This window comes from Halichoerus grypus, chromosome 6 (genome assembly GCF_964656455.1).
Source record: "Halichoerus grypus chromosome 6, mHalGry1.hap1.1, whole genome shotgun sequence".
NCBI lineage: Eukaryota > Metazoa > Chordata > Mammalia > Carnivora > Phocidae > Halichoerus > Halichoerus grypus.
Window position 1 is genome coordinate 154013451 of NC_135717.1, and position 144179 is coordinate 154157629.

Sequence of the window (144179 nt, forward strand, 5' to 3'; positions counted from 1 at the left end):
TTCAGGTGTAGAATTTAGTAATTCAACACTTATATACAACACCCAATGCTCATCACAAGTGCCCTCCTTAATCCCCATCACCTATTTAACCCCCCCACCCACCCAGTCACACCTACCTCCCCTCTGATAACCATCAGTTCTTGGCACCCTCATTTTAGCCCCAAATTCTTTGAAACCAATCTTGTGAATCATAACAGGAAAGTCTGGTCCGACTGGTCCTATTAGTGGAAGAGTGACTGGAAACCAAAGTTGCCCATTGCTACCCAGTATGGCCCTACAGCATGCAGCAGGAGGATTGTGTCTCCCTGCCAATATCTACGGACAGATGAGGGCAAAGGAGGGCTGAGGCATAATTAAGGATATGTGAACAAGTTCACAAAACCTAGCTGTACCAACCTCTTGAGGTCTTTTTCATTTTGGATTTGTAGGAAGCCTCTTTTCCCTCTAAGGTAGATTCTCTTGAAGCTAAATCCCCATGTGGTTCTCTCTACTAATCAGGAAAATGAAGGAGAACTCATTTTCTCAGAACCATGTGAGCCCTTAGGTGCTTAACAGAAATATCAGCTATAACCAGAGATTCCCTTAAATAGAAGTAAGGCTTGCAAACTGGAGAATTTGCCCCAACCTCTTTCTTGATTGACTTTTCTTGTCCCCAGCATGAGGGAATGTGGACCCTGGGAGAAAAAGATGGAATAAACACAAGGCACCAGACTTCCTTTTCCAATGTGATTTTCTGCTGAAACAGAAATGTCCTACCTATCAGTCCCTTCCATCATGCCTGGCTTCCTCCATCCTCCTTTCCCCTTGGGATTTCAAAAGGATATTAGGTCAGAGAAGAACCATCTACCAGTGCATAATGGAACTTCTTCATCTCTGGGTCAATCTCTGTGACCATTGGCATCTCAGTTTTCCTCTTCAGCAGCTCCAGCCAGAAACATTGAGAAACTTGGGGACTGCTGCTCACCTTCACCACGCATTTAGGATCATTATAGTGGAGCAACATAAGTTGTTTGTTGAATCCCTCTTTTTTAAGCTTCGCTTCTTCTGCTTTTCTGTTCAAAAGAAAAAAATTAAATGGGTGCCTGGGTGGCTCAGTTGGCTGAGTGCCCAACTCTTGATTTCAGCTCAAGTCAGGATCTCAGGGTCCTGAGATCGAGCCCTGTGGCCGGCGCCATGCTCAGCAGGGTGTCTGCTTCTCTTTCTCTCTCCCCTCCACCTCTCCCCCAGCTCACGCTCTCTCTCTCTAAAATAAATAAATAAATCTTAAAAAAACAAGCAAAAGAAAAAATGCAAGAACTCGCTATTTCTTGATCTTATCAAGGGCTAGAGGGTGGGTAATGGCTGTTCCAGCTTCTGTGATTTTATCGCTAATCTAGTAGGCTTCCTTAGATCTGGACAGCTGGATTTGGAAATCCTTAGCCAAATGTTTATTGAGTGCCTACCATTTTTAAACAGTTATTGAGCACCTGCTGTGTGTGAAGCATTGTACTAGAGGCTGCAGCAAATGCAGGACTAGTAAGTAGCACCTGTCCCCACAGGAGTGGCATGATGCAGCACAGGACTGGGTAAGAATTGAGGGGAACACTGGTGCTACCTCTTGGGACTGTAAAAAGTACACAACATACTAAACTCCTCTGAGTCTTGTTTGTTTTTTTTTTTTTTCCATCTGTAAAATGGGGATAACAATACCTCACAGAAATGTAGGGAATCTCTGGTTAATTAATGCACACAGACCTCTAGGCACAGACCCCAGTATTTAGCATGCCTTCTAAATATACTAGGTGTTTTTGTTACAATTTGTGAGGAACATACACATACATGTTCATTAATAATAAGGTGGTAGAGGGAAAGGGAAGGTGAATATGAAACTACCTATGCTCCACATTTCAGACAGAGACCAGACCCTGAAATTAAGGTAGCCCCCTTGGAACATTCATTGAACCATTCATAAATATTCACTAGGTATCTTCCACAGGCAAAATTCATACATTCCGAAGAGATAGGTGCTATTTATCACCATTCTAAAGAGTGTCTGAGTTTTTTATGTACATGGTAAAGCCAGGCTGCAATGCCATGCATATCAACTCCAAACTCTCTACTCTCTTCACTTCATGAGACTTCTCCCCATATTCCTAGTGTCAGGCGTTACAGGAGCTGTGGGCATAGGATAAAATGCAGACTCACCAGGGATCTGTATCTGAGGGTCAGCCAATGAAGCCAACCTTCCTACTTCTTGCCCAGCTTCCTGCCCCCAACACACACGCACACACAGGTATGCAAACACATATATACTCACATGCTCATACAAACACACACATGGAGACACACACGTGCACATACACTCATGTACCCAAGCATGCCAAGTAGGAGCTGTTGGCAACATGGCATTAGAACAGGGCTCCAGAATCAGGCTGGGAAAGCAGAGGTCATATACTAAAGACATTCTTGGCTGTCTTGGAGTCCAACACCACCTGTTTAACATCCACATGAACTGGCTGGCTTTGCCTCTCCTCCATGGTCCCAGCTACTAAAGGTGGGCTGCAGGGCTTCTGGGTTCTTAAGACAGAATGTGGGGATGGAATTGGGCAGATCCATGACCAACACTTGAGAATAATCAGAAATGTCAGGACTCTAACTAGGGGAAGTGGGAGCTACCTTCTCAGAGAAGAGTTAGCAGTTTGGGCATTTCCAACATGGGTATAGAGTAAAACACAAAACACATAAACAAACAAACCTCAGAAACAGCATAAAAGAATATCTAAGGCTGCCCTCAGCAAGTCTCTTCAGATTCAGAGCACATTCAAACAGGAATCCTCAATGGTTTTCATTCTAAGGTGCACTTGAAAATTCCTAAAATTGAGCTGGCATATCTCAATAAGGGTCTTGGAGTGTTTGGAAGAATTGGTCCTTGTGTGTGTGTGTGTGTGTACACACACATGTGCATTTATTGGTTGAGTGTGGGATTTGGGATATGAGAAAAGCTATGCTCAAAGGAAACTTTTTAAAGGATTAAAAATAAGTAATTGGATGGGGCACCTGGCTGGCTCAATCAGTGGAGCATGTGACTCTTGATCTCAGGGTCATGAGTTCAAGTCCCATCATGGGCATAGAGTTTACTTAAAAAAAATAAGTAATTGGACAAAACTGGAGGTATCACAATTCCAGATTACAAGGTATATTACAAAATACCTTGACCCTTTTCACAGAGCTGGAACAAATAATCCTAAAATCTGTATGGAACCAAAAAAGACCCCGAATAGACAGAGAAATGTTGAAAAAGAAAACCAAAGCTGGTGGCATCACAATGCCGGACCTCAAGCTCTATTACAAAGCTGTAATCATCAAAACAGTATGGTACTAGCACAAAAACAGACATATAGATCAATGGAACAGAATAGAGAGCCCAGAAATGGACCCTCAACTCTATGATCAACTGATCTTTAACAAAGCAGGAAAGAATATCCAATGGAAAAAGGCAGGCTCTTTAACAAATGTTGCTGGGAAAATGGGACAGCCACATGCAGAAGAATGAAACTGGACCATTTTCTTACACCACACACAAAAATAGACTCAAAATGGTTGAAATACCTAACTGTGAGACAGGAATCCATCAAAATCCTAGAGGAGAACATAGGCAGCAATCTCTTCAACCTTGGCTGTAGCAACTTCTTGCTAGACACGTCTCCAAAGGCAAGGGAAACAAAAGCAAAAATGAACTATTGGGACTTCATCAAGCTAAAAAGCTCTGCACAGCAAAGGAAATTGTCAACAAAACTAAAAGGCAACCTACGGAATGGGAGAAGATGTTTGCAAATGACATATCAGATAAAGGGCTGGTATCCAAGATCTATAAAGAACTTATCAGACTCAACACCCAAAAAACAAATAATCCAGTCAAGAAATGGGCAGGAGACAGGAACAGATATTTCTCCAAAGAAGACATCCAGATGGCCAACAGACAAGATGAAAAGATGCTCAACATCACTTGGCATCAGGGAAATACAAATCAAAACCACAATGAGACACCACCTCACACCTGTCAGAATGACTAAAATTAACAAGTCAGGAAACAACAAATGTTAGATGTGAAGAAAGGGAAACCCTCTTACACTGCTGGTGGGAATGCAAGCTGGTACAGCCACTCTGGAAAACAGTATGGAGGTTCCTCAAGAAGTTAAAAATAGAGCTACCCTACAACCCAGCAATTGCACTACTGGGTATTTACCCCAAAGATACAAATATAATGATCCAAAGGGGCACCTGCACCCAAATGTTTATAGCAGCAATGTCCACAATAGCCAAACTATGGAAAGAGCTGAGATGTCCATCAAAAGATAAATGGATAAAGAAGATGTGATATATATATCACAAACTGGTGCATTTACTGTGGAAAACAGTATGGAGGTTCCTCGAAAAATTAAAACTAGAGGGCACCTGGGTGGCTCAGTTGGTTGAGTGACTGCCTTTAGCTCAGGTCATGATCCTGGAGTCCCAGGATCGAGTCCTGCATCGGGCTCCCTGCTCGGCAGGGAGTCTGCTTCTCCCTCTGACCTTCCCTCCTCTCCTGCTCTCTCTCTCATTCTCTCTTTCTCAAATAAATAAAATAAAATCTTAAAAAAAAATTAAAACTAGAATCACCCTATAATCCAGGAACCGAACTACTGGGTATTTACCCAAAAAATAAAAAAACACTAATTCAAAGAAATACATGCACCCCTATGTTTATTGCAGCATTATCTACAATAGCCAAATTATGGAAGCAGCCCAAGTGTCCAATGACAGATGAATGGATAAAGAATATGTGGTATATACACAATGGAATATTATTCAGCCATAAAAAAAGAATGAAATCTGTTCTGTAACAACATGGATAGAGCTAGAGAGAATAATGCTAAGCAAAATAAATCAGTCAGAGAGACAGATGCCATATGATTTCATTCATATGTGGAATTTAAGAAACAAAACAAATGATCAAAGGGAAAAAAGAGAGAGAGAGAGAAACCAAAAAACAGACTCTTAACTATAAAGAACAAACTGACAGTTACCAGATGGGAGATGGGTGGGGGGGATGAGTGAAATAGGGGATGGGAGGATTAAAGAGTACACTTTTGATGATGAAAAAAAAGTAACTGAAAAATAATATAGCTGATTAATGAAAGGAGGGAGAGGTATAAGAGCCACACCGCTGTTGGCATGGGAATGCTGGGGATGGGAGTCCCTAACAATCAGCAAGGGTCACTGGCCCCTCTCAGAGAAGCAGGAGGGGGGCACTTCTCAGCAAGTCCTGTGGGGAAGGAACCAGAGTCAGGAGGGTGGGCAAGGCCCAGCTCTGCCACGCAAAAATGGAAATGCTTGATCAAAACAACTGGTTTCTTTTGCCGTTTGTTTCTTCTTTTGTTTTCCTCCTCCTTCCTTTCTTTGTCACATTCTCGTGAAAATGTATCCCACTGTCAAAAGTGGGCTGAATTTTTGAACAATGTGACAAAAAAAAAAGGAGCACTTATAAATTGCCACTCTTCCCCACACCAGAACACATACATGCCACTCCATTTATTAGCATCAAAGCCTAACAACACACATTTATAGACCAGTTGGAAACCTGAGTCTGACGACCATTCACCAGGCCCATATCTTGGCCCTTTCATTCAATGCCTAGACATGATGCTATTTTTCTGTGACTCTCTACAAATGGACCTTTTGGATTATTCTTAAGAAAGGTAAGTATACCTCTAAAGTATAATCATTGGGAGGGGGGGAAAAAAAGGCATGCTCCCCCTCCTTACCTGCAGGGCCCAAAATCAAGATAGAAAAGCTGTAGTGCAAAAAACCCCAATGCAAAATCTCCTACCTTATATGAATGCCACATTACTCAAATACTCAGAGTGGGCAACTATAATTCAGGGAAGTTCCTCATAACTCCTTTAAAAGTAGTGAGTGCTTCCCTTTCTAACCCCTTTAACAAGTCCCGAGACAGAGCCTTGGTCATCGTGTAGACTAACCAGCCTCTCTGCCGACAAAAGGCTGCCCTTCTCTGCCTTCTCTCAAGAAACCGGCAGTGGCCGTGGTTTTGCTGTCTTCTTGCCCAAGGACCAGAAGTTGACCTCTGGATTCTCCAGCAGGTGATAATTATCACCAAATTGGTTCGTTCAACAAAAGAGCCCTAATACTTGCATAAAAGGTTTCTTGAAGTTTTGGGTGACTGGTCATTCCCAGGAAAAGTCATTGTTGGGGCTTACAAAAGAATCCTTCTCTAAGTCAGAAGTTATCCAATTATCCCAGCCCTCTGGCATCTGGACCACTTTAAGAGAGAGGCTGGAATAGAAAGGGAACTACATCTCAAATCATCTCAAATCAAAACTGCCCAAGAATCTAAGCTAAATTCAATATAGTGGGGGCATTCACTAAATGTAAGAACTGAAGGATGCTTGGACAATATCTAATTCCATTTTACAGATGAGGAAGCCAAAGTACAGAAAATGGAATTGATAAATGCTAAATAATAGTTACTGTTTATCAAGCATTCACTATATTCTACAGATTGTGCTAAGTTATTTAACTGCATGATTTCATTTAATGCTTTCACTAACCCTATGAGGTACATTCTAGTAGGATCCCCATTTTATATGAGGAAAGTAAGGCTTTGAGAAGCAGAATAAGTACCCCAAACTACACGGCTGGCAAATGGGAGCACGAGACTTGTGTGAACTCCAAAGCTTGAGCTCTGCACCTTTATAGACATTGCCTCTTATACCTCAGGTCACACAACTGAGAAATGGCAGGGACAGGGTTGGGATCAAGCCTGGGATTCCCAGGTTAATGCTTTTGTACCACCATGTCCTAATAGTAAATATGAATAAAATCAGAAGACTAGACCCTCACCAGTTACAGCCCAGAGACCTGATTCAGGCACAGTCAAAAGGTCTAGGTAAACCCAGTGTAGAGGATGTGCCCTGCTGTAAGGAGTGCCTTGGGATCGATCTGGTCTGGGATGGGAGGGTTCACTATGTTTGTCAGACTAGACTTCCTGTGATAAGAAAAGAGAGTCTATTCAGTGTGCACCTGCCAATGGAGTTAGAGAAACTCTAGATACTAAATTTACCAATATATTAACTTCTCTAATTTCCCTGGGTCTGACTTGATATTAAACTTCTATAATCTGTGTTGAGCAAATGTGATAGAAATTTGGTAGGGTACAAAAGCCAATAGTTCTGATTTGCCTAAAATTGCATTTCATCCAGCAAGCATTTTTTTCAATCTACATGCTATCTCTCCCCTGGGAACCAAGGGATGTTAAGGTTTGGCTGATTTTCTTGCAGAGATGCTTTGTAATGCACACATTGTAAAATTACATCTGTTCTTTTTATTTATTTTTAAAGATTTTATTTATTTATTTGGCAGAGAGAGAGTACAAGTAGGCAGAGGGGTAGACAGAGGGAGAGGGAGAAGCAGGCTCCCTGCTGAGCAGGGAGCCTGACGTGGAGCTTGATGCCAGGACCCTGGATCATGACCTGAGCCGAAGGCAGACGCTTAATGGCTGAGCCACCCAGGCGCCTTTTTCTTTTTAAAGCTTGGATTCTGTATATGATAAATCCCTTGTGAATGAATTCTACCAACTTTAGCAATTCTCTGTTCTTTTTAAAGCTTGGATTCTGTATATGATAAATCCCTTGTGAATGAATTCTACCAACTTTAGCAATTCTCACTGTTAAAAAACCACCCCCTTGACATAGTTTATTACTATGGGTCATGTATAACAGCATCGTACTCATCCTTGGTGCTATGTGCCAGCTAAATTCACCTCCTCCATCTACTCTGCCAAGCCATCTCTTCTTGGTTCTAACCCTACTTGTTTCAAGAAACCACTTCTGAAGGTACTGGGTTATTATTAAAAAATGCTTTTTGCTTGCTTAGTGCTTTAGTGTCTACAAAGCACGTTTATATATACTGAGTCACAAGAACCTGCTGTGGTAAGCAGAAGACATGTTATTACCCCTAAATGACTAAAGGAGCAGAGGTTCGGGGAGTTCAAGTGACTTACACAAGATCCTACGCCATTGACTAATGAACCTAGATGTTCTCACTCTAAGTTTTTTTCTTTCAATTTTTGCTTTCTTGATTTTTTAGAGCAGTTTTAGGTTCACAACAAAATTGAGTGGCAAGTACAGAGAGTTCTCATAGACTCCCTTCAAGGTTTTTGGTTTTTTTTTTTCCATTAAAATACACTGCCTGCTCCATATCACTTGAGGTCTTTTTAAACTTGAAAAACTAATTCTAAGTTTACCCAGAAGAATAAATTGGTGAAATTGTTTAAGCTGTTTTTGATGTAGAAAGAGTAACCAGAGGAGGTTTGCTGTACCAGATATTATTAAGATGTGACAGCTAACATTTATTGAATGCCTAATTGTGCTGGGAAGCTTTACAACTACCCTAAAAGGTGGTTACTATGATTACCCTCATTTTACAGATGAGGAAAATAAGGCAAAGGGAAATTAAGTGACTTTCCCAAGATCACATGCGTGGATGGAGCTGGTGATTGTAGACCAGTCAATTTGGTTGGCTTCAAGCCCTCTTTCCTAACACTCTACTTGTGTCTCTCATATTATATAATCTGAATTATTGAAATAGATGAAAACTCAACTAGGCAGACCAATGAAATAGAATAGATAGCTCAGAAGCAGACTTTAATGTATATAAGACTGAATATATGATTAAATTGAGAACTCAAATCAGTGGATAACATAGAATATGTTCAATGCATGGCTCCAGAGTGATTATAGAGCATAGGCTTTGGTATCCGACAAACCTGCGAGTATATAGCTCTAGCTTTCTGACCTTGGCATAGAAGCAGTGACTTACTCATGGAGGCATGTAAATTGCTTCGTGTAGTACCTTGAACAAAACAAGCACTCAATAAACGTTAGTTATTATAATTAGCACTCAATAAATACTAGCTATCATTATTATTGGCATGGGAGAAATAAAGCAAGAATCTTCATACCACACACAACAAAATTTCCAACTAAATGGAGAAAAATGAAATTAAAAATAGAGTAGGTTTATCTAATTTTAGCATGAGGAAAGATTTTTCCAGGCATAAAAACAAGGGAGAGAGATCTTAAAACAAAACATTGATAATTGTACAATAATAAAAGTTAATTTAAACACTATGTGTAGGGTTTTTTGGGGGTTTTTTTGTTTCTGGTTTTTTGGGTTTTTTTGTTTTTGTTTTTTGTTTTTTTGAGGGAGAGAGAGCGCGAGAGAGCACGCAGGAGTGGGGAGAGGCAGAGGGAGAGAGAATTTTAAGCAGGCTCTATGCCCAGTACAGAGCTCGATGTGGGGCTTGATCTCATGACCCTGAGTTCATGACCTGAGCCAAAATCAAGAGTGGGATGCTCAGCCGACGGAGCCACTCAGGTGCCCCTAAGCATTATAATATGATGTGAGTTTAGATACTAAATTTACCAATATACTAAATTTACTAAATTAAATTTAAAAATTCCTGGTGATTCATCCAGTAAAGAGTGATTTCTAGTGAAAATAAGTATAAAATTTTAAATACTAATTTCAATTTTTAAAAAATTTCACTAGAAATTATTCTTTGTTGATTAGATCACCAGGACTTCTCAGCACAAGATCTAACATCTTAACGAAGGCCTGGGCTCTGGGCTTGTTCTGCCTTTCCCAGTCTTTAAAGGCCTTAAAGAGAGAGACATGATTAAAGAGACCAAGTCAGATGATTGCAGGCCCTTCTTTCCCAGTTCTTGCACAAGCTGCTCAATTCTCATCCAGAGCAGGAAAGGCCAGGATTTTAGAAAAAGCTAATAAAGAATTTCACATTACATTGTAAGATCTCTCTTAACAATTTAGATTTATCAACAGTATTAAAATGTATTTGCTTCTGAGCATTTCTCATTTTACAATTTACTTGTTTTGTGTGTATGTAATTTTGTTTTATTTTATGTATTTTTTAAAGTTTATTATTATTATTTTTTAAAATAATCTCTACACCCAACATGGGGCTCGAACCCATGACCCCGAGTTCAAGAGTCACACACTCTTCTGAATGAGCCAGCCAGGTGCCCCTGTGTGTATGCAATTTTAAATACTTTTTTTTTTTAAGATTTTATTTATTTATGAGAGAGAGAGCAAGAGCACCAGAAGGGGAAGGGACAGAGGGAGAGGGAGAAAGAGGCTCCCCACTGAGCAGGGAGCCTGACATAGGGCTCCATCCCAGGACCCTGGGATCATGACCTGAGCTGAAAGCAGACACAACCACTTAACCGACTGAGCCACGCAGGTGCCCCTTAAATAAGTATTTTAGATATTAAGTATCTATCACATTTGAAAGGCACTCCACAAAGCAATAAGTGGTTATTTTCACACCAAAGTCCAGGTGGAAAAGTGGAGTGAAAACAAAGCATGGTTGAAAGTGGGTGCTTCTGGGTTTCACCCCGCTCTGCCTTTTTCTAGCTATATGACTCGCAACAAATTGCCACACTTGGTGGCACATTTATTTCCTTATCTGTAAAATGGCGATGATAATCGCCTTTCTCTCGGGGTTTTGTTCTAAGTAGTATAGATAACAAATGTAAAGCATCAGCTGCACTGTCTGGCCACAGAGTAGATATTTCGTCAATGCTTGCTCTGGTTCTTATCACTTCCTAATTGTTTGATTTGTCCTCCTTGATTTCTGGTTAACTTGCCGAGATGGTTAGTTTCCCATTTTAGGTGACAAGTGTCTTGAACACAGGGACTAGTCTCATATTTCCTTCGAACAGTGCTTTCCCTACTGCTGGTGCTTCTTGCCCTGACTTCCTTTCTTTCTCTCCCTCTTCTTCACTGTTTCCACACCGGGTCTTGTACTGGTCACCTGACAAGGCTGACTGACTGATAAAGTTGCGTACTGCAGGGTGACTTATTTCCATGAGTTACTAGGAAAAGAAGGGTTTGTGTGTGCCTGTGTATATGTATTTTTTTCATATTACAGATATAAGGCAAAGTGATAGAGTGACTTGCCCAGGGTCCCACAGGCTCTGCATCTCTTCTTGCCTATCTAATCATAGGCCTATCATCATAGGCCTCATAAAATGCCTATCGTCATAGGACTCATAAAAATACATGATTCTAAAGATTGCAGGGGCGCCTGGGTGTCTCAGTTGGTTAAGCATCCAACTCTTGGTTTCGGCTCAGGTTGTGAGATCTGGCCCTGAGTGGGCTCCAGGCTCAGCAGGCAGTCTGCTTGGGATTCTCTCCCTCTCCCTCTCCCCTTCCCCCTGGGTGCATGTGTGTGCTTTCTCTCTCTTATTCTATCTCTAAAATAAACAAATAAATCTTTAAAAAATAAAGATTGCAGAGGGCTCCCTACATTTGAATGGTGGCTTCTTGTAGTCTCTTCACAGCAGTACTGAGGATTGTCTTCCATTTCAGAATTTCCAATTTTGAGTGAGGATGTTGAAAGATCCAACCTTGAAACAAAAACACACATACTAACTCAAAAGGGATATTTAAAAATTTACCCCAAGTCAGTACTCACTATATAAATCCTGCTCAGCCATCAGTCTACCCAGGACTACTTGAAAAAGGAACCAAAATCCAGGGGTGCCTGGGTGGCTCAGTCGGTTTCGGCTCAGGTCATGATCTCAGGGTCGTGGGGTCAAGCCCTAGGTCCAGCTCCACACTCAGTGGGGAATCTGCTTGAGATTCTCTCTCTCCCTCTCCTCTCCCTCTGCCCCTCATCCCCTGCCTCATGCTCTAGAATGCAGTCACTCTCTTTCTCAAATAAATAAAATAAAACCCTAAAAAAAAAAAAAAGAAAAAAGAACCAAAATCCATTCATATTAAAGTATAAGTAATTACTTTAAGAATTACCTCTCCTCAGGAGATTTGCACTAAAATGGCATCAAAGCTTTAACCCCAAGGAATTAAATCCCTGTGATGACTTCTGAAGTATTAGAATCCCTACACACCCTATGAACCTACAAATCAGATTCTTCAGCAACCCCCAGTCTCAAGATCCCATCTCTCAAGAGAGAACATTTTACCGGTAATCAGTTGACTTGGGATCTGTTCCTGAGTCTCCTTCATGGACACTGGAGGAAAAGAAGCACTTTCTTTTTAGGCATGGGGCATGTGAATCTAGGGCTGGCAGGGACTATATCCTTCACTGTGTAAAGCAAGCCTAACTGTAGAATTCAGCCAAGCAGAGATGGACAGAGAAGAGTCTCTGCAAGTGTTGAGTCCCACATCCTGCCTTGGACCTTTGCTTCTGCAGTTCTTCCTTTAATCTTGTGAGATCTCCCCAGTACACTAGCAAAGAATTCTCTTGTTGCTTAAGCTAGTGTGAATTGTGCTCTTGTCACCTACAACTTAGATTCCTGATTAACATAGTCACATTCAGGTTCATCATCACGGGATCATGAGAACCATCCTAACTCTAGATTAGAAGGATTGAACAAACTCCATCCCAGTTTCCTTAGGGTTGGATAATATAATCCCAGCTTCTCACTTTGGAATTTCAATCCTGCCCCTTAATGACTAAGGCCTTGCTCCTTGCTCACAGACTATTTGCTTGCCATTTCAATTGCCTGCCGAGAGATTTCCTGTCACTGACTTTACCCACCTATTTGCATTCCTTGACATTTTCATGATGAACCCTCTGGATACCTTATGATTTACTTCATTCCTATTTGCTGTTTTGCCATACTTACTGGGCTTGTTCTTAGCATATGCATATTTCCTCAATATCTATCCCACTCCAGTAAGACAGTTCCAGTCATAAATTTTGATTCCTTAATACATCAGATTCAGAAACATATGTAGGGCATGGGGAGGTGTGGGAGGGACACCTGACTCCTAAAAGCACATTCTCTAAAAGCAGAAACTTTCAAAGTTCTTAGGTTATGGTGAAAGTTCTTTAAGTTCTTAGGTTATGATGAAAAGGTTATGAAAAGCAAATCTATGAGACCCAGGGCAACCAGCCCCAACTCCTACTCACTCCCTGAGCCACACAGAAGTTGGCTATATTGTCTGTATTTCAAGGGATGACAAGGTTCCCTTTTCCCAAGAACCCATATCCTATCCTTTTTACAACCTCATTCAGGGATAGACTGTATTCTTTCTAGATTTGTGTAACCATAATCTTCCTTGAGAAGTCTCCTTTATAATATTTAAACAATTTAAGAACAAATCTTCGTCTTTTAACACAGAAGCTTTGGTTTCTAGTCCAGGTTGGTATGTTTTTGTGATGGAAGGCCCTGGGTGCTCTTCTGGGGGGGGGGACAGGTAAGTCATTGTTACCAAAGTTGGTTTCTCAGAACCATGAAGAAAAATCTCCCAGGGCACAAGAGTGGAGAAATCAAGGAAGACTGGTTTAGAGGGGATGCATTTGAAAATTTTGACCTGGAATCCAGGAACTTAAAAGCCTGGCTTTGATTGAGGTTATACTAAGAGGATGACTAGGAGAAAGTTTCCAAATTCAGGGAATGCAAGTGATTCTCACTCTGGTTGCTCATCAGAGTTGACCCTAATTTGGGTGGGTAAAGGGATCTTACCATTTTCTAAACAGATCTGGGATAACAGTGAGAAGTGGATGACAACAGGTAAATTGCTATCCTGGGTTATGTGGGAATATTGGTTTTGGTTGACATGAGCTAGGAAAAAAGGAAGGAGAAGGAAGATGAGGGGGGAGGGGGAAAGAGAAGAGAAAGTGAGTATTTTGCTAGATCATCATCAACACAAAAATCAGTTGTCAACATTTTAATATTCTTACCAGGGCATTAGCAAAATTTTCCATAAAACCCCATAATGACCCATGAAATATGTTAATTTGCTCTGGAAATAAAACAGCTGTTTAAATTGAAAATTCATTCCTCTGTATATCAAGATTGTATTAATGCTTTTGTTCTAAGAACAATAACCACGACTAATATTTATTGAGCACTTACTATATGCCAGCCACTATGCTAAGCACGTTACATGCATTATATAATTTATTTCTCTCAACAAAGTTATACCATTAATCATTCTCATTTTACAGGTGAGGAATTCAAATAGGTCTAGAATAAGACCTAGAAAATTTGCTAGGACTTGTTCTAACAAGTTCCTGGTGATGTTGATGCACTGGTTCAGGGACGACACTTTGAGAACCGCTGCTACAGAGCCTTTCAGTCTCTTGATTAACAGCAATCACTTGTTCTTAAAATTAAAAATTGTATTGCTAGAATTATCTTGTTAAAGCAAATGTATTGGGCTTCATGAACCATCAGGAGCCTATAATAATACCTCTATACTGAAGGGTTACTCTGAGGATCATATGAGAGAATGGAGATAATAATAATAATAATAATAATAATAATATAACAAGCACATAACTAGTGTCTACCACTGGGTGATGAATGGAAGTGCTGAATCACTATATTGTACACCTGAAACTAATATGACACTGTACCTTACTTGGAATTTAAATAAAAACTTAAAAAAATAAGTAGTTTCTACTATACTTAGATACTTTACCAAGTGCTTTAGTGTTAACTTATTTAATATTCAGAACCACCGTGGAAGGAGGTACAATTTGCAGTACCATGTCACAGATAATGAAACTGAGGCAAAGAGGGGTTATAAAATTCAAAGTTATACAAATAGTAAGTGCAATAGCCAGGATTTGGATCCAGGAATCCTAAGAGCAAAGGCTTAATCACTACAGTAGATTACTTCTCTATCTCAGAGGGGTCTTGTAGAGATAGCTGCCACTACTATTTTTTCTCATTGTCAAAATCATTATCACTATTATGATAGCAGAATGGATAAAGTAGCAGAAAGGATACTATACTGGGAGTTAAAAGACCAGGGCTGGGGTCATGGCTCTATCAGAAACTGTATGACTTTGGGCAAGTTACTTGACCCTTTGGCATCTCAGTTTTCTCCTTAGCAAAACAGAAATCCTATTAACTACCCCACAGGGATATCTGGACAATTAAATTAGATAATGGCTAGAAAGATCCCTATGATCTGTAAAATATTATAAACTAATATGATTTTAATATTTAAAATATCAGTTCTTTTGCTACATTGAATCTTGCTTGTATATATTCAACACAATAGGAGCCAAAGTGAGAAATTTTAAAGTTCTGAAAATAAAGCTACAATCTGGGGATAAAAGTGGGATCTACCAGTACTCTCCAAAATGTAGCGCTAAGCTCTGCTGAGGTTCCTCATCCTTTTTTAATTACATGTCTGTGCCAGTCACCCATATTTCCCTATCAAGTTTTCTGAAATTATTATCAGCAAAAAAGTCAGACCCCTGAGGCTTTATTATTATTCTTAACATTCTTGCGTTTGGTACTTGCAAATGTCCCCCCCCCCCCCACCTTTTTTTTGTTGTTGTTGCATTGTGGTAAAATATACATAACACAAAATTTACCACTTAACCATTAAAATATATTTTTTAAAGATTTTATTTATTTATTTGAGAGAGAGAGAGACAGATAGTGACAGAGATAGTGAGAGAGAGCACAGGCAGGGAGGAGAGGGAGAAGCAGGCTTCCCTACTGAGCAGGGAGCCTGATGCGAGTTTCGATCCCAGGACCCTGGGATCATGACCTGAACTGAAGGCAGAACACTTAACGACTGAGCCACCCAGGCACCCCTAAAATATTTTTATTGTGGTTAAATTTGCATAACATTTTATGTTATGCCAATATGTTTTATTGTGGTTAAATTTGCAAACATAAAAATTTACCATTTTAACCATTTTTAAGTGTATAGTTTTGTAGCATTAAGTTCATTTGCATTGTTGTGCAACCATCACTACCATCCATCTTCAGAAATTTTTCTTCTTCCTGAACTGAAACTCTGTACCCATTTAGCAGTAACTCCCTATCCTTCCCTCCCCCCAGCCCCTTGCAACCACCATTCTACCTTCTGTCTCTATGAATTTGGTTACCTTAAGTACCTCATATAAGTTTCACTTAGCATGTCTTCCAGTTTCATCCACCTTATAACCTGTATCAGAATGTCATTCCTTTTTAAGGCTGAATAATATTCCATTGTATGTACATACCATAATTTGTTTATCCATACACTTGTCCATTGACATTTGGGTTGTTTCCACCTTTTGGCTATTGTGAATAATGATGCTATGAATATTGGTATACAAACATCTGTTTGAGTCCCTGCTTCCAATCACCTCCAGTTGAAGAAATTTCATCTAGCTCTCAAATTATTTTTAAAAACAGTTTTTCAAATACAGTGTCTGACACAAAATTAAAATAATCATATTCACAGGGAGTCAAGAGAACATGAATGAGAACCAGCAGAAACAAAAGGAGAACCTAGAAATAAAGTCACATAAATATGCCCATCTGATTTTTGAGAAAGATGCAAAAGCAATTCAGTGGCAGAAAGAGCATTTTTTGACAAGTGCTGCTGAAGCAACTGGATATCCATAGGCCAAAAAAATGAACCTCAACCTAGGTCTCACATCTTAACACAAAACGTACCCCAAATGGGTCATGGACTTAAATATAATATGTAAAACTATAAATCTTCTAGAAAAAAAAATAGGAGAAAACCTTCAGGATTTAGGTGTAGGCAGTGAATTCTTAGACTTGATACCAAAAGCACTATCTATAAAAAACTTTTGATAAATTGGACTGCATCAAAATGTAAAACTTTTTCTCTGCAAAAGACCCTATTAAAAGATGAAAAGAGAAGATGGCGTCGAAAGCTAAGAAGGAAGCCCCTGCCCCTCCCAAAGCCGAAGCCAAAGCAAAGGCTTTGAAGGCGAAGAAAGCGGTGCTGAAAGTCGTCCACAGTCACAAAAAAAGCAGATCCGCACGTCACCTACATTCTGACGACCCAAGACACTGTGTCTGTGGAGGCAGCCCAAATATCCTCGAAAGAGCGCCCCCAGGAGAAACAAGCTTGATCACTATGCCATCATCAAGTTCCCCCTGACTACTGAGTCAGCCGTGAAGAAAATAGAAGACAGCAACACACTTGTGTTCATTGTGGATGTCAAGGCCAATAAGCACCAGATCAGACAGGCTGTGAAGAAGCTCTACGACATTGACGTGGCCAAGGTCAACACCTTGATCAGGCCTGATGGAGAGAAGAAGGCATATGTTCCACTGGCTCCTGACTATGATGCTTTGGATGTTGCCAACAAAATTGGAATCATCTAAACTGAGTCCAGCTGGCTAAATCTAAATATAAATTTTTTCACCAAAAAAAAAAAAAAAAAAGATGAAAAGACACTGGGAGAAAATATTTACAAAGTACATATACAACAAAGGATGATTATCTAGAATATATAAAGAACTCTCAAAAGTCAGCAATGCAAAAAGCAAATAATCCAATTAGAAAATGAGCAAAGACGTGGAACACATTTCACTGAAGAGGATATACAGATGGCAAATATTCAATATCATTAGCCATTAGAGAAATGCAAATTAGGGGTGTCTAGCTGGCTCAGTCAGTGGAGCATGAGACTCTGGATGTCAGAGTTGTGAGTTCAAGCCCCATGTTGGGTGTAGAGATTGCTTGAAAATAAAATCTTAAAAGAAAAAAAAAGGAATGCAAATGAAAACTACAAGGAGATACCACTACATGTCTACAAGAATGACTAAAATAAAAAATGGTAATAATATCCAAATACTGGTGAGAATATGGAGAAATGATATCACTCACACATTGCTGATGGGAATGTAAAACAAGATAGCCTCTTTGGAAAACAGTTTGAAAGTTTCATATAAAAGTAAACATGCCATTGCCACATAGCCCAGTAATTGTACTTTTGGGCATTTATCAAAGACAAATCAAAACTTATATTTAGGGCGCCTGGGTGGCTCAGTTGGTTAAGCGACTGCCTTCGGCTCAGGTCATGATCCTGGAGTCCCGGGATCGAGTCCCACATCAGGCTCCCTGCTCAGCAGGGAGTCTGCTTCTCCCTCTGACCCTCCCCCCTCTCATGCTCTCTGTCTCTCATTCTCTCTCTCGCAAATAAATAGAATCTTAAAAAAAAAAAATTAAAAAAAACCTTATATTTACACAATTCCTATACATGAGTGCTTTAGCAGCTTTCATAATAGCCAAAAGCTGGAAAAAAACCCCAAATACCCAGATGTCCTTCAAGGAGTGAATGATTAAACAAACTGGTACATTCATATCATGGAATACTACTGGGCAATAGAAAGGAACAAGCTACTAATATACACAACTTGGATGTATCTCCAGAGCATTAAGATGACTGAAAAAGACAATCACCAAAAGTTACACACCATATGATTCCATTTATATAATATTCTTAAAATGACAAAAATATAGAAATGCAAAACACATTGGTGGTTGCCAGGGTTAAAGAGGGGGTGGAGAAAGAGGAAGTGGGTATGGCTGCAGAAAGACAACATAAATGATCCTTACCTTGATAGAAATGTTTTGAATCTTGACTGTTATCAGTGTCAATATTCTGGTTGTGATATTGAACTATGGTTTTGCAAGATGTTGTCGTATGGAGAAAATGGGTAAAGGGTATATGCGATCTGTATGTGGGTCTATAATGATCTTAAAATAAGAAGTTAATTTAATGAGGTGCCTGGGTGGCACAGTCAGTTAGGCATCCGACTCGGTTTTGGCTCAGGTCATGATCTCAGGGTCGTGATTTCAGTGTTGTGAGACTGAGTCCTGCATTAGGCTCTGTGCTGAGCTCAGAGTCGCTTGGGTTTCTCTCTCCCTCTCCCTTTGCCCCTCCCCCACCTCTCTCTCTCAAAACAAAATCTTAAAAAAAGTTAATTAGTTAATTAAAAAAGTATGTATGTGGCTGGCATCATGTTTCTGTTGGACCCTGCCACAGTAAAAGAATTTGTAAGATCCTTTGAGGTAGAGAGTTCATATCACATGAAGTATAATCGATGCTTTCAATGAAAGCAATATAAATTTTTGTATCTTTCTCCTGACATTCACTAATACTTATTAAAATTATTAACACAAACCAAATATCACTAATATAATGTTTTGCCAATATCTCACTCACGTTCTGTTTTTATTCTTTTTTTCTTAAACCTGGAGGATTATTTATAAAACTAACTAATAACTTCTACTTACCAGATGAAACATGGTTGTCTTTTTTCACTTTCACAAGATGATCTTCCTTATGATATTCCTTTCTTGAAAAGCTACTGATTTGGGTCATGGCATTGGGATCTTTTTGCAAGGTAGTATTTTTCTTCAACATTGAACTTTTGGTTGCACACTTACAAGCACCTTCAATAAGATCATGCCAATTGTAATTCATAAGATTTACAATTCCCGCAGGGTAAATAATGTTATACTCAGCATATTTCTGCAATATCTCGCCAAGCTCATGCAGTATTTCAGAAGCAATGAGTTTATATTCTTCAAATAGATCCTTTTGCAGGTATATTTTGGAGAATGGAAGGTTAGGAGAAAACTTGACAACAGTAGGAGTTCGTGAGATGTCAAATGAAGAGAACTCATTTTGCTCCTCAGCTTCAGCTATTGTAGGTAGTCTTGCTTCCTTTAGTTCTTTAGATATTATACTCTTTGTATGGCTGTAAAAAACATAGGTGAGCCATAAAGATATTTTATCTTCTTTAACCTGGTAATTCAACTTCTAGAAGCCCATCTTAAAATGTAATAAAAAAGGTGTATAACATCTGTGAATAAAACTGCTAACGCTTTTTGATATTAGAAAAAAATTGAAAGAAATCTAATGACTCATAAGGATATAGCTAAATAAATAATGCCATACTCATACAATGGGTAGCATGAAAAATTGTTTGGAAAATTCCTCCTAATAATTTGGAAAAATGCTTATGTTATAATATATAAAGACTATACATAATTGCATATGTGGGGGGTCCTCAAATGTATAATGTATATATCGTATATCTGGTAGTAGAGAGACTAAGCAAATATTCTCCAAAAAAGTAAATTGATTATCAGATTGTGGAAGTCATTTTTTATTGTCTTTTTAAAGACTTTTCTAACTTTTTCTTTCTTTCTTTCCTTTCCTTCCTTCCTTCCTTCCTCCCTCCCTCCCTCCCTCCCTCCATCCCTCCCTCTCTCTCTCTCTCTCTCTTTCTTTCTTTCTTTCTTTCTTTCTTTCTTTCTTTCTTTCTTTCTCTTTTCTTTCTTTCAAGTAGGCTCCACGCCTACTTGAACTCACAACCCCGAGAGACTTGCATGCAAGAGTCAGCATGCACTACTGATTGAGCCAGCCAGGCACCCCTCTAACTTTTCTATAATGAATATTTATTGTTTATACACAGAAGATAAAAACATGCATGTATGTTGCTTATTCATTACTTTAATTATAAGACAAGACAGAGGCCATTTCTTCCAGAAAGCCTTCCCTGAATTTCTCAGGTTAGTCAACAAACATGTGCTATGTTCCCTTAGCCTATCCTACACACCCCATCAGATGTTACTATATTATACTGAAACTCCAAAGCAGCAACAGAAACAGATCCACAGAAGGACTAGGTGTCTCAGATAATGGAATTTTCAGCCACAGTTTATGAAACAACTATGCATAACATATTTAAAATTTACAAGTGGTCTTCCCCTTTTGGTAATAGCATCTAGGTAATTCAAAGTAACCCTCTCTTGGAGACAACTACAAAAGCTGGATAAAAAAAAAAAAATCTCACAGGCTACAGAGAGCTAATAAGAGAGTGATGACTTACTATCAGTATCTGGAAGAAGATGGAATCCAAATAGATAAACCCCATATTTTCCCCCCTTGTGGGAGGTCAGGGGTGGGGAAGGAGAATTTACTAATTCTATAAGAGGCATCTGAGAGACTTAAAGACTGGTCAGGGCTTTTGATAGCTTTGTAGAGGCTAAGGGTTCAAAATGTGGAGTCTAGGGCCTTTCACGGCAAGGTTATTGGTTGAGATGCAAAAGGCTGTGTACTAGGAATAAGGGTTATCCAGAAGTACACCTGGACCAGCTCATTATAACACAACTTCAAATTATCTCATTTCCTGACCTTGAATTAAGGCAACCCCAAAGTGTTGCTAACCCCAAGCCTCTGACAGAAACAAATGGAAATCTCCTCCAGTGGAAGCTAACTTCATCCTAGCCCTCAAATTATTTTTAAAAATAATTTTCAAATACAATATATGACACAAAGTGTTTTAAAAAACAAGATTCACAAGGAGTGAAGAGAACATGAATGAGAGCCAACAGAAACAGCAAGTAATAAAATAGAACCATAAGGAGATACAGAGTTTAAAATAACTCTGCTTACTATGACCAAGGAAATTGAGAATTTCTGCAAAGAACTAAAAACTACATGCACACACACAGAGACACACACACATGCATAAATAGAGCATATCTGAAAAAGAACCATACAGAAATTATAAAGCTGAAAAATATAATAACCCAAATTAAGAACTCATTAGATGGGTGTAAGCCTATTAGACACAAAGCTGGAGAGAAAATTAGTTACATGAAAGATAAGTCAGAAGAAAATCTTCACAATGAAGTACGGAAAGATAAAACTGGGCAGGAGATTATAAAATACCATCTATTTAGAGTCATCAAAATTTACTATTAATTTAAAAAATAAAAGGCGATAGGGATGCCTGGGTGGCTCAGTCAGGTGAGCGGCTGACTCTTGATTTCAGCTCAGGTCATGATCTCGGTGTCGTGGAATCGAGCCCCACGTCAGGCTCTGTGCTCAGCAGGGAGTCTACTTGGGGTTCCCTCTCTCCCTCTCTCTCTGCTCCTCCCCCTGCTTGTGCTCTCTCTCTCTCTCAAATGAATAAATACATCTTAAAAAAAAAAACTCAAAAGGATAAAATGGAGGAGGATCTTTTTGGTGAATTAAAACATGTGCATTATTTTACCTACCCCATGAATGTATACACACACACACACACACACACACACGCACATACATATACACATATAGATGCTGTGTATATATATGTATGTATATATATAATTTTATATACTGATTGGTTTTTAAAAAAGAAATCTTATTTTATTTTTTTTAAAGATTTTTATTTATTTTTTTTGACAGAGAGAGACACAGCGAGAGAGGGAACACAAGCAGGGGGAGTGGGAGAGGGAGAACAGGCTTCCCGCGGAGCGGGGAGCCCAATGTGGGGCTCGATCCTAGGACCCTGGGATCATGACCTGAGCTGAAGGCAGACGCTTAATGACTGAGCCGCCCAGGCACCCCCAGAAATCTTATTTTAATGATCTTTGTTAACTATTATAATAATGACACTGTAAATGTATTAATCACTCTATAGTTATAGTTTCACATATACAACTTTATTCAACCCTTCAAAATAACTCTATTAGATAGGTATTACATTATCTCTATTTCATAGTATTCTATGTAGATAAATGTAAAACTATCAGCTATTTATTAAATAATAACTGTTATTGATTTAAAATTAATTACAGGTGGTTGATATTGGACTAGGCATTTCAACAACCCTAGGGAGGTAAATCTTTTATCTTTCTAATATTACTGAAGAGGAAACATTATATTTATTTCTAGGATAAGGACTTTTCAATGAAACTAAGTTTAAAAAAATATTTAATATCTTAGTGAGGAGCACTCATCTGGGCCTCTTCAATTTCTTTTGTATTTTCTGGAGTATTAAATATAAAAAATGGACTGGGGTGTCAAATGAGTCCAGAAAAATGCCAGCCTAAGCAATCTTTTTTGTGACAGTGAACAAGTTTCTGGGAAAATCCTAGGTAGCTAGGTAGCTCTAGGCCAGAATTCAGCAGCCAATAGCCATGGGGCAGGATTCAGAGATATATTTTATTTGGTTTGTCTAGTGAAGTGCACACAGCATTTTAAAATTGGATTAGTTGTCAGTATCTGAGGACCAGAAGTATTCTGTGAAAATCCACATTGCAAATTTCTCTTAAAAATGGAAAGAACAGTCCACTCTGGGGCTATATTCCTGATGTAGAGATGAACTGCAGCTGAGCTGCAGCTGCCCACTAGCATTTAAGTTGGTTCCTCTGCTCATTGTTATGCTAAGGCTGTGAATAGGCCAATCATATTAAGATTTCTAAAGACATAGAGCTATGCTGTATGTATACTAGCATTTCACACTAATATCTACATGAATGTGGAATTTCTATAACAGGAACAGACACACGACTCCATGGCCATTGCTGTTCTGAGTGAGAATGTTCGGGCACTCTCTTGTGTTCACCTTTGATAAGACCCTCTGAATCTTTAATGTTTTAACTCTACCATAAAAGAGATTACAGTTAAGATTTGGCCTGCCATGTGCCTAAACTACCCCAAGAGAGAATGTGCTCCTGATCAAGTGGATTTAAGTCTATCCTTTCTTAAGGGAATTTTTCAAAACAACTAGAAATTAATGAATGACTTAGCACCCCCAGACCCTTCCCAGTCCCACAGACTTTTTTTTTTTTAAGATTTTATTTGTTTATTTGAGAGAGAGAGAGTGAGAACACTTGAGCAAGTGGAGGGAGGAGCAGAGGGGTAGGGAGAGGGACAAGCACACTCAATGCTAAGCTCAGAGCCCCACATGGGGCTTGATCCCAGGACCCCAGATCATGACCTGAGCCAAAACCAAGAGTCAGATGCCCAACCGACTGAGCCACCCAGGTGCCCTGTCCCACAGACATTTTTGGTTGATGAGTTCATGTCCCAGGTGCTGATTACCCTTGTCTTTGACCATAGCCATCTCTGGGGCTTTAAAATGCACAGGGCTTGAATCTGGGATATAGAGACTAAAGGAAAGAAGGCTTCAGCTGACTCTCCCTTAAAAGGCATTATTAGCAGCCTCCTTTTACAAATTTCTTCAGTGTTTTTCTCCATAAACTTTTAAGAACTGATATATAGGTGAACATGCCCTGCCAACTACTACACCATTTATCTTCCCCTTTTATAGCAAAACTCTTTTTTTATGGTGATAAAATACACATAACATAAAAATTACTATTTTAACCAATTTTAAGTGTATAGTTCTATAGCATTAAGTATACCCACATTGTTGTGCACCCATTACTACCATTTATCTCCAGAACTTTTTCATCTTCCCCCACCGAAACTCTGTACTCATTAAACACTAACTCTCCATTCCCCCTGTGGAGGTTCAGAGCATGCCACCCCAAAATATGCCACTTTGGCATCGTGATTATTTTGAGTTAAAGGCACTTGAAAAACAGCAAATGCAGGAAGTGCATTCTGACCTTCCTTTTTCTTCCTGAAAGCAGGAGCTAAAACTCTCATGTGAAGCATGCCCTCCTTATACCAGGAGGAAGAAACATTCCTATCACCAGAGAGGAAGTTGAGGCCAGCAAAAATCTGTACAAACAGATTCTGTTAAACTAACTCTTACCTTCCAAGTCAGAATTTCTCTAGGATTAACTGCTCTATCCCAACCCCTTTGTCTTGTCACATTTTCACAGTTTATTACTTTGTCCAACCTAGTATATAAGCATTTGGGTCTAATTGTCTGGGTCTTCATTCTTGGGAGGGCTCCTATATATGTTTAAAAATTGATAGATAAAATTTGTATGTTTATTTCTTACTGATCTGTCTTCTATCCATCTCAGCAGGACACCCTGAGAGGGTAGAGGAGAAATGATATACCCCATACCGTTATACCCTATTCCCTTACCCCCAGGCCCTGGTAACCGCCATTCTACTTCCTGTCCCTGTGATTTTGACTACTCTATGAACTTCATGTAGGAGGAAGCATACAGTATTTGTTCATTTGTGACTGTCTTATTTCACTTAGCATAATGTCCTCAAGTTTCAACCACGTTGTAGCATGTGTCAGAATTTCCTTCCTTCTTAAGGCTGAGTAACATTTCATTGTGTGTGTACCATACTTTGTTTATCCACTTATTTGTCAATGGACTTGGGTTGCTTCCACCTTTTGCCATTATGATAATGCTGCTGTGAACATGGGTGTACATTGTGTTGAAGTCCCTGCTTTCACTTCTAGAATTGGAATTGCTGGATCATGGTAATTCTATATTTAATTTTTTGAGGAAATGCCATATCATTTTCCACAGCAACTGCACCATTTCACAGTCCCATCAGTGGTGCACAGGGGTTCCAATTTCTCCACATCCTTGCCAACACTTGTTACCTTCTGTTTTGTTTTTTGTTTTTTTTTAAGATTTATTTATTTTAAAAGAGAGAGAGAACAGGGGGGAAGCAGAGGGAGAGAGAGAATTTCAAGCAGAGTCCCCACAGAGCCCAAAGCCCCACGAGGGGCTTGATCTCATGACCCTGACTGAGATCATGACCGGAGCCAGAATCAAGAGTCAGATGCTTAACCGCATAAGCCACCCAGGTGCCCCTGTTTTTGTTTTTTAATAGCCATCCCAGTGGGTGTGAGGTGGTATATAGTAAAAGTTGTTTTGCTTTGAAAAAGTAAAGCTTTGAAAGTTGTTTATATTTGTTCCCATTCTCTCTTCAAACCACTCTACATGTCCCCACTTCTCCACAGATAAGCCTCTCTTAAGGTCACCAAAATCCTTGATCATGCTGAATCCAATGGTCACTATTCAGTCTTCAACTCACACAACCTCCATGCAGCATTTGACATAACTGAACACTCTTGAAACATTTTCTTCATTTGGTTTTCTTTTTTTTTTTTAAAGATTTTATTTATTTATTTATTTGAGAGAGAGAGAGAGCACAAGCGGGGGTGGGGGCAGAGGCAGAGGAAGCAGGCTCCCTGCTGAGCAGGGAGCCCAACATGGGACTCGATCCCAGGACTCTGGGATCATGACCTGAGCTGAAGGGAGATGCTTAACCGACTGAGCCACCCAGGTGCCCTTCATTTGGTTTTCTGAACACCACTGTCTCTTGCTTCTCCTCCCTCACTGGATATTCCTTCTCCAACTCTTTTGCTGGATTCTCATCAACTTCCCCTTCTCACACCTCTCTTCTCTCTACCTATATTCCCCATGTAATCTTACCTAACTGAAAGGCTTTAAAAATCATTTAGACCTTGACAACTCACAAAGGTATATATCCATTCTGACCTCCCACCTGACCTCCAGACTTGGGCACCCAACTTCCTACATAACATATCTAATAGGCATTTCAAGCTCAACTTAGCCAACATGTTTAAAAATGAACTCCTGGTTTTTCCCACCAAACCTGTTCTTCCCTTAGTTTTTACTTACTTCGATAAATAGCAATTCCATTCTTCCAACTGCTCAGGCCAAAGGTTCTGGAGTTATCTTTGGATATCTTTATCCTCTCCTTCTCTCATTCCATAATAAACCCAGTCATCTCTACGTTGAACTATATCCAGATTGCAACCTCATTTCCCCTCTTTCACAGCTATCTGGATAGTCTCTAGATAGTTGACATAATAAAATCTAGGAGGATAATCAAGCACACATTGTCTGGACACTGTGTTACATAGAATACACAGAGAAGAAGACACAGTCCTGGGACTCCTGGGTGGCTCAGTTGTTGAGCATCCGCCTTTAGCTCAGGTCATGATCCCGGGGTCCTGGGATTGAGCCCCACCTCCGGCTCCCTGCTCAGCAGGAAGCCTGCTTCTCCCTCTCCCACTCCCCCTGCTTGTGTTCCCTCTCTTGCTGTGTCTCTCTCTGTCAAATAAATAAATAAAATCTTTAAAAAAAAAAAAGAAGACACAGTCCTTCCCTTTTCAGGACCTTAAAATCTGTAATCTGGCTACCATCTTTACTCATTCATTCAACAAATATCTATTGCATAAGGAAACAAAACTGGTTTCACTACACTATCAGACGCATGAACAAAAGTTAACTTTAAATGAGCTGTCCTTTGAAATGTTCTCTAAACCAGCTGCTCAAAGATTTCTAAGACAGCTACCTGAGTTATTACAATTTCAAAGTGTTTTCTTCCATCAAGTCAATGTGGTAAAACATGTCAACACTCAATGGAATTTCACCTGAATAAAGTTTTTTTTTTTTAATGGTAAACAGCACTACAGAGCCACTTGCGTTTTTCTTCTAAATAATAATTCCATTCACATCATTTGAAAAATAACACTAGTTTCCCAACTAAGTATTTAATGTAAAGTAAAAGGGAATGTTTTTTAAGATAAAAAGGTATTTTAATTGGCATAAGAATTCTAAATGTAGGGACGCCTGGGTGGCTCAGTAGGTTGAGTGTCTGTCTTTGGCTCAGGTCATGATCTCAGGGTCCTGGGATCGAGTCCCACATGGGGCTCCCTGCTCAGCGGGGAGCCTGCTTCTCCCTCTCCCTCTGCTCTTCCTCCCTGCTCATGCTCACACTCTCTCTCTCCAATAAATAAATAAAATCTTAAAAAAAAAAGAATTCTAAATGTAGATCTTAAATCTTTGATCTCCAGGCATTGTTTTTATTTTCATTGATATTTAAAAGATGGAAGACCCATTTTTGAAAACTTTAAATATTATTATAATAATAACTCATTAAATTTCTATATCTCTTTATGGCTTTCAAAGTTGCTTTCATAAACATCATTTTACCAAACTCTAAAACTAACCCTATAAGCCAGCTATTGTGTTATCTTCATTTTAAGGTATTTTCTTTGCAACATCCTGTAAATATGCACTCATGATTGTCAGATTTGTCTACTGTTCAAATAAAATGATAAAAACTCTACTTATTACAATAATAATATTAACACCTACCATATATTAATTACCTCAGTTTTATCATATGTAAAATAAGGTCAATAATTCTACCTCTTTCAGAGGGTTGATAAAAAATATAATGTGTACTTAAAAAATAATATTTATATGTCTGGTTTATTTTTCAGACAGAGGCTCAAATAATGGACTGTCCATTTCAAAACCAGACTTAACAATCTTAACAAAAGATAATCAACAATCAAGGCGTCTGGGTAGCTCAGTCAGGTAAATGTCTGCCTTCGGCTCAGGTCATGATCCCAGTGTCCTGGGATCAAGCCCCCGCATCGGGCTCCCTGCTCAGTGTGGGGCCTGCTTCTCCCTCTGCCTGCCACTCCCCCTGCTTGTGCTCTCAATATCTCTCTTTCTGTCAAATAAATAAATAAAATATTAAAAAAAAAAAAGATAATCAACAATGAAGGTCTTAGCACCTGGCCCAGTCTTAAAGTAGTCCCACCTCTCTAGGCATGTGAAGAAATGATTCATTCATTCAAGAAATAGTCATCAGGCACAGTTCTAGGAGCTGGAGAGACATGGTGACGAGGACATAACTCTGCCCCCATGGATCTTATACTATAGCTGGGGAAAGACAGGAAGGAAAACATGAAGGGAGAAGAGGGAGGAGAGAGAGAAGGGAAGGAAATAAAAAGTATGGATAGTGGTAACTGTGACAATAAAAATAAAACAAGACACTGTAATAGAATGATGGGGGGGGTGTATGTTTGGCTTCTTTGGATTGGGAGATCAGGGATGACCTTTCTGAGGAGGTGACATTTGCATTGAAACTAGAATCATAATGAGGAAGAACCAAGCATAAAATAATATGGCAGAAAAATATTCAAAGCAGAGTGTACAGTAAATGCAGAGAACCAAAAGCAGGAATGGGCTTTGTTTTTAAAGGAATAGATAGGCCATAATGGCTGGGGAGCAAGTGACATGGCGTGTTACGTGAGGAGGTTGGAGGGCCTGCAGGAGAGGAAATGACAGAAGGACTTGCAGTTCATGGTAAGAAGTATGGATTTTGGGGCGCCTGGGTGGCTCAGTCGTTAAGCGTCTGCCTTTGGCTCTGGTCATGATCCCAGGGTCCTGGGATCCAGCCCTGAGTCAGGCTCCCTGCTCAGTGGGAAGCCTGCTTCTCCCTCCCCCACTCCCCCTGCTTGTGTTCTCGCTCTTGATGTGTCTCTCTCTGTCAAATAAATAAATAAAATCTTAAAAAAAGAAAGTGTGGATTTTATTCCTGGTGCAGTGGCAGCAGTAGGATAGTCAATGGGCTGTTTCTAAGTAGAGTGAACAGAAGCAATGCTTAAGACATGCATCAAATGAGAAAGCTGGGCAGCCAATAAGGCCCTAGAGCTCTATGAGAAACAGACCTACTTATTGCCCATATGACAATCTGAACTCATTTACTGAGTGCCAATTATAAGCCAAGCACTGTGAATACAAAATAACCAAGTTATGTTGAATTGCAGAAAGAGTTGGAAATGAAGAAATGATAGACTTCTGAAGAGAGCACCAACTTGCAGTGGTCTTGAGAAAAGTTATAGAAGGCTCAAAACAAACAAACAAACAAACTCTACCAAATTAGTGTATACCAGGGTTTCTCAACTCTGGTCTTACTGACATTTTGGACTAGATAATTCTCTGTTGTGGGGGGCTGTCCTGTGCGTTGTAGGATGTTTAGCGGCATCCCTGGTCTCTGCCCACTAGATAACAACAGCACCACACCCCTAGACATGACAACGCAAAATGCCCTCAGATATGGCCAATATCCCTCATGGGGCAAAATCACTGCTGCTCGAGAATTCATTGGTATAACTGACAGCTTTAAACCCTATACAACCTTGAGATATATGTTCTAAGACAGGTTGGGGTATTTTAATTTCCAAGTGAAGAAACTGTAGTAAGTAGTGGGTAAAAACATTGTGAAATTGCTAGTTTCATTTACCTTTGAGGGCTGACACAATTCCATGGTTTTAAGTTACAAATCTCTCTTAAGCCCATTCTATGTGCCAAGCATTGCTTTGGGACTGGATATATAAGTGGTCAAGTAGATGAAAAAATCTTCCGTTGGGGTGCCTGGGTGGCTCAGTTGGTTAAGTGACTGACTCTTGGTTTCAGCTCAGGTCATGATCTCAGGGTGGTGACATCAAGCTCCACAACAGCTCTGTGCTCAGCATGGAGTCTGCTTGGGATTCTCTCCCTTTCCCTCTCCCTCCCACTCTGCACCACCTCCCCACCCCATCCACTTCCCCCCCCCCCCCCGCCCCGGGCCTTGGGGGAAGCTCTCTCCCTCTTTCTCTCTCTCTCTCCAATAAAAATAAATAAATAAAATCTTAAAGAAAAATTTTTTTTTTCCCTTATAGACCTGATACTCTCATGAGGAGAGGGAGGGCAAACAAAGAGATAGGAATGACATTTAGAATGTTGGAAAGTGCTAAGTGCAAGAGGACAGTTAGGAAGAGGGATAGAGAATGCGAAGGTGGGGACAGGGTAGAAATTTGAAATAGGAAAATCAAGAAAATCTCATCAAATTGGTGATATTTAAGTAAAGACTTAAAAGGAACAGGAAGTAAACAACACAGAAAGCAGAGGGAACATCTAGGACAAACTCCCTAAAGCAAGAGTGGGGCTGGGTTTGTTGTGGAATAACCAAAAAAAAAAAACAAAACAAAACAAACCAGGGTGACTGGTCAGATAGGACCATTTATGCTTCCATTAACCACTCATCTGGCTAAAATAAAGTTCTCTGATTGGTTTCATGGTCGGCTTTGAAATGGAAAATTCCTTGATATAGTTTGTTGAGGATTGGGGAACAGGGTAGGGAAGCACTGGTCCTTAGCACCTTATAACTCTTTGAAAATGTAAAGTAACCCCAGCAATTGAAGAGTAATCCCAAATATTTTACCTATAATTAGCTCCCGAGGTGTGTCTCAAATAGAGGAAATGGCCTTCACACTCTCTCTTTTCCCATTTTTTTCTTTTTGGTTTCATCTAAAATGAAAGAAAATTTTCTGATTAAAAAACAGAGAAAAATACTGGTCCAAAGTGAATTATTTTTAGAAAAGTAAACTATAGGGGCACCTGGGTAGCTCAGTCGGTTAAGCGGCTGCCTTCAGCTCAGGTCATGATCTCTGGGTCCTGGGATCAAGCCCCACTTAGGGCTTCCTGCTCAGCAGGGAGCCTGCTTCTCTCTCTCTCCCTCTGTCTCTCTCCTTCTGCCCCTCCCCACTGCTCATTCTCTTTCTCAAATAAATAAATAAAATCTTTAAAAAAAGAGAGAGAGAAGTAAACTATCATTTGATGAGACTGAGCTATATTATTACCTGATCAAAGAAATAGGTGGGCCCAATTTCCAAAGATTTAGCTTCAGTCAAGTCTCCCATTCTGCCAAGAGACCTAAGAAAGAGAAATTAGAACTCTGAAGACAAGTTATCATGTTTGTAGGTGATATTTCAAAGCACTTCATAGTTTTAAAGTTTAAATATTTTATTTTCAATGAAATATAAAAAATTTTGGGGTGGGGGAATGCAACTGTTCCTTTATCTGTAGCTTCACTTCATGGGCTATCAACTCGGCATAGATGGAATCAGAAGGATCACATGCTGTGGGCAAACAAAGCAATAGCATGTCACTGCCGAGTTTCTCAACCTTGGCATCACTGACATTTTGAACCAGATAATTCTTTGTGGTAAGAAGCTACCTTGTGCCTTGTAGGATGTTTAGCAGCATCTCTGGCCTCTACTTACCAGATACCAGTAGCATACCCTCTTACCCAGTGCTGACAACAAAACGTGTCTCCTGACATTGCCAAATATCTCTTGGGGATCAAAACTGCCCCCAGTTGAGAATGACTATGCCAGTGCAATGGCCAAGAAAAAAGGTTTGATGTGGAAGGAACTAGTGAAGATAAGTAACACTGCTGATGACAGGGCCATTTACAGCAATGCCACTCAAAATGTGGTCCCTGGACAAGTGGCCTCAGCATCTCCTGGGACCTTGTTAGAAATGCAAATCCACACTCAGACTTAATGTATACTGTGGCAGAATTTCCAGGGGTGGCATCCAAGAATCTGTGGTTGAACAAGCCCTCCAGGTGATTCTGAAAAATGCCCAAGTTTGGGAAGCACTGACCAAGAGGACACATTTTACCAAGCAGGTTGTGAAAACCACGCTCATGACTGGAGGAGAAAGTCTGGGGCTGGCTAACCCAAAGCTAACCGGCCTACTGGATTTGCAGTGGGAAGATGGATGAGCACACAGTGGAGGACTGGGTAGCAGTAACAGCATCAACGGACTGGGGATCATTAGCTATTACTCTTATTAATAAAGAAAGTGTTCAGAGGCCCAGGTTGGACTAGCCCTTCTTTAAAGAGAAGTCAGAGAATCCCTTTAAAATGAATATTGGAGGGACAGCAAAACTCCTGTTTACCTAAACACCTCCATCTCACTGTCCTGCCACGGTAGCTGAGCTGAAGATTCTGCTTTGAGTAAATTCAATTATCTCAAAAATCCTTGGTTAAAATGTAAAAATATAGGCATTTACATTGTAACATGTTACATACATTCATGAAAAACCTCATGTCCTGCAATATTGTGCACTAAAAATAATAGGGCTTATGGGAAAAATAGGGTAGGGCACACCACTTAAAATCTACGCTACTTTGGAACCAGAGCACAAAAAAAACCCACATGCCAATAATTGGCACCTCAGGAGAAACTTAAACAGCTCAGGCAGGCACTCACAGCCAGAAGCTGCTTCAGGGGATATTTTTAAAAAAAAACCACACACACAAGAGTAGGGGCGCCTGGGTGGCTCAGATGGTTAAGTGTCTGCCTTTGGCTCAGGTCATGATCCCAGGATCCTGGGATCAAGCCCCACATCAGGCTCCCAGCTCAGCAGGGAGTCTGCTTCTCCCTCTCCCTCTGCCTCTCCCCCTGCTTGAGCTCTCTCTCTCTTAAATGAATAAATAAAATCTTTAAACAAAACCAAACCAAAAAACAAACAAACAAAACCCGTAAGAGTAGAAGTGCAAACTTACAGGTACTGAGATAATGTGGATGAAGTAGAGCTCCTTGCCAGTGGGGTTGCATTAAGGTGGGCACAGAAATAAGTGAACCTTAATATTGTTAAGATGGCAATACTCCCCAGATGATCTATAGATTCAGTGCAATCTCTATCAAAGTTCCAATGGTCCTTTTCACAGGATTGACATGCTAACATTTCTAAAATTCATATGGAAATTCAAGAATCTAGAATAGCCAAAATCATCTTGAAAAAAGAACAAAGCTGGAGGACTCACACCTCCCAGTTTCAAAACTTAAAAAAGCTACAGTAATCAAAAGTGGTACTGGCATGAGTATAGATATATAGATCAATGAATTAGAATTGAGTCTAGAAATGAACCCTCATATTTATGGTTAATTAATATTTGACAAGGGTGCCACACAATTTGATGAAAGAAAAAATAGTCTTTCCAATACATGGTAATGAGACAACTGGATATCTACATGCAAAAGAATAAAATCAGACCCCTACTTCACAGTGTAGAATCAATTCAAAATGGATCACAGAATGGGAAAAAATATTTGCAAATCATCTATGTAATAAGAGTCTAGTATCCAGAATATATAAAGAACTCTTAAATTCAACAATAAAAAGATAAAAGGTTACTGACTCAATTTAAAAATAGACAAAAGATTTGGACAGACATTTCTCCAAAGAATATATGCAAATGGCCAATAACACATGAAAAGATGCTCAACATCATTAGTAACTAGCTAACTGCCAATCAAAAATAAATGAGATACCACTTTATACCTATTAGGATGGCTATAATTTAAAAAAGACAATAATAAGTGATGGCAAGGATATGGAAAAATTAGAAACCTCATACACTGCGGGTAGGACTGTACAATGGGGCAGTTGCCTTTGAAAACAGTCTGGTAGTTCACTGAAATGTTAAACATAGAATTATCCCATAAGTCTCAGCAATTGTACTCCTAGATATATATCCAAGAGAAATGAAAACATTTATGTCCACATCAAAACTTGTACAGTAATGTTCATAGTAGCATTATTCACAATAGCCAAAAAATAGAAAAAACCTAAATGTCTATCAATTGATACATGAAAAATATTCTATAATTAGATAGTGGTAGTGATTATACAGGTGAAATATACAAAAACCTCAGAATTGTACCCTTAAAATGGTGAATTTTATGACATGTAAATTACCATTTCTTTAAAAAGGAGTACCCAAGAGCCCCAGCCAGTTCCAGCTTCCACCCATAACAACCTAGAGATGTCAAATTCCAAAGATCAGGTCCTCAAAAATATCCGAGTGCCTTAAAAAGTATCAAACTTTTGTCCAACCAGCTTCTGCAATTTTCAGACCCAAAGAATATTAGAGATCTGTTGGTTCTGACTCCAAAATAACCTTATATGAGAGTTCCATTCAGAACTTCAAGACCAGCTGATTCCATTCATGTCTTTTATCTCAGTCATCCTCAGTCACTGGAAATGTAAGCTTGAAATTTCTGGATTAAGAGAGCCAACTGAGCACCAAGTCCTCTACATTCTGGAATTTGTACAAGTTAGGATTTCTTTATTTTTAATTACCAGAAATTTAACAACACAGAAATATAATATCTTACATATTTGGAGGTAGAGTAACTAGTCTAGGGTTTTCCAATACAGTAGCTGAATAACATCACTAAGGGCTCAGGATCATCCCATCTTTCTGTTCTATGTTTTTCAGATTTCATCCTCAAGGATCATTTTCAGACTTGAAAACACCTAAAAGAAGAAAAGGGATTATATTTTCTTTTGTCTTTTTTTTGTTTAAAACTTAGGAAACTTTTTCCAGAAGTTTTCAATTGCTTATCTTTTTTTTAATTTTTATTTATTTATTTACTATATAATTATATTTAAAAAAATTTGAGTATAGCTGGCACATGTTACATTAATTCTAGGTGTACAACATAGTGATTCAACATCTCTATATGTTATGCTATGCTTACCACAAGTGTAGCTACCATCTGCCACCATACAATGCTATTACAATATCATTGACTATATTCCCTATGCCGTACCTTTTATTTAAAAAAAATGTTTTTTAAGATTTAATCATTAAATAATCTTTACACCCAATGTGGGGCTTGAACATACAACCCCAAAATCAAGATTTGCACGCTCCAGCAATTGAGCCAGCCAGGTGCCCCTGTACCTTTTATACCCATGACTTACTCATTCCATAACTGGAAGCCTGTATCTCCTACTCCTCTTCACCCACTTTGGCCATTCCTTCCAGCCTCCTTCCCTCTGGCAACCTTCAGTTTGTTCTCTTTGTTTATTCATTTGTTTTGTTTTTTAGAGTCTACGTATGAGTGAAATCATATGGTATTTCTTTTTCTCAGTCTGACTTATTTCACTTAGTATTATATCTTCTAGGTCCATCCATGTTATTGCATATGGTAAGATCTCACATTTTTTATGGTTGCATACCATTCTACTGTGTGCATGTGTGTGTGTGTGTACATATACATATATGTCAATGGACATTTAGATTGCTTCTGTATCTTGGCTATTTTAAATAATACTGTAATAAACATAAGGGTGAATATATCTTTTTGAATTAGTATTTTCATTTTCTCTGGGCAAATACCCAGTAGTGGAATTATTGGATCATATGGCATTTCTATTTGTAATTTTTTGACGAACCTCCATACCGTTTTCCACAGTGGCTGTATCAATTTACATTCCCATTGGTAGTGCAGGAGAGTTCCTTTTTCTCCACATCCTCATCAACACTTGTTATTTCTTGTGTTTTTTTTTTTTTTAGATTTTTATTTATTTATTTATTTGAGAGAGAGAATGAGAGAGAGAGAAATAGAGAGCACAGGAGGGGGGAGTGTCAGAGGGAGAAGCAGACTCCCTTCTAAGCAGGGAACCCGATGTGGGACTCGATCCCGGGACTCCAGGATCATGACCTGAGCTGAAGGCAGTCGCTTAACCAACTGAGCCACCCAGGCACCCTATTTCTTGTGTTTTTTATTTTAGCCATTCTGATAGGGATAAGGTGACATTTCACTGTGGTCTTGATTTGCATTTGCCTGATGATTAGTCATGTTAAGCATCTTTCTATGTGTCTGTTGGTCATCTGTATGTCTCCTTTGGAAAAATGTCTATGCAGGTCCTCTGCACATTTCTTAATTGGATTGACTGTTCTTTAGGTGTTGAATTCTATAAGTTCTTTATATATTTTGGATATTAACCCCTTATTGAATATATCATTTGCAAATATCTTCTACCACTCAATGATTTTTCTTCATGTCTCATTGACCAAAATTGCCAACAAATGTCTTTCCTAAACAAATCACTGGGAATGATTGGAATTGTTGTGTATTAGCCTAGCCCAATCAGGATGTACCCTTGAGGATACATTCATCCGGTGAGGCACATGGTTAGGCAGAGAAGAGTGGACAACTGAACTAAGGCAGGATTATGTTAGCAAGGGGAAAACTAAAATGAATTCTAAGCAGGCTGCCAACAGTGTCCATTACAGGCATCTAATGTCTACTGATTTTTCATCCATTCACATTAAAGCAAAACTTCCCAGTGGACAAAGCCCTCCCCACCAACACAGACATCACAGTTCTTCCACTGCATCATTGTAAAATATTAACAGGCAAGCAACACCCATCAGACATTTAAGGAAAAAGTGCAACATGGAAGTGAAAGATCATAAGAATTCTACTTTCAATCATGATAGAGTAACTGATACTGGACACAAGATTTTCCACCATAAACAACTATCAAATTGGGCAAAATAAATAACTGTTTTTAGATATTCATCAGTAGGAAACATAGAACTGTTATCCCGAACCCAAGAGGAATAAATGAAGAAGCTTCATGATTACAATGGCTTTATGCCCCCCAATGGCTTTTTGCCTGGGGGCACTTTCCACTGGGAAAGGCCAAATAAAGCATAGTGGTGTATCTGAACCATGGAGATGGAGATCAGGTATCAGTGAGAAGGAAGCTACATAGAGAAATCTGCACAGGAAAAGACTCCACAAGACAAAGAACAACTGTTAGGAAGAGAACAACTACAGAGAAGCTGTGGGCTGAACAATGATCAGAGATTGAACAGGGATGGGAGATGTTGGTGTTCCACCTAACCACAGTGGAAAGATTTAATTAACTACCCCAGAAATTTAGCAGATATCCCAGAAAGTCCAGGTTTTATGAACAGGGTTAATCTAGCAATACAATAGCCCTATTCAAGAGAAAATAATGACGCAAATTTATTTAAAATTTTCTAGTAACCTCTTGGGAAAAAAAGTAAAACTAAACAGACAACATTAATATTAATAAAATATTTTATTTTACCCCAAATATCTAAAAAGTTATCATTTCAACATGTAACCAACATAGGAGATTATTTTTTTCCAACAAAGAAGATTTTTTTAAAAGATTTTATTTTTTAAGTAATCTCTACACCCAACGTGGGGCTCGAACTCAGAACCCAAGATCAAGAGTCACACTCTCTACCAATTGAGCCAGCCAGGCATCCCATCAACTTGGAAGATTATTAATGAGATAGTTTACAGTCTCTTTTTCACACTAAGTCTTTGAAATTCAGTGTTCATTTTATACTTACAGCACACTTCAATTTGGACTAGTCACATTTCAATTATTTAATAGCCATACATGGTTAGCAGATTTCATATTAAAGAGTGGTACTCTAGGGGCACCTGGGTTGCTCAGTTGGTTAAGCGGCTGCCTTCAGCTTGGGCCATGATCCGAGCATCTTGGGATCGAGTCCCACATCAGGCTCCTTGCTTCCCCCTCTCCCTCTGCCTGCCACTCCCCCTGTTTGTACTCTCTCTCTCTGTCAAATAAATAAATAAAATCTTAAAAAAAAAAAAAGAGTGTACCCTAGAGTAAGGTACTGTAGTTCTGTCTAAAAAAAGTTTAAAAACAAACCTTGAAAGTATCACACCGAGATGCCAGTAAATTTTTTTAAAGATTTTATTTATTTGAGAGAGAGACATCTAGAGAGAGAGAAAGAGAATGGGGGGATTGGGGGCAGAGGGAGAAGCCTCCCTCCCTGAGCAGGGAGCCCGATGTGGGTCTTGATCCCAGGACCCTGGGATCATGACCTGAGCCCAAGGCAGATATTTAATCGACTGAGCCACCCAGGTGCCCCGAGATGCAACTAAATTAACCATTTTAATAATATTCAATACTCTATTATGAAAGAGAATAAAAGTCACTCAGAGTAGTGTCTGTAGTGGCTAGCATAAGATAACAAATTACTAGACATGAGAAGAATTGGAAAATGTGACTCTTAACGAGGAGAAAAAGTTGTAAACTCAGAAATGAGAGAGATGATGAAAATAGGTGATGAGAACCTTAAAGCAGCTATTACATGTTTAAATATTTAAAGGAATACATAAATGTAATAAGATAACAAATACAAAATCTTTTATTTTTTTAAAGATTTTATTTATTTATTTGACAAAGAGAGACACAGCGAGAGAGGGAACACAAGCAGGGGGAGTGGGAGAGGGAGAAGCAGGCTTCCCGCTGAGCAGGGAGCCTGATCCCAGGACCCTGGGATCATGACCCGAGCCTAAGGCAGACACTTAACGACTAAGCCACCCAGGCGCCCCAACAAATAGAAAATCTTAATAGAGAAATCGACACTATAAAAAAGGGCAAAATGGAAATTCTAGAACTGAAAAATATGGTATCCGAAATGAAAAATTAACTGGATAGTTTTGACAGGAATTAGACACTGTAAAAGAAATGATAATTGGCCTTGAACCATCCAAACTGAAGCAAAAGAGAAAAAATAAAAACAAAAAAACAAAGCCAAAGTCAACCAAACCTCAGTAACTGTAAGACAATATCAAGTTGTCTGATGCATTGTCTGGTGAGGTCCAGCTTCCTGGTTCATAGATGCCTGAATCGTCATATGTGGAAGGGGCAAGGGATCTCTTTGGAGCCTCTTTTATAAGAATACTAATCCTAATCATAAGGGCTCTCTTCTCATGACCTAATCACCTCCCAGAAGCTCCACCTTCAAATACCATCACATTGGGGTTAGTTTTCAACATACGAATTTCATCATATAAACAAAAAATCTGTCGGGCCCTCCATAATTTTTCAAGTGTGAAAGTTTCCTGGGGAGACCAAAAGTTTCAGAACCTGTCTAATCCTTCTCCATATTACAACCTCATTCACAATATATTACGAGTTCAACTCAGCACCTCATTCCCAATTTATTCCCAGTTCAACTCAGCCTACTCAACCTTTAACACCAAAAATAACCCTCATCTTTTTTTTTTTTTTAAGTAGGCTCCATGCAGGGCTTGAACTCATGACCCCGAAATCAAGACCTGAGCTAAGATCAAGAGGCAGATGCTCAACCAACTAAGCCACCTAGGCACCCCAACCCTCATTCTTTAATAAGCAGTGGGGAACCACTATCAGGAGAGATGGGAAGAGGGAGCCTATGAATGGTACTGTCATTTGTCTCAAGTATTTCATGTTGTTCTTATCTTTCTTTTATGAACTCTTAAATATTGATTCCTATGTATCCCTGACTAATAAACACTTGAAACTTCCATGTGGGTAATGATACTCCTGACATGTCGGCCATAGGAATATTGCTTGCAACCATATATGTCTTTCCCAAAGTCCAGCCTTAATACATGGATGCTACAAAGAGAGTATGGGGAAAGTAAAGAAGTTCTATTATTAAGTATCTAACTATTCTCTAGTTACAAAAAGAAGTAATAACATATTGAAAAATAAAAGGTAACTTAGGATGTTGTTGGACAGAACTAAAGTAGGGAAAGGATTATAGAAAAGCATGTGGCAAAAGGGCCACATTTAGGGGTGCCTGGGTGGCTCAGTCTGTTAAGCATCTGACTCTTGATTTTGGCTCAGGTCATTCAGGGTCGTGAGACTGAGCCCCACATTGGGCTCTGCACTGGGCATGGAGCTTGCTTAAGATTCTCTCTCTCCCTCTCCTTCTGCCCCTCCCCCTGCCGCTCTCTCTCCCCCTTTCTTTAAAAAAAAAAAAAGAGGGCGCCTGGGTGGCTCAGTTGGTTAAGCGACTGCTTTCGGCTCAGGTCATGATCCTGGAGTCCCGGGATCGAGTCCCACATCGGGCTCCCTGCTCAGCAGGGGGTCTGCTTCTCCCTCTGCCCTCTTCCCTCTCGTGCTGTCTCTCATTCTCTCTCTCTCAAATAAATAAATAAAATCTTTAAAAAAAAAAAAAAGAACCACATTTAATTTCAAAGAAAGGCTCTCTCCAGGTGAACAAAAGAGGGCAGCACTGCAAGAGTCATTGATAAAATAGGTTTGAGATAGTGCATCCCAACCTCTTGTGAGGATCCCTTTTTGGTGCTTTTTTTTATTTTAAAGAACTTATTTATTTATTTGACAGAGAAAGGCGGAACACAAGCAGGGGGAGTGGGAGAGGGAGAAGCAGGCTTCCCACCGAGCAGGGAGCCTGATGTGGGACTCAATCCCAGGACCCCGGGAATCATGACCTGAGCCGAAGGCAGACGCTTAACAACTGAGCCACCCAGGCACCCCTTGGTGCTTTCTAACAAAATTGCTCTCAGGAAAGTTACTATTAGCCTCCTGATGGCTAAAATCAATGGCTTAGTTTGAGGCTTCATTCTACCTGATCTTTCTTCAGCAGATGATAGAACTGACCAAACTTTTGTTCTGTAAAACTTTCTTCTCTCCTTACTTCCATGTGATTATTCTCTAAAGCATTTTCTCCTTCTTGTCCTATTATTCCTCTGTAGTTTTCTTAACAGAATTTCCCACTTTCATTGTAAGCAAACAAAATCCCCAAACGTTAATGTCCTTCTGGGTTGTGTTGTTTGGGGCCCTTTTCTCTTCTCCCTGAACTACCATATTCACAAGCCTTCTACCATACCCAAGCCCTAATAACTCACATGTCTATATCTTTGGATCCATATTTCTAACTGACTACTAGATATCTTGCCTGGATGCCCTGCAGGCATCTCAAACTTAAAATGCCCAAACCTTATCTTCCCCTCAAACTCCTACAAAACCTACTCCTCCTCCTTTATTCCCTATCTCAGGGAGTGGTACCACTATGCACCCAGGAACCGAAGCCAGAAACCTGGGTGTCATCCTCAACTCCTACCTCTCCACATTTAATAGACCATTAAGTTCTCTTAATATGTTAAAAATGTTTCTGCACTCCAACCTCTCCTCTCTAGCCCCCCAACAGCCTTCATATAAGTTCTGATCATTACTGTTATCAACAACATCTTAGCAAGTCTCCCCTACTATGAGGCTCTGTCATTTCCAATTCTTTCTTTAGAATAGAGGCCATCAGACAGGGATTTCACTGTTCAGAAAAGTTTATAAAATGGTTTTGATAATTGACATAGTATGACTTTTTAAAAAAAATTTTGTCAGGCCCCATAACCCAACATCATCTACTTTCACTATCATTTCATAATAATAATTTTAAAAGACTTTTCTACTTCAAAAAATAGAAAGTACCATACTCTCATAGAAAACAGTTCTTTAAATATATTTGACGTTTTAAATGAAACCTTGTACTGGGGTGGGGGGATGGGTTAGCCTGGTGATGGGTATTAAAGAGGGCACGTTCTGCACGGAGCACTGGGTGTTATACGCAAACAATGAATCATGGAACACTACATCAAAAACTAATGATGTATGGTGATTAACATAACATAATAAAAAAAATTTTTACTTAAAAAAAAAAGAGAAACAGTGTACTGGATGGGAACCACTGCTCTAGAATTTAGACTGCCATCACAGTAATCTTTAGCTAGCTTGAAAATCTCTGTATTATATAAACATTTAAATTTATCCATATAATCTACATGCATATCCTTTTACTGGCTTTTAATGGCTACATAGTATTCATTGTGTTGACATGTTATTGGCATGTCTATTATAGTCTTCTATTTTAGGCATTTTTAAAAATAATAACCTTTAAACATTCCTGTCACATATCACCTCCAGGCCTTATAATAAAAACCATCCTCTTTAGGGTAACATAAAAAGCCCTTTATAATCTGGTCTCAATTTACTCCTCAGAAAGTACTTACTCTAAACACGTCATATCTTTTCTCGCCTTTATGCCAGCTGTTCTCAACTGGGACTAATTCCCTGCCCCCTTCTACAGGGGACATTTGGCAATGTCTGTATTACTATCTGAATTTTGTTACTCCCAAAATTCACATGTTGAAGGCCTAACCCCTATGTGACTGTGTATGGAGATTTTATATATATATATATATACACACACACACACACACACACATAATATGGCATATACATGTATATGCCATACCATCTATACATTTTAAAGAGTTGTACAGCATTTTAAAAAAAGATTTTATTTATTTATTTGAGAGACAGAGAGCACACAGTGGGGAGAAGCAGAGGGAAAGGGACAAGAAGACTCCCTACTGAGCAGGGAGCCAACCCGGTGCTCAATCCCAGGACCCCAGCATCATGACCTGAACCGAAGGCAGACACTTAACTGATTGGGCCACTCCGGCACCCCATATAGCATTTTTTAAACCATAAAGATATGAAAAAAATATCCTTATCCTTAACATTAAGCAATCAAGCTTTCCCAATTTTTTTTCTTAATACATTTCTTGCCAACTCATTGCCAAAGGTCAGTAATACATAAGTGTGCCTTAGGATATCTGGGCCATCAAATGGTCCACACGAATGTAAAATTTTCAAGAGCATGACTTACTAACAGTAATGTTAGCTAAAACTTATCACTATTTTGTAAGATACTGTGCTATCGTAAGTGCTTTCTCTCCATACTGAAATTTAATTTCCATATCCTATGTGGTATTATTATTATACTCATTTTAGAAATAAGGAAACTTACTAACAGTAATGTTAGTTAACACATATAAAGAAACAGAAATTGGGACAAATTACGTGACTTGTCCAAAGTCATACCACTAGCAAGTACTTCAAAACAAAAAATAAGGCTGGGACTAAAAATGTTGAGAATCAAGATTTTCTCAGCAAAAAATAAAATTTCTGGACATTATAATAAATGTCTTATTATATCAAGGCACCTGATGGCTTAGTCAGTAGAGCATGTGACTCTTGATCTTGGGGTTGTGAGTTCAAGCCCCACATTGGGTGTAGAGATTACTTAAAAATAAAATCTTAAAAAATGTTTTATTATAATTCATTAACTTTATAATTGGAAAAGTACTTCCCTAAGGAAAACAATGTTTTTGTCTGCTTATCTAGTTAACCATCTGAGACAAAATTACTTCATGTAGTTTGCTAGAAAAAATATTCTGGCCTATCCTTGTATTTATATTTTTTACTTAGATTCTTAGTTCTTTTAGATTCTTAGGTTTTCAACATTTTTCATTCCTTTGTCCTATTCAATTTCCTCTTGTAGAGAAAACCAAATGAAGAAAAATGATGAAAATAAGGAGTGTCATGGGCTATTATTTTAAGTACTTACTTAGTTACCTATCCAGTAAATATCCATTACCATAGTTAAGATATGTATTGTTTTTATACTACCTTGAAGTTTTTTTTTTAAGATTTTATTTATTTAGTTGACAGAGAAAGAGAGAGAGACAGTGAGAGAGGGAACACAAGCAGGGGGAGTGGGAGAAGGAGAAGCAGGCTTCCTGCAGAACAGGGAGCCGGATGCGGGGCTCAGGACCCCGGCAGCCACTTAATGACTGAGCTACCCAGGCGCCCCTAAAGTTTTATTTTCTTGCCTCTTTTCAAGAAAGAAAGGGGAAGTAGAGTACAATCTCTTTGCAACAAAGAAACTGTTTTATCATTGCATTTTAGTATTTTTTTTTACTGAACAAATTTTATTTTGACATTTAATTCTGTAGATCAACCTATATCTCCAGCACCCCTTTGTGAAAACTCATTTATCAACCCTACCGTTCTGTTTCCGTCCTCCAGGACTCTGTGTCTCCTGGAAAGGGTCTGAGATAGTAGCCATAGTCCAAGTGTTCCCAGAATTTAGAGAGGAACTGGGAAGATTTACAACAAACTTTGAAGGCATTTTTGATGTGGCAGATCGTAACTTTTAAAGATGTTCAAAAACTTCTGGCAGCAACTTTGCAACTCGAAAGGGTGAGAGCTTTGATTTCTCCTGAGTTTGACAAGCCACATTTTTGCCCCTAGTCTGAAGATCTTTTAGACTATTAAAATTTCTCAGCTTTGTGATAGACTAGCTTGGAATAGAAAATAATATGACTTAAGGAAAGTATTAGCACCTTTTTTTATTCATATTTATTTACATGTCTATTTCATGAAATGCTAAAGTTTCTTGAGGGTACAGATTTGTGCTATTCATTTTTTTTTTTATCTTCCATCAAGAAAAATTACTTCGAGTCTACAATCAATAAATATTTACTGATTTGAAATTTCAATTGGGAAGGCAGAATACAGAACTATTAAACTTTTGGTGCCTGATGACCTGGGTTTAGATTCTGCTATTCACTTGCTGTATGACCTGATGCAAGTTCACAAAACTCTCTAATTTCCTCAGCTCAAAAGTGGGTAAAATGAGATAATAAAGGACTTGGAGCTTTTAAAGTGCTATATATAATGAGTATTTCCTGAGCTCAGACTATGCTCTACGGTGCTGGTAACAGAGCACAAAATATGCAGGGTTCCTGTCCTTACAGAGCTCAAGGTAGTTGGGGATATAGACATAAAATAATTTTTCAAACAAATAGATTAGATTATTATAAATTTCTATGAAAAAAGGTTAAGAATTCAACAAGAAGTTGTAAAAGCAGAGACTGATTTAGATTGAGTAAGGAGTCTCGGCGGGAGTGGCATTTAAGAGGAAATTTGAAGGATGAGGAGATTCTCTATTTCCTCACCTCCTCATTCCTCAACTTTCTTGAGTCCGGCTTCCATCTCTCTACCTAAGTAGCTCTTGATAAAGTCACCAATTGCTTCCATGTTACTATATACAACTGCCATTTTTCAGTCCTCTTACTTGACCTCCTAGCAGTACTCCGCAGTTAATCACTCCCTCGGTCTTGAGACGCGGTCTTCCCTTGCCTTCTCTACTAAAAAGCTCGTGCTGACTGCCTCTTAAGTCTCTTTTGCAGGTTCATCTCCTTAAGTGCCTGGACAGCCTCGCCCTGAACTGTAATTGTGAAAAACAACGCAGTCCTTTCGAGTCATAAAAAAGGAGTGGGTACAAGCGAACACATTTTTGGGACCCTCTCCTCGCTTCCGGTACGCCTCATATTATCGCGAATATAAAACTTTTCGGTTCCACCAGAGACGCCCCTCTCTCTTGCCGGCTGGGCCTGGCCACAGGGCAATAACTGGCATTCAACTTGACCCAACGCCGGCATATTTGCCCGGGAAACGCCCAAGGCGCAGGACAAAAAACCAGTCACTCATGCCCCGGCCGCGCTTCAGACTCTACAGCCTTGCGCTCATCCCGACCGCAGCCCCGCGCCCTTTCGCGCGCGACCCGCGCAGACGAGTCCTCCGACATCCCAGCATTCCCTGCGCCCGTACCATCGAGAGCAGCTTCCGGCGTCGCTGGTGTAGGTGGGTGAAGAAGGAGCGGGCCCTCGCCGCTCTGTCTCACTCTCTCGCGCGCTCTCTCGGGCAACATGGCGGGCGTGGAGGAGGCAGCGTCCTCCGGGAGCCACCTGAATGGCGACCTGGATCCAGACGACAGAGAAGAGGGAGCTGTCTCTACAGCTGAGGAAGCAGCCAAGAAAAAAAGACGGAAGAAGAAGAAGAGTAAAGGGGCTGCCACAGGTAAAGGAGTTTTATGTGTTCCCAGTCCCCGCCGGGGAGGGTCGAACGGCTGGGCCCAGGCCGGGCGGGGGTGACAGAAACTGGGGAGTCGAACACTGCACTGGACTGATTCCCAGGACAGTGTGTGTCAAAACCAGGCTACAGATTTCCAGTCTCGAGAAGAGGCGGCTTTTCTTTCTGTGGCACTAGGGAGGTGTTGGGGGTGGGGTGGGGTGAAAAGGGTGCCTCAGCTTGTGAGGTAGTTCTGGGGTTGCTGGGCCTGAGCCCTTAGACGTGCCGGAACTGAGCTCCCACACAGATCGTGCAGCGGACTCGAAGCTGTGCACAGGGCTCAACCCTGCCACCCTCCTCGCAGTTTGCCCTCCTCAAAAATCTGGTTCTGACCCACACTGTCACCGCTTTGCTGGAGGTACCTGGAACATATTTTCAAGGATGGGCGTGGAGTGGGCAAGTCTCAGTGCCTTGACCGCACCTCCCCCCACCTTCCCGGTTTACAGAGGGATTTTTGTTGCCGGCTGCACTTTTGAGGTGTGTGTATATGTGTGTATGCCCACGCGGTCATGTCACTGAGTAGTAATTGCAGAATACGTGGTAGTGCTGCGAATTTTCACCTGCCTAAAGCCATAGCGTTGTCAAGCTTCAGGGCTTTTACGCCTGAATTATGATGCCTTTTGCAGGCAGTTCGGATAGAATATTCTATGGGTTGGAACGGAACTTCTCTAAATCCACTGGTAAGGCTGAAAGTTTACACTTGGATTACATTATGAGTTAGGAACTTAAATTTTTGAGAAGTAGTGTTTTTTGTTGTACGTGGTCCTTCCTTTTAGGAAAACAATGTTTGTACCTGTTTTTAAAATCAGCCACACAAAGATTGAGAGACAAATGGAGAGGCTATAAGTGATGAAGGTGAAGTTGAGAGAGGTTGGAAAGGGTTAATATCTTTCTGAAGTACTGATTAAATGGGAGTTGAAAAGGGAAAGTTGTGGGTGCTGGGACACTTCCAGAGAAAATTTAATCCTAGGACTTAGGCTGGTGGCTGTTCCTGGCTTCCAAACTCTTCAGTTTGTCCTTTCAGATGCCCCTAATACATTTTTAACGGTTGTATCTCTCAATATGAATCCTCTACAGTAGCCAGAATATCACTTCAATATGTGCTAACTGGTAATACTATTTCTTTCTACATACACCTATTGCTACTACAGCTAGATTGCATTCACTTGGGTGGAGGGGGAAGCTGGTATTGTGCTTAGCTGTTCAAGAATTTTGTTTTTTAGTAATGGAATTATCTTTTCCTATTTATTTTGATTTTACCCAGCCTAGCTTGATGACTTATTTCTCATGAAGACTTGAAGTTCCCAATGTCCCGTTGAAATCCTCCTCTTACTAAGACCTTCAGCATTTATTATCTATCTTAAGTACCTGTTTGTTTAATAAAGTGTTTGTTGTAGTAGTCTAATTGTTAAATACTTTAAAAAGTGAGACAACTTATGGATACGGACCAACTCACATTTTTGTTTATCCTTTAGTTGCTAGCACAGAGAAGGTATAATGGATATTTTGTTGAATGAACAGTGCTACTTAGATGTGGGGGATTTTTGTCATTAAATAAATTCTGTTATGTTTATAATAATGTTTCTGTTTTTGTTTCACAAATAGTTATCAGGCAGGAAAGGACTTGTGTGTTCTCCAGGATCCTTAGAACATATTCTAGTTGGAAAGTATCTTTATTAGATTTGATTTATGTTATATTTGATCAGCAGGGCAACAGGAACCTGATAAAGAAACAGGAGCCTCAGTTGATGAGGTAGCAAGACAATTGGAAAGACAAGCATTGGAAGAGAAAGAAAGAGATGATGACGATGAAGGTAAATAGTAAATTTGATTTTTGTGGTTGGAAAAGGAAAAAGATATGACATTCTTTAAACAAAATCTACTTATTTGTCCATATAGTTTATGGTTCTGGTGTTTTAATTAACATTAAAGCCTCAATGTCACAGATAAAAACGAAAAGGTATTTATTAGCAATTCTTAAAAAGTTGGATAGGTTGAATGACTGCTCAAATTACACAGATCTCAACTTTTTAAAAATGTACTTGGTAAAATGCCAAGTAGGGGGTATTAAGATGAAATTGAAGGACTGCTGGGGCACCTGGGTGGCTCAGTTGGTTAAGCGTCTGCCTTTGGCTAGGGTCATGATCCCAGAGTCCTGTGATCTAGCCCCACATTGCATCTGCTTCCTGCTCAGTGGAGAGCCTGCTTCTCCTGCTCCCTCTGCCGCTCCCCCTGCTTGTGCTCTCTCACTCTCACTCTCACTCTCTCTCAAATAAATAAAATCTTAAAAAAAAACAAAAAGAAATTGAAGGACTGTTTATTTAACATTTATTGAACAACTAATATATACAAGGCACTGTCCTAGGATACTTTCACATGTGTTCTCATTTTACCTTCACAAAACCTAGCAAAGTAGGTGCTCTTCTCAGGAAATGATAGTTATTATGTCATTTGCCCAATGTGACACAACTAGTATGTGTAGAGTGGAGCCAAAGTTTCGAACCGAGAACCTGATTTGAAGTCTTTCTTTTACTCTGTACAAAAGCTCCTTCTATTCTCAAGGAGTATATTGGAGTCCTTCTATATAACAGAGTCCTACTCTGTTCCCTGACCCTAGCTGCTTGTAGTATGTTGGTCCTATAAGATTTCTTAAAGATAGTAAATCTTGAAATTCTAGAAATTGATGCTATCAGTAAGACAGTGGAGGGAATATTTGCTATTCTACAGCCTCTTTTGGTAGAAGGGGTGATGGGGCTTTCCCATTCTCAATTATCTACTATTGCAGCCTACTGCTCTTCCTTAACCACTGCCAACTTGGGCTTGTGTCTTCTAGTCCTTAGCAAAAAATACCTGCTGTACTTTGTCATGTTAGGATAATGCAGAGTAGTTGTTTCTCCTTTAGAAACATAAGCTCTCGGTGGTGCCTGGGTGGCTCATTCGTTAAGCGTCTGCCTTCGGCTCAGGTCATGATCCCAGGGTCCTGGGATCGAGCCCCGCATCGGGCTTCCTGCTCTGCAGGAGGCCTGCTTCTCCCTCTCCCACTCCCCCTGCTTGTGTTCTCTCTCTTGCTGTGTATCTCGCTCTGTCAAATAAATAAAATCTTTAAAAAAAAAAAAATAAGCTCTCTGCCTTCAAGGAGCTTAGAGTCAAAATTTGGTGGAAAAAGTGCTAGGGTTCAAGAGAATAGTTAGCTTTTCCTTAAGCAAGCCTCTTGTCCATTTTACCTTGGTTTGTGCTTCAAATTATGAACATATTTTGAGCTCTTGGCAAGAAAGGGGCTTGTAAACTCAAGCTTATATAATAGATTGCTGTGGACCTACTGTGTAGAGCATCACAATGCTAATCTTGAAGAGTGTTCTTTGTTCCATTGCTCTTCTATGAAGTTGTATGAATCTCTTGACATTGAAGGAGAAAATTTGTCAGACTGGAAATCATCAATGTTTTAAAGATGATTGTAGGACTGTTGGTTTTCTCCAGTTGAGTTGTTTTCCTGATTTGCATCAAAAATCAGTATCAATCAGTACTACTAATCTGTTATGAGAGTTCTTAGAGAAGATGGAAGGTTAGTATTTCAGAATCTTTGTTCTAAAGGAAAACTGGTGGTGGGGTAGAGGGACAAAACAAAGGGAGGAAAAGATACACCATAACCGGGACGCCTGGGTGGCGCAGTCGTTAAGCGTCTGCCTTCGGCTCAGGTCATGATCCCAGGGTCCTGGGATCGAGTCCCACATCAGGCTCCTTGCTCAGTGACGAGCCTGCTTCTACCTCTCCCTCTGCTGCTCCCCCTGCTTGTGCTCTCTCTCTCTGACAAATAAAAATCTTAAAAAAAAAAAGATATATCAGTACCTGCAATAAAGTTTATTGAAATTTGGAGGTGGAATTGCGGGCTGAGTGCTGAAGGAAGGCTCTTTGGAAGGAATGGGACTGGAATAAAACCAAACAGAAGAGACCACTTTGGGGCAGGACAATGCCAAGAATGTATTCCAAGTGTAGTGAATAGTGCAGACTGGCCATATGAGATGATTTGTTGAAGGAACCTTGGAGCATTTTTAAAAGAAAGTTGTAGGGGTGCCTGGCTAGCTCAGTTGGTAGAGCATATGACTCTTGATCTCGGGGTCAGGAATTCAAACCCCACATTAGGCATAGAGTTTACTTAAAAAAGAAAATGTTAAAAAGAGAGAAGACTGTTCTAAAATATAATTTAGTCCTCATATATATGCAGGGTTGTTAGAAAAGAGGAAACATTCAGGAAAAGCTTGGAGATCATTTTGGAGGGCACTTAACAGCCCAAGTATGTGGTAATGATTATTTAAATTGGTGGGGGGCACCTGGGTGGCTCAGTTGAGCTTCCAACTCTTGATTTCAGCTCAGGTCATGATTTCAGAGTCCTGAGATTGAGCCCCATGTCAGGCTTTGCTTCCCCTCCCCCCCCTCCCCCCCCCCCCCCCCCCCCGGTGCATGCCTGCAAGCTCTCTCTCTCTCTCTCAAATAAATATATTTAAATAGGTGGGCATAAATGAGAATGGAAGGGAAGGATCTAATGGAATAGTGGTTGTGGAAGCAGAATTCAAAGGACTTAAAAGACTTTAAATCAGGGGAGAAGGAAGGAGAGGCATAGGTAGACTCTAGAGATTTGAATTTGGTGACAGAATATTGGTGCTGTTCACTGAAATTGTGAAGTAGAGAGGGAGAGTGGGTTAAGAGATTGGGGGAGAGGGGTGTAGCAAAGAAGAAGGTATTGAGTTAATTTTAGATGTGTTTAATTTGAAACTGGAGTATGAAAAGTTAATCCTGTGGGCATTTAGCATTGTGCTAGAAGTAATTCGATAAAGTTTTAAGTCAAATTTATTAATGTATAGATTGCCCAGGACTATATTCACTATTTTCAAAAACAGACTTTATGTTTTAGAACAGTTTTACTTAGGTTCACAGCAAAATTAAGCAGAAGGTATAGAGATTTCCCATATACTCCCTACCACCACACATGCATAGCCTCTCCCATAATCAACATCCCCCACTGGAGTGGTGCATTTGTGACAATTGATGAACCTACATTGACACATCATTATTATGCCAAGTCCATCGTTTATATTAGGTTTACTCATGATATTGTACGTTCTATATATTCATCCTTTATAAGTATATAGTTTGGTGAGTTTTGACGAACGTATGCATTTGTGTAACCACAACCAGGATAAAAACCATTTTCATTTAACATTTCCATCTCCACAAAAAAGTTCCCTTTTACCCTTTTGTAGTCCATTCTCTTGCTCCACACCCTGATCCCACACAACCATTGATACATTTTCTGTTACGTAGCTTTTTCTACAATATCATATAAATGGAATTATTATAGTGTGCAGCTTTTTTTGGCTTATTTGCCTTAGCGTGATACTTTTGAGAGTCATCCAGCTGCATAAGTATCAGTAATTCATTACATTTTATTGCTGAGTAGTATTCCAAATTTGTTTACCTACTTACTAGTTGATGGATATTCGGGTTGTTTCTAGTTTTTGTGTTATGAATGAAGACAACATTTGCATACAAGTCTTTGTGTGGGCATAAGTTTTCATTTCTCCTGGGTGAGTACCTAGGAGTAGCGTTGCTGGTCATATGGGAAGTGTATGTTTAATCTTACAAGAAACTATCAAACTGTTTTTCAGAGTAGCTGTATCATTTTGCTTTCCCGTCAGCACTGGTTGAGAGTTCCAGGTCCTTTGTATCTCTTAAGCACTTGGTATTGTTAATTTTTAAATTAGCTTTTCTAACAGGTGTGCAGTGGGATGTCATTGTGGTTTTAAATTGCATTTCCCTAATGACTGCTGATGTTGAACATCTTTTCATGTTTTTGCCTTTCATATTTCTTTGGTGAAATGTTTGTTCATATCTTTTGTCCATTTTTCAGTTGGGCTATGTGTTGTCATACTGAGTTGTAGTGGTTCTTTATTCTTGATATAAGTTCTTTATCTGATATATGTTTTACCAATATTTTCTTTCATGCTGGTATCGTTTGCAGCAGAAAAGATTTTAATTTTGATGAAGTTCCATTTATTTTATTTCTTCATGGGTCATGTTTTTTTTCCAAAAAGTTAAATAATTGCTGTCTGTAGGGTCATGAAGATTTTTTTCTTATATTCTCTTCAAGAAGTTTTATATATCCATTTAGAGTTAATTTTTGTATATAGTGCAAGGCAAGAACTGAGATTCCTTTTTTTTTCTTGCATATAGATGTCCAATTTTCATTCAGCAAATATTACTTGATTTGGGTATAGGGCTAATACAGAAATAGATACGAACAGCCTCTGCCTGTTAAGAATATCCTGGGATGCTGTGAAAGAAAGACTTATAAAAACATAAATTGTGGCACGGTATAATGCATGGGAGTATAAGCATATATAGTTTGTATTTGGATCCAGGCTTTACTACTATCTTGCGCAAGAGTTCAAAAACAGCAGCTATTATCCTATACTGAATACACACCTTGAACACTGGAAAAAGTAACTAGCCTCAGAAGGATGATTGAGTATCAAAGGAAGAGCTTCATCTTCTCTCATTTAAAAGATGAAGAGACCGTGGGAGAGAGAGGCTAAATAATTTGCCCAAGGTCACACAGCTGGCAGGATTTTTAGTATGTATTTGAAACTGGTTAGGGGCGCCTGAGTGGCTCAGTTGGTTAAGCAACTGCCTTTGGCTCAGGTCATGACTAGGGTCCTGGAGTAGAGTCCGCATCGGGCTCCCTGCTCAATGGGGAGTCTGCTTCTGCCTCTGCCTGCTGCTCTCCCTGCTTGTGTTCTCTCTCTCTCTGACAAATAAATAAAATCTTAAGAAAATAAGTAAATAAAACTGGTTATACATTTCTTTCAAGATTTTATTTACTTATTTTAGAGAGAGCGCTTGTGCTCCTGTGCACAAGGGCAGGGCAGGGGCGCAGAGGGAGAGGGAGAAGCAGACTCCCTGCCGAGCAGGGAGCCCTATGTGGGGCTCAGTCCCAGGACCCTGGGATCATGACCTGAGCCGAAGGCAGACGCTTAACCGACTGAGCCACCCAGGCGCCCCTAAAACCGGTTATACATCCTGAAGCATTTGTTTTAGGTTGGATCTAGTGTATGTAGCAGTATGCTAGGCATTGAATGTTCTTCCAGAGTAAAGACTATCTTGTTTGCTATTCTGCCCCTATTACCTGTCACTTAAGAACTCAGCAACATTTATTGAATGAATGAAGGTTACTATTAAAATTGTAGTGCAGAATATGTGAATTAGATTATATGACACATGAGGAAATTGAAAGTTGTGTTTTGGGCTTTTGAATCTAGAAACCAATAATGAGTAAGTCAGTCATATTTGTGTGTTTTCACTGTGTTCCTGTGTTTCCTGTACCCAATTCATAAGACTGAACATAAATTGCAATTTTGTGGGCATCTGGCTGGCTCAGTTGATAGAGCGTGCAACTCTTGATATCAGGGTTGTGAGTTCAAGCCCCACATTGGGTGTAGAGGTTACTTAAAAATAAAAATGAAAATCTTAAAAAAAAAAAAAATGAGGGGTGCCTGGGTAGCACAGTGGGTTGAGTGTCTGACTCTTGATTTTTGGCTCAGGAAATGATCTCAGGGTCGTGAGATCAAGCCCCGCGTTGGGCTCTGTGCTGCATGTGGAGCTTGTTTGGGATTCTCTCTCTCCCTCTCTCTTTCTCCCTCCCTCCCTCTCTTTCTCCCTTCCTTTTGCTCTCAAAAAAATAATAATAAAAATTGCAATTTCGTAAGTAAAAAATTATCAAGTATTGGCAGTTTCCTATCATTCAGTCCATTAAAGCCCTATATCATGTTACCTCCCTCTTTTTTTTTTTTTTTTTTAAGATTTTATTTATTTATTTGACAGAGAGAGACACAGCTAGAGAGGGAACACAAGCAGGGGGAGTGGAAGAGGGAGAAGCAGGCTTCCCGCCGAGCAGCGAGCCTGATGCGGGGCTCAATCCCAGGACCCTGGGATCATGACCTGAGCCGAAGGCAGATGCTTAATAACTGAGCCACCCAGGCGCCCCATGTTACCTCCCTCTTTGCTAAACTGCTGTTTCCTGTTTCTCATTTAGGTGAAAAAAAGCAGGATAAAATAAACTAAAAGAACATTCATTTGTTGAATAGAGTGAATATTTATCACATGCTTAGTCCTGTGTCTTAATTTAGGAAATGGTATGTAATCTTTAAGGAGCTCACAGACAAGTAGGGGTCATTGTAAGCCCCTAATCATTTTGTAAAAATTAAAAAAGGTTGCAATTTGGTGTGATAATTAGAATATAGTGGTGAGAAGATTTCTTTTATGGCTCCTGCTTATCAATCTGGGAGTAAAAAGGGAGGAGCTCTTTGATTAGAAAATGTAAGCAGTCATTTGACATTGTTTTATGGGTGTGGATTTCATGATCTAAAATTACTGATGCTAGCCATGAGTTACTGCCACTATGTGAAACATTTAAAAGACTGTATGGTGAACATACTATTAAACTGTCAACTTCTAATTGTCTGCCACAGCTTCCTATTCATCCCTATTTCATAGCAGTGTGATTTGTGGGTAGGTTGGTGTACTTCATGATTGTTGAAATTTATTGAGCAGTGTTTTTAGAAATTCAGACCCTTCAGTCTATTTTTGATCCTTTACTTAAAATATTTTAAGTCACTATTTATTTAGTCTTGGCCATAATAGCATTCTTTATCTTTTCTCCAAGTTCAAGAGTATGGTATGGACTTCATAAAAGATTGTTATAAAAACTGACAGGCAGGGGTGCCTGGGTGGCTCAGTCAGCTAAGCATCTGACATCGGCTCAGGTCATGGTCTCAGGGTCCTGGGATCGATCCCCACGTCTGGCTCCACGCTCAGCGGGGAGTTTGCTTGTCCTTCACCCTCTACCCCTCACCCCACTCATGCTCTCTCTGTCTCTTGCTCAAATAAATAAATAGAATCTTTAAAAAAAAAAAAGTGACAGGCAGATACTGGCTATTTGGGGTACTCTTTTGTCCACTTTGGCTTGAACTCATGACCCTGAGATCAAGACCTGAGCTGAGATCAAGAGTTGGACACTTAACTGACTGAGTCACCCAGGTGCCCCTTGCAAACTATTTTTTGAAACAGTTCTTAATCCCCATTTTTGGGCATCAGGTTCTTTTGAGAATCTGAGAACTGTGAACCTAGGAAGAGCATGTATGCCCTCTGATTTTTGCATATAATTTGATCCAGAAGGAGAACTCTTCTTCTCTAATAATAACTATGCAGGAAAAGATATTTTAAAATATGACACCCCAAATACTCCTCCCTGATTAGTAATCAGGCGACATATTCTTGGTCTGGTTCTGCCATTTACTAGTTGGGATTTTCTTGGGCATGTCCCTTAAACATTCCTTGTTTTACCTCATAAAATTGCTTTGAGGATCACATGAGATCATGAAATGCAAGTGTTGAACCACAAAGCATATGTAAGCAAACTAGTATTATTTTAGGTAAAGTCACACAGTCATTATTATTGGTATTAAACTAACACTAGTTCTTTTTCCTAGCTTTTGAAAAAGAGTGGTAACACATTTTTTATTCTTAAGAATATCTTATTCAACAATTCTTGTATTAGAGTAAGTCAAAATAAAGTTTCCGTAGTGCTTTTGATTACACAAGTCAAATTCTGATACATTAGCAAAATTCAGAATTCTTTTCTAAGAATATTGGGTCAGTTTTATTATATCCTATTTAAGATGCTTTGTGTGTGTGTGTACTTGTCTGCTTGTGCTTGCTTTGTTCCTCTGCTTATGAGGTTTAAATAAATATGTACTTGAAATGCCCTTTTCCTAGATGGAGATGGGGATGGAGATGGAGCAACTGGAAAGAAGAAGAAAAAGAAGAAGAAGAAGAGAGGACGTTAGTGTCTTAAGTTGATCTTACTTGACAAAAAGTGTTTATTAACCAGCAGGTTTGAAGAGTAGGTTTGAAGTTGCGTGAGATCCCATTGTATGTCAAGGAGATAAATTTAGGCTTACTAGAGGTGGAATTTAGTGAAACCTACAACTGTTTTTTCATTTAACAATCTGTTGGTATTTTCTTTACCTATTATTGAGCTAAGGGATGTTAATAATAAGTTGGTTGCATTTTACTGCAATTTAGGAATGAATTTATAATTTAAAACTTGAATAATACAAGTAACAGTTCTGTCAGGGATGAGTAAAGTGGTACCACTGTGCGTAACAGGATAAACATAGTTTGCAGTTCACCTGCCAGCTTTGAAATTACGAGATTCTTGATAAATATTTAATGAGGAGTACCATTATTTAAAATCTGTGCATATGGTTAAATTTTATTAATAACATTGTACTATTTCATATTTACTTAAAATATGATCCTGCTTGTGTTTTGTTTCTATAAATGGCAAACCAAACCTCTTCAGGGACCTGAAATTCTATTAGGGAGACCAGGGGGAGATTGTATAGTATTGGGGAATAAAGGTTGGGTTGAGAATCAGAGCAAGTTCCAATCTTGGATGCCCTTTGGGCTGTAGGGACCACTGAGTATCTGGTTATACCTTCCTTTAAATCAGGCTAAAATTTTATGAATCGGAATAGTTGGAGGCTTGGTTCATTTTTATCTCTGTTAAGAGAAATATTCTTAAATATTTTTTAAGAAAGCTTTTGGCTCTACCAGCAATTTTCCTGATGTGTCTCCAGATGAGGATGGGATAGCCTTTTTTTCTATTCAGGCATCTATTTTTAGATCCTTCTAGTCATAGGATGTCAGTTCTATCCCTAGCATAGTCTGTATTTAATGAGCACAGGTTACCTGTGTTCTAGGAATCTTCCAGGGATTGTGATGTCATATTCCTTCCATTCAAAAATTGTTAGAAATGTCCTCGAGACATGGTGTTACCTGAGAACGGCTTGAGAGAGAACTGTTTCTCCCAATACTGTTAAATTACTCCCTAATGAAGGTAGATAAGCAGGGAGGAATGTTAAGGGACTATTTTGTATTTGCCCTTGGTAAAATTCTTCCACTGACAGATGTTTTAGTGTGATGCCATCATCTTTTATTGTGCTTCCTCTGAGGATGTTGTTGAACTTACTGTTCATTATATTTCTTTATGAGTACTCTCAAGAGACAGTCTTTTGTCTGGTCTTGGTATCAAGAATAATTGTGCTTTTCCTGAGTACCTTATGTGCTTATCTCATAAACGTGACCAATGCAAATAATCTAGCCTTTTTTTTTTTTTTTTTTTTTTAAATATTGGCTACTAGAGGGCTTAGAGCCCAAACTGTGGTTTTGTATTGGCAGTATTTCAGGTTCTATTTTATGTTCTTTCCATGTTTCGATTTTTGTTCTCTAATTTACTGTCTCTTATTTGTGTATTTTAGATATCCTTGTAGACTGTCGTAAATCACTTCTGGAATAAGCCAAATAATGTAATTATGGACCGTTCACTGCCCTCATTTTCCTCATCTATAAAGTGAGAGAATTATAAGTGATAGTTAATGGTAACTGCAGTACAGATTGTTATAATTATGCATAGTTTTAGATAATAACTTGGACATAGTACATTATAATTTTCAAAGGTTATCCAAGATTTCATCTGGTTCTTCATTTTGTAGATGAGGAAACTGAGGCTTGGCACATCTAGCCATTTGTCCAAGTCACAGTTAATAAGTGGTTAAGGCTAGACTTCAGCTCTCATATTTTAATTACAAAATTTTTCTCTAATGATCTCTTTGAGTCTTTTATTTTGTCTTAATAATTTATGGACAATATAAAAGGCATCTTTATCAGAATTGTAGATGAGATAAAGCTGAGGGTGACACGGTAATACTTTGGTTGATAAAACTCAAGATTTCAAAAGATCAGGAAAACTGAGAAATAGGCTAGTATTAACAAGCTGAAATTTAGTAGACATATATAATGTTAATACAGGGTGATAGGATCTAAGGATTTTAAGTGCTAGTATAATGTAAGCCAAAAAGCAGGGAGTTGTAACTATTTAATAGCTTAGGATTTTTAGAATCAGTAGTATAGTCTTAAACTAATTATACCTTATTTGGACTATTATTACAAGTCAATTCTAATACCACCTTAAAAGGAACACTGACAAATTCAGGGTTGGCAAATAGGGGTGAAAGTGTTAAGAACCATATCCTTTAAAGTGGTTTCTCATCATAGTGAGGAAGGAATCAGTAGAAATGAAAAGTAAAATTTGTGTAAAGCAAAATTAGATAATCTCTAAGATCTTTTTTGATTTTAAATTCTAATGTTCCCTCTTAGGAGGAACCTAAAACAGTGTTTCCCAAGTTGATTTGCCCATAGAACACTTTTAAACATTATGTAAAGACAGAAAAATGTTTGATGCTCATAAGATACTGAGTGTTTGAATTAAAAGAAGGAACCAAAACGTGGTTCCATAGATAAATGATTTGGCTCAGTAAACGGTTATACTTTTATTTATATAGTTCTTTTTTTTCCCCCATTGCAGAACAAAGAGAGCAAAATAGGTGTTAAAATTTAAGACACACAAATTCCATAAGACCAGTTATAATCAAAAGGAAACCACATATTTCACCTCAGTAGTTGAAATGCTGCAGATATGTATCGAATGTCCTATATTGCTGCATGAATTAATAAACTCCACTTTCTGGCATTTTTTGGAAACAGCGTTCATTACTAAAAGGCAGTTCTTCATATAATAAGAATTCTATAACTAGTTCTTATATACTTAAAAAAAATTTTAGAAGACAAATCTCCAGATATTTTTAAAAATCATCTTGGAACACTGGTGTCTTTTAGAATATAGTTTGGGAAATAATGTCCTTAAAATGTATGCTAAGGACTATAACTTTTTAAAAGTATCTGGAAATTTGTAAATGGCTACCTAAATTCTTTTAGCACTGGGTGTGTATACTCTTAACTTTTATACCTAATATACCCTTGAAATAAGTTTTTCACTTATTTTATTAATACATAATAGCTTTATATTTTTACCTCATTGCTATAGGGTTTCTTTCATACTTTCTTGTTGCCTCTTTGATTTTTATTTGTGAAAACCAGCCTCTATATGCTGTTCCATTTCCGGTATAGTAAATAAAGACAAAAATATTAGAAATGTGCTTTCTGCCAAGGCATATACTGTTTAAATACATAATAGAATTCTGAGGAGTTGAATATTTCTGTTCCCAAGCAACAGTAAATTGGAGAGGAGGTGGCCAGCATGGTGAAGTATCTTCTGTTTTTAACTACAAGGCTGTGATAGCAAGGAGGTTCCTTAAAATTAGGACATATAACAACCATTAGGAACTGAGAAAAACTGTAATGATAACTGCTTAATTTTATTTTTAACTACAGAAGTTAATGCTTTATTTGTATCTCACAGCAAAAGTTCAAACAGACCCTCCCTCAGTTCCAATATGTGACCTGTATCCTAACGGTGTATTTCCCAAAGGACAAGAATGCGAGTACCCACCCACACAAGATGGGTAAGAATCATAAAATAACTTCCAGTTTGACTTTGAAAGTTGTAGCTTAGCAATAAAGCGGATTTGATTTTTCTCAGAACTTTGCTCCACTACCTTAATAAAAGCTTGTGAATTTGTTACAGAAAATACAGTAGAAGCCCTCTTATCCAAAATGATTGGGACCAGTAATAGTTCAGTTAATCGAAAAAGCATGTTAAAGTGGGGATCACAAAACTTAAAAATCTTTATTGATAAAAATTAAACATTTGTTTTTCATCAATCTCAGTATTTGAACGTGGATTTGTATTGTACTCCACTTTTTTCTTCCCATAATCTATATCCATAATGCATTGTCTATAAATGTAATCCATTTTGAGCTTCCGTGAAGAATAAAAGCTAATTAATCTGAGGGCTGATACCTGGATGTTTACATTTTTTTCCTGAAACCATTTGCAGTTCTTACCTACACTTAATTTGACAGAAGTATTTTTTGATGACTTGCCGTTATTGAGACTTTTCTGAGTAGTACGTTTCATTGGAAAAATTCTTTTTATGTACTATATAACTAAATTACATAATTATACTAACAAGTACAGATGACTTACACTGGTTTGCAGACAAATCACCTGATTGTTGGAAGACAAATCACCTGATTCTGAAAGGATACATTTAAGCTGGTCAGCAGACACTCATAGTGGCATTATGCTGACTGGTTAAGAACACGGAAGCTGGGATTCACTTGAATCCCAGCTCTTAACACTTATTAGCTTTGTGACTTGGGCAAGTAATTTATCATGTCTATGCTTTCATTTCTTCATCTATAAAATGAGCACTTCATAGGGTTGTGAGGAATAATATATGTAAAGCACTTAGGAGAGTAACAGACACATGGTAAGCATTAAGTGTTAGCTGCTGCTGTTATTATTCAGAACAGGAACCTGTCAGCCCGTCATATTCAGCATACAGTGGGCATTGGTTAGTATATTTTACAGAGAGAATCAAGAGCATCAGTTAATCCAGTGGTTGCAATAGTTGGTTAAGAAAGCTTCTACTGTAGCCTTGTTTCATTGATCTGTAAAGACATCATTGTTTTTCTTTAAACTTTAGGAAAGAACATGATGTTATATTTTAATCCCCCTCCTTCATTCCCAGTACTTTCAGAGAATAAGTATAAAGTTCTTAAATTTTATGTCATGAGCATCTTTTCTTTGAATTTGAATTCATCAGTCACTATCCCTCTCTTTTTTTTTTTTTTAATTTTTTTATTGTTATGTTAATCCCCATACATTACATCATTAGTTTTAGATATAGTGTTCCATGATTCATTGTTTGTGCATAACACCCAGTGCTCCATGCAGAACGTGCCCTCCTCAATACCCATCACCAGGCTAACCCATCCTCCCAACCCCCTCCCCTCTAGAACCCTCAGTTTGTTTTTCAGAGTCCATTGTCTCTCATGGTTCTTCTTGTCACTATCCCTCTCTTAAAGCATCTATTTTTGAAATGTCACAGACAAGTAATTTCACATTAATTAACTTAAATTTTCACAGTACATATAATCACATTTATTTTTAAATACAATATTTTTATTTATTTATTTATTTTGCTTGTTCCCTCTTCCTTCCCTTCCTTCCAGACCCATGTAACCACCTAGCAGGTAGCCTTCCATATTTTTATACACTCATATTTGTGTACATCTATGTCTGTTTATGTAATGGGACTCTTGGTCTTGTTTTCCAAAATGGAATCCTAGGCACACTTTCCTCACCTTTTCTCCTTCAGGACTATCTCTTGGAAGGCCCTCCAAGTCAGTCAGAATAGCAGTTATTCTTTTGAATGGCTTCATAATATTCCATAGTGTGAATATGCCATACTTTATTCCACCATTTTCTAATTGATGAGCCTTCATTTTGTCTCTCTTTTGCCATATTACAAACCATTCTGTAATGAACATTTCTACGAATATACATATACATATATATTATATATATATATACACACACACACACACACACGTGTGTGTGTATTATCTCCTTATGTTATGGCAGTTTTATTATGGGATAGTTTTCCAGGAGTGGAGTTGCTGAATCAAAGAATATATTAATACTTTAGCTTATGATTCCCAAACTGCTAATGATTTTGAGCACTTTCTGATTGTTGGCTTTGTTCTTTTGTTCTTCCAAAAGTTTTAAAATTTTGTATACAGTGTATGTTTATGTTTTATATTTCTGGGTTCCTAGCAGGTCTCTTAGATTTTTTTTCAAACTCTTACTCTGTGTTTTATTACATCTTTAGTTAGTCTGGAATTATTTTTGTATAGGATTGGGAGTGCTAATTTTATTTTCTTTCAAATGGATAGCCAGTTGTGCTAGAATTGTTTATTAAATAATTCATTCTACTGAATTGAATGCCCACCTTTGCCATATACTATATTCTCATATAATGGAACTATATTTTCATAATCAACCAATTTCTATTATTCTACTGATCTACTTGTGTATTCCTATGCTAGTACTATTTGGATCTGATTATCAGCAACTTTATAATATATATTGATAGTTTGATGAGGCAAGTCTTTCTCTGCCACACGCACCAAGCACAGTTCTTTTTTATATTTAGCTATTCTCAGTCACATAGTCTTAACACACATACCCACAGAAAAATGCTTTCTTTAGAATTCTGATCAGAATTGCATTTATGTATTGGTTTCAGAAAATTGACAGGTGTGTCACATTGTCTTACCCATTGTCATAGTATGTTTTCCCACTTACTCTGATTTATTTTCAGGTAGATCCTGTTCCTTTTTTGTTAAATTTATTTTTAAGTATTTTATGGTTTTGTTACTGATGTAAACAAGATGTTTTTATACCTGTTTCCATTTCTATATGTTTATTGCTAAAGTGGAAGAAAGCCATTGATTTCCTATACTTATTAATAGATTGTTAATATTTTTAACCATGTGAATGTGGTGGAACACTTGAAGTAATGTTTAATACAAGAAAAATTGAGATTTTATAAACGTTAAAGACTACCTTTCCCTCCTTACTATCATTTTCTATTGCAAATTAAACATTATGGAGGTAGAATAACTTCTGCTTTTGAAACAATAGAGGAAGATATTAATTATATGTTATAATATTTTTTGGAGTAATACTTAACTATTGAAAAGCAATGTTGGGGGTGCCTGGGTGGCTCAGTCGTTAAGTGTCTGCCTTTGGCTCAGGTCATGATCCTAGGTCCTGGGATCGAGCCCCGCATCAGGCTCCCTGCTCCAAGGGAAGCCTGCTTCTCCCTTTCCCACTCCCCCTGCTTGTGTTCCCTCTCTCGCTGTGTCTCTCTCTGTCAAATAAATAAAATCTTTTAAAAAAAAAAAGAAAAGAAAAGCAATGTTGTATGCCATGGAGAAATAAAAAAAAATGATTGTGATTATGTTTGCTCTTTAGTAAGTTTTGATATTTTTGACATTCATATAACCAGTTTTGATTATTTGCAAATAGATCAGAATCAGTATTCTTAATACTTGGTAAAGTATTAAATATAGTTTTGTATCTGCCTTCATTTTTTTTTTTTGGTTTTCATTTAAATTCCAGTTAGTTAACATGCAGTTTCAGGTGTACAACATAGTGCAAGTGCACTCCTTGATCCGCATCACCTGTTTCACCCATCCCCCATACCTCCTCCCCTCTGGTAACCATCAATTTGTTCTCTATAGTTAAGAGTCTGTTTCTTGGTTTGCCTCTCTCTCTCTTTTTTTTCCCCTTCATTGTTTTTTTTAATAAACTTACTAAAAATTCTATGAATTATCACAACTTACCTGTGTAACGACCACTCAGGTTGAGTACAATATTTTATTTAACTTTATTTTTGAAATAATTCCATATTAAGAGAATAGTACAAAGAACTCCTACATACCTTTCATTCAGGTTCTCTTTAACATTTGCCTCATCTATCGTTCTCTCTCCCAATGGAATATGACAATTATACATATACTGTATAATATACCAGTAAGATTACATTTTCTCCTTGCAAGATAGAAAGAAGGTAAATGTGGAAAATAATATATTGGTGAATCTGTATACATACTACTTTTTCTGAATTACTTGAGAGAAGTTTGTGTATTTTTTAAAAGATTTTTTTCTTAGAGCACGAGCAGGGGCAGGGGCAAAGAGAGAGGGAAAGGGAGAAGCAGACTCCCCACTGAGCACAGGGCCAGCCTGCCTAGATCACAACCTGAGCCAAAGTCAGAAGCTTTTAACCAACTGAGCCACCCAGGCACCCCAGTAGTTTGTGTTTTTTGGATGGAATACTAGACAAGTAGGTAATTCAAGGTTGTCACATCTGGAGGCACATGATGTCAGATTTTATCACTAAGATAAGTATTATCCAGTTTCTCTAGTTTGTCATTACTGTTTTTCCCTCTTGTAATTAGTAATTTTCCCTTTTAAAAATATTGACATTCTGTGTGCATTTCCTGTGTCATTAAAAATTTTTTAAACCAATTTTGAATGATTATAATGCTATTCTATTTTATACTTAGCATAATTTTATTAGTGATTTCCCTATTTTTGAATATTTCCCTAGTTTTTTCAGATTTTTACTATTAGAAAAACTTCTGTGATGAACATCTTAGTATTAATCAGGTCTGATTTTTCTCTTATTCTGGATCTCTAGAATGAAGAATTATTTTGAAATTCTTGATATCTATTTCTAAATTTAGGAGGCGGTTGTTTGGGACAGTTGTTCTATAAGCAATACATATCCATTATAGAAGAGGTAGGAAATACAGATAAGCAAAAAGAAAAAAAGAAAAATCTTCTAAATTCTGCCAATGAATTTTAAAACCACTATTGACATGCTATTTCTTCCTCTATTGCCTCTGTATACAGATGTGTATTATAAATACCTGGGAATGTTTTTCAAGATAGAACTATACTACAAACAGCTTTGTAACCCATTTCTAAATTTGTTTTCATGTTAGTAAAGAAATCAACAGTATTTTTATATGTCTTTATATATGTATGTGTTTTCTATTGTTTTTTTTTTTTGCTAGACCATTTAAAAATAAGTCTTTTTTTTTTTTTTTTTAAGTTAATTCTCCAATCCCAACATGGGGCTTGAACTCATGACCCCAAGATCAAGAGTTGCATGTTCTACCAACAGAGCCAGCCAGGTGCCCCAAGTCTCTTTTGAGTCCTCACTTCTAAAAACTTCAAGCATCTGGGTCGCCTGGGTAGCTCAGTTGTTAGGTGTCCGACTCTTGATCTCAGCTCATGTCTTTTTTTTTTTTTAATTAAGATTTATTTAATTATTTCAGAAGGAGGGGTAGGGACATAGGGAGAGGGAGAAGGAAAGAAGCAGACTCCCCTCTGGGAGCTGAGCCTCTCGAGGATGGATCTCACAACCCTGAGATCATGACCTGAGCCGAAATCAAGAGTTGGCAGCTTAACTGACTGAGTTGCCCACGTGCCCCTCAGCTCAAGTCTTGATCTCAGGGTCATGAGTTTGAGCCCCGAGTTTGGCTTCATGCTGGGCGTGGAGCCTACTTAAGAAAACAAACTTTAAGCATCTACCAAGAATTAGATATTCTCCAAATTATCACATATACATAAATTAACAGTAATTTTCCAGTATCATGTAAATACCTAGTTCATATTTAGAATTTTATTGTTTTCCTTGTGGTGTCATTAAACTTTTCTCTATTCCTTTATTTTCTGTGAACTGGAATTAGTTGTAAAGGGTTACATTAGATTTAGATTAAGCACTTTGGCAGGAACATATAAGTGATACTATGTTCATATTGTGTCATAGTCTGTTGCGTCAGATGTAAAGTCAGGTTTTTCTATTACTAGTTTTACTGTATTTGATCACTTGGTTAATGTGGTCACAGCCCACTGTTTCTTTTTTAAAGGTACGTTTTTCTTTTTTGCAGTTTCCAAGTAATCTGTGGGGGTAGCTTGGTACCATTGGAATATCCTTTTCTTCAACAACTTTTTACTTAATTATTTTAATATCTATCCATGCATTATCAGTTACTTCATTGGGGACTGCAAAATGGTGAATTTCTAATTCTGTTGTTCCTTCTACATTTATTAGCTGACCTATAAGAAGAATTTTCCTTTATCAGCTGGGTATCAATTAACTTTATCAGTTAACTGTGGTTTCTTATAGGCAGAGTTAAAACATGCTTTTTTTTAGACTTTTTTTTTTTTTTTTTATCTGAGAGAGAGAATGGGAGACAGCGCATGAGAGGGGGAGGATCAGAGGGAGAAGCAGACTCCCCGCTGAGCAGGGAGTCCAATGCGGGACTCGATCCCGGGACTCCAGGATCATGACCTGAGCCGAAGGCAGTTGCTTAACCAACTGAGCCACCCAGGCGCCCAAAACATGCTTTTTTTCCCCCTTTTAAGTACCAGTTTTCGGAGGAAGGAATTGGTGTCATGTCTGTGTGTGTTCTTAATTATTTCTGGGGTAAAGACATGCCTTTTTATTTTTTTATTTTTATTTTTTAAAGACATGCATTTTTAAATGGTTTTTTATAAATGTGGCCTATAGTGCTTTAAAAATACAAATATAACTAGCTTTTAAGTTATCTATGCGATGAGTTCAGAAATGTTTATGACTGTTTGAAATTAATAGTTGGATTCCTTTGTATCTTTTGGTTTTACTTATATTTTATGCTTTTAATCTAGTAAAAATGATGAAAAACTGAGAAGACTCAAATATGAAAGAGGTGTGAATTTATATACTCTGTAAACACTTCTATAAATATTCTCTTTCAAGCAGTTATTCTGATAGTTTTGTTGCAGACATAATAAAATTTAAAAGCATTTCTAACCCACCTCTGTCAGTTGGATGAATTAATTGCCCTTTCAGATAATTATTATGAGCTCAGAATGTTTTTTTTCATCTTACTAATTTCTCTGTTTTTGCTAAACAGACTGAACATCAAAATATTAAATTTAGGAAAGGGGAGAGGCTCCTTCATAATATTTTTTGTAAATAGTACAAGCTTGGAATTATGATTTTAGATGCTTGAATATTACTCTAATGACTTTCAATTTGAACTTAAGACTTAGAAAAATAATTTCTTTAATCCATTTTCTGATTGGTAACTCTTACCAATAATGAAGAACATTCCATAACCTTTCAAAGAATTCACTGCTTCTAAGAATCAGCTATGCAGCTTCAGAAGTGTAAGATCATGTGAGGCTTGTTGATTTCAGTATTGGGGCTCTTTATTGTACTATATTCTGATTCTAAAATGTAGTCAAATAGCATTTGGAACTTAATTATACTTAACATTTTAACCTATAGGAAGTGGATTTGAAGAATTGAGAAGAAATGGGAATTGATAATGACCAATTTCATTTTAATGGCTGATATCCATCAGTTATAGTCCGTCATCTTACCATTCTAGAGAAAACGTTTGAGGATATTTTTGCTTTTCACGAAAATGTCTGGCTTTTGAGGCAGGGCTGTGCATATAGGTATGGCTGTAGTATATGTGCCAGAGTTATGGCCCACGTAAGAGACGGAGAATTGTGATATGTTTAGTTTAAAAATTGATCTGAGACCTTACCCAGTACTCTTATGTCTGAAAATGATTTGTTCTTAGAATATTCGGATTCTTGGTTCCCAGGGAAGATTTTTGGATTCATGGGAGAGAAAGGACTGGAGTTACATCTGGAGGTCAGGAGATTGTGGCTTGTCTATCCCATCATGGAGTAAGCAACTATAAGTGTATTGCAGCTGAAAAAGGTTGAGCCACATGTTGAGAATATACTTTTAAAGGATCTTAACCTGTTACCTTCTAGTCTGAGGATGTTCATTTGAATACTTTTATTAGAAATTGCCTCTTGAGTCTTCACTGTTCTGATAAAAGTAGTTCATACACATTTAAATGTTTGTGGAGTTTAAAACTGACCTTAACAGATGGTGCTGCAATACTTCAGTTTTCTGATAACATCAGTATACAGATCCAAAATACATTTCCAAAGAAAATAAGTCAAAGAAGCCTCTGTGATGCTTAACTATCCCTAAATTGACATAGGACAGCCCGTTTGGATCTTTGTAGTAAATTAGAAGTGTTAGTTGTTGGCACACAGGTAACTGCTGCAGTAGGAAGTAAACATAATGAACCTGACAGTGACACAGAAAAACTCACAGCATTTGGGGGCATTAACTTAAGGGCACAGTGTAGAGCAGTTGTATAAACTTTTTCTTTAAAGAGCCATATAGTAAATATTTCAGGCCTTGGGTGTTACTCAGTTCTGCCTTTGTAGCATGCAGGTAGCTGTAGACAGTATGTAAACAAATGGACATAACTATATTGCAGTAGAATTTTATTTACAAAACAGTTGCTAGGCTGGATTTGCCTGCAGGCCATATTTTGAGACAAATAGTAATTCCTTGAAGGCATCACTTTTATAATTGAATATAATTTATATGTCGGTGATCACTGAGTTTGTGAGCTGTATATTCAATATTACTTAGTGTGTGAAAGTTACAACAATTTTTTGAAAGATTTTCATTTGAAAACAGTTATTGCTTTTGAAATATGCTGCTTAAAGGGGGTCAGTGGATCTCCTCATTTCCAGATACTGAATAAAAATGTTCGTTACTCCTGGAAGTTTTGAAATATGAGCCATATCCTTCAAGGAAGATCACTTCATAGATAGATAGATTAGATTAGATAGATAGATAGATAGATATACATACACATACATACAGTTAGAAAAATCCTACAAAAACAAATTTATGTTTTGAGGGAGGTGTATGTAGATTTCCAGGTCAAGTTTTTGCATTAGTACTTACCCTGTGTATGAAGTTAAATGCCAATTTTTGGTATGGTCTTTTGAAGTCTCTTAGACTGTAACCTTGAGTGGAAGGATGACTTTTTTCTCCCACTCCTTGGTTTCTAGGACTCTCTTATGTCTTCTTATTTTTTCTTTTTGTGTTTTTGTGTGTGTGTGTGGCAGAGTTTTAGTCTCTCTGACTATGAATGAAATCTCACTTGATTATTTTTTGAGTCTTAAAGAAGGTTTAACTTGATTTGGCTTGATTGTGTGACTACTTGTACTTCAGAAATTTTGCTGACATTTAATAAAAGAAACTGAACGTGTAACATTTTTATTTAAAATGTCATATTAGTATATTTGTATCTCTCAGCTTTTATGCTTATCAGCTGTTTCTTAAATGACTAATACTATGCTGTACATACTATAAAGGCGAACAGCTGCTTGGAGAACTACGAGTGAAGAAAAGAAAGCGTTAGATCAAGCTAGTGAAGAGATTTGGAATGATTTTCGAGAAGCTGCAGAAGCACATCGACAAGTTAGAAAATATGTTATGAGCTGGATCAAGCCTGGGATGACAATGATAGAAATCTGGTAAAAGGAATATGTTTTTTGTAAGAGCATGATAAAAAAGTTGGGTTTTTTTTGTTTTTTTTTTTTTTAGTGCTAACTCCAATTGTATTGTTTGGCTTTCACTACTACTTTGCTAAGACCTGAAGTGAAGCTTCTAGAAATATCTCTGGGTTCTTGTACTGTAGATGTACTGAGGAAATTGTAAGAGGACATTTGTACCTCAACCACCCTATTTTGTACTCATGTACACTTATATGTGCAAATGCACACAATACTGTGATTCTTATATTCTGTTTGAAAATCTGTTATTTTGCTATCTAACAATTCATATTAAATTAGAATTATTGGTCACAAAACATAGTTACAATGCAATGAAGAAACCAATAAAAGTAATTATTTCTCTAGTTTTCCCTTTGAGAAGTAATTAGCTGTAAAAGGCAACAGTTCTCTAATTCAGACAATTTTTAAAATGTGCAACATTGAGCAAATAAAACATAATCAACATTTAAATTGAAGTCAAGAATCTCATTTCCTAGGAAACTAAGCTAAAAGTGGATCATGTGGTTCTGTTTCTTCAGATTTCTAGCAGAATTAAATTCTTTCATCTTTTAGAGAGGAGCTACTATTTTCATAGCATCAGAGAACTGTTTACTTACTCACATCCAGGAAGTGCTCAGATCACTCCCAGAAAGTAATTTAAGAGTTTTTAGTAAACTCTCTGGACCTGATGACCAGTAAGGTATATAAGGATAAAAATGTATTTTTTTTAATAGTGAAAAGTTGGAAGACTGTTCACGAAAGCTAATTAAAGAGAATGGATTAAATGCAGGCCTGGCATTTCCTACCGGATGTTCTCTGAATAACTGTGCTGCCCATTATACTCCAAATGCTGGTGACACAACAGTATTACAGTATGATGACATCTGTAAGATAGACTTTGGAACACATATAAGTGGTGAGTTCTTGGAAATAAGCCCCCCCCCCAACAAAAAAAAAAGTCTTCTCTCTGTTGGATGGGGCTGCAGGTACTTGAATTCCCCAGTTTTCTTCTTTATGCCTCACTTCAGTAGGGCTGTGTTGAGGCAGATTTTGAGATTTACTTTTAAGGATCCTGCTAAATGGAGTATAATGCAAACTGTGGTAGTTGAGGTTTATTATTCTTTTCATCAAAGTGTGAAGAATTTAATCATACATTTCTTCATGTTGTTCTTTCAGACATTTATCCGTATAACAACAACAAACATTTACTTAGATCCTTTAAGTTTATCAACCTTTATATACTTGCTGGCTTTTTTAAATTCTCTCCCAAACTTTCTTAGGTTAGTACCTTTTTTATCTCACTTCAGGTGAGAAAATAAAGCTCAGATTAAGTACTTACCTGAGGATTTGCTAAATTGGAGAAGCTGGACTGACAATTAGTGTCTGTGGACCTATACATTTTCTCTGCCCACATTGTGATTCTTTAGTACCCCGGGTTTTTCTCTTTGATTTGTTTCTGTTTATAATTTTGCTTATCCATCTGAGTTAGTACTGAATTGGTACTATCTTGAAGTAATATATACTAACACTGGAAATAGTCTTTTTATTCTGAAACCTTTATGTAACTTATATTTTTTTCCACTTTTGATTGTGAATGCTATCTGGGTACTTGGACTGTTGCCTTCATTTGACCCATCATTTTATTTTCCTTTTAACTAGCAAGGTTAATAGAGTAGATGCTGTGAAGTAGACAAATTGACTAGCTGATAAGTCAACTTAAGAATTTTCTCTTTCAGGTAGGATTATTGACTGTGCTTTTACTGTTACTTTTAATCCCAAATATGATACATTATTAAAAGCTGTAAAAGATGCCACTAACACTGGAATAAAGGTATGTGAACTAGAAGCACAATTTCATTCAACATATTTTGAACATTTTATAGCCTGTTTAAGGTCTTTGGATTATGTAAGACCAGTCTACTGCCCTTAGGGTTTTAAGTGGGTAATTCTAGTACGATGTACCAAAGACTTTTATAGAGGAAGTTATAATGTGCAAAGCAGTTTACTTAATTGTCCTTTATTTTAAAATACTAATAAATTGCTATAAAATTCTGCATTCTGAGTAACAAAGTATACATCATTTTGTTTTTAGTGTGCTGGAATTGATGTCCGTCTGTGTGATGTTGGTGAGGCCATACAAGAAGTTATGGAATCCTATGAGGTTGAAATAGATGGGAAGACATATCAAGGTATGTTTTTAAAAAAAAAAATGTATCTTATTTTGAAATGCATGTGACCTCTTGCAGAATTAATTTTGCAAAATAGTGTTGAGTGCTTTCTTTGGGTCAGCTGCTTTATCTTTATCTCCTGGGAACATAAAGAGGGAAAATGGGGGTGGGGGAGGGGACAATGAATGACCTCCTCATATTAGGAAAACTGTGGTCACTAGGTGGGAACTATTACGAAGCTACTGTGGTAGCTGATGGGACACCCAGGGATTTATCCCAGATTGACCAAAATGCAGACTTGGTTTTCTGTGACGATTCAGACTGAGGCTCAGAGACAAACCAGAGGCTCTTTCCATTGATGACCAACCCCCCCCCCCCCGCCCCCTGCTTTTTTTGAATTGAATTCAGAATTTAGAGTCCAGTTAATTTCTTGTGCGTCTTTCCTTTAATCTTTATTCCCTTTGCCTCTTAGTCTTTCCTAGCTACTGCCTTAGGTACATAGTCCCAGAGTCACCTATGCTTTCTGCTGCTTTCCTATCATTCCAGCCTTCCCCAGCTCTCAGGGTCTGACCACTATCCCCCTTCCTAATCTGCTCACTGTTTTCTGTAACTGCTATTCTAATAACTTTCTCACGGAATATTTCTTATATTACCTTTAATCAAATCCTGTCTCTTCTTTATATTCCTCTTTGCAGAAACACTCTTGCTTCCTTGCCCTCAGTAAATTCACATCATTTAGCATTCTTTGCATAACTTTGCTGATAGTGATAGAGTATTATGTTTCTACCAACTACAAAAGGGGTTCTTCCTCTGTGACCTGATGGTGTCTGTCCTTGTTGCTCTCTCTCAGATCCTGTGAACACCAGCACAAATCAAAATACTCTTAAGGCTGCTCACACTTGGATGGGAGGTGTTATGGGATAATGAAGAAAACATACTATAGGGTCAGATGGGTCTATCTTTGAACTTAGATAAACCCTGTAAACAGAACCCAAGTTTCTTTGACTATAGTAGAATTAATGATACCATGTTTCTTTGTTTTTTTTGTTTTTTAAGAGAAGTAAATTTTATGACAGTGCCTGGAATTTATTAGTATTCAACAAAGTTGTCATTTCCTGCCCCCAGATTTGGGATTGGTGCCACAACAAACAAAGCTTATTCAAGTCCCTCTCAAATCAGCTTTCCCTATCTTTTCCTAATTCTGCAGCTTTGGTTGGCTTCCGCTCTGCCTTTCAAGGTATATTAAGTGACAGTTTGACTTAACGTTTAGTCACCACATAACAATGCCAACCTGAAATACTGGAATCAGTATCTGCCTTCTTACTCTTTCCATTAAGCCAGTGCAACGTTTTAGGTCCTGTTGTTTCAGCACCCCTTTTTTGATACCAGTTATTTTGTTGATCAAGGTTCTTAGTGGAGGGTGGCATAATTAATTAATTTTTACTACTTTGAGCAGAAAGTGTATAGACAAATCATGATGTTGGGAAGATGAAAAAATGGACGAAAAGCTGTACTCCCAGCAGCACTTTCCAAAACCACGTAACAGAACTGAGCCATCAAGGGAGTGATTTTATTTACCTTGATCAGGAAGCTGCAGAATGGAAAGTTACCTTTATAGTTATTGGTCCCAAAATTAGCCTGCTGCTGTCACAACCTGTATAATATACAGATGGATACTCCTGTGCCCGGCTTCTTCTGTGTAACTTGTTGTATGTTAGGTTAGTATAGCTAAGCAATCTTTTTATGTAAATGTGTTTTTGATTGGCCTGTGGGGTAAGTTTGCCAGGTCTTGGAGAAATAATGATGCTTGCTGAATTTTAAAGTACATTTAGCTTATCATTTGTATAAGAAGGAGAATTTCTTTGAAGAGCTAATTGGGAGTTTCACTTTCCTGTGACACCCCCTAAATGTCATTGTTTCATTGTTGTAGAGTTGAAAAAAACCTTGCTACCTAATTCTGCCCTGAAAGAAAGGTAGCTTGTACTGAGAATTCTAGCCCTGTAAAGCTAGGTTTTTTTAAAAATCTTTTTTTATTGTGGAATTATGTTGTGTGTGAAGAGACACAACATAAAAATTCAGTTAAGCGGAATAGAATATTGCCAGCACTCCAAAAGCCCTTCAGTTCTGTATACCCTTTTGAATTACAGCAGCCTTCCTCTAGCAAACCACTGTCTGGAGTGCTAAAGTATTTTCATTTGCTTTTCTTAATGTCTTTATTACCTAATTATGCATCCCTAAATAATAGTATAATTGTGCTTAATTTTGATATGTATAATAAAACAGTATGTATATAATTGTGCCTTCTTCTGTTCTTTTTTCTTTAGGTTTTATTTCAGTTGTTCACTGTATTCCCCACTTTTTGTTTTTATTGTTGTGTAGTGTTCCATTGTGTGAATATACCACAGTTCGTTCTGTCATTGGTCTCAGGACCTTGGAATTGTTTAGATTTTCCTTATTACCACTTGAGCTGTGCTATAATTATAAAATTTAGTTTTATAATCCTGTCATTTGGACACAGAATCCTCATTTTCACATTACCTTTTGGACCATAACTGTATTTTTTGTTTGTAATCACAATGTACATGGCATTTTATAACTTTTATTAACAATACCTCCTTAGATGCATCCCCATTGTATCCTCATAACATAGTTTGTTCTTTCCCCATCATCTCACCTTCCTCCCTTCTAGTTTTTAATCAGTAACACTGTAGTAAACATCTTTTCATATTCCACTGGTTTTCCAGTTTTTATGTAACTATGTCAGTGTGAGGTTATTTAGTAGAGCCATGTCTTATTTTTAAGTCAATGCTTAAACTCTGTGCCAGAAAGCCAAGAGATGTTTGTGCTCCTGAAGACCTTGAATAAACTATTTTTTCCTATTATGCCAGTGAAACCAATCCGTAACCTAAATGGACATTCAATCGGGCCATATAGAATACATGCTGGGAAAACAGTGCCCATTGTGAAAGGAGGAGAGGCAACAAGAATGGAGGTATGTGTGCCATTAACAGTGTTTTTTTATGAAGCATTTTTATTTTTTTTCCAAACTAAAGTTGGTGATAGTTGAGTATGTAGTATGTTGAGCAAAATTAACTTGCCATCTATACTCCGATAGGAATTGGTCTGTGTGAATGTGCAGATGATGTCTGGTTAGACCATGGCTCAGTTAGCTGTGGAAGTTGGGTATGCCAAAGGATTGTTTTTTCACCACTTACTAAGCATCTCTTAGGTGCCAGTCTCTTCAGTAGTCCCTGAGGATGCATTAGTGAACAAAATAAAATTCCCTGCCCATGTAAAGGCTACATTTTTTTTTTCTTAAGTAGGCTCCATGCCCAGTGTGGAGCCCAATGCGGGGCTTGAACTCAATCAAGACCTGAGCTGAGATCAAGAGTCGGACACTTAACCGACTGAGCCACCTAGGCACCCCATAAAGGCTAGATTCTAATAGGACACAGAAAGACCAAAAAGTGCTAAGGAGATAAAGCAGGGAAGGGTGAATAATGACTGCCAGGGGTTATTTCATGTTGTTTCTTACATGAAGTAAATAATACCTCAGGCTGAAGTTAACAAATGGCAATTTTAATTAGTTCTGGATTTTTCTTCTCTCCCCCTCGCCCTTACATATTCTTTAGGAAGGAGAAGTATATGCCATTGAAACCTTTGGAAGCACAGGAAAAGGCGTTGTTCATGATGATATGGAATGTTCACACTATATGAAAAATTTTGATGTTGGACATGTGCCAATCAGGTGAGAGACCATTGTTTTTATAGAAGTTTCTTTTCCCAGTTAGCAGCATTTTAAAAAATTTGACAAACATCCACAGTGGTACATTCATAAATGTACAGTTCTGTAGCCTACCGGTAAGTTTTGTGGATTTTTATAATACAGCAAAGAAATTGCCCTGTTAAAAATCTTAACTGAGATAAAAATGATACAGGCAAGTATTCTCTTAAGATCCAGTTTCCAGTAACAATTTGAGAGGTGATTATTTTGCTGGCATTTCTAGCTGGTGGTTCTTAATATTTTCCTATTGGTAAACTTCCTATTTTTACCCTTTTTTCCCCCTTAAACTTTTTGGAAAAGATGGTTGAAAGATGGGTTTATACCTCCTTTGTGTGCAGGTCTTTCAGCTTGATGCACAAAAAAGGAAATTCCCACCATAGTACTCTTGATGAGTCTCTACTGGGAATTTAACACACACGTGTGTGTAAACACATAAATATGATAAGATAGCCTTCAGCTGGTCTCCCATTCAGCTGCCATGTATAATTAGGTATGGGCTGTTATACATTCTGACTTTTGAATGTTGAAAGAGGCAACAAAAAGGTTTTTGAATTACTGAGTGAAGCCACATCTACGGTGTAAGTTTTCCTTAACGGGGAAAATGAGTGGGTAACTTTTTAGCTACCTGTTAATTTTGGATTTTCTCCTCTTAGGCTTCCAAGAACAAAACACTTGTTGAATGTCATCAATGAAAACTTTGGCACCCTTGCCTTCTGCCGCCGATGGCTGGATCGCTTGGGAGAAAGTAAATACTTGATGGCTTTGAAGAATCTGTGTGACTTGGGCATTGTAGATCCGTATCCACCATTATGTGACATTAAAGGATCATATACGGCGCAGTTTGAACATACCATACTGTTGCGTCCAACGTGTAAAGAAGTTGTCAGCAGAGGAGATGACTATTAAACTTAGTCCAAAGCCGCCTCAACATCTTTTATTTTCTAAGCTTTGTTGGAATACATTATACCAGAAGTAATTTGCAACATGTTGTCTGTTTAACAGTGGACCTATGTAATGCTTTTATCCATGTTTAAAAAGGAAGGAGTTTGATCAAAGGCAAACCATCTAATGTAATTAGCCAAGGAAAAAGCTTTCAGGACTTTCAAATGTTAACTGTTTTTCCCATCTAGGAAATGCTATAAAGCTCAAATTAGTTAGGAATGACTTATACATTTTTTGTTTTGAACACCTAAGAGATGCTTTTCAGATATTTATATTGCCATATTCTTAATTGAATGCTTTGAATGACTACATCCAATTCTGCACCTATACCCTCTGGTATTGCTTTTTAACCTTCCTGGAATCCATTTTCTAAAAAATAAAGACATTTTCAGATCTGAGAGCTATATTTCAATGTCTGTGGTTATAATTCTGCACAGGAATTAGCTAAACATAAATAGCTAAACATGTAGGGAAATGTAGAGCCTTGTATCTTGATTGTAGACCTCTACACTGAAACTTTTCTTCTGACATAGCGGCTAAAACAAGATCTATACATGCATTAACTGGGAGAATCTTCATAAATTAATATAGAGCTTTAGGAATAGTTTGCCTTTATTTTCTTTTTAGAACCATATTAATCTGTCTTTCATTTTTTCCCCCTGACATTGGAAAGATCTATTAATTGAAACATGACCTAGTAGGAATATGTACCAGCTTGAAACCTTGATTTAGTAAAATCTCAACATTTAGATCCTTTGTCCAGTGGTAGTACTTATCAGGAAATGTATTCAGCTTACTCAATAAACCAAAAGGGCATTTAAAACTAGAAATACTACAACAGGGAAACTTCTGTACTTTTAGATCGTGCTCTAGTTAGAAAAGTTTGATTGACTTATTAGGCTTTTTCATTAGTGAGCCAAATTATTTTAACACCCTGCCCCTTGACTGGCTTGAATTCAAAACTATGGTGGCATTTCAGGGAGTGAGGTTACAGTAACACTCATTATGGCAGCTAAGTGCATAAGTTGAATGTAAGATGCCGAATACTTGTTTAACTGAGTCCCACTACAGATTCTTGAACAGATTGCTTGAATTCTTTGTAACTGATTTGTTGGGAATGTTCCAACATAATTTTAAAATTGTTTATGTACCAAGGTAAAGCCTTAATTTGTATATGCTTTAGCACAATAGGATTCACTGCCTCTGGGATGCTGTTTAGTTTGTATTTTAACATTTTTCTCATAGGAAGAAAAACCGGACTTCTGTACTTAGATCACTTACTATACATTAAAAAGCTGCTCTTTTCAGCATTAGAGCTATAAATGAATGTTATCTTGTGGGATAAACAATCTAGTTTTTAGCTGTGAGCCATGTTTATTACGGTGCTAATGTTCAAGAGCTACTTTTGGATTATTTTCTCCATTTTCTGTGATGTGCTTAGTGGCAGAGCTCACCAGTTCATGCTTGGACATGTTATAGGTCTTGGGCCCTCCAGCTAGTTCTTTTGGGGTTCTGAGTCCATACGTTTTTGATGTGTTTTGGTGGGAGATAGAAAGTATCTTGATTCTAAGCTCAAGAGTTTTACAATTGACCTTATGAGTGAAGAATTTTGGAGCTTTGTAAGACCGCTTTAGCAGTAGTGATTTCAAACCAGTTATGCGTTCCAAGCTCCCCCGCTCAGGTAACTGTTGCGAGCGGTAGCATCACTGCAAGCCCCTGGAATAGCTGGAAGGAATATGATCTTGTAAATAGGAAAGCTGTCACTTAAAAAAATTGTATTGTTTACCTACTAGCCATGTATCTCTTGAAATCATTTTGTTATGTTTACAATGATGTACCTTATTGGTAACAAATTATTAGTTTGATGTTTAACAAATAGTGCCTTTAGTAAATTATTTTACAACCAAAACATGTTGTTTTTTGTTAGATCAACTTAGTTGAATATAGACGTCTACACTGAGATATACAATAAGAAATCTAAGTTTCTGTTCATTGGCTAGGTTTTAGTTTTGTTGTAAATTTAATAGACTTAATTTTTTTATATCAGTTTTAGGTTTGCAGCAAAATTGAGCATAGAGTTCCCATATACCCCCTTGACCTCATACACACAGCCTTCCCCATACGTTTGGTTTTGAGGGATTAAAGTAAAAGGCTAAGTCACTTTCTTTCATATATTTTTATATTGAAGTTAAGTACTGAAACAAGCAATTATACCATTACAAACAGCAAAGCTTCCAGAGTGGTTTTTTGTTTTTTGTTTTTTTAGATTTTATTTATTTGATAGAGATACAGCGAGAGAGGGAACACAAGCAGGGGGAGCGGGAGAGGGAGAAGCAGGCTTCCGCTGAGCAGGGAGCCTGATGCGGGGCTAGATCCCAGGACCCTGGGATCATGACCTGAGCTGAAGGCAGACGCTTAACTGAGCCACCCAGGCGCCCCCAGAGTGGTTTTTAAAATATCTCCCTAAAATTAGGTGCAAAAGTGTATAGCAGTTAACCCAAGTATAAAGTAATCCTTGAAATTAAAAGAGGCTAGACTCTAGTATCTTGACCACATAAATCTTTAATGAGGTATAATTACGTTAACAGTTGAGGTAACAACTTGCATAGGTATTTAAATGAACGATTTTAAACTTTAGCCATTTAATACTCAAGCTGTATTTTTGGCATAAATGATTTGTCTGTTCAGAGATAAATTCTCATTGCACTTCATGATCAGCTGCCCCAATGACTTGCTCTCTGAAATTTAAGTAAAATTTGCTAATAGGGGTCCTTTTCAAGCTTATACTTAATAGATGATCACTAGCAGAGAACAGCATTCTACAGGATATTATCTTTCATTAAGATTTCAACCTGCAAGAAAACCCACTTAAAAAAGGAAAAAATGATCTTCCAGTGGTTAACACTGAGCTAAGATGTTAAATAGCTGATCTATAGAGGTTAGTGAGTAATTAGCAGCAGTAGGATTTTGAAGAGATCTAGTAAGATTATTAAGGAAGAGCAAAGAGTATTTCATACTATATTTTTTAATAAAAGGTAAGTTTAGATAATTTTTAATTAAAAAAGTAAGGGCCCAGTGTTTGAATATCTGAGGTTCCTAGTCTTCACATAATTGGAGCAAAAGTAATCCAACCCTTTAGTTATTTAGAAATATGAGATGCTGAACATGTTGCCCAGTTGCCAATTTTGAACAATTATCTTCTCTGTCCTATGCAATTTTTTTCTCTTCAAGAAGACATTTTTTTCCTTTAAAAATCTCAAGATATGGTACAAAGCTTTTAAGAGATCTAATGTTAAACATATAAAATGAACTTATTCAAGTTAAACTGTACTTGTATATCATAATATACTGCTGAATTCAGATTTTTGATAAGACTGCTTATTAGAATCTGGACAAACCTGTTTCTGCCAAACAAATCATCATCATAAGTCCCAGCCATCATTGTTTTCATGTCCACACTACTGAAGTAATTTAAATATACTATAAAGCTGTAATTTTCATTTGTATAAAGTTGGACTATGCCAAATAAAGAACAATTATTAAAACTTAATAAATTTTTGGAAAAATGGAAGTTCCATTAACCAAAATAATGTCTATTCTGAGCCCTGTAATACACAAAGCCTCAGGAATATCAATTAGTGTGATTGATGAGTATTTAGGTGATACCTTGATATTTCACAACGAGTGTAGTAGTTTAACTCCCTTCAAGGGGCAAAGGTAACTTCAGTATACAAATGGCCTGAAATTTTTTTTTTTTTTTTTGGTATGACTATTAGTGAAGAAAGTATCTAATTTTCCATCTAAAAAGAACTTGTATAGAAAATGCCTACAAAAGATAAATAAATGTATAAAATGATGCCACCTGAACTTCAGTAAAAGATTGCACAAATTCATGATCTGAGCCAATTAAGACATCAAAATAAAAAAGAGGTAATGCCAGTCTGAAACACTAAAAGTTTAAAACTCCCAAGTACTTGAAAAAAGTTTAGTTACCTGCTGTCATTGATATACATATTCATGCTAATCTTGTCTCTGTGAAAGTTCTGTTGTAGATACAAAATGTATAAACAGTGCACTGATTCCTAAGTAAAAAATTAAAACAATGAAGCTCCAAATTGTAAGCCCTTTTAAAAAGTATATATAAAATCACAAGAAGAAAGCCCCACTGTCTTTGGATCAGCTAAGGATTTCATTAGAAGAGGTATCAGCTTCTTCATTGGGATGTTGGCTACCAGACAGGAGTTCTGGAGGCAAGAGTTTAGAATGTCCATTCTCAGTAACTCGCTGGGTGTAAAACAAGATATAAGCTTGGGCCTTGCATACTTCGTCCATAGTGCACATGCTTAGCTTGGAGTCATTGCAGTGTACCCAGAACCCTAGAGTGAAGCACAGAAATACTTTACCTGAAGGTTTATAAAAGAACTTTAGAAGTTTCTAATATAAATTAATATGGATTTAAAGGCATTAGTTTCAGTGAGAGTTACATTTCTTTGAAGGGAAAATAACTATCTAACCAATTCATTTCTATCGATGAGAAATACAGCTTGGGCAGTATGTTATTCTGGAATCATCTACCTTTATTCTAGAAGTAATCTGAAGTTAAAAAATCTGAGTAGTTCACTTGACACTATCTTTAATTCTAGGTATAATCTGACCAGTTAATGCTTTTGCTGCTAATCATATGTAGAGCAAACAGTGTACAACTCACTCTTGGTAGTTTATTGTTAAATTAATGGCCTTCATGGATTATGTGGGCTTTCTTTCCATACCTCTTTTCTGGGTGAGGTGGAATGGTATGCATGGGGAGGCTCAGTCTTCGTTCAGTAGTAGTTAAAGGAAGGGGAAATAAAAAGTGAAACCTAAATCAATTTTGCTACCTATAAAGATTGTCCTTGAGGGTCCATGGAGGCAATAAGTGAAAGTGAGTTTTATTAAAACCTGAACTCAGAGTTTGTTCTAAATATCTGTGATCCCCAGTTCATTAAATGCTCTGTTCTCTAACAAAATTAACTAGATGAAAGCACTAAACAGAGGACCTGCCCTTAGAAATGTGCTTGTAAGGTAGCAATCTGACTTTTAATCAATGTGACCATCCTTACTATCCCATACCTACAGCCTTTGAAAGTCAAAACTACTACAATCCTGCAGAAAATATCCCATTTTCTGCACAAACCTTTGTTTTTTTATGAACTGTAGTATTCGTTAAAAAAAAAAAAAAAAAGGTCAAGTGGCTTCCCTTAAGATGATTTAGTGGCCAATTTAGAAATTGTAAAGCCTAAATAATACCAGGTTCCAAGTCTGACCCAAGATAAAATACTTTTCCCCATCTATACCTCCTTCAGAATTATAGCAGTAGGCAGTGTAGTGTCCTGAGCCAAATCCTTTCCCATGGTGCATTACTACAGCAGATAAATCATAGATAAAACATTCTGGTCTGAGGGATTTCAGGGATTCCCTGCAGCAATAAGGCTCCATGTTTAAGATTTCTTCAAAGCCAACATGAACACCAATTTTCTCTCGGTTATTACGTCCTGACCACCTGTGAACAAACCAGGGTAAAATGATCAAAAAAAGTCAAGGGAATATACCATGTACTAGGTTCAGACAGTCATAATAAAAGTCCTCAGTATAGAATACAAAGTATCATATGTAAAATAATATAAATATAAAATCCTTTCAATGCTGAAGTTGGCTATAAATGGAAAAATTTAGGTTTATTAAACAGGTCTGGTCAGGTTTTAAAATATTTGTCTTCTGTAGTTAGAAGATTATATAGGAAGTAAATTAACTTTCAGCAAAGGAAATTATGGCCCTATAGCAGTTTCCCCCTTCTCATAGATTAATTCAAGGTACCAAAGGGTTTTAATTCTCTATTGCCTTGTCACACCAGGAGGAATCTAAAATCACACCCCAGAATCTAGAATTTGTTCTTGGGAGACATAACCTAGACCTTTCTTGGCCAGATGTATGGGAAAGCAGGACAAAACAAGGCATCTCTAATTCTTCAGAACACTTTAGAGTTCTTCTGACTAAGAAAAAAACAGGAACTGTAACCCTTCCCTGTAAGTCACCACAACACTCATTAGGGACAGAACTCAATGCCTCTGTACTGTCATTTTCTCAGTCTGTCGGTCATGCTTCCTGGTACTGGACCAAAGCTTGGCAAGCAATGTTTTTATCATACACATAGTATGAGCTGGTGCTACAGGGGAAAATAATGTCTTGTTCAAGAGACTGTAATGCAGCTTGGTTTACGGTGGTACAGAGACAAAAGACAGACACAGATGAAAAGAGGATAGCATTGACTTTAAATGACACAATGGACCAAATGGACTTCACAGATATACTCAGAACATTCAATCCCAAAGCAACAGAATACACATTCTTCTCTAGTGCACATGGAACATTCTCCAGAATAGATCACATCCTAGGTCACAAATCAGGTCTCAACCGGTACCAAAAGATTGGGATCATTCCCTGCATATTTTCAGACCACAATGCTTTGAAACTAGAACTCAATCACAAGAGGAAAGTCGGAAAGAACTCAAATACAATACATGGAGGCTAAAGAGCATCCTACTAAAGAATGAATGGGTCAACCAGGAAATTAAAGAATTAAAAAAATTCATGGAAACAAATGAAAATGAAAACACAACTGTTCAAAATCTTTGGGATGCAGCAAAGGCGGTCCTAAGAGGAAAGTATATAGCAATACAAGCCTTTCTCAAGAAACAATAAAGGTCACAAATACACAATCTAACCCTATACCTAAAGGAGCTGGAGAAAGAACAGCAAATATAGCCTAAACCCAGCAGAAGAAGATAAATAATAAAGATCAGAGCAGAAATCAATGAAATAGAAACCAAAAGAACAGTAAAACAAATCAACAAAACTAGGAACTGGTTCCTTGAAAGAATTAATAAGATTGATAAACCCCTGGCCAGACTTATCAAAAATAAAAGAGAAATGACCCAAATAAATAAAATCATGAATGAAAGTCGAGAGATCACAACCAACACCAAAGAAATACAAACAATTATAAGAACATATTATGAGCAACTATATGCCAGCAAATTAGATAATCTGGAAGAAATGGGTGCATTCCTAGAGATGTATAAACTACCAAAACTGAACCCGGAAGACACAGAAAACTTGAACAGACCTATACCCACTAAGGAAATTGAAGCAGTAATCAAAAATCTCCCAACAAACAAGAGCCCAGGGCCAGATGGCTTCCCAGGGGAATTCTACCAAACATTTAAAGAAGAATTAATACCTATTCTTCTGAAACTGTTCCAAAAAATAGAAATAGAAGGAAAACTTCCAGACTCATTTTATGAGGCCAGCATTACCTTGATCCCAAAATCAGACAAAGACCCCATCAAAAAGGAGAAATACAGACCAATATCCCTGATGAACATGGATACAAAAATTCTCACCAAAATACTAGCCAATTGGATCCAACACTACATTAAAAGAATTATTCACCACAACCAAGTGGGATTTATTGCTGGGCTGCAAGTTTGGTTCAACATCCGCAAATCAATCAATGTGATACAATACATTAATAAAAGAAAGAACAAGAACCATATGATCCTCTCAATAGATGCAGAAAAAGCATTTGACAAAGTACAGCATTCTTTCTTGATTAAAACTCTTCACAGTGTAGGGATAGAGGGTACATACCTCAATATCATAAAAGCCAGCTATGAAAAACCCACAGCGAATACCATACTCAATGGGGAAAAACTGAGAGCTTTCCCCCTAAGGTCAGGAACATGGCAGGGATGTCCACTATCACCACTGCTATTCAACATAGTACTAGAAGTCCTAGTCTCAGCAATCAGACAACAAAAAGAAATAAAAGGCATCCAAATCGGCAAAGAAGAAGTCAAACTCTCACTCTTTGCAGATGATACGATACTTTATGTGGAAAACCCAAAAGACTACAAGCCAAAACTGCTAGAACTCATACAGGAATTCAGTGAAGTGGCAGGATGTAAAATCAATGCACAGAAATCAGTTGCATTTATATATACCAACAACAAGAAGAAAGAAAAATTAAGGAATCAATCCCATTTACAACTGCACCCCAAAACATAAGATACCTAGGAATAAATCTAACCAAGGAGATGTAAGATCTGTACTCAGAAAACTATAAAATACTCATGAAAGAAATTGAGGAAGACACAAAGAAATGGAAAAACGTTCCATGCTCATGGATTGGAAGAACAAATATTGTTAAAATGTCTATGCTACCTAGAACAATCGATACATTTAATGCAATCCCTATCAAAATACCAACAACTTTTTTCAAAGAAATAGAACAAATAATCCTAAAATTTGTATGGAACCAGAAAAGACCCCGAATAGCCAGAGGAATGTTGAAAAAGAAAAGCAAAGCTGGTAGCATCACAATTCCAGACTTCAAGCTCTATTACAAAGCTATAATCATCAAGACAGTATGGTACTGGCACAAAAACAGACACACAGATCAATGAAACAGAATAGAGAGCCCAGAAATGGACCCTCAACTCTATGGTCAACTAATCTTCGATAAAGCAGGAAAGAATGTCCAATGGAAAAAAGACAGTCTCTTCAACAAATGGTGTTGGGAAAATTGGACAGCCACATGCAGAAGAATGAAACTAGGACCATTTCCTTACACCACACACAAAAATAGACTCAAAATGGTTGAAAGACCTAAATGTGAGACAGGAGTCCATCAAAATCCTAGAGGAGAACACAGGCAGCAACCTCTTCGACCTCAGCCACAGCAACTTCTTCCTAGAAACATCGCCAAAGGCAAGGGAAGCAAGGGCAAAAATGAACTATTAGGACTTCATCAAGATAAAAAGCTTTTGCGCAGCAAAGGAAACAGTCAACAAAACCAAAAGACAACCGACAGAATGGGAGAAGATATTTGCAAATGACATCTCCGATAAAGGGCTAGTATCCAAAATCTATAAAGAACTTCTCAAACTCAACAACCAAAGAACAAATAATCCAATCAAGAAATGGGCAGAAGACATGAACAGACATTTCTTCAAAGAAGACATCCAAATGGCCAACAGACACATGAAAAAGTGCTCAACATCGCTCGGCATGAGGGAAATCAAAATCAAAACCTCAGTGAGATACCACTTCACACCAGTCAGAATGGCTAAAATTAACAAGTCAGGAAACGACAGATGTTGGCGGGGATGTGGAGAAAGGGGAACCCTCCTACACTGTTGGTGGGAATGCAAGCTGGTGCAGCCACTCTGGAAAACAGTATGGAGGTTCCTCAAAAAGTTGAAAATAGAGCTACCATATGACGTAGCAATTGCACTATTGGGTATTTACCCCAAAGATACAAATGTAGTGATCTGAAGGGGTACATGCACCCCCAATATTTATAGCAGCAATGTCCACAATAGCCAAACTATGGAAAGAGCCAAGATGTCCATCAACAGATGAATGGATAAAGAAGATGTGGTATATATACACAATGGAATAGTATGCAGCCATCAAAAAATGAAATCTTGCCATTTGCAACGACATGGATGGAACTGGAGGGTATTATGCTAAGCGAAATAAGTCAATCAGAGAAAGACATGTATCATATGATCTCACTGATGTGAGGAATTCTTAATCTCAGGAAACAAACTGAGGGTTGCTGGAGAGGTGGAGGGTGGGAGGGATGGGGTGGCTGGGTGATAGACATTGGGGAGGGTATCTGCTATGGTGAGCGCTGTGAATTGTGTGAGACTGTTGAACCACAGACCTGTACCTCTGAAACAAATAATACATTATATGTTTAAAAAAAAAGAGAGAGAGAGAAGATAGCAGGAAGGGAAAAATGAAGGGGGGGGAATCGGAGGGGGAGACGAACCATGAGAGACGATGGACTCTGAGAAACAAACTGAGGTTTCTAGAGGGGGTGGGGTGGGGGGATGGGTTAGCCTGGTGATGGGTATTGAGGAGGGCACGTACTGCATGGAGCACTGGGTGTTATGCACAAACAATGAATCATGGAACACTACATCAAAAACTAATGATGTAACGTATGATGATTAACATAACATAAAAAAATAAAATTAAAAAAAAAAAGAGTGGGTGGCTTAGCCCACTGAGCCATCCAGGCGCGCCTGACTTTTCCCATTTTTAACTGTTTATTCTTAGTCTTGTAGGTTTATCCTCATCTACCTAAACATTAAATATGTGTTCCTTGATCAGAACAGAGCTTTCATGATAGGAGAAGATGATGTGGAGAGAGCAAGTGAAATCACTAAGTCATGTGCATTTCCAGAGCCCCGAGAGTTCCTTCCACGGCCAACTTCTTGGCAGGCAACCTACACAGTCATTTAGGACTCCATGCTTGGTTTAATGCTCTGATGTCGTGTCTTGAAATTCTTCACAATGTCATCTTTGAATGTGGGTTTCGTCAGAGTCGACGGGACAACGGAGCATGTGCACGAGCAGAGGCGAGACCCCGGAGACAGTATGTGTGCACCGTAGTGGTCCCGGCTCCCGGCGCTGCCACAGCATGCACAGAGCAGCGGACCCTGCGGGCAGGCAGCAGCCTGGGACAGCGCAGAGCCTCGGGGAGCGGGGAGCGGGGAGCGGGGCCAGGCTGGGGCCTGCGCAGAATGGAGGTTGTGACGGCAGCAGGCATGCATGGAAAAGTGAAGTGACTTTTCTAACTTCAGAGTCAGCCTCTTGACTCCCAACCTCTCACCTCCCTGCTGCTTTCCTGGTCTCCATGACCTCATCCTGGTGACCTGACATGTTCAGTGATTTTATATGATTCGTGACATGGTGTGTTCAGTGATCGTATGTGAGAGCCTCTTATTAACCTACTTTAAAGTGTAGAAGAATGGGGCGCCTGGGTGGCTCAGTCGGTTAAGCGTCTGCCTTTGGCTCAAGTCATGATCCCAGGGTCCTGGGATTGAGCCCCATGTTGGGCTCTGTGCTCAGCAGGGAGCCTGCTTCTCCCTCTCCCTCTGCCTGCCTGTCTGCCTACTTGGGATCTCTCTCTCTCTGTCAAAAAAATAAATAAAATAAAAATCTTAAAAAAAAAATAGGATAGCATTAAAGTACTAAAACATGAGGTTATGATAAATAATAGTAAGTAGAGAAGGAGAAAGGAAGATAAGCAAAAATATGTGAAAATGCTATTAGTACAATATAAAATTGTATGGAGCTAAAGGTGAGACTTGCAAATTAAATTATCTTTTGGATAATTTAATTCTTCTTCTCCCATGAAATGTATGAGATCCTATACTCAATGCACCTGTAACTAGTCAACATGGAAGACCAAGCATTTAAAAAAATAGGACTTGCTTAACAAAAGTTCCTATAATTCCTATCACTCAAAAGATACTTTTAGTTTACCATAAAATTCAAACCTTACATTATTTAATGCTAAATAAACACTTATAAGCCATCTAAATGGACAATACTCATTCCTGTTGATTAAATTGGGTACCCAGTTTTTTTCTACTGATGTAAATACAGTAAAATGATAACAAGATAACACTATACCCTAAGTTCACAGTGGTTTGCTTCAAAGAGAAGGGAGAGCATTGGACTAGGAGGCACACAAGGGGAATGTCTAAGGTACTAGAAATGTTCCATTTCTTATGCTTTTTCAGAGGTTCCTGTATGCCCCTCCCCTATCCCATTTTCCCTTTTATCTTTTATATATCCTATATATTTTATACATTGGCAAATACAATAGTGCTTTTTGAACAGATAAAGAAAAAGGAGAAAGACAAATGTGGTAAAGGCAGCATGAACAAAATCTCTGAATCAGAAATAAATATGTCCTGAAGGGTCAAAAATGTTTTGGGCAATAGATGGAAAGGGATAGAGTCAAATAGGTTTAACTAAAAGGAGAGCTTCAAATACCAGATTAAAGCAGCAATTAGGAAGAACAGGAAGTTCTTCAACAGTTTATAGTAGTCAATTCAGTACAAATTTAAGTAGCAAAAATTTAAGTCCTTTCAGTTCTGTCTTTACAGAATCTCATTTATGCTCTTACTTCTCCACGCTCCCTGGCCCTTCTTACCTGGCCGTGGAATACAATATTAACCTCCTAACTAATCTTCTTGTTTCTATTACCCTTGATTTTATGCACGACAGGTCTCACCTGATTTCACTAAATCTTTTGTTGTATACCCTTCCCCATTCCTCCTCTATACCTTCGTTCACGTTGCTCCCTTAGGCTAAAGTGCTCCTCTTGCATATGCCCCATTCATTCACTTAATAAATATTTTTGGGCAACTACTGTGCACAGAGCTCGGTTCTGGGCCTTGAGATACAGGAATGAAATAGACAAGGTCCCCGTCATTACTGAGCTTCTGTTCCACTGCCAGAGGTAGAGAAATAAGTAAATAAACTACTAATTGCAGATATTAGGTTTTGCCATTTAAGCAAAAATAGGGTAATGTGATAAGGAGAGTTGGGTGGTGCTACTTTTAAGATGGTCAGGGAAGTCTGCTCTAAAGAATGGACATATGAACTGAGACTTAAATGATATAAAGACCCCTATGCCATTAGACAGACTTTGGAAACATTTAGACATCAGCTAACTCCCTCTTCCAAATCTCTGATAAATCAATTTGTATATAACTTGTGATACTTAGTATTTTTCTTTCTTTCTTTTTTCTTTTTTTTAATTTTAACTAGGCTCCACGCCGAACATGGGGCTTGAACGCTCAACCCTGAGATTGAGTCGCATGCTCTACCGACTGAGCCAGTCAGGTGCCCCGTTAGTATTTCTATTTCACCACTATTTCTGTGCATGCCTGACTATAATCTTGAGGAAAGGATCCTACTTTATATTCCCCAAAGAATATAGAACAACATTTTGTATTTAACAGCACTCACATGTTATTTGTTGACTATACCTTTAACAGCTTCCGTAAGTAACTGAAATAACGGACTAAAATTAACAGTGAACATCTCTGGGAAGTGGGGCTGAGAGGAAAGAGGTACTTTTACTTTGGACTTTTACTTTACCTTCTGTGAAGTTTGCATTTAAAAAAAAAACATGTATTATTTTAATTATTTAAAAAAAACTTTAAGGGGCGCCCAGGTGGCTCAGTCAGTTAAGCTTCTGCCTCGGGCTCAGGTCATGATCCTAGGGTTCTGGGATCAAGCCGGCATCGGGCTCCCTGATCAGCAGGGGAGGCTGCTTCATCCTCTCCCTCTGCCCCTGCTCATGTGTGTTCTCTCTCTCTCTCGCTCAAATAAATAAAATCTTAAAAACACACACACAAAAAAAAACTGTAAACAAGCCAAAACCCATTATGTATGAAAAACACGGTCTGCATAGTTTTCAAATCATAGCACATAAAAGTAACTTAAGAATAAGCTCTAAGGTTAACATGATTATTGCAAGGTATGAAACCATATGCTTTGCTTAACCAATAGTTTTGCAAACTAATTCGCCTGACTAAATATATTTCTGAACACTAGAGTTTTTTTTTTGTTAACTGCCCTGAATTGAACTGCTATACCTTAGATATTTTCTAAGAATGAGGCAATTGGGTTAAATACTCTTAAGTTATAAATTTAAAACTTTTATTTAACTCTATAAGCAGAAGCTTACAAGAATAATATCACAGACCAAAATGTGAAGGGACTAGTCATCAGCAATGCATTCTACAAGGGAGGCTAATCAGAAGCTTAGTTACTGAAAATGGTGTCTATTGGTCAAGGCTAGAGATGACAGAATTTTTTTTGTCTTTAAAAAAACACAGAAGTAGATAGATGTTAAGTCATCTACTAGCCAAGTATATACTATTAAAATCTGATTCAGGGGCGCCTGGGTGACTCAGTTGATTAAGCGTCTGCCTTCGGCTCCGGTCATGATCCCAGAGTCCTGGGATCGAGCCCTGCATCGGGCTCCCTGCTCAGTGGAGAGCCTGCCTCTCCCTCTCCCTCTGCCTGCCTCTCTGCCTGCTTGTGCTGTCAAATAAATAAAATCTTAAAAAAGAATAAAATAAAATAAAATCTGATTCATCATGTGTGTTAAGTTTTGAAGCACGGGAAGCACAAGGAATGATTAACTTAGAAGTGTGTATTTGGAGGGGCGACTGGTTGGCTCAGTCAGTAGAGCATGAGACTCTTGATCTTGGGGTTGTAAGTTCAAGCCCCACATTGAGTATAGAGATTACTTAAAAATAAAAAATCTTTAAAACAAACAAGAAAACAAAGGAAGTGTGTAGTCGGAATACTACTACTACTAACCTGAATCGTTTGAGATGTAGTCTGAGAACCTGAGGTAGGTGGCAAATCATAAGTTGTTTTTGTGCTTCTGTGAGTACAACTGAATTGGAAGAAAACCTTCTACGCTTTGCTGTGATATCAAAGACAGAATGAGAATCAAATTTAAAGATACAAGGAAATGCTGAGTAAACTTTAAATACTTTAGACATGTATTATTAAACATCTTCTCTGTTACAGGTATTGTACTGTGCTAGAGATAAAGACATGGCCTTGCTCTCAAAAAACTTATAAGCACACAATTTAAGAGCTAGTCAGGCAGACAGACATGTAAACAATTAAGTCCCTGATTTAATATACTCCTACAAAAAGGCAAAAGAATGATCTAGTAGGCGCCTGGGTGGCTCAGTCATTAAGCGTCTGCCTTCGGCTCAGGTCATGGTCCCAGGGTCCTGGGATCGAGCCCCCCATCGGGCTCCCTGCTCAGCGGGAAGCCTGCTTCTCCCTTTCCCACTCCCCCTGCTTGTGTTCCCTCTCTCGCTGCATCTCTCTCTCTAATACATAAATAAAATCTTTAAAAAATAAAAAATAAAAATGGATTTGACTATGCCAATTAATAGGAAAAGTTAAAAATTTCCCTAAACATACTTTAATATACTCTTCCCAAATTCTTAATTTAAAAAAGTATCATAGTCAGTCCATTTACTGAGGCTAATTGGAATCCCAGGGGGGCAGGTCCTTAATAGCTCAGAATACCCTTCCCCACTTCCTGACAAAGCAGTCCTCTTCCAGCTCTGAGCCTGAGGCCTCCCCCTCAGTGTCTTGCTTTTGCTATTTTAGTACCAGATCTTAAACAAGTGGCACTTAGGATTCTTTTTGTTGTCTCCTCTGCTTCTCTAGAGGTCCACCCATGAATTGTGCCCTGAAGCTTCTGGCTGCGCCACCCTACCAGTTTGCTCTGGACACCCAGGAGCTGTCCTTCAACTTACACAGTAGCTCTGACTCCAGCCACGGCAGCAGCCGCTTCTCGTGGAGGAGGTGAAAGCCCGTGAGGCTGTCCTGTAAGCTGTCTCCATTTGCCACAGGTAGCCTGTCCTCCGGGTCTCTGCCCCTGAGATCCAGGTATCTGGTGCTGCTGAATGTCCTGGACCTACTTTTGGATCATCTTCCTGAATATATGGCCAGTATAGCTAGGTAAGTGATATCAACTCCCTGACTTATAATTTTAAACATCTGCCTTTATGTATTAAATTACAGCAGCTCTTTTAGGACTTTATTTGGTAGACCCAGTAAACACACACAAACATGTTATAAAACCATATTCTGCATTCATTCATGTTATCTTTCTATTCCCAGATTTGGTGGATGAAAGCATCTAGGACCATTCACATTTATTTCCAAGAAAAAAAATTTCACCATTCGAGTTTGATAAAGTTTATTTTTTTCAAACCTTATAAATCCTAGGCTACTTAACACAGAGTTCCTATTAGATAGCACTCAGAAAATGTTAATATAAGTCATTCTAAAAAAAACATCAATTGATGTAACATTTCTTCAATACTGAAACATCCAATATTTCTTTTATATTACCTTCGAAGTTTAAAACCCTAAGATCATTTTTTTAAACATGGAAATTAGAGAGAATACCTGAAAATATATAGTATAAACACTAAGATACCACATGCACACTGATAGAGAAGATAAAGACTCCTGAAAAAGACATAGCAGATCTGTCATGATTTTATATACAATTTCCCTGGAGGATGATGCTTCCCTTTAATTGAAATGAGTGTCTCATCCCCCCGTGCTGGGTTCCTGCGTTCACCTCTAGTAGAGTGTTTCTCATAATAGATCTTAATCATCTGTTTCTTCCATTAGGTATGTGAGCACCTTGAAAGTGTTTTACTTCTATCCATAGCAATTAGAACAATGACTAATATAGAAGAGATAGTCATTAGATGGTTTTTTACTAAATCTTTGTTTTTACGAAGCCAGTCTCCATAGCAGTAGTTCAGCTATATATTTCCTATCATATAGGTACACTTATATACATATATTATCTATATGTCAATGTTTTGATATGTAGCAAAAAGACTCATAAAGCAAACATTTTATTTAGTACTAAATACCATGCTTTCCTTTTACTATTCCCCATCGCTACTTTATTCTGCCTCACATATTAAGTTCAAATTTCTTATTTTATGAATCCTTTCTCTCCACAATTGACTATGGGGTCAAAAAAATTTTGATGTCATCAATAAGGCAAAACAAACACATAGCTCACAAATGCCAATTATAAAGTAGAAATATCTATCCCAGTCTCTTTTTTTTTTTTTTTTAAAGATTTTATTTATTTATTTGAGAGAGAGAGAATGAGAGAGAGCACATGAGAGGGGGGAGGGTCAGAGGGAGAAGCAGACTCCCTGCCGAGCAGGGAGCCCGATGCGGGACTCGATCCAGGGACTCCAGGATCATGACCTGAGCTGAAGGCAGTCGCTTAACCAACTGAGCCACCCAGGCGCCCTATCCCAGTCTCTTTTGATGAGCTAACAAAGTTTATTTCCATAACTGCTACTTTAGAAATTTCTTTCAGCTTCCTCTCACTTGTGTTTCTCCTCACTAATCTTAGAAAAGCAAAGAGAATATAGTCTCTACTTACAGTTACAGTGGTCACATATGTAGATTTTTCCTTCTAAAGCTTCAGTTTCTGTAAATTTGGCCAGCATTTCAGTAACCAGACATGGCTGGGAAGCAGTATCTTTTTCATTGCATTGGTATCTTTCTGGAAATTCCAGTGATAAGTCCCAGAAAGGTTCTATGGTATTTGATTTGTTGTCACATGCAAGACATGTAACCTGCAAATAAAAATATTTGTTTCTCAGATTACAATCCTGTCAAAACATTTACTCCCTTCACTATAGAGGTCACTGCCAGTAAATTAGATTTTCTTCTGAAAATGCACCATCAGAATTCTGAGTAATCTGCTTTATATTATTTTCAGAGATTTTTTTTTTCATTATTATAATTTTTCCTTTCAACGACTGTCAGTAAACCCACTATGTACTGGTGGGCTTTAACCAATAAGCATTCAAAAAACTCCATGGGTATTAGTCAAATCTGAATATAGGCAAACAAACAAACTGTGGACTCATTTAATTAGGTATACATTGTGTGTGTGTGTGTGTGTGTGTGACAGAGAGAGATGGCGGCTGGGGGGAGAAAGAGAGATTTATATGCATTTAATGTGTTTAGAATATTTGACTTGTTCTTTGCCCTTTTTCCTAACTTATCTTTCACTAATTTTCTCTCCCCAAATCCCTATAACTTCTTAACCACGATACAAATAAAATACTATTTGTATATTTTTAAATATAGATTATGAAGCCCTAGCAACTGATAATTTCAAAAGGCAATACATTTAACGTAAATGATGTCATACTCTCACTTAAAGCAAATGTCACTACACTAAAATCCTCACCAAATACAGGAACCACAGAGTATAGGGCAGTTCTAACAAGTGAAGCACTCAGCACGACTTAATGCCAACAAACACTTCACAAAACTGAAGACAGACTCTATAGATCTAATAATCCCTACATGATAGATTACTAAACTCTTTTATAAAGAACACTCTTGGTGTTTGTTTGGAGACTCATTAGGGCAGGGTTTAACCTTTTGAGAACAGTTTCTTGAATAAAAAAAGAAAGAAGCCATTCTAGGAACCAACCATCTGAATCTCCAGTTTTCTAAGAGTTTATTACGTGTCTGAAAGGAAGAGAGAAAAAAGATGGCATAATAATTTGTATTAATTTCAAAAGTCATCCATAAAGGAAAAAAATAAGCACATAAGCACCCTTGCACTATTCAAAATATAAAATAGTAACTTTCTGGAAAGATATTTGTAGCCAAGGATCAAAAGTCCTACTTTGACAAAGTAATTTCTAGGACTCTGCCTTAGCGAAATCATTAGAAGAAAATGTACTGTGACATTATAATAACAGAAAAATTGGAAACAGTTTACAAGTCAACAATACAGGAATGGGTAAATAAATTATGGTATATACATATAATGGACACTGACATGCTGTGAAAAAAATGATCAAGTATTTCAATGACTATGAAAAATCTTTATATTAATAATGAAAAAAATGAAAAAAGCAGGTAAATTCATCATGACTGAACAAGTAGGAGAAAATATGTGCAGAAGAGGGGCTCTTGGATGGCTCAGTCGGTTAAATGTCTGTCTTCGGCTTAGGTCATGATCCCAGTGTCCTGAGATCTCTGTTGGGCTTCCTGCTCTGTGGGGAGCCTGCTTCTCCCTCTCCCTCTGCTGCTCCTCCTGCTTATGCTCCCTTTCTCTCTCAAATACATAAATAAAATCTGTTTTAAAAATGTGCAGAGGAAAGGGGTGTGCAGGTGGCTTAGTCAGTTAAAGTGTCTGACTCTTGATCAGATCTTGATCAGGTCTTGATCTCAGGGTTAATGAGTTCAAGCCTTGTGTTGGGCTCCACATGGAGCTTACTTAAAAATAAAACAAACAAACAAATAAATAAAACCCAAAGCTTTAAATAAAAATAAAAATAAATTTTTTAATGTACAGAAGAAAAAAAAACTAGAAGAAAGTATACCAAAATGTTAATAGTTTTATGTGTGGGTTGTGGGGTTATGGGATAAGGGGATGATTTTTCTTTTACTGCATAGATTTACTGTATCATACAGGTTTTCTATGACTATATATTACTTCTATTTATAATAGTGCATTTTAAAACTTTTTTTTAAAGTAAGCTCTAGGCTCAACATAGGGCTTGAACTCAACACCCCAAGGATCAAGAGCTGCATGCTCTACTGACTGAGCCAGCCAGGCACTCCTACTAATGGTGCATTTTAAACTTTTGCATAAAAGTGGTGGAAAAATAAAATTGCATGCAACACAAGAAACTACTCTTACTTGCTAAATGGCACAGTGTAAAATCTTTACATTTCTGAAACATTAAGTGGAATAAACGTCAAAGAGAAACCCTAAGAATTACATTTGAATACTTAAACTACAGGGGTGCCTGGCTGGCTCCGTGGGTAGAGCATGCAACTCTTGATTTCAGAGTTCTGAGTTTCAGCCCCACGGTGGGCACAGAGCTTTAAAAAAAATTAAAAAATATACATTTAAGCTACATTCCAGAAAAGTACGCTATAAAGACAAAAGATGGTATCATTATTGTGAAAGTTGCACTGAGGAACAGAGGCAGGCCTACAAGGGGAAAGAAATGACCTAACGGCCCAACTGCCTAAAACAAAAAAATTTTAAAGCTCTATGCGATGGAAAAGTAGAGAGCCTTATGTCTAGTAGTAGTTTACCAATAAGTCCACTCATTACAGAGAGCTATTAGTTAGATGGAAGATTCTGGTTTCGTGATTCCTTTTCACAACAAGGGAAACTTTTATAGCTATAATTAAAATAAAGGAAACCATTCAGGATTATTCTCAATGAAATCATATTTATTTACTTGAAAATTTCCCTACCTACTTGCCCCCTTTGGTTTTATAGAAAGTCTTCCAGGGCTACTTCTTGGTTCCTGAAATTATTCAGATCCATTCTCAGGGCAGCAGCATCTTCAAATCTATTCCCTGTGGGGTTAAACCCTCTCTTCTCAATCCCTCGGAGAATGAATTTAATATTATCAACCTAAGAAGCTGTTTCCTGATTCCCTCTCCCCACAAAAAAATCATTGCTACCATAGATGAAAAACTGCTTCCAGTGATTCATGAAGGAAACTTGTAAATCAGTGAAACACTGTAAATCAGTGAGCTGACTTCTGCAAAAGCAATCTATTTTGACGCAAAAACAGTACTAGCTCTAGCTCTAACACACTAGAAATACAAAGAAAATGCATTTTTTAGGCTTCATTTTATGAATTCCCCAAGAGGAAAATAAGATTTTAAAAAATCCATACCTGACTAAGAAGTTGTCCGTGAAAAATATTATTCACAACATTCAGAACCTGTTTGATAAGTTTCCTTTGAGAAGTGGGGATAAGAGCTGGTAACCTAGTACCAGTTGTCTCTAGTTCATGTTGTATTTTATCCAAAAGTTCACAAAGAAATTCCTGAGCATCCTGTTGGGCATAACCACGAAAAGCTGGAATTAGTCTCCACACGGAGTGTAGCATAGCAAATGGTGAGACCAAGGCCCACTTTCCAGACCACATGACTTGGAACAAAGTATGCAATTCATGACAGAGAGAAATGTATTGTGAACTCGGCTCCCTTGGCTGAATAAGCTCCATCTTTCTACTCTTTGATGCTCCACCGCTTAGTCCTAATGATAAACTTGGATGTCTGGAGGGAGCACTGCCTGTATCTTTTTCTTGGCATTCATTCATTTGATACACTGTATCTGTGATTGGTGGATGCTTATAAGGTGATCTTGTCTTATCACTAGCTGTCACAGCCAGCCATCGGTTCAGATCAAGTTTTAAAAAACATTGCCGAAAAATAAGTAAATGACTCAACACTTGAAGAACAGAATTCATATAGCAAGTATTTCCCAAATTTCTCAATCCGGTTACACCAGGGGTCACTATTGGCCTTCGTTTACCTGAGGAGTCACCGGCTTTTTTTAATCTTACATCTTCTGAGGTAGATACTACTTTATCTTTTGCTGGTGATGCTGGGGTTTGTAGTGGAACTTGAACAGGAACTATTTCTACTGTGGTAGATTGAGCTAGACCTTGCAAACGTAAACTCTTTCTCGGATGAATAGTTTCCAGTTCTGCTTTAACTTGATACTCTAATTCTTGTCGTCTTTTCTTTACTTCTCTTTTTGCTATTTTTTCCTGAAATTGTTCCTCTTGCCTTTTTCTTCCAATGGGTGATTGTTCAAACCAAGTCCGAAAGATTTTACTCATTAATATCCTTCTCCTGTGCCAAAGAGCAGTATACATTTGATCTTCATTTTGAAGCAGAGATTGGGTGCCATCATATAAGTAGTAAGTATCATCACTTGTACCCATAGACCGCAAAACCCTTCCACTACGAGTGGTGCACTGATAATTTTGACTTTTGATTGCACTTAACATACTTCGTAGTAACTTCAGGTCTCCAGTTGCATTATCATTAAGAACATAATCATCACAAAGGTAACAAAAAACATACATCTCATTCACCTCCAGTGCGACAGGATGACTGCTTTCTTGAAAGTGCCTGAGTGCATGTTCTTCAATATATCTTCCACAGGCAACATGAGAACAACTAAGGCAAGCCCAAATCGACTCAGTTGTATTGCAGTCCACACAATGCCACTTCTGAGGGTTGAGGATGGAATGGTCTTGAGCAAGCCGCAACTGCCCAATGTGTTTGCACTTATCCATTGTTAACATTTATTTAGTCTAGCTGAGAAACACATAATCCAAACAAGTCTCTGTTCACGATACCTGAAGCATCTGAAAACTAAGCAGAACAATACTATTTTTTAATAAAAGAGCCAATATTTTTATAAGGTATTTTACCAAGAATTATTTTATTTACTTATTTTTAAAGATTTGATTTGTTCATTATTCATTTGAGAGAGAGAGAAGGGGGCGCCTGGGTGGTTCAGTCCAGTAGCATTTGCCTTTGGCAAATTCTGGGGTCCTGGGATCAAGTCCCTCCTAGGGCTCCCTGCTTGGCAGGGAGTCTGCTTCTCCCTTTGCCCCTCCCCCCACTCGTGAGTGTGCAAAAATAAACAAACAAAATCTTTTTAAAAAAGAGACAGAGAGAGAGAGAGCACAAGTGGAGGGGAGAGGCAGAGGGAGAAGCAGACTCCCCACTGGGCAAGGGGGCCTGATCCCAGGACCTGGAGATCATGACCAGAGCCAAAGGCAGAGGCTTAACCATCTGAGCCACTCAGGTGCCCTTCAAGAATAATTTTATAAACTTTCTTCCTTTCCTCCCAATTTCTGGGCCGCCTGTCATAATACCATACGCAGTTCTCACTTTTCCCTTGCTCTGGAGGTCTCTAATCTCTCATCTGCCTTGCTCTGAAAGAACTCACACTTCCTTTACTTTCTTTAAAAACTTTAAAAGAAATTTTTTTTTAATTTTCTGCCACCATCTACTGATAAAGAATGGGTAATGACCCCTTTTCAATGAACTAGAATAAGATCCATCCTTTTACCCAACAGTCGAGGGCAGTTGACAAAACTACATTCCATTTCTTAAAAATTGGGGCTGGCAAGACTCAAATATATCTCACAAATATCTACATTCTGAGAGCCCTATCCACATAGTTATTAAAGCATAACCATAGTTAAAAGCATGAGGTCTGAAACAAAAACTTAGAGGTAAGAATTCTACCTCTGCTACATACTGTTTATATGTCTGATTTGAGCAAATATTTTAACTTCTCTAAAATTCTTCTGTAAAACAGGAAAAAAATCATACCAACTTCAATGAAGAATTGAGATAATATATTTGTTTAACACATAGTAAACACCCAATAAATATAGTGAACAAGTCTTAATAGTCTATCCTATTTATTTAAATAAATCACAGTATTCTACTTAATTACCATTTTAAATTTAGCTTTCCACTACTAAATCAATAATGACCTTCAATTCATGGCTCTATAACATACTTCCAATTTGATAGACTTGACAGTTTACCTATGGGAGGGAGAAAGACAGAAGAGGAGAATACTTTTGTGTTTGAATAACCTCTCAGGAATGTGCAAGGATATAAGCAATGAGAAAAAAGGAAAAATATGAACTGGATGGCAATATAATGAACTTTTACATTCTGGTGGGTCTACACACTATCTGAAATTATAAGCTTATTCTAAAAACAAAAACAAAACCCCACCCAACAAAACAGTCAACAAAACCTGTATGGTTTTGACCCAGAAACATGTTCCTTTATCATAATAGAGTCAAGAATACTTCTGCTACAACTATCTAAAAATAGGGGCACCTGGAGGGCTCAGTGGGTGGAGCATGAGACTCTGATCCCTGGGGTGTGAATTTGAGGCCCATGCTGGGTTAAGAGATTACTTAAAAATAAAATCTTTAAAAATAGATAAATAAAAATAAAAATAGTAATCTAGTTAAAAAGTAGGGATCACAAAACACTTTATTGGGGTGCCTGGGTACCTTAATCGGTTAAGCATCTGCCTTCAGCTCAGGTCGTGATCCCTGGGTCCTGAGATTGAGCCCCATGTCAGGCTCCCTGCTCAGCGGGGAGACTGCTTCTCCTTCTCCCTCTGCCCCTTCCCCCACTCATGCTCGGGGGTGCGCTCTCTCTCACTCTCTCAAATAAATAAAACCTTTTTTAAAAAAAGTTTTCTTCATTGATTTAACACAAATCGAACACAAATTTCAGGTCACAGGTGGGGGGACCTAGTTACAAAACACTCAGAACATTTTATGAAGCATGATCGATGCTTTAAATTTTTTAGGGCAACAAGACAATATGAATTTCAATGGTACTTGCAGTGCCACCCCCAGGGCCCTAAGTAAACTGCAAAGGTGAAGCTGATTTTTGGTTCCTTCCCACCTCTTTTTTTGTACAGTCTCCTAGCAATAGAGAGCCCCTCTTCCTCCACTTCTTAACTTTTTCAGATGTAGGCTGTATCCTGAATATGGACTTAAGGCTGAGTAGTCCTAACCTTCACATGTGCACATATTTCAAGCACACATTTTAAATTTACTTCTCTTTCTCCAAAATTTCCTGAGGTCCAAAATCTGTTCAAATACAGTATTTTATTAGAACTGCTAGCATTCAACAATAGTTGCTAATGGCAAAATTAAGACATCAGTGATTAATATGCTCCATTATCCTAAATCCTTCCAGGTACTGAAGCTAAATATCTCATTCTTGACTCCTCTTTCTCTTTCCCCACATCAATCCTTCAGGAAAAATGATTGGCTTCATCTTCAAAATATATCTAGAAACTGACTACGTATTACCTCCACTGCTTTTACACTGGTCCAAGCCCAATCAAGTTTCACCGGGACTACTGTAATAAGGCTCCTTAAATAGTCTCCCTGCTTTGATTCTTGCTGACACCAAAAGTTCACACAGCAACAGCACACTCTGTCTTTAAACCCAGACCACCAGGGCCCAGACCTGACACTTTAGAGGGTCCCATTATGTGGAGTCAGCAGAGTCAAGGGGATGTGGTCACCTGGAGCCTGCACACATCCCCAACTCCCCTTTTGGACCCATTCACCAGTACCTGGGACCTCAAAAATTCCCTGCCCCAATCATTACCAAGCCTGCTTCCAGGGCCTACGGGCAATAAAAAGCCACTGAAGAATTCTGTAAAGAATGACATGATCAGATACATAGGTTACAGATGGATCTGAAATGGCAGATCTAGAGAAAAGATGAGTGATTATAAGATATTATTACTCCAGATATTATAAGGAAATTAAAGCTGTAGCAGTGTTAAAGCAAAGACGGGAGCAGAGATTGATTAGTGTTAAAGCAAACATTGGCTGAAAGAACTGATTCAATATGGAGATTAAGAGAAAAATCTAGGGCTCTTTTCTGTCTACTTTTATTTATTTTTTATTTTTTTTAAGTTTTTTTTTTTATTTGAGAGTAAGAACGAGAGAACAGAGAGCACAACCTGGGGCTCAACGGGGGACAGGCTCGATCCCAGGACCCTGAGATCATGACCTGAGCCGAGGGCAGACACTTAACCGACTGAGCCACCCAGGTGCCCTATCTACTTTTATTTTTAAAAGATCATAAAAAAAGATCCATAAAAGGATCATATAAAGAATACAGAGATAATTTAGTTAAACATTCATTTCTGGCAAGTCAGATAATAATTATTAGTTCAGCTTCTTGAGATGAAGAGGGAAATGCCACTTATTTGCACTCAAGGGAAATTATTTCATTCTAAAAATTTTTTTTAAAGATTTATGTATTTGAGAGAGAGAGAAAAGGCACACGCAAAAGCAGGGGGAGGGGCAAAGGGAGAGGGAGAAGCAGACTCCCCAATGAGCAGGGATTCCCAATGCTGAGCTTGATCCCAGGACCCCAAGATCATGACCTGAGCTGAAGGCAGGCGCTTAACCGACTAAGCCACCCAGGAGCCCCTCATTCTAAAATTTTAGAGGTGGTATGAGTTAACACCTTGCACAACATTCAGAAAAGACTCAAAAGAAAAAAAACCTAGAAAGAATATACATAGTTTATTCTGGGGTTATCCATATTTTCAAATATCTAAAAATTATGAGATGTTATTCGTATAAGTTTTAAGTAGGAATATATACATACTAGTGGATAAGTTAGCTATGTATGTGCTAAATATAGCCTCTTTGTTCCCTTCTCTATATTCTGCAAATACATTCCCAGTTATTACTAAAAATCTATTTAGATGATTGTTAGGTCCTCACAGCCCTTCAACCGGAAGTGGCCTATAATTAAACAGCATGATTCCATTCAACAAAACATCATGAAAAGGGTGAAATGTTGATCAGATGCCATCTCTTGGGGAGGCAATATTGCAGCAGAGAAGTATCACAACAAAATGGTTAGAAAGCACACTCTGGAATCCAAAAGCCTGAGTTTAACACTTGGCTGTATTTACTATGTGACCTAGACAAATTATTTATGCTCCACTCACCTCAGTTTTCTTATCTTTAAAAAAACAATGGCAAGAAAACTAATAGGGTTGTTGAGGGAATTAGAGAAATTTGTATTTATTAAGCACCTAGAATAAACCCTGACAATTATGTGGCTCTCAGTACATGTTAGTGGACAATACTACTACTACTACTACTACCACGACTACTACTATTACTACTACTACCACCACCACCACTACTACTACTATTACTACTACTACCACTACAACTACTACTACTACTACTACTACTACTACCACCACTACAACTACTACTACTACTACTACTACTACTACCACCACTACTACCACCACCACCACCACTACTACTACCACTACTACTACTACTACTACTACTACTACTACTACTACTACTACTACTTTCCTTCTTTCCTTCTAGTTTTATCACTTTTAGCCAGGGGTGCTAGCTGATAATTAAGCTGATAATTAAGAACTAAGGTCTGATCTCTCCCAGAGTATTTGCATTTTAAAAGGATTTATCTCAAAGATAAAATCTTCTTTAAAAAATCCAAAGAAGTGAAACCAGGGTTTCAGCCTGCCTAGCTCAGTTGGTAGAGCATGAGACTCTTGATCTCAGGGTTGTGAGTTCGAGTGGCATGTTGGATGTGGAGATTACTTAAAAATAAATTTTTAAAACAAAAACAAACAAACAAAAACCCACAAAGAAGTGAAACTGCAGTGGTGGAATGACAGATCAGGAGATTAAGATTTTAGAGCAGGGGGCCCACTTACCCTGTCTACTTATGAAAGAAACTAGGAGAGGGCAGACGACCAAGAGAAGGACAGGGAAGTAAGCAAGAGCCAGCAAACCAGGCTGCTGCCACCTGAGATTTCCAGTTTGCTCTGCTGCCTAGAGCCAAAGCTCAAAGACACTTAGTAAGGTATCCCCAAGGGGGCCTCATCACACAAAGATCTAAAAGCTTGGAGGAAAAGAAAAGGGGGATGGGAGTATTTTCTTGACACTTCCTATTTTCCTCCACTGGGTTAAGAGCACTTCTTTTCATTTGCTAATCCACTGAGGAGAAATGTATTGACTGTTTAGCTTGCAGGTTGGTTATGTAATTTTTAGCAGTATATTCACTTTAAAGAGAGATAACAATACTTCTGCATCCTCCATATAGAATCTGATAAAATATTACCTGTGCCTATATATAATAGCAACACACAAATAGTCATGATGTTTTGAATGAAATCTATATATAAGGATTAAAATGATCTATACTATCATTTTCTCATACATTTAAAAAATGTTTCACACTTAAATTCCAATTAATATCCATGAAATGCTTTTTTAAAACCAAGGATGCTATCTTTATTTTAAAGACAGATGGATTTATAAATATTCTGAAAGCTTTGTCATTCTTCACTGCTTAAAGACAAAATTTTTAATTGGTTCAAAGAAAACCATTTAAACTATTTAAACTTTTCATGCCCTATAACTAGGCATTTTTATTTTTAAAATTCCCTGTAGCAATTGCTTCTCGGCCTTTTGGCTAAGATCAAGTGTAAAATTCCTTGCAGCAAATCTCTAAAATTTAAGAAAATAATTGTATTTGACTTACTGAAAGCTGATTATTTTACATAGGGTTAACATATAGTTAATTATTAAAGCAGTTATGGAATAGAAAGCTAAAATGACTAGAAGAGAAATAAAACATTTGATCTTATTAAATATAGTATTTTTAGTTTAAAATTTACATCACACAAAAAATCAAATCTCATGGGTAAAATATTTAACTTGTTACAGTTCAACAGCACAAAATTGTTTATACTTACCACCCAGTGAAGACTATCTGAAATTAATTTTCATTTACTCAAATTATAGCCCTTTGCAACATACAATACAACATACAACAGGCTTTAAGCATGTAGTAATACCTTTCTGACATCTATTTCAATAGCTCATCCTATTGGCAGAGTTTCAATGTTCAGATCTAGATAGCTGACCACCAAACCTTTCTGAACCAGTCTCAGGCACACTACAAACTCAGCTTACATCTTGCCTTCACAGAGTTAGTTTCTTTTCCAATATCCTCTTATTAAAGATAATATAGTATCGTTCAAGTACCCAGGCTAGGTGGTTTTTTTTTTTTTAACTCCTCCCTTCCATCTTTTCCACTCAAACATTCAATTTGTCACCTGTGTATATAAGGTCATCCCTCCCCAAGTCTTTTCATTTGCAGTTATCATTCTTATTATGGACTTTATTGTATCATTCCTGAGGCACAGCAGTAACCTCCAAACTGGTCTCCAATCATCCGGACTCTCACTCTCCTCTACGGTACTATCCTGGCAAATCAATCTTCAAGTTTGCTTTGAGCCTTTAACTTAAAATCCTCCGTTCCCCACGGGCACCTGGGTCGCTCAGTTGGTTCAATATCTGCTTTGGGCTCAGGTCATGATCCTAGAGTCCCAGGATCAAGCCCCACGTTGGGCTCCCTCCTCCCTTTGCGCTGGGGAATCTGCTTCTCCCTCTCCCTCTGCCCCCCCCCCCAGCTCGTAGTATGTGCTCTCTCTCTCAAATAAATAAAATTTTTTAAAAAATCCTCTGTTCCCCATAGTCCAATAAAACAGTAGATTTCTGAGGTGCCTGGCTGGCTCACTCATAGAGCATGCGACTCTTCATCTCAGGCTCGTGAGTTTGAGCCCCATGTTGGGTATGGACATTACTTATTTTTTTTTTTAAGATTTTATTTATTTGACAGAGAGAGAGCACAAGCAGGAGGAGCAGCAGGAAGAGGGAGAGGGAGAAGCAGGCTCCCTGCTGAGCCAGGGATCCCAATGCAGGGCTCCATCCCAGGACCCTGGGATCATGACCTGAGCCAAAGGCAGACGCTTAACCTACTAAGCCACCCAGGCGCCCCCAGACATTACCTTAAATAAACAAATCTCTTCTCTAACTTCCTAAAGAACTTGGGTTGTACCAAATGTGAATCCTTGTGTTTGTATATTCATTCAGTTCATACCCACTGAACTGTTGGGTAGGTTCCCTATAGCCAGGGAGGGACAATATCTCCTATTCTTAACCACTTATTCAAATGTCATAAAGAGAACTGAAGCAAGACCTGCATTTAATACAAATTGATTGTGCCAAGAATTTGGTAGCCTGAAACAACATGGCTAGAAAACCTATATGATTGGGGTGCCTGAGTGATTCAGTTGGTTAAACGTCGGCCTTCTGCTCAGGTCATGATCCCAAGGTCCTAGAATGGAGCCCCGCATCAGGCTCCCTGCCCAGTGGGGAATCTGCTTCTCCCTCTGCCCGTCGCCCTGCTTGTGCTCTCTCTCTCAAATAAATCAATAAAATCTTAAAAAAAAAAATAGGAAGTCTAGGGACATCCGGGTGGCTCAGTCTGCTTGGGTCACGATCCCGGGCTCCTGGGTTCGAGTCCTGCATCAGGTTCCTTGCTCCATGGGGAGCCTGCTTCTCCCTCTGCCTGCCACTCCCCGTGCTTGTGCCCATACTCTCTCTCTGACAAATGAATGAATGAAATCTTAAAAAAAAAAAAAAAGGAATTATGGGGCGCCTGGGTGGCTCAGTCGTTGGGCATCTGCCTTCGGCTCAGGTCATGATCCCAGGGTCCTGCGATCGAGCCCCTCATTGGGCTCCTGCTTGACGGGAGGCCTGCTTCTCCCTCTCCCACTCCCCCTGGCTTGTGTTCCCTCTCTAGCTGTGTCTCTCTCTGTCAAATAAATAAATAAAATCTTAAAAAAAAAAAAAGGAATTATACTTGAAAGAAAGAAAGAGAGAAAGAGAAAAAAAAAACATAGGAAGTCATGGATCACTAAAACTGCCCCCCATCCTCAACCAAGTGGCCATTTTTCCCTCAGGGTCAGTCAAGGCAGTTTCCTGATATTTTGTAATATCATCATCCTACTTTCTCCATCCTTAACCACAGCCTACCACATGTCTTGTCCCATTCTGTGTGCTTTCAGATACCCCAAAAAGATTTTATACAAAAGTAAACTGAGACATACTTCCCCACCCCTGATTCAGATTGTTTTAGGCACCCGACTGGCTTAGGTGGTACAGCAGGCAACTTTTTTTTTTTTTTAAGATTTTATTTATTTAGGGGTGCCCGAGTGGCTCAGTCGTTAAGCATCTGCCTTTGGCTCAGGTCATGATCTCAGGGTCCTGGGATCGAGCCCCGCGTCGGGCTCCCTGCTCTGCGGGAAGCCTGCTTCTCCCTCTCCCACTCCCCCTGCTTGTGCTCCCTCTCTGGCTGTGTCTCTCTCTGTCAAATAAATAAATAAAAATCTTTTAAAAAAAATTTATTTATTTATTTATTTGTCAGAGAGAGAGAGCACAAGCAGGGGGAGCTGCAGGCAGAGGGAGAAGTAGGTTCCCCATCGAGCAAGGAACCCAATGGGGGACTCGATCCCAGGATCTTGGGATCACGACCTGAGCTGAAGACAGACACTTAACCAACTGAGCCACCCAGGCATCCCCAGCATGCAACTCTTAATAGAGCATTCAGCTTTTTTGGGTTGGGGGGGGACAGGGAGGAGCAGAGGGAGACAGGGAGAGAGAGAATCTTAAGCAGGCTCCACACACAGCGGGGAGCCCAACACACAGGGCTCTATCTCACAACTCTGAGATCATTACTTGAGCTGAAATCAAGAGTCAGGAGGCTTAACCCACTGAGCTGAGCCACCCAGGAGCCCCTAGAGAATTCAACTCTTGATCGTGGTGTCGTGAATTTGAGCCCCATGTTGGGAGTAGAGATTACTTAAAAATAAAATCTTTAAAAAAATAAAAATAAAAAAATAAACAGGGGCATGTGGCTAGCTCAGCTGGTGGAGTGTACAACTCTTGATCTCGGGTTGTGAGTTCAAGCCCCATGCTGGGTATAGAGATTACTTAAAAAAAGTAGTACTAGGCTCCAAACCCAGTGTGAAGTCCAACATGGGGCTTGAACTCACAACCCTGAGATGAAGACCTGAGCTGATATCAAGAGTCAGAGGTTTAACTGACTGAGCCACCCAGACACCCCCAAAATAAAATCTCTAGAAAAATAATAAAATAAACAAATAAAAGAGTTAAAAAAGATTATTTTAAGTTTTAGTAGGGTATGTAGTGACCCTTTAAATAAATATCTGTGCTCCAAATACAAATATTACTAAGAGCTACAAAAATCACTGAAAACTTAGAAGGATAGCTAATTTTTTCTTCAAAAATAAACATTCCGGGGCACCTGGGTGGCTCAGTAGGTTGAGCATCTGCCTTCAGCTCAGGTCACGATCCCAGGTCCCTGAGATAGAGCCCCATGTCTGGCTCCCTGCTCAGTGGGGATTCTGCTTCTTCCTCTCCCTCTGCCCCTACTCCCCACCACTCCCTGCTTATGCTTTCTCTCTAATAAATAAATAAAATGTTTTTAAAAAATTAACATTCCACTATAAATTTGTTACCCTCAACAAAATCATCTTTTCAGGTGACCACTCCCTTTCCACCTATTTCATCTTAAGACAGAAAGAAAACATGGAAAGGTACAATATTGTTACAAGCTTTGGAAATTCCAACAGGAGGTCAGTTACTAAAGATCAGTCACATAAAAGTCATCTCAATCCTCTAGTCATTGCAATTAGTAGCACAATTTTCAGATTCTTTGCTTTAAAAAATATGTTTTTATGAAAGACAGGCAGTTACCAGAAAAATAAACACACAAAAATAGCCTAACTAATTACTATTTAAAAAAGTAACACAGAATGTGGGATCTGGCTAATATATACTCCTAAAAATAATCTTTTAAAATCTGAATAGGAGCTAAAATAATGTTATACTTTATTAAGAAGCTTCTCCCTTTTCATAGCTCATACGTAGTCAAATAATCATCATTGACATTTGCATTTTATATAGTTTCTAGTGTGTCTCATAGCACAGTTTTACACATTTTTTTTTTTTTAAAGATTTTATTTATTTATTTGAGAGAGAGAGAATGAGAGACAGAGAGCATGAGAGGGAGGAGGGTCAGAGGGAGAAGCAGACTCCCTGCCGAGCAGGGAGCCCGATGTGGGACTCGATCCCGGGACTCCAGGATCATGACCTGAGCCGAAGGCAGTCGCTTAACCAACTGAGCCACCCAGGCGCCCCAGTTTTACACATTTTAAAAAAATTGTTTAATAGTCTTGAAAGACCACAAAAATCAATCTAAACTCCTTAAAATGGCCTATAAGAGCCTTCAAATTGTGGCACAATATAATATATACTTTCTTACTCCCATCTATGACCAACCACTTCCCACACATCTTTTGTTAAAATGTTTTTATACACAGAGGACCACATTGGGAATGTTTAATTTTTTAAAAACTTTCATAACCGGGATATTTACTACTGTTTCATAGGAAATGGGTGTGCACATTTTATATAAATACTTAAATACATTCTACTTCCATTAAAGAAAAAAACATATGAACCACTGGGCATAAAGAATAAATATTTAGGGGTGCGTGGGTGGCGCAGCGAGTTGAGTGAGGGGCTCTTGGTTTCAGTTCAGGTCGTCTCTGGATGGTGGGATCCAGCTCCACCTTGGGCTCTGTGCTCAGCGTGGAGTCTGTTTAAGACTCTCTCCCCCTCTGTCTCTCCCCCCCAGTGTGTGTGTGCTTTCTCTCTAAAATAAATCTTAAAAATAAATAAATAAATAAATTTTTAAATAAAATTGTGTTACAATAATCATCTTTATCTCATTAGAGAACCTCCTAGAAGGATGGATATTAAAGAGTTGGCATATGTTGAATTTTAACAAAGATAATTTTTACAAAAAAAACTTAACTTTTTCTTTTTTAAAGATTTATTTGTTTATTTATTTATTTATTTGAGGTGGGGAAGGACAGAGGGAGAGGGAGAGAGAAATCCAAGCAGACTCCGCACTGAGCTGGAGCCCCACGCAGGGCTGATTTCACCCAGAGATCATGAGTTGAGCCAAAATCAAGAGTCGGCTGCTTGTGACTGAGCCACCAAGGCGGCCCACAAAACTTAATTTTCTTTCAACAGTACCAAATAACCTAAACAGATCCTCTAAAAGCTATTAAAAGTAGGAAGATTTATTATTTTCCATAATAAAAGATAAGAGAAAATGGCAATTTCAATAGGAAGTAGGTCTTAAGAATGACTAGCCACCACAATCTTTGCATGTATTTGAATAAGAATAAAAATAACTTTTTCCATAGTAATTAGGGCAAACCCTAATTACCATTACAGTCCTTATGAGCAGTTTCCAAATTTCCATTTATTTCATTAGTACCCTGTGCTCTTAAGAGACGTTTGCAAAATGCCGAGGATCAAGCATAGTGCCTGGTACAAAGGGGTTCAAAATTTTGAAGGAAGAAGTTATTAAATGAACACAATGAACTCCCTTCTCCCTCTTAGGTATGTTATTATGCCTATTATGTGCTTTGGCATCTCTTCTTGTCAATCATAATGTATTTCCTTTCCTTTATCCCCAGAAAGGCCCTGGTTATTCTTTCTTCCTCTAGAAATCTAGAATCTATAATTACCCTGATTTCGCTTGAAACTCCTCATTAAACAAAAAAGATACCCTTTTACCGTGGACCTTCTTCATGTCTCTAACATTGCCTCCCCAGCAGCACAGAAATTGAATCTAGTTGATGATGTTCTAAGAAAAAGCTCCTAGAAAGCAAGTTCTGCCACCAGGTTATTTGATTTCCTTACCCATCACTACTTTTAAGTGTTTCAGTCATGGGCAATTTTGTTCCAAAATATTTATCATTAGTGTCATGCCACCATACTTACACATCAATCTACTGCTAACTTCATAACAATGGGGAAATGTTCACAAAAAGATTGAGCATTCTGATATGGGTCTAGAAAACGGCGTTCAAATACTTTGTGTAAAATGCCTAGACTATCATTCTAGCACATTCATGACTTGGCCTAACAAGTATAAATTAGCTTTTCCTATGTTATGTAGAACTCCACTAAAAATTAATTCTTTATAATAAAGTTTTATGGTATCTGACAGTGCTGTGAAAAACCAATGTACTTCAATAATCTTAATCATTGGGGCGCCTGGGTGGCTCAGTCGTTAAGCGTCTGCCTTCGGCTCAGGTCATGATCCCAGGGTCCTGGGATCGGGCCCCGCATCGGGCTCTCTGCTCTGCGGGAGGCCTGCTTCTCCCTCTCCCACTCCCCCTGCTTGTGTTCCCTCTCTCACTATCTCTCTCTCTGTCAAATAAATAAATTAAAAAAAAAAAAATCTTAATCATTGCCAGAAAGCCAGTATTATAAAATCCTCTTATATTTTAGTTACTTGTCACCTATTTACGTTGGGCCTAATGGCAAAACTATCCCCCATTACTGAATCCAAATAATGACTGGGCCCGCATTTTCCACCTTGATTAGACTCTTAAACCTGTGCCCTAGTCTCCCTCTAACCTCCCTCATCCAGACAACTCCAATAGAATCTGGCAACCATGTTTGTTCTGCCTAACATTACAGGAAGGAGAAAAACTTCAAAGAAGCCTTTTTTGGCCACCAATAAGCCAATATGTTGCCTTTCTCTGTATCTCTGTATCATTCAAAAACACAATTCAACAAACATTTACCAGGGGTTTTCCTCCATGTTAAGCAGATAGTCAGGTACTAGGGATACAAACAAAATACAATCACACTCTGCCCTTAAACAACCCAAGGAGCAGAAAATCCTCTTATGTACCACCAATGCTATAATACTCAATAAGTTTCCAGTACGTGGAGGAAAAGGGTTATGGAGGAAAAGTACATGGAGCTAGAGAATTTATGTGATAACTTATTCCTTTCTTTCTGTAGTAGAAAATGAAAAATGAGAAAGAAGGGTAAAGACAAGTAGAAACAATATATGTCAAATATTTAACCCAAATCTTCAACAGACTTTCCATTTTAAGTATCCCAAAAAGTGTATCATTGTGTAGTATACTCAATACAGATTCACTTACCACTTAAATGTTTTTAAGCTAAAAAATCTGGGACAATTAATATTTTGGAAGAAAAACAAGATAAATATTCAATCAAAACAGCCAAAAAAATTCAACTTTCTATAATGTATGCAGTGAACTCTTTGTTCAATATTAGAATTATCTCTAAATTTCAATATGGATAATCTACAATGAAAAATCCTAGACTGAAAAATCTGCCAACCATTGCAAAATTAATGGCTAGTACAAAAAGTTAGAGACATCAGAGCAGGGAGGAGAGAAGCTAAACAAGCCAAAACGTTAAAAATCTCTTTAAATTCTGGGGGTGGGGTGGGGGAAATTAAATAAAAATAAAAATCTCTTTCAAATCCCAAGATGCTAAATTAAGGATAAAAAGATTAAGGTTCTGAAAATACGAAGTTTTCCTCTCTTTCAAGACAACTAAATATTGAATCTCACTGAGATTATGAAATATTCTATAAACATGGCTTAACTCATGTTTGGCTTTCTGAATTTGATCACAGTGAATAGCCAATTCTCTTTCCTTGTTTACACTGAATACTGGTTTTAAGGACAACTCAAAATGGAATTCCAGGCCCAATGTTACCAACCCCCCTACTTTTTCCCCCACAGGAAGCTACTTCACAGATAATAAGGAATTCAAGTGCAGGGCCTGAAGGTCCTATTTCCATGCTAATTTCACAATCCCCGTTACTTGCAAGATATGACCATTAGAGTTTAAGAGTGGGGAAAACTGGGAGGGCTTAAGGACAAAGCGACTCTCCTAAGACTGGCGAGGCTGTTTACTTCCAAAATTAAAACTGCAAGAAATTACCCTGTTACCAGTAGCATTTACAACAGCTCAAACTTGCTTGAAACAATTACCACATTAAACTTTCTTTTTAATTGGGGGTCGGGGCAGGAGGAGGGTGTCCTACCACCTCTTAAACCTGAGCATTTTTTTTCTTCGAATGCTGACACATTTCTTATGCCTCAAAACGAGTTTAGCCTATTAGCATTCCTCCCCCGAAGGCCAGCGGGGATGGTTTAGGAAGCTGGTATTCAAAAATCCTAAGTGTCTCCAAGTGGCAGCAAGGTGCTGGCAACGCTGGGACCCGATCGATGGAGGGAAGGCAAGCCATTCCTCGCAAACGGAGGACTAGAAACTGCCTTTGCAAAGCCTCCCAGGGAGCTTGGAGCATCACTTGGCGGCAGTCAGAGCAGGGGTAGGATGCGGTTTTTATCTCGACAGTACCAGCTCTGCAGAGCGCCCCAGCGCGCATCAGCTTCGCAATCACATCTCCTCAACGCTCCCGAACGCCGGTCAGGGCACATCTCCCCCCTCCGCATCCCAGAAAGTCTTGCTGTTTCACCCCTTCTCCCAACTCGTCCCCCTCCTGCCCAGCGCGGGGTGGCTACGCGATGACCCTGGCCACAGGGACGCGGCTCCTCGCAGCATCTCTGGGCACTCACGAGGTGGCTGGCCACCAGGACGCCGGCCAGGGCATAGCACAACCCACCGAAACTTCCCAGACGCGCCAATTCTAAATTCGCTGGACCCGCCGCCGCTGCCACCGCTTCCTCCTCGCGCCCCTGGGCTCGCTCCCCTCCGTCTGTCCGCAGCCCCCCTCTCCCTCCCTCAGGGACCCCCCCCCCCTGCGTCCTGCGCGGCGGGAAAACGCCGCCAGGTTCCTCCCGGCCCGGGGGCTCCAGTTGGACCTCCGCTCCTGCAGAGACCCCCTTCGGCCAACAGCCGCAGCCGCGCGCCCGTCACGCACACTCACCAGCCCGAGCCGGAGCGGCCATCTTTTCGCTCACCCCCGGACCCCCGCCCACGGGTTCGGTGGGGGCCGCGGCGGCGGCGGGGGTGGCGGGGGTGGCGGTCCGGTTGAGCGGCTACGTCACTGGTGACGCCGCCCCGCCACCCCCCGCCACCCCCGCCACACGCCTTCGGAGTCCTGGGGGTGCAGCTCCGCTCGGCGACTGTGTCCTGGCTGCGGGAGCCCGCCTGAGGGGCACGCTGCGCCCGGGCTTCCCGTCGGCGTCAGGGGATGTTTTCCCCGGCCTGCATGTGGCTCTGCGTAGACAGTAGCAGCTTCCTCCCGAGGCAGGCTTCGCACCTGTCCTCACCGTCGCGGCCGGGGAGGGTATAGCGAGTGTTTACCACGATTCTGTGAGATGCCAAAATATTCCACGGGCGTCGGTCCTCCGCCACTGCATTTCTGCGACTCACACAGTGTCAAATGGTTTGGCAGAGATGCGCGCCAATTCCGTCATCTTCAAAATCAGCGCAAATTAACTGGTGTAGAAATTCTTCAAGAAAACGTTTTCTTTCCGAGGAGCAACCTAGGTGTGAGCTCTGGGGCATCCCCTTGAATTTGGCTTCCTCAGTCAGCAGTTGGGCAAGGAAGGTTCCAGAATGGGACACTTACTGAGAAATAAATTTAAGGGACACGAAGAGACACCACTGTTCAAAATGACTTAACCTGAAGTTGTCAATTTACCTGAAATTGCCAATTTAAGATAATGAAATAGATACTGAAAAAGAAATGAAGAGAGAGAAGAAATGAGAGAAAAATGTGGAGAAGAGGAAAGTCAAACCTACAGGTACATGAGGATTAAGCCATTAATATTTATTGAGCTTTTACTCTGTGCTCACCTCTGAGCCATTTCTACCTCCACTACCCCGTGGGGAATATTGAAAATGAAAAGACATTGTCTTTCTAAGGAGAGGTAGAAGCAGCAAGACAAATGTGCAAAGTTAATAACACATCAGTGGAGTACATTATCTTGCAGTATATAAGGCAAGCTATAAGATTCTTCATATCTGTTAGTTAACAACTACTTTGGGGAATATCTTTCGATGGTATGACCTGGAGAATAAAAATGAGCACACAAAGGTATTCATAGTATATTATCTAACAACAGTTTGAAGGGAAATGGCTAATTAACATCTGGCATATTAAACAAGGGAAATCTTATGTAGATAACAAAATGGCAACGGTCTAATGAATTCATATTTGAAAAAATACCAAATAATGTACTGAAGATTCAACTGCAGAAAATTTAATTATGCACATAAAGATTATACATAAGGAATGAATTTTCATAGTTTAATATCCCTGTCATTTTTTCCTCATACTTAAGTGTGTAATAATTCTTTATAATTCAGTTCTGTCTCCTGTGCATTCCTCCCATTCAGAACACAACCACTGTTTTGTAATCTTTCTCACCACCTTAATTTCTAAAATGCACTAAATGCATTACATGAGACTATCTCTTAAGAGGAAGTATTTCATCTAAGTATTTCTGGCATACAATATAGTTTTTCCTGCATTTCCTAGAAAGCAAAATATAAGTTCAAAACCCTTGCTCTTCTTTTTTAATGTAATAAAACCCTCTGGGAGGTCTTGGCAAATATTAAGAGTCTGCCATTGTCGATCTAGTAATTTTACTTTTAGGAATACAAAGAATTTTTACCTGAGACTCAGGCAACTTAGAAGGCTGTTCATCTCAGTGTTTAGAATAGTGAAAACCAGAAACAACCTAACTGTTCAGCACTATGGGAAAGATTAAGTATATCCGATATATTCATAGGACAGAATATTATATAGTCATCAAAAATTTTATTTTCAGGGGCACCTGGGTGGCTCAGTCATTAAGTGTGTACCTTCGGCTCAGGTCATGATCCCAGGGTCTTAGGATCGAGCCCCGCATCAGGCTCCCTGCTCTGCAGGAAGCCTGCTTCCTCTCCCACTCCCCCCTGCTTGTGTTCCCTCTCTCACTGTCTTTCTCTGTCAAATAAATAAATGAAAAATTTTTTTAAAATTTTATTTTCAGGGGGACCTGACTGGCTAGTTGGTAGAGCATGTGACTCTTAATCTTGGAGTCATGAGTTCGAGCCCCACGTTCAGCATAGAGATTACTTTAAAAAAATCTTATTTTCAAAAAATATTATGGGGCGCCTGGGTGGCTCAGTCGTTAAGCGTCTACCTTCAGATCAGGTCATGATCCCGGGGTCCTGGGATCGAGCCCCGCATCGGGCTCCCTGCTCCACGGGAAGTCTCCTTCTTCCTCTCCCACGCCCCCTCCTTGTGTTCCCTCTCTCGCTGCGTCTCTCTGTCAAATAAATAAATAAATTAAAATCTTAAAAAAAATCTTAAAAAATAGCTAGCTAAATAAACAAAAGCTCTTCTTAAGCTGTACAAGGTGAAAGGGGTTGAGGTTAATTGAATAATGATTTAAAGGCACGTTGAGAAGGCAAGCAGTGGACACCAGACAGCAAGACTCATAAGGGAGTAAAAGCCATAAGTAGAGAGGATAGAGAGTAACAGCTGAGTTTTGAAGCAGTAGCTGGGGTCTTAAGATTCTGAATAGAAGGGATTGGGAGCCAGGAGCCCATAAAAATAACTGTATAACAGCAAAAATTAAAAGCCGGATGCAAAAATGTATATACTGTATTTTAAAATACGTATGTATATACCATTCACATTGAACAACACTTGTAATACGTCAACATTTTAATAATGGTAGCAAGATTACAAGTGAATTTTTTAAAGATACTATTTTTAAGTAATCACTCCGCCCAGTGAGGGGTTTGAACTTAAAACCGCAAGATCAAGAGCTTCATGTTCCACCAACTGAGCCAGCCATATGCCCCTCAAGCGATTTTTATTTTCTAAATTTTCTGCAATGATCATAATTTTTTAAAAACTGTTTTTAAAGAGTTAAATAAAATAAAGATCATCATTAGTAAAAAATTGTAATCAGAAAATAAATTGCATGTGGCCAAAGTGATAGCAGTAGTTCAAAGAATTCCCTGAGATCATAAATGACTTCAAGGAAAAGATGGTACTTAGGCTGGGTCTTTTAAGGGCTACGATGATTTGACTAAATGAAGAAAAGAAGGTGAAATGGGAAGACGACAAAACAAGGGCTGGTTGAGTAAGGCATAGGAGGAGGGTACTGAATGTTGGTGTTCTCAATAAAAGGTGTTCTCAATAAAAGGTCTTGATGGGGTGCCTGGGTGGCTCAGTCGTTAAGCATCTGCCTTCAGCTCAGGTCATGATCCCAGGGTCCTGCTCTGGCTCCCTGCTCGGCGAGAAGCCTGCTTCTCCCTCTCCCACTCCCTCTGCTTGTGTTCCCTCTCTTGCTATCTCTCTGTCAAATAAATAAAATCTTAAAAAAAATAGAAAATAAAAGGTCTTGAATACAAAGATGTAAGCTAGGGAGAGGTGCTGGATGGGAAGGATGAGCTGGAGATAAATTATCTGGAGATTATTGTCAACTGTGTTAATAATTAAAGATAAGTAATGAGATAGATTGTAGCTTAGCCTTATATGTATTTATTGTATTTACTATTTATTCAACCTTGAAGTGTCCTCAGCTACCATTTTATTCTGGGTCTTAACAACCTAGGCCTAAATTATGATGTGTCTAGCTTGTTTCCTGACCCCCCAGAACCTCTCTATTGCAATTGAGAGGTTTTTCTCATGTAATTTTCCAATTTGTTTTACACCCATCTCATGAAATCTAAGCTTTTTACTATTAGAAAGAAAAAAAAAATGTCTTCTTCCCTTCACACATCATTAAAAGCCTTCCCCAAACTTACCTATTATAACCTCAAAATCAGTCTTTCCCCTTATCGGCCTTTGACGGCTAGGTCAGTCTCTTTACCGTCTCTCACACTTCAGGCACTTCGCACCTTTAAATCAGGGCAGATGTTTATCTCCTAAGTAGAAGGCCCTCCAACTTTCACTCCTGCAAATCATTACAATCAACCTCTTTCAGAGCTGGCCTAAGCTCTCACCTCCTGGAAATTGCTTTCCTAGTAACTAGGCTTTCAGATCCCCATCCCCCACCGCCCCAATACATTATTATGCAGTCACAGCTTTTGTTCTGAGTTCCGTGCCTGGTTCTCTCTTTGCATTGTAACCTCTTTGGGAACAAGGAATGTGCCCTAGCTCCGCTTGTGTGTCTCTCTACAGCTCTTAGTATAATGCCGGCCAAAAATACTCTTAAAATGCTTGATGAATTAATAAAATTAGACGCTCCCTTGCATAATATGGGATTGTGGAAATGATGTGTAGGGGCTTCCCTTGTTTCCACAGTCCCCACACTGCGACAAATGGCAATTTGCCTTTTTTCTAAGGTAGGTAGACAGTTTCCTAACAGGATAAAATTTTAATGATTCTGATACCTCAATTCTGAGGCCATCTCCAGCTTTTGAAGTGGGTAGAACACAAACCTGTTGTTTCTTGGATCCTGAGAGTGTGAATGAGTTAAAGGAAGGCAAAACACTGCAAATTTTGTTTAACCTTAGAGCTACTTTTTAATCTTTGTGCTGATTTTTAGAATTTTCTATTCCAGTCTTTCATGAAAATGAGAAGGATCTTTGGAATCGTAATTGTCAATAAAAGAATTTAGGAACTTTTTAACTTTGAGGAAACTACAAGAATTTTCAGTTCGTTAGACTAAATGTTCCTATCAATAATTTTAAAGTTGTGAAAGGTTCATTTGACAAATATTTTTCAGACACCTATGTGCCTTGCACCATGCTGGGCATTGAGATGTCCCTGACTTTCATTTCAATGGTAGGAAGAGATAAAGGATTTAATGGAGAAAATAGGTAAAGGATTTTACTACAGGATTCAGACTTAAAGTTTGATTAAGGCGTAGCAACACCCTGCAGTTGATTTTTTTAAAATAGAGTGACCCACAGAACCTTAAATTTGAGGCAAATATATAAGAAAAGAATTGAGAGAGTAATATTGAAATAGAATGGCAGATGACAAGATATGGTCTTAGTAAGTGAATATAAATAGAAGAAAGTGAGCAGAAAGAAATTACCTTAGAATTAGCCTTTTTAAATTCTTTCTCTCTTTTTTAAAGTAGGCTCCATGCCCAATGTGAGGCTTAAACTCACTACCTTGAGATGGAGAATCGCATGCTCTACTGATTGAACCAATCAGACACATTTTTTAATTCTAAGAAAGAATGAGGGTGCTGGCAGGTAGGGGAGGCCGATGCAAGTTAAGAAGTAGAAGATACCAAAGCTGATTTAATTTTAAAGGACTGTTAAGGTTTTATTTGGTGGCCTGTGAGTGTAACTTGTGTCTTGGAGGTGAATTTCCAACATAAGCCTGCTGGAAACTGAAACTGAGCCCAGGGTTTTGGCATTAGCAGTAGCAAAATTGTGAAGCTAGACATTTTGTGTATCCTTTTTTTGTCCTTAAAGATTTTATTTATTTATCAGAGAGCGAGCACAAGCACGGGGAGCGGCAGGCAGAGTGAGAAGCAGGCTCCCCACTGAACAAGGAGCCCCTTGCCAGACTCAATCCCATGACCCTGGATCATGACCTGAGTCTAAAGCAGATGCTTAACTGACTGAGCCACCCAGGCACCCTGGGGTGTGCGACTCTTAATCTCAGAGTTGTGAGTTTGAGCCTCACATTGGGTGTAGAGATTACTTAAAAATCTTTTAATAAATAGATAAGTAATAAAATAAAAATAAAATGAGATTTTAAGTATTGTGGCAAATAAGTGGGATAGATATTTTCTTAAGCCTAGATACCTTTCTAAGGATAAGCTAAGGATGTGTGTGTGTATAATGATATAACATGTTTATCTAGTTATAATCACAATGTATGACAGTTTATCTACATATTTTTAGTTCTTTAAATGTGTTGCATGTTTTACTTCTATCTCCTCTGTAAAGTTAGGAAAATAGTACCTGTCCTGTTTTCCTTAGAAGGATGTTTTAAAGATCAAATGAACTTTTGCATGTGTAAACCCTTCCTAAAGTGTAAAGAGAAAAGTAAATGTGTTTATCGTTATTATTTCTCTCAGGATTATTACTATCCTGTAAAGTTCCTTGAGGTCAGGAACTGAGTTTTGTTCATATTTATAATCCCTTAAATTGAGTTTTACTTCTGTACTAAAGTAATAGTTAACTGGAGGATAAACACTGTAGAGGTTAAAATTTGTTACAGTACTCTGAGAAACAGGTAGAACAAAGTTTTAGCCTCCCTTCCTCATAGCAAGCAAGGAAAGGATCTGGAAAAGTATAGAGAGAAAGGAAAGGGGTTAGAGTTGGAAATTTTAACTTATAAAGCTTTAGTAAACCATGCCAAAAAGATACTAAAAGTACCTTTTATGAGGGAAAGTAATCTTTTTTTTTTAAGTTAATTAAGTAATCTCTATACCCAGTGTGGGGTTCAAATTCATGGTTCTGAGATCAAGAGTTGCTTGTTCTTCCAACTGAGCCAGCTAGTGATCTTTCATGAGGAAAGATTATTGAGGTACCTAAATTTTATTTTATACTCTGTACATGTTTTTAAACCCATTTCTTAAAAAAAAGAAAAGAAAAAGAATAAGAAGGGTGCCTAGGTGGCTCAGTTGGCTCAGGTCATGATCCCAGGGTCCTGGGCTCCAGCCTTGAGCCTGGCATCAAGTTCCCTGCTCAGTGGGGAGTCTGCTTCTCCCTCTCTCTGCCTCCCCCCCCCCATGCTCGCACTCTCTCTCTCAAAATATTAAAAGACAAAATAAGAAAAGTATAGGTGGTTAACCATAATTGTTTGTATAATTATTTACATCTTCCCAAACCATTTGGAAATTGAAATCCTTTATTAGTGTTGCAAAAAGCCAGAAAGCTGAATATAAAGCAGCAATCAATGCAGTAAAGTACTACATCATATAAAGGAAACTTCATACTGTAGTTTCAGGATATATGCATGCAATATAAAAAGCTAACAATTCTGGGGTGCCTGGCTGGCTTGGTAGGTAGAGCATGTGATTCTTGATTTTGGGATTGTAAATTTGAGCCCCATGTTGGGTGTAGGGATTACTTAAAAATAAAATCTTAAAAAAAAAAAAAAGAGCTAACAATTCTTCACGTGCAAGAGCTAGGATGATCATCCTGCTTTTCTCTACCATCTTAAGGTGACTTCCTTTCAGGCCAGAGGGCCCTCTTGGTGACGGTCATTGGTTCAGCCATATTAGTGTATGTAAGCTTCTCCTTGCTCAGCTAACCAGAGATGAATGAAGTTCTAGAAAACCACATTTCCAGAGGAGATTCTTAAAGGAAAAGGGGGTTGTATGTAAGGCAGATAGCCTTCATCTATTTCATTTTATCTTTGGTCCTAAAACTAGTGTTTATAGAATTAAGCAGAACACATGCTTGATAGAGGTTTCTTAATTTTTAAACTAGATATATGGCTCCTGATCTTTAGAAAAATAATGAAGGATGAATCAATCAGTAGAAAACAAAAGGTGACATAAAGGAGGTCTTTTTAGCAACAATGAAGTTTTCTTTCATCTATTTGCATGAAAACTCTAAAATGGCTCAGGATTAATCACAGAAGGAATCTTGTATAACTTTACTATTTAACACTTACGAAATTATTTCTTCTTTTCATGAAAATGAATGATAGTATTAAAGAATGACTTAAACATTTAACTTATTTGCTTATGCTTGTAACATTTTACTGAATTAAGACAAAACTGGTTTAATATTATCATTAAGTAATCACAAAATTAAGCTGGGCAAAAAATTATAATTTTGACTAGTGTCATTATGAATAATTTTCTCCCTTTTCGTTTAATACTGATGTACATGTAATGAAGATTAGGGTTATTCCTACAAAAAAGTCCTATAAAGTATGCCTTTGATGTGTTGGTGTGATGCGATGCCAGGAAAAACCAAACTTCCTTGGCTCTGTTATGAGGGTCAGAAATACCCGTATTATTAAAACAATTTAAGGCCCCAGGTTAAAATGCAAATCTGGGAGGAGATAATTTGTTGAGCTCCTATCAGTTTTTTTTTTTTTTTCCCAAACAAGATCCACATCAAACATGGGGCCTGAAACCACGACTCCAAGATCAAGAGTTGCATGCTCCCTGACTGAGCTAGACAGGCACCTCACGCTGCGATCAGTTTTAATATCTTAATGCAAATCAATGAATTAGATAAATGAATAGTGCTCTGAAGATAATGGGAAATAGGTTTTTAAATTTGGAGGATGACAGGGATGGGGGGGTGGGGAATGAGAAACACGCATAGATATTATGTTGCCTCTGAGAGGTCTGATCAAGAGTGGAACAGCATCAGGGCACTCACTGGGTCTTTGGGGGAAATAGAGGGAATCTGAATGAACAAAAAACATTTTATCTTAAGATGAGTGTTAGTTAGGAAGTCCAACACTTTAAATATTTCCCAAAAATGTAAGAATTATTTCTTCATAGTCAACTCTGGGCTTAAGAAAAACAAAAAAAGAACCTTTTTTGCAAGTCATTTAACCTTCATGCGTCTCAATTTCTCTCTCTGAAAATGAGAATTACAAAACTGACTCAGCAGAATTCACATTGTTGTTTTGAGGATTATGTGAATTTTTTTTTTTAAGGTTTTATTTATTTATTTGACAGAGAGAGAGAGAGATCACAAGTAGGAAGACAGGCAGGCAGAGGGAGAAGCAGGCTCCCTGCTGAGCACAGAGCCCGATGTGGGGCATGATCCCAGGACCCTGGGATCATGACCTGAGCCGAAGGCAGATGCTTAACCATCTGAGCCACCCAGGCGGCCCGAGGATTATGTGAATGTTGTTGTAAACTGTGAAGTACTACATGAATTCAAAGTAAAACTTAAGTACAAAAGATGGAGGGGTGCATGGGTGGCTCAGTCCGTTAAGTGGCTGCCTTCATCTCTGGTCCTGATTCCAGGGTCTTGGGATTGAGCCCCATGTCGGGCTCCCTGCTCAGTGGGGAGTCTACTTCTCCCTCTGTCCTTCCCCCTGCTCATTCTCTCTCTCTCTCAAATAAGTAAATAAAATCTTTAAAATAACAAAAAGAATAAAGTATACCTTCTTTATAAAAAGGTGGATAGATGATCTTTCTACATAATTTACAAATTTTTTACTGACACCAGTAAAAATCAGAATTGCGCTATTCCTATTAGCTGCTACTGTGTGTAACACAGAGATGTAACAAAATTTTTAAATGATAATAGTTCCTGGGGCACCTGGGTGGCTCAGTCGGTTAAGCGTCTGCCTTTGGCTCAGGTCATGATCCCAGGGTCCTGGGATCGAGCCCCGCATTGGGCTCCCTGCTCAGCGGGAGGCCTGCTTCTCCCTCTCCTACTCCCCCTGCTTGTGTTCCCTCTCACTGTCTCTCTCTCTGTGTCAAACAAATAAATAAAATCTTTAAAAAAAAATAGTTCCCAGTTAATGTTAGCTATTATTATTGAATCATATCTTACTATGTAAGGTACTTGGTTGCTACGCTTTTCTGCTGCTTCTTCCATTTCTTTGTTCTCTTCCTTTTCACTGGCTCCTAAACCTCTGCTTTCAAATATGCAGTTTTCCACATCTTGAAAGAAATTGCCTGACTTACAGCTTCTTGTTTCAAACACTTTATTTCTCTTCTCCTTTATATCATCAAAAAGCTTGGATCAGTAGATCTCAGTGGCATAGAAATAGTTGCCATGAAACCATGTTTCATCACAATCACTAAAAATTCATTTTCCTTCAGTCTCCTATTTAGAGATATGGCTTGCCTCCCCCTGCCCACTTTACTTACCATTTCTTAATTCATCATCAGTGTCCTCTGTACCATTATAACCTCAATGATTTTATATATTGTCAACCACTAATAGAACATTTTGTGAGTTAAAACCATGGCCACAAGACAGTCACAGTAATTATTTTTCTCAATCCTAAAACTTCTGTAAATGAGAACTATAATAAAAAGCCTAGAAATAGAAGTCCTTCTCTGATTTAGAAAAATCATCATGACTCTATGATAGTGATTGGTGGATACAAACTGTTGAAAACCCCTGGTTGATAACTGCCATCTCCATTTCATTTATTTTTTCCTAGTCACCTACAGTCACCTTACTGCTTGGAAAATGTTCTTTTAAAATAAGCTCTCCCACAGTTCCTTTATTATCGAATTCAAAAGCCATTGATCTTCCTTCACCCTTTGCTAAAGTTGATCACCCTTTCCTTCGTAAAACACACTCTTAGTTTTTATTCTAAGACCTGTACATGATCCCTTATGCATCAGGACAGAATGAGAACAATGGGGGCGACTGGGTGGCTCAGTGAAGTGTCCACCTTAGGCTCAAGTCATGGTTGGAGGGTCCTGGGATCAAGCCCCGCATCGGGCTCCCTGCTCGGTGGGAAGCCTGCTTCTCCCTCTCCCACTCCCCCTGCTCATGTTCCCTCTCTCGCTGTCTCTCTGTCAAATAAATAAATAAAAATCTTAAAAAAAAAAAAAAAAGGAATGAGGACAATGGCTGTTACCACCAGCTACTACTCTTCCTGCTTTTAGTTGGTACTTAGCTTGTATTCACTGCTTACTGTAATTCTCCCAGTTGTCTTAAGGAGGTCAGTATTATGATCCTCATTTTACAGCTGAGGAGGAAACATGCTCAGGATTTAATCAACTTGCTCAAATTCGGACATCACAGCAGGATCTACTCTGGGAGGTGTTAGATTTAGCAAGGGAGAGGAAAACCTTTTCTTAACTGGATCACGGCATGCTCTGTTCCCTATATTTAGAGTAAATAGAGCTTATTTGTTTTATTCCATTTATTTATAATTTGAGGGAGTACTGTACTTCATTTGTGAAGATGGCGTTGTAAGTAGTTTTTTGCCCAGGCCATTCATCCACAGTTTTATCAAGTGCCCTTTGAACTCAGTTTTCATCAAGATCAGAGAAGTTGGATAGATAGCAAGTTGTGATAGGTTATTGATTTTTTTTTTTTCTCCTTTTCAGGTTAACTGGCTCCTGTAGGAATGGAAATGCAACTTCGGATTCATTTAGTCTAGGCAATGTTCTAACCACATACATTAAATTGTACAGTTATCAGAATTTGATGGATGACAACATAGATTTTAAATTAAGCTATATAGTAAAATTTGTTCAACTTTTGACTGACTGGATTTTATTGAAGCCTTTGTAGTGATAGGCTACATTAGTTTAGATACATTAGTTACATATTTTAGATTTAGATACATTAGTTACGTACATATTTTGTTTTCTCAAGTAAATGCATAATAGTATAAACTAGCTACAAAAGAATTCCTTAATGTTTTTATTGGCATGTCAGTGCTAACAATTGGGACTTGAGTGTTTTAGATTTCATCTGAAATTAGTGGTTCAAATACAACAATAAATGGTATTCATGGTTGTCATCTTTGGTTAATGTAATATTAAACCTCTTGAGTATATTACACCATACTTTTGTTTTTCAACTGACAGATTTGAAAAATAATAAAGACAGAGTATGTCTTACAAATACATTAAGTGTATGTATAGTCTTTGATTTTTTCATTTAAGTTACCCTTACCTTTTTCAGAGGCATTTGGCTTTCTTCTTTTTGCAGGTTTTGTCTCTAAATCTTTGTCACTAAATCTACCAAAATACTTTCAATAATTTGATTAATAAATCTGATGGAGGAAGGAGAGAATTATGAGTTATATCAAAGATATATTAAGGACTTCATTTCTATATAAGTAGACTGAGGAAAGGAGGAGTTATGCATTAGTTATAAAGTCTTTCAATGCAGAATAATTTATATATCAAAGGATTTTCACATACATTCTCTTTCTTCATACTTCTCAATACATAGCTTAGGAATAAGGTATTAAGTGACTTGTTTGAAGCCACACAGCATTCATCAGACCTGGGATTAGAAAACAAGTCTTCTTATGACCAGCCATTGTTCTTTACAGATACCTTGGAAGTGATTTCTTTTGAGAAATAGTTATTAAAACATACCCCACCCCTCAACTTGTCTACTGTGGAAAAAATGTACTTAAGCCTGACTGTCTAAATCAGACAGAATGTAGTGTGTTAGAATCTCCAAGCAGAATTTGTGTAGGTATAATGAGAAAAATTGGTTTAGAGAATTTTACCTACAGTTTATCTCCTGTTAGATTGCTGCCTTGCCAAGCTAATTTGGCGTATGTTTCAAGGTGTACCAATTGGTTGAGATGTTGTTTTATTATAAATTATAGAAGCTCTTCCACTATAATTTATTCACTCATAGGTAAACTCATGACCTTGAAGAATGGACAGAAAAACAGGTAAGAAAAGACATTCTCAAAGAAGAAACAGAAATGTATGTACTTTTTAAACTACTCATTGTTAAGAATGGGTGTGGGGATCAACTGGTTCATAATTATTACTCATCTCCCTGATCTGCGCTGTAACCTTATTTACTCTGTCTGCATTTTATGTGAGATGCATTGATGGTCACAAATCTGTTTCTTCTGTCGCACTCAGTGATACAAGAGGTGTCCTAATAAGCACTAGCACCGAAATAATAAGCATAAGAGCTTTGATCTGAGTTTTGCAGTGGGACAGCTTGGGGGTGAAATGACTGGTCCAAAATCATACAGTGGGATACTTAGCTTCCTGGATCCCAAAGCAGAGCTGTTCCCTCCCAGACTGGGTGACTCAGTAACCTCATGTTATTAGAAAATTCTCCCTTAGGGCAAATAAAAATTTACTTGTAACATTTACCCTCTGGGCCTATTTCTGCCCTCCAGGGCCTCACTGAATGAACTGCTTTCTCCAACCTCCTGTATCCTCCCCACCCCACCTCAGTTTCTCTTATGTCTTGTGTAGCTTACGTTCAGAAGTTGCTTTGTTTCCTGAGGAAATATCCCCAACCAAGAGTTTTCAGTCTTTTAGATCCTTTTCTCTCTTTTCATTGCCTACTCTTGCCTACTTGCAAAAGATTTAACACATATTTAATACTTTTTGTCCTTCCTTCTATCACCCCCAGTCTCCCAATTGCTTCTATTTTACTCCTTATTTTAGATGATAAAATCATCATCATCATTTATTTTAGATACCTTAGATCATCTTTTATTCTCCACCTCAGCATTATCCATCACATTGAATCAGGGGCCAAATCCTGCCAGTTCTGTCATTGAAGTGTCTCTGAGACCCATTTCTCTTTCCACTGCCACTGCCCCAGCTCTCATTCTCATCATCCCTTGTCAGAGCTATTATAATTAGCCTCTGTGCTGTTTTCCCTGCTTCCGTTCTCTCTGTGCCACCCTATTACATGGTCAAAAAGTTTACAATTTGATGAAAAAAAATGATATATGCACATAATAAAAAAATAGAGACTAGCGCAAGATAGAATTTATAATCCAATGCTAAAAGTTGTGGATGGGCCACTCAGTTTCATGTGAAGTCAGGTAAAGGTGGTTATAACTCTGAAAATTTCTGGAAAAGTATGCCTGGAAATGGTTTAAAGGACATGTGGTGAGGTTTTGATATGCAGAGGAGTTAAAAAAACGCCCCGCTTTTTAATGAATGAATTAGCTAATTTGTTAATTAATAACAACAATAAAATGCCATTTAATTGAACACCTATAGTGTGCTAGTTTGCAGGATAGGCATTATTACCTGCTTTCCTGGCCTTTCTGATCTGGGCTGCAATAAGTTAACTGAGCTCTGAGATTCTAAAGAGTATGTATGCCTAATATCCCAGTAAATTTCAGAACTGGGATTTAAACTCAGGTGTGTTTGGTTTTTAAAGCTCAGGGTTATTTCACTGTTTCACTAAAACTCATTCAGATATCTCTGGCAGTGTGGAAATTAGTACAGACAAGTAGTGTTAAAGGGGATTGCAAGCCCATGTATTTGATTTTGAGGTTATTTCTATGGCACCACGGGCTATATTCATTACCTTCATCATTTATAATCAAGGGATAGATTAGAGATAGATAAGGCATCCTTACTGCCTTCAAGAAGTTGGATGTGATGGGGAAGACTGGCAATACAATGTGATCAATGTTATAATAATGAGAAAAGATCAGGGACTTGGTTAAGGCTAAAAGCCCTGTTGCTTTATAGCCCTGCTTCTGACAATAGCTAGTTGTTTCTTCTCTCTTTTTTTTTTTTTAAGATTTTATCTATTTATTTGAAAGAGCAGAGAGCCCAAGCAGGGGGAGCGGCAGAGGGAGAGGAAGAAGGAGGCTCCCCGCGGAGCAGGGAGAGCCCAATGCGGGGCTTGATGCGGGGCTCAGTGAGGGGCTTGATCCCATGACCCCAGGATCATGACTTGAGCCAAAGGCTGTCGCTTAACACATTGACCCACCTGGACACCCCTAGTTGTTTCTTTTTTAAAGTAGGTTCTGGAGCTCCTGGGTGGCTCAGTGGGTTAAGCACCTGCCTTTGGCTCAGGCTATGATCCTGGGATGCTGGGATCAAGCCCTGTGTTGGGGTCCTTAAGGAGCTTGACGGGGAGCCTCCTTCTCCCTCTCCCTCTGCCTGCTACTCCCCCTGCTTGTTCTCTGTCTCTCAAATAAATAAATAAAATATTTGGGAAAAAATAAAGTAGGTTCCATGCCCAACATGGGGCTCAAATTCAGGACCCAAGATCAAGCATCATGCTTTACCAACTGAGCCAGTCAGCTGCCCCTGACAGTAACTAATTTAGGCAAGTCATTAAACTAACATAAGTTTGGTTTTTTTCTTCTGTAAAATGAAGAGGTATGACTAAATAAGGGAATTTCTTATTGAAAATGAATTGCCTTTTTAAAAAGTATTCATTTATTTGTTTACTTAAGTAATCTCTACACCCAATGTGAGGTTCAAACTCATAACCCTGAGATCAAGAGTCTTATGCTCTTTGGACTGAGCCAGCCAGGCACCCCCTGCCTTATTATTATTATTATTTTTTTAAAGATTTTATTTATTTATTTGACACACAGAGAGAGAGAGACAGCTAGAGAGGGAACATGAGCAGGGGGAGTGGGAGAGGGAGAAGCAGGCTTCCCGCGGAGCAGGGAGCCTGACACGAGGCTCGATCCCAGGACCCTGGGATCATGACCTGAGCCGAAGGCAGACGCTTAACAACTGAGCCACCCAGGTGTCCCCTTATTATTCTTTTTATTCCTAACTCTGAGTTCTATTTTTCCTTTCCCTTTCATTCATTCACTGATTCATTCATCATTCCTTCATTCCATTGACATTTATTGAGTATTTTCTATGTTCCAGGCACTTTGCGGTACACTGGGAGCACAAACATAAGATAATGGTAACCCCTTCCCTCACAGACGTGGAGTACAGGTAAATTCAATGTGGTATCACAATAGAGGCATTTAGGGGCGCCTCGGTGGCTCAGTCGTTAAGTGTGTGCCTTCGGCTCGGGTCATGATCCCAGGGTCCTGGGATCGAGCCCTGCATCCAGCTCCCTGCTCAGCGGGAAGCCTGCTTCTGCCTCTCCCACTCCCCCTGCTTGTGTTCCCTCTCTCGCTGTGTCTCTCTGTCAAATAAATAAATAAAAATCTTAAAAAAAAAACAGAGGCCTTTACAGAGTGCTGTGGCAGTAGAGTGGACGGAGTGCGAAGTGGGATGGTGATGAAGATGGGGGGGAGGTTTGACAAGGAATTGACACTAACAAAGGCTCTTGAAGACTGAGACTTGCTAAAACAAGTACACCTGGGGGGCGCCTGGGTGGCTCAGTCCGTTAGGGGTCCAACTATTGATTTCGACTCAGGTCATGCTCTCAGGACTATGAGATGAGCCCTGTGTCGAGCTCCTCACTCAGTGGGGAGTCTGCTTGAGATTCTCTCTCTCCCTTTCCCACCCATGTGCGTGTGCTCTCTCTCTCAAATAAATAAATCTTTAAAAAAGAGAAAATGTTGAAATTTGCTATCTTTAAGTCTTCTCTTCCCATTATCTTTTTAAATTTTTTAATTAATTTTTTTAAAGATTTATTTATTTTAGAGAGAGAGAGTGTGCAAGTGGCAGGAGGGGCAGAGGGAGAGAGAGAACCCACAGCAGAGTCCCTGCTGAGGGCAGAGCCCTACCCGAGCTTGATCCCAGGACTCTGAGATCATGACCTGAGCCAAAACTAGTTGGCCTCTTAACTGACTGAGCCACCCAGGAACTCTGTATTCCCATAATCTTTAAAACTTAATCCAGTTAGGCTTTCATCTCTATCATTCCACAGAAGTAGCTCTTGTGGAGCTACCTAGTAATACCAACTTCTAAGTTGTTATAAACAGAGGTCAGTTCTTAGTTTTCATCATTAAGGGCATTAACGCAATTGGTCACTTTCTCTTCCTGGAATATTTACTTTCTTTTGTGTCCCAAGAATACCACACTTTCCTGGTTTTCTTCCACACTTTCCTGGTTTTCCTTGGTTGTTCCTTCTCAAACTCCTTCACTGAATCTTTCTCTTTTCCCCACTTTTTATTATTTTATTTATTTATTTATTTTTAAGTAAAATCTGTCCCCAGTGTGGGGCTTGAACTCACTGCAATGAGCCACATATAGGAGCCATCATAGAGAGACAGGGAAAGAGATGAAAAGGCATCTTTTCCTGGAACATTTTGGAAAATTGAACTTTTATTTTCTTTCTAGCCCTCAGAAGAAAAACGCAGATTATACTGTTTTATCCCAGATTATGAGGTTTGGGCTAGAAAATGTTTCACCAAATGATAGGGGTAGTTGTCATGTGTAAAACTGTAATCTAAGAACCTCTCTATAATTCTAGCAGCCAAAGAGCAGTAGTACTTGATGGCATCCTGGACTGTCTTGGATTTTCTCTGATTTGGTTAGCTGAGGTATTTTATTACCAGCCTATTTTTGTGAAGCTGTGATTAGCTGCCTCCAGGATTGATTTAGCCAATTTGGCTGGTTGGACAGGCGTCTTCTCCATGTCTTCCCACTTCCTGTTTTCTTCTGCCAGAAACTATACTCTCTCAAAGAGGACTACCTTCCCAGACATGGTTATATTTTATAAGTCTTTGTCTCTCCAAAAGTCTAATATTCTAGCATGAATCTAAAAGACGATGTTAGCATATTATGAAATGTTATTGTGTCAAAACTCTGGAACTAGGTGTGACCAGGAAAGATTTTCAGGGTATGAATTAGAATAAAATTTCAGTGATTTTTGGAATCAAAACAGACTTTGATTCAAATTCTTTTTTTTTCAGCTGCATAATTCTCTTAGACTTGTAATCTCACAGACTTGTTTTGAGGGTTGAATGAGCTAATTTATGTAAAAATAGACATAGCCAACTATTTAGGCACATGAGAAATGGTAGGTGTTTGCTGATAGTGGTGATAGTACATTACTATGGTGACATTTTATTGCTGAACATAGCAATAGCTGTAGTAAGAATGAACTACACAGTTAAAAGTACTAGATTAGAGGGGTGGCTCAGTCGGTAAAGCATGCAACTCTTGATCTCAGGATTGTAAGTTATCTCAGGGTTGTAAATTTGAGCCCCACATTGGGTATAGAGATTACTTAAAAATAAAATCTTAAAAAAAAGTACCAAATTAGATGGCAGCAGTTGATGAGTTCTAACTCTGACAACCACTGTGCTTTATTATAGAGTAGGGAACAATCAGTTTCTTGACTATCCAGTTTAAAATTATGTTGGTCGTATTTATCTATTTATTCTTAATTTTTTTAAGTTTATTAATTTTTTTAGTAATCTCTATACCCAACATGGGGCTTGAACTCACAACCCTGAGATCAAGAGTTGCATGCTCTTCTGACTGATCCAGCCAGATGTTCCTGTTTGCCATACATCTAATATGAGGACAAATGGGTAATTATATCTACGAAGCTTTATATAATTTGTATAGTTAAAAAATGTTGAAGGAAATCATGGTGAGAAGAAGCTCCAACTCTAAACATCTCTCTCCACTCCATTTTATTCTAATTCATACCCTGAAAATCTTTCCTGGTCACACCTAGTTCCAGAGTTTTAACACAATAGCTTTTTTTTTTTTTTTTATGGAGGAGGAATTCTCCAGGGCCAGGCCAACATTGGAAAGAAAGGGAGAAGAGAAGTTTGGGTTACACAAGAAGAGGGTACCTCCTGAGGTGCTTAAGAAAGAGATACACATTCGAAAGTGAGAAAATTCACATTGAGAAGCCAGGGAGGGGCACCTGGATGGCTCAGTTGGTAGAGCATGCGACTCTTGGTCTCGGAGTTGTTTAAGCCCCACTCTGGGTGTAGAGATTACTTAAAAATAAAATCTTAGGGATGCCTGGGTGGCTCAGTCAGTTAAGCGTCTGCCTTTTGCCCGGGTCCTGATCTCAGGGTCCTGGAATTGAGCCCTGTATTGGGCTCCCTGCTCAGCAGGGCTTCTGCTTTTCCCTCTGCTCCTACCCCACTTGTGCTCTCTCTATATATATTAAATAATTAAATAAAATCTTTAAAAAATATATTAGAAAAAAATAAAGAAGCCATGGATCACAGGGCTATGTCCTTACTAGGTAGGTAGTAACTTTCTGGAAAAAAAGGATAATGAAGAAGAGAAAAATACAGTTTTTCAAGGTATCTGTGGGAGGGGGCGCCTGGGTGGCTCAGTCGGTTAAGTGTCTGCCTTTGGCTCAGATCATGATCCCAGCGTCCTGGGATCAAGTCCTGCGTTGGGTTCCTTGCTCAGTGGGGAGCCTGCTTCCTCCCCTCCCTCTGCAGCTCCCCCTGCTTGTGCTCACATGCATTCTCTCTCTGTCAAATAAAATCTTTTTTTAAAAAAAGTATCTCTGGGAGGAGCTCACCTATGACACTGAAAGATGTACAGCTCTAAACCCTAGTTCTCAATCTACCAGACTGTGAAGATATGATCCCCAACTATGGAAAATACACAAGAAAAAATATTTGGAAGAAATACAACAAATGTATTAGCGCTTTCCTTAATTGGTAGGATTACAAGTAATTAATGTTCTTTTAAAATTTTTTTGTAGTCATTTCCATATTTTACAATAAGCATATATTATCTTTATAATAAAAATTTCATTTAAAAATATTTCAGCAAGTCTACATTTAAAACCTATCACCCATCTGGAGGGTGTTATTAGCTATTGTATTAATGGTGTCTATTACTTCATAAGCACTCACTCACGTGCCTGGGGACTAAGCAAACAACTTCATAAGTATTTTGGCATTGATCCACACACTAAGCCCATGAAGTATATACTGTTATTCCCTTTTGGCAATAAAGACATTGGGGTACAGAGATCAAGTAACTTAGTTTAGGTCATGTAGCTAACAGGTAGCAACACCAGGGTTTAAAGCCAGAAAGTCTCACTCCAGAGATTCCTGTGTATATCTCCACTATATACAGTGCTTTGGTCTCTATACATGTTGAGACAACTGCCAACTCCCTGCTTTGGGTTTGCTTTAGGTACGCCACACACAGCAGCTATTTGGTGGCTTCTAGCTTATTTTAACTTCAAAAGTCTTCAGATGTTCTGAGAACATATTTGTTTTTCTTAGAATTCTTATGAAAAAAGTGAGTAGTTCATCAGGAAGATAAACTGGAGAATTGAATTCAAATATATACATAGAAGTTTGTATTTGTTTTTGAGCAAACAATCTGAAACATGTTACAAAATGATTTTTATGCCATTAATGTAGCTTTTGCTTTTTTATTTTTTAAATTAAAAAAATTTTTAAAGTGTTACTTATTTTACAGAGAGAGAGCAAGAGAGAACAAGCAGGGGGAGGGGCAGAGGGAGAAGCAGGCTCCCTGCCGAGCAGGGAGCCCGATGTGGGACTTGATCCCAGGACCCTGGGATCATGACCTGAGCCGAAGGCAGATGCTTAACCAACTGAGCCACCGAGGCGACCCTAAATTTTAAAAAATTTTTTAAAAAGATTTATTTTATTTGAGAGAGAGAGAGCACACGGGAAGAGGGACAGAGAGAGAGGGAGAGAGAGAATCCCAAGCAGACTCTCCGCAGATCACGGAGCCTGACGGGGGCTCGATCCTAGGACCTCCAGATCATGACCTGAACTGAAATCAAGAGCTGGACACTCTACTGACTGAGCCACCCAGGTGCCCCATAGCTTTTGCTTTTTTTAAAAAAAATTTTATTTAATTTTTTGAAGTTTATTTTTAGTAATCTCTACACCCAACCTGGGGCTTGAACCAGAGATCAAGGGTTGCACGCTCCACCTACTGAGTCAGCTAGGCACCCCTGTAGCTTTTACTTTTTAAGCTACTGTGTCCTAGAGCTAGGTTTCTAGCTCCTGTGACTGTTTTTAGGAATAATTGCAAAGAAGCAGGAAATGTGAATGACCATATTTCCTTCAGTTAGTGCAACCAGTGTAGGAAAGTAGATCAAGAGTGTAGGGTTTTTGTTGTTGTTGTTTTGGTTTTTGTTTTTAAGTGGGCTCTACACCCAGTGCGGGGCTTGAACACACTGCCCAGAGATCAAGAGTCACATGCTCTACTGACTGAACCAGCCAGGAGCCCCACGAGGGTAGTTTTGATGTAGAATATTCTTCTGTAATTCTCTAGCAAAGAGTTTTTAAGTTTGGAAGAGACCTGATAAAGTCCAAGGCCAGTGGTTGATCTGGACATCCTTGAGTTTCTTCTTCATTTCCCTCCCATTATCTACACCTGTCCTATGATCCTAGTAACAAGGAACTCACAGTTTCCAGAGTCAGCCCTTCTGTTTTAGGACTGCTGTTGGTAACTTTTCCTGATGTTGAGTAGAAACTAGTCTTCTGGTAGCTTCTTATTTGTCCTACAAATGATTGAAAGAGCAATTTTAATAGATCTGAAACAAGTTTTAGTCTGTTTTTGTTGTGTGTGATGGCAGAAGTGAACCCTCAATATGCTCTGTATCATTATGGATTTATTAAATTATTGTTCTTTATGCAATACTTTTGTTTTTCAAAGTTCTTTCTGTATAGTACATTGTATTTTGTCTTACCCTGTCATCTGAGAGGAAGCTGGGATAATTCACACACACACACGCATACACACACACACACCTAATCCTTACAAGGTAGATATTATCTCCATTTTACAGATAAGGAAACTGAAGTTAAACAACCTCAAAATCACCCAACTAGAAAATAACTACATTGGCATTTAGATCTCAGAGGTTCCAAGGGATTAATGCCTGGACTTTGAATCCTTGGACTTTTCACTGTAACATGCTGACTGTCCAATCAAATGGAGTATCTTGTGGTAGCAAGAAGGTAAGAGACCTGAGAAGGTCACAGAACTCGTTTTGGAGCTGGAATCAGTCTTATAGTCTCTTGGTTTTGTTTCTACTTGCTTGTGTAGTATACTGGATGTTATTGGCTTGAAAGTATAAATTTGGCTCTTTCCCCCCCCAGTGTACTTGTAGACAGAGGTGCCTGTTTGATCCTTTGATTTAAAAAGAACCTGTTACTATTTTTAGGACCAAATGGATGACAATCTGCTCCAAAATTGGACTATGCCTCTATTTTGAGATGATTCCACTCTAGGATTTCCAGTTTGATTGCTTTTAAGACGTAGTATAAAACCCAGTTCTTTCCATAAACCTGGCCAATTCTGATGGAACCCAGTGCTGAGACAAGATAATATAGTCATTTCTCCAGAGGATTAGGGAGAGTATGTACGTACAAGAATACCTAGCACCATCTTCAAATGGGCAGGATTTTTGCTAGATATTTTAACGATAAAGTCAAATTTAATTGATGGATGGGATCAGGAATAATAGTCAAAACCAAAGGCTTGTTTTGTTTTCCAAAACGCTCTAACCTCCAAACTCCCCAGAGATGGTTTAAATCAGGACAGAAATCAATCACAGTTCTCTGAACTCTTTTTTCTCTCAGGCTCACCTGGCCACACTTCAGAACTTTCTGAATTCTCAGACTTTACACCGATGGCAGACTCCAGCTCCACTCATCCAAAGCTTTCCATTTTGGTCAGTTTAAATTCCTAAAGAGGCAACTGCCATCAGAAGACGAGGTATTATGAGCTCATGCAGGGCTGTGGGGGAGGGGTGAGCTGGCCTTGTGGGGACTCCTATAGGAGCTGGTCAATCCACTTCAAACAAATCTGCATCACACTGAGGGTTTCCACCCCTTTTTCTATGTCAGTGATCCCCATTTTTCCCTAGTGCCTGGGGTTTCAGGTCCTGGTGAGCCTTTCTCATGTTATCTTCCTTTTGTTTTTAGGCTGAATTCTGCCTTAACGACAATTATCATTTATTCTGTACCTTTTAGTTTGGTGGTGAATGCTGAGGTTTTGCTTGCCTTTCAGTTGCTGTCATTCAGGCCCTTTCTAAAGAACAGGGTCTGAAACATCAATTCCTTGATCTGTCTCTGGCTGGCTGAGAAAAATCTTAGTGTTGGAAAGGGTTTCTGAGTCCAAATTTCTCATTGAATTTTCTTAGATGACAGGAAAGAGTGAAAAAAAAAAAAAAAGCAGCTCTTCCTGTGTTTCTGAGTCTCTCATCTCTTAATCCTCTTTTGAGGATCTTTCTGTCTTCAGAAAAACACAGTTTTTAGAGGTTCACAGACCTTGCAATACCCATGAATGTGCCATCTCCAAATTAGGAACCCTGCCTGCTCTAGTGTCCTTCTGGGGTCATAGGGGTTCTGGTCTAATTTGAAGGAATAAGTCGTGAATGTGGCTTTTAGAAAGCAAGAGACTGATCTCTCAATTTTTCATAATTTCCATACGCACTTTTAGCCTCCTGTGTTTGAAATTCTGGGAGCACTTTGCACTATGGAAAGACATATTAATTCCCAAGTTGCTATCATATTTCCTTAGAACTTTTAACATCAACACTGTTATTTCATAACCTTTTTAGGGGAAATGAAGCTCTGAAATTCCCCATCCATTGCTTGTGGCAGTAAAGTGACCTCTAGTGGACTTTCCTGGTAGTTTCCAGGAAATAAGATGCTGGTGGAGGGACAGGCCATTGAAATTAGATCAGCTATTCAGCTGCCTAGTGCCCTGAAGTTCAGTTCAGTGTGTGGTAAGCTTCAATGCCAAGGCTGGGTCAGGTGAGGGAGGTACTTTGGAAGAAGCAAGATTTATCATTAGTAAAGTGGCTGCAAGAGTTCTCTGGAACTAACATTTCTCTAGAGAAGGACTGAGGATCAGATTATGAACAATGAATTAGGACAAACCCATTGGATTGATTTTAGAAAAAAAAAAGTTGTCTCTTTGAAATAATAAACAGTGAGAATGATATGAAGTCATGATAGACCTTTAGGCAAAGTGAGGGAGGAAGTATTCCTCATTTTACGTTTTTTTTTTCTTACGATATATTTATTCAGCACCATGATCAGACTATTAACATTTAGCAATTGGCGGCAGGGGTGCAAAAAAACCAAAAAACAAAAAATTACATTAAAACCATTTCTTGGGGTGCTTTACATCTTCCATGGAACAGAAACTAAAATAACCTGTTATATAATTAATCACGAATAATCCTCAAGTTTTTTGCCCATACACATGAGTATTGTCTAAAACATGTCTTCTTGTAGCAGGCTGGTCCTGCCACCACTGTGCTTGGCTGAGGTCACACATCTGTTGTAGCCCGTAGCTTCCCTGTCACTTCTCTGGCTCTCCTCTCCTGCTAAGCCTTGTTTCCTTGCAGTAATTAAAACCTTCTGCCATTGTCATAGCCACTGTGGCTGCTGGAACCACCGTAGCCACCTTGGTTTCGTAGTTTGGCAAAGTATTGTCCTCCACCACCATAGGGGCCAGAGCTTCAGCCTCCAAAACATCCTTCTTTCATGGGTCCAGATTTTGAAGATTGATTACTGTAGTTGCTAAAATCATTATAGCTCCTGCCACCTCCAAAGTTGCTTCCATCATTACCAAATCCGTTATAGCCACCCCCACTGCCACCATATCCACCACCACCTCGAGTGCCACCAAAAAGCCCCCTCGCCCACTGAAGTTCCCTCCATGACCAAAGGTGTCATTCCCACCAAAACCACCTCCATGACCACCACCAAAATTTCCAGAACTACTTCGACCTCTTTGGCCAGATGAAGCACTCACCACCTCTTGCTTAGACAGGGCTCTCCTTACTTCACAGTTGTGGCCGTTCACAGTGTGGTAGTTTTGAATGACAATCTTGTGTATGGAGTCATGGTCATCAAATGTTATAAAAGCAAAGGCCTCTTTTGTTGTCATTGCCCCAGTCAGTCATGATGTCATTCACTTCAATTTTCCCATACTGTTCAAAATAATCGCTCAGATGATGTTCTTGTGTCTTCTTTAATGCCACTAACAAAAATCTTTTTCACAGCCAAGTGGGCCCCGTGTCTTTGAGAATTTTCTCTTGAGACAGCCCTCTTTGGTTCCACTACTCTTCATCCACCTTGTGTGGCCTTGCATTCGTGGCTGCATCCACTTCCTCCACAGTGACATATGTGACAAACCCAAAGCCTCTGGAGTGCTTGGTGTTTGGATCTTTCATGAACACACAGTCCATAAGCGTTCTGCATTGTTCAAAATGGCTCCTCAGCGGGCGCCTGGGTGGCTCAGTCGTTAAGCATCTGCCTTCGGCTCAGGTCAGAATCCCAGGGTCCTGGGATCGAGCCCCGCATCGGGCTCCCTGCTCGGCGGGAAGCCTGCTTCTCCCTCTCCCACTCCCTCTGCTTGTGTTCCCTCTCTCGCTGTGTCTCTCTCTGCCAAATAAATAAATAAAAATACTAAAAAAAAAAAAAAAAGGCTCCTCAGACTCTCATCGGTTGTTTCAAAGCTCAAACCTCCGATGAAGAGCTTCCACAGCTGTTTGGGGTTTGGGAGACTCTGACTTAGACATGACCACGGTGGGAGGGGAGACTTTAATGATGCTTACTCAGCGGTGTCCATGGGCAGAAAGCTTTATGTTCTGTTTTGAGTCCTGGGAGTTTTTTGTTGGGAGGAAGAAGAAGAAGTGAACATTTTAAAAGTTCTAACTTAGGGCAAAACAGCCTCTCAGTCTCTCGGTCTCTGTCTCTCTGTTTCTGTCTCTCCCACTCTCACCCTGTACCTTTTATCTAGCCCTACTCAACAACCAAAAAAAGGGCAAGTTCCATGTACAGTCATTGCCCAGGGCCTTACCTGGCTCCTTTACTGGCCCTAGGTCATGCTTCCGGCCCACTGGACCTGCACTGATCTTGGTTACCTGGCTTGCTACTCGGAACTCTTCAAGAACATTTGCTTGAACTTACCTCTCAGCAAGTACCCACTCTTGGATGTTTTAGGGAGGATACCCTGCCCCAATTCTGTCCACGAAGACTCAAACCATGGCAGCAGCTGGACCACTCTTACACTAGGAAATAGGTGATTTGGACATTTGGTTTGGGCCTTTTGTCTAGTAATAATCCCTCCTGCCCTTGCCCTTTCTTTTTTTTTTTTTTTTTTTTAAAACGTTTCTTGTTTTGTTTTTTGTTTTTTTTTTAAAGATTTTATTTATTTATTTGAGAGAGAGAATGAGAGACAGAGAGCATGAGAGGGAGGAGGGTCAGAGGGAGAAGCAGACTCCCTGCCGAGCAGGGAGCCCGATGCGGGACTCGATCCCAGGACTCCAGGATCATGACCTGAGCCGAAGGCAGTCGCTTAACCAACTGAGCCACCCAGGCGCCCTGCCTTTGCCCTTTCTAACCTGGTACTTAGTCTTGTACCCGTGAGCCTGTTTCTCAAGTTACTACCCCCTTGCTTTGGTCCCATGTTTAATGCCTAGCTCTCATCCAGCTCTGTAGGACTCAGGCTTCCTTAGTTAGGCCTGACCTTTTTGGGACACTGTTACGATGGGATTTATATCATGCCCTCAGGATAAAGTGATTGTAGATTAATAATGAGAATGTCTTCTCAAAGGTATAGAGAAACTCAATATCTAATATTCTTTTGATTAGCATTTAAAGATTCTGTTAAACCAAATTCTATTCTACATTTCAATTTGAATGGCTTTTTCTAAAGTTTAAGTCAAGAATACAGAGGTGTATACTCAATACCTATAGAAAATTTGAAAAATCTAAATAATGGTTAGAAAAAACAAGTTATGTGTGAATTTCTTTTTTTTTCAAAGGTTTTATTTATTTGACAGAGAGAGCACAAGCAGAGGGAGTGGCAGGCATAGGGAGAGGGAGAAGCAGGCTCCTGGCTGAGCAGAGAGCTTGATGTGGGGCTCAATCCCAGGACCCTGGGATCATGAAGGCAGACGCCCAACTGACAGAGCCACCCAGGCACCCTGTGTGAATTTCTGGTTGTGCTAAATTATTATAAACATTTGCTTGCCTGCAGAATTACCATCTCATTTCTTATCTTCCTAGCTGCAGCAAAACCCAGTGAACCATGTTTACATCTGTGGCCATTCATGATCTTAACAATAGGACTTAATGCTTCTTTTTAGTAAATAACAGCTCATATGGCACTCATAACATGTATGGGCTATAAAGCTGCAATCCGAGAGGAACTCAGAGGTTAGTCGGTATGCATGGTTTAATGAAGGATGGCACTTGCCAAAATACTTCAAATTCAGCTGGTGGTAGAAGAAAGCCATCTGAGATTTAAGCTCAACAGGAGTATAAAAACTGGGTTAGTTTAGGTTTGAAATGATTGGGTGAATCTAAAGTATAGGATTTCATGTTCTTCTAGCATGAAAGAAATCATTTATTTTTCTAATAAAGATTTTTATTTATTTATTTTAGAGAGAAAGCATGAACAGGGGGAGGGGCAGGCTCCCCGCCCAGCCGGGAACCTGATGTGGGGCTCAGTCCCAGGATCCTGGAATCATGACCTGAGCGAAGGCAGAGGCTTAACTGACTGAACCACCCAGGTGCCCCGAAAGAAATTATTTTTAAAGTAGTAAATAAATCTACCTATTAAGTGAACTGAGACTGTTTTTTTGAGTGTCAAGATGATTTCTAATTCCCATCAAAAATAAAGAAAAGAGGACCTTGCTTTTGGTGGAACATGTGACTTGATCTCAGGGTTGTGAGTTCAAGCCCCACAATGGGCATAGAGCTTACATTAAAAAAAAGTAAAAAGAAAAAAGAAAAATGAAGAAAAGATCTTAAGAGTGGAAAAGCAATATTTACCTCCTTATATTGAAGATTTGAAACACTTTTTTACTTTTCCCAGAGAAGCACTTACATTAGTGCATTTTGCCATCAGGGGGTGCTCTGGGATAATACTTTTCAGCAAAATAGCTATCTTTTCTGCTTTGCTACCTGGAAAATGCTAACATTTACATTTGTTAATTCTATTTTGTATCCAGATATACTAACCCTCAAAAAGTGTCAGTTTAAATTAAAAAGGTGAAAAGAATATTGAAAACTTTAAAATGTAAATAGCCAGTGTCTGGCTCCTAAGGAAAAGACAAACACTGGAAGATATTTTTTTGTAGACTTCTGTTTCCTTTTTGAAGGGATTCGAATCACAATAAACCAAAGCTGCACCTGAATTTTGCTAGTTTGGAAAATGAAAACCATATCTCAGGAATTAGCATTTGTTCTTTTACTTTAGTTCTTTTTTGTAGCATTACTTTCACTAGGTCTTTGGCCAATGCTATAAGAATGGATTATACTTGAAATTGCTTTCTTCCAAAGTTGTGTTGGTGTTTCTGTAATTAACTTATTCTTAAGGCAGGGGGTTAGGAACCAAGAATTCCATGATAGTTTTACTGCCACCCCTGCCACATTTATTGATCAGTTCTTAGGTTCTATTCTTGCTTACCTGAGGTTGGTGAGGTGGGGGTTGAGGCAGTGGGGAGGAAACTCAATTCTCTTTTCATGGACTGGAAGGGAGAATCAGACAATCTTAGTAGCTATGCCAACCACAGAGAATGCTAACTAGTCAAGGTCACCAACAGGACATTTAGAGAGATGGCTACAACATCTGGGGCCAGAACAGAGGGTCCTCACTGTTGGGGTCTAAATAACTCATAGGGTTCTACTGCAAATGTCTGTTGATGTTGGCTCCTTCCTACCTGGGTGGCACATGGCCTTGACATATAGCAGAAGGATAGAGAGAAATGTTATATTTTTGATAATGAAAGATTATATAGTCCCTAAACTCATCTCCTTGGGCGAAAATAGGTAAGGCTTCTTTAGTCATCTTTATGATCATTTAACTCTCTCTATGCAAGAGGGAAGTTTAGTTGAGGATTTATATAATATAAGTTGGGAGATTTTGAGAATAACGTCTAGACATCAGTCTTTAGTGTACTCTTTATGCACTGCATTAATTTAAAAAATAAGATATATTCATATCAATATCTATATTTTAAAAATACATTTTCCTTAAATATGTTTTAGGTTCTACTTCCCAAATTGGTTACCTTTATGGATTTTCTTTCTAGAGGTGTTACAGAGAAAAGAAGAGTTCTGGATAAAAAAAAAAAATGTACACAAACTTTCCCTCCTGCTTAATTTTGATATTTAAAATTATATTTTTCTTATTCTTTCTACTCATAGAAAAAATAACCCAAACCTTTCTTAGACTCTTGTTTATAATAGAACATCCTAAGGAAAAGATTTTCTTTAAGAGCCTAATATTAGAAACCATAAGAGATTATCAAGTGGCCAAAAACTAGAACAGAAAGAAAATGTTCTCTAAGATTTGTTTTTGTTTTTTGTTTTTCTCATGGCCTTCTCATCTATAAGTTTAAAAGTTTTAAAATTTAAAGTAAGCCAAAAATTTACTGATATGGCTGATGGTTGTCTCATATTTTTTGAGCTGATCAAACATCTGAAGGGGGATGTGCAGTCACTAGACTGGCTTCTGACCTGCACACACATTTTTTTTTTCATTAATCCTTTGCACAGAACAGATGCTCTGGGTGCAGTTTTAGGCCAGAAGAATGTCCAAAATATGTGGGTGTGAATTTGGCCAAAGGGTTAGTTGAATGTGGAGCACAGATAGCAGCCTGGAAGCAGGTCACATTTTAATGAAAAATGCACATTCAGCATGGCATTGTGCTTTTCAAAGAGGGGATTCCCAGCCATGGAGAACACAAGGGAGAAACAGGCATTCATGTGGAACTGCTTTAAAACAGAATTCTTGTGTATCGTGGCTGGTGGGGCAGGGCTCACTAGTACCCCTTGGGAAATGAGATAATGGAATTTTGCTAGGCATAATTGAGGTTTTTTTGAGCATCAGTCGTAATTCTTCAAAAAGGAAAAGAAACTTCTATAATCAAATAAAGGAAAGACTTCATAATTATAACTGGCTCTGCTAGGAAAAAATCTTTCTGAGAGGGGAAAAGGTGTTGTCCCATTCATATGCTGAGAATTTGACTAAGCAGAGAAACAGAATTTTCCTTGGTTCACTAAAGAAAAGAAAAGAATAGTGAAGAAAACAAAATGACCAAAAAACCCTCTACCTTTACATGTTAAAGATTGAAATATAGAACTCTCTTTGATACATGTTTTGCTAGGAGTGGTTATATTTCCTCTCAAGAAATGTGTGTGTGTGTGTGTGTACACATGTATTTTAAACAATTTGAAATAATCTGTAATTACATAAGCAACATAGTTGAGATTATTTTTAAGAACGAGATAAATATAGAAATATTAGACTCAATCACTTTTAAAATGGGAACAAAATGCTTTTTTGGTAGTGTTAACAAATAGACATTTAATTTTATGTCATTATTATGGTTAGTTGTGGGTGGCATACAAAAGCAGCAATGGAAAGTGGCTTCTAAAAAAGCAAATACATTAATGGAGGTATTATATTTGAAGTAAAGAAGGTGGTGGTTTATTCTACTTTCTGCTGGTCAATTAGGACTATGAGGGGATATGAAATTAGGACATCAAGGAAGAATGAAAGAATCTTTGTGTTGTTTAGTCTGAAGAAGACAAGACTAGAAAAGTCAAGAGGAGGAAGAAGAAGAAGGTTGTTTCTGGATGGGTCCTCCAAGTTGAATTTTGTTCAGTGAATGGACAAAAGAGGGATCAGTCAAATTTTGGTGAGTACCACCACTCTTGGTACCAGTTCCCATGCTATTCCCTCCTGACTTGGGGACCTTACCCTCCAGGATGGCCTTTCTCTCCAAGGTGGGCCTTTAGGCTCCCTTCTGAATGGGAGGCTGTCCTAAAAAATTTTTAAAAATTGTCAAAAGACAATATAAAAAGAAAGGACAAGACACAGAATGGAAGAAGATTTTTGTAATCTGTAACACCAATGAAGTACATACTAGTATCCAGAATAAAGAACTTCTTAAAAAAAAAAACAGACTACCCTATATAAAAAAGGGCAAAACAAGTGAAGGGCATTTCACCATTTCATAATAAGGGATATCTAAATCATTGATAAAATATATGAAAAAAGTACTCAACTTCATTTCTAATCAGGGCTATGAAGATTAGTGGGATACCTTTCTATACTGACCAGATTTTTGAAAATTAGAAAAGTTTGGGGTTGGTCAGGATAAGAAGCAATAGTAGCTCTCATACACTTCTAGTAGCAGTCTAAGTTGGCACAACCACTTTGGAAATCAGTTTGCATTATCAAGGAAAGTTGAGACACTCATATCCAATGACACAACAATTCCACTCCTAGGAATATACTACCTGCTTATGTTTAAGTTCATGTTTAACAGTGCTTATAATAATAGCACTGTTAATAATAGTCCCCAAATGGAAACATTATAAATATCCATTAACTGTGCAATGGATGAATAAATTGAAGTTTACTTGTAAAATGGAAAATTATACAAAAATTAAAATAAAATGCAGCTATAAGCAACAATATGGAGCAAAAGAGAGTCCATATGGTATAATTCCATTTCTATAAAGTTCAAAAATATGCAGAACTAAATTCTTTTATTTAAGGATACACATATGGGTGGTAAAAGTAAAGGAAAGCAAAGACATGATCATGATAAAAGTTAAGATAATGATTAGTTCCAGAGGGATGGGAAAATAAAAAGAGGCCCATTCTCCAGAGTTAGCAAGTATTGATGATTTCTAGAAGGAACAGATATAGAAAGTTCATGAGTTGAAAACAAAGTGTGTCTAAGAGAAGAGATATCTATAAAAAGTAAGGCATTCTCTAGAGTTACCAGATTGATATTTTGAAATGTTTTAGAAGATATATTAATATATAAGCCTAAGTCAATATGGGTTTATATTTCTGATTCATTTATTACCTAAAATGTTATGAGAGTAGGCTATTGGTAAAATTGTAAAATAGGCAAAAAAAAATTTTTGACTCCCTGCGTGGCCCAAGTCTTCTCTTTTGATTTTATCTCTGCCCAAATCCCATGTCTCATTTCTAAATTGTTTAATGAAGATGGTAGCTGCTCCTTGGCGTAGGGATTAATTCTCCCAAGAATTTGTATTTTAAGAGATTTTTTTAAAAGACTGAAAAGCTTTAAAGACTCTAAATAAAATCTCAGATGATGGAATTTAAGCTATTTTCACAAGGTGGTTCACTTGTAAGGTTTTGTGACGAGCAGCCTCTGCTTGTAGATGATCCACTGAAGAAGAGACCCCCTTTTAGCTTGAAAATTTCTTTTTTTTTTAAAGATTTTATTTATTTATTTGACAGAGAGTGAGAGAGCATAAGCAGGGGGAGCAGCTGACAGAGGGAGAGGGAGAAGCAGGCTCCCCGCTGAGCCAGGAGCCAGAAGGCAGACGCTTAACTGACTGAGCTACCCAGGTGCCCCGAAAATTTGTTTCTTTTGAAACTGACAAAGACTTAAAGTACTTTGCCTGAAGTTTTTACTATGTGATTCAGAGGTAAAATCTCTATTAAGTCAGTGGACTTTTAGCTGCCTAAGTATAAGAGGACTATTCTCAGCTTAGACAAATGAAATATAACCAACCACTAAAGTATGGAACTTAGAAGTCCTTCGTAAAAGAAGCTGGAAAAAAATTATAGTCTTGGCTGGAATGGAATGAATTTCTTTGACTTAGAAAGTATAAATTGTTAAGATCACTAGTTTATTTTTTTTATTTTTTAAGAGATTTTATTTATTCATTTGAGACACAGAGATGCAGAGAGAGAGAGAGAGAGAGAGGGAGAGCATAAGCAGGGACAGAGACAGAGGGAGAGGAAGAAGCAGGCTCCCCGCTGAGCCAGGAGCCAGATGTGGGGCTCGATCCCAGGACCTTGGGATTAGGACCTGAGCAGAAGGCAGACGCTTAACCATCTGAGCCACGCACGCATCCCAAGATCACTAGTTGAGCAAAGTTAGAAAAGATACATTATTATGTGGAAATATAAGAATAAGTTATTCATTGAATTTGAAGTGTGGTCCTAAAATAATTAACCCTAAGATTGGACCATCTCTTGGGATAGAAACGATCATCAGAAAATACTGAATAGCTAACTGATATACTTGGTAATTTGTGGAACCAGCCAACAGAAGACTTTTAAATAACCTAGAC

The 144179-nt window shown here is 38.6% G+C and overlaps 2 protein-coding genes, 1 long non-coding RNA gene and 1 pseudogene across 5 annotated transcripts; 2 read left to right on the forward strand and 2 right to left on the reverse strand.

Moving 5' to 3' along the window:
- Nucleotides 1–16710: 16710 nt before the first annotated feature.
- LOC118531706 (large ribosomal subunit protein uL23 pseudogene) lies at nt 16711–17248 on the forward strand (annotated as a pseudogene).
- A 2210-nt stretch (nt 17249–19458) lies between these two features.
- Nucleotides 19459–45215, reverse strand: LOC118531715 (uncharacterized). The gene is made up of 5 exons (XR_004915348.2): nt 43643–45215; nt 34312–34453; nt 30981–31053; nt 30563–30648; nt 19459–19565 (listed from the first exon to the last, which is right to left on the reverse strand). It is a non-coding gene; the product is annotated as an uncharacterized LOC118531715 (long non-coding RNA).
- Nucleotides 45216–45244: 29 nt separating this feature from the next.
- Nucleotides 45245–75706, forward strand: METAP2 (methionyl aminopeptidase 2). 2 transcript variants are annotated; one of them, XM_036085874.2, is made up of 11 exons: nt 45245–45499; nt 47257–47364; nt 55379–55444; nt 58926–59028; nt 68235–68396; nt 69149–69330; nt 70151–70245; nt 70507–70603; nt 73471–73574; nt 74215–74330; nt 75020–75706. In XM_036085874.2, exons 1-11 carry the CDS (start codon nt 45349–45351, stop codon nt 75270–75272), a joined length of 1437 nt encoding a protein of 478 aa, XP_035941767.1. In that variant the 5' UTR covers nt 45245–45348; the 3' UTR covers nt 75273–75706. The 2 variants fall into 2 exon arrangements, with proteins under 2 accessions (XP_035941767.1, XP_035941768.1); XM_036085875.2 differs by having other exon boundaries at nt 47260–47364.
- A 2931-nt stretch (nt 75707–78637) lies between these two features.
- On the reverse strand, nt 78638–111932 carry USP44 (ubiquitin specific peptidase 44). Of its 2 annotated transcripts, XM_036085872.2 has the most exons (6): nt 111843–111932; nt 95471–96965; nt 92182–92377; nt 89547–89655; nt 80642–80847; nt 78638–79684 (listed from the first exon to the last, which is right to left on the reverse strand). In XM_036085872.2, exons 2-6 carry the CDS (start codon nt 96893–96895, stop codon nt 79485–79487), a joined length of 2136 nt encoding a protein of 711 aa, XP_035941765.1. In that variant the 5' UTR covers nt 96896–96965; nt 111843–111932; the 3' UTR covers nt 78638–79484. The 2 variants fall into 2 exon arrangements, with proteins under 2 accessions (XP_035941765.1, XP_035941766.1); XM_036085873.2 differs by lacking the exon at nt 80642–80847 and having other exon boundaries at nt 79531–79684.
- Nucleotides 111933–144179: the final 32247 nt, after the last annotated feature.

Bases quoted from the DNA above. Each gene is read 5' to 3' on its own strand.
- METAP2 (XM_036085874.2), top strand. From the start codon at position 45,349: ATGGCGGGCGTGGAGGAGGCAGCGTCCTCCGGGAGCCACCTGAATGGC. The intron at 47,365-55,378 runs GTAAATAGTAAA...CCCTTTTCCTAG, and splicing joins AAGAGATGATGACGATGAAG to ATGGAGATGGGGATGGAGAT. The intron at 68,397-69,148 runs GTAAAAGGAATA...TTTTTTTAATAG, and splicing joins ATGACAATGATAGAAATCTG to TGAAAAGTTGGAAGACTGTT.
- USP44 (XM_036085872.2), bottom strand. From the start codon at position 96,895: ATGTTAACAATGGATAAGTGCAAACACATTGGGCAGTTGCGGCTTGCT. The intron at 89,656-92,181 runs GTAAGTAGAGAC...TTGATATCACAG, and splicing joins CATATGTGACCACTGTAACT to CAAAGCGTAGAAGGTTTTCT. The intron at 79,685-80,641 runs GTATAGATGGGG...GCTTCACTCTAG, and splicing joins CTGCTATAATTCTGAAGGAG to GGTTCTGGGTACACTGCAAT.